This window comes from Sebastes umbrosus, chromosome 15 (assembly GCF_015220745.1).
Source record: "Sebastes umbrosus isolate fSebUmb1 chromosome 15, fSebUmb1.pri, whole genome shotgun sequence".
In the NCBI taxonomy this organism is placed as follows: domain Eukaryota; kingdom Metazoa; phylum Chordata; class Actinopteri; order Perciformes; family Sebastidae; genus Sebastes; species Sebastes umbrosus.
Genome location: NC_051283.1, coordinates 18,206,798 through 18,328,693, shown reverse-complemented (window position 1 = coordinate 18,328,693; position 121,896 = coordinate 18,206,798). Strand labels below are relative to the sequence as shown.

Below are 121,896 nucleotides of genomic sequence, written 5' to 3'. Positions count from 1 at the left end.
ACTTTGTGCAATAATCTGGCAAAACTGTAATCTGGCAAAACTGTCATCTCATCAATATACATATTGTATTTTTATATTTTATATTGTATTATCTTTTATATTTTTTATATTTATATTGCACAATCTCTTTTTATTGTATTATCTTTTCATTAGCACCTATGGAATAGTCACAATCTAATTTCGTTTTACTACACAATGACAATAAAGGCCTTGAATCTTGAGTCTTGACTCAATTTTCTGACTTTATATTCAGACACTTGAACGTCACGCAGACTCGTCAGGTCACGTGATAGCAGTACAGTGCGCAGCAGCTTCTGCGCAGACGCAGAACAACAACTGCTCTGATCAGCTGACTGTGAGTGTAGATGCTGTGTTGAAGCACCTTTGAGTCGAAAAGCTGTAATTATCTGCGCCATGCATGGGAAGCTGCGACTGTTTAACTGAATTACACCGTGTGGACCAAATACTGACGCCGTAAACACACCGGTAAGTACGGAAACACACCGATTATTGACGTCGTGACAGCTGAGAGACTGCGATGCAAAGCTCAGCAGCTAGCTAACACTGGATGTTTGTGTAACCACGTATGAACCAGGGTATGTTTTGATAATGAAATCAGTGCTTTTTAAGTGAGAATGAATAACAAATCAACAACAGCTCTTAGTCACATGTTGTGCATGGTGTTTAATTGAGAGGAGGATCAGTATTTAGCATGCACATCCTCTGTCTGCAGCACAGACACTGATCATATGACAGTCAATCAGCAGACATGGAGACCTGTGTGTCTCTACTGATGCAAGCAATCAACCAGTGTGTGTGTGTGTGCAGTTTCCATATCACAATCATAGGAGGAAGTTCATGAATCAGAAGCAAAATAGAAGTCAGAAAGAGGAACACAAGAGCTTTATAATATGACTCAGATTCATGTGTCTTGTATACAGTGGTGGAAAAGTACTCATGACCTTTACTTTAACAAAGGTAGTGATACTCAGTTACAAATAAAAGTCATGCATTACAGTAAACATGTAAACAAATACTCATTATGCAGAATTAGAGTATCATGTATATTATATTATTGGATTATTATTATTATTATTAGTGATGCAGTATTTTAATGTTGTAGCAGTTTGAGCATGACTACCTTATTTACAGTTGGGTAGTTTAATGTGTACCAAGGCATCATTTTAATATGTTGATGTGTTTTGCTTTAAAATCTCAACATCCAAAGTAACTACAAACAAATGTCAGATAAGTGTAATGGAGGATATGGTCAGGTTAGTTTATTTATATCGCACATTTCAGATGCAAAGACAATTCAAAGTGCTTTACCTAAGCATAAAGATACAAAATAAATATAACAAAAAATAAAACAATTCATAAAGAGAGAGAATATACAGTATATACACACATATACATACATGCATAAGCAAAAATAAACAGTAGAAATACAGTAGATTTTTAGGTGCAGAAATATAAGAATGTAACATTGGTGTAAAAATTACAATATTTTCATCACTAAGTATAAACACTTCAAAATGTTACTGAAGCACGCAGTTCTTGGGTGAACGTGGGCCTACATAGGACTATGACTGAAGATGTGGAGCCTACATGTGGCTTTAATTCAAGGGAGCTGCAGTTTATCTCCAAATGCAAAGTTCGGACCTTGTTAAAATTTTGTAGCCTCCAGAGTTCTCTTCCTTGTTTTTGCCGAGGAGCTATATCCGTATCCCATGATCCTTTTCAGTTGTCTAGGTAGTGTTTATGATAACATATAGGAGTGTGAAACGCCATACGTCATTTTATTGTTTCATTTTTCACACGTAATGTTATTATGGATATATTATTCTGTTGTGATATTGTAATATTTGTGTCCAGCAAAATCTAGCAAATTAAATGCCTTGACAGCAAAGTACTTCATGATATTGATTAAAAAAACCCTCAAAATCACGGATTTTAAACATTGAGCACGATGGCTCAATACACCCAGAGATGATCAATGAATATCTACCATGGTATGGTACGGTATATAAAGTATTTTAATCTGTATGGACAGCCACTTTCTAAAGTTCTGAAGCCAGCCTGCTACCTCAGCACACAACACTTTATATCTATTTATTTAACCTAGATGCAGTCCTGGTACCTGGTGCTCCTTTTTAATGTAGCTTCTATTGGCGTATTGTGTTGTTATTTGAATGTGTTTTAATGTGATCTGTCTGGGTGTGATATGTTGTTTTAAAGTACTCTTTTAATAGCAGTTTTTGCACATGTGAACCAAAGACAAATCTCTGCCTTTTGTAATAATTCGGATGGCTGATTTTTATTGTCTCACGGTATATATCATCATCACCTATTCTCTTTTTACTTTCCCTCCTTCTTTGAGGAGGTCAGCGTCAACGACAGAACAGCAGCCCTGGAACAACAGAGCTTTATTAATACTCTCTTACTTCACCCTCAGTGACTTCCTTTCATCAAAGGCCCGGTGGACGAACATCTTACCAGCAGCCATGACAGAATTCTGGTTGATCTCCGCTCCGGGGGAGAAGACGTGCCAGCAGACGTGGGACAAGCTGATGGTGGCCACCGCACATGCCAACAACCTCTCCGTTAACAACAAGTTCAATATCCCTGATCTCAAGGTCAAACACGGCAGTCATGTGTATTTCCCACCCACAACTAGTCTAGTGGTGTTTTTTTGTTAATACTTTTTTGTGTTTTGTCTCCCAACAGGTCGGAACACTAGATGTCTTAGTGGGTCTGTCAGATGAGCTGGCTAAACTGGACACGTTTGTGGAAACGTAAACTCAGTTTGTTGTCATCTATTGCTTCTCTTGTGTTTATTTGTGACCCCTTGTGTTTGTCTCTAACCCATCTCCTCACCTCACGTTGTGTTTCAGTGTGGTGAAGAAGGTCGCTCAGTATATGGCCGACGTCCTGGAGGACAGCCGAGACAAAGTCCAGGAGAACCTGCTCGCTAATGGAGGTAATCGCTGTTGACTGATTCATCTCACTGATGTCCAGACATAAGTTGAAGGAGGTGGTAGAAAGCAAAAGCTAGCGTGATGTCGTTTATTAGACTTCAGAGAAAGACACAATAGGTTACTGTGTGTTCACATATACAATTACACAAAACCTGTGGAAATGAAGGTGATTAATGCTGATGACTTTAATCTGTTTTTACTCTCTAGTTGACCTGGTCACATATATCACCAGATTCCAATGGGACATGGCGAAGTATCCAATCAAACAGTCGCTGAAAAACATCTCTGAGATCATCTCCAAGGTACAAATCTGCTCATTTATACAATATTTGATTATTATGCTAACTGTTGTGCATTTGTATATGCAGCTTTTATTTTATCACTATTATTTTTATTATTATTTGATCACTTTTACAAGAAAGAACAAACATAGCCGATTACACAAACAGCAACATAAACAATCACATGTTGACATGGTTTGATTTTGCCCACTCCTGTGATCCAATAGGGATTATTATGTATAGAGCTGCAACGATTAATCAATTAGCTGTCAACTATTAAATTAATCGGCAGCTATTTTGATTAATGTGAATTAATTTGATTAATTGACTATAGATTTATCGGTTTGAGTAATTATTTAAGAAAAAAAGTAAATTCTCTGATTTCAGCTTGTTAAATATGAATATTTTCTGGTTTCTTTCCTCCTCTATGACAGTAAACTGAATATCTTTGAGTTGTGGACAAAACAAGACATTTGTGGATCTGTCATCTTGGGCTTTGGGAAACACTGATTTTCTGACATTTTATAGACCAAATAACTAATCGATTAATCAGGAAAATAATCGCCAGATTAATCGACAATGAATATAATCGTTAGTTGCAGTCCTAGTTATGTATTATAGGTTTGGTGCAGGAAATGTTCCTCATTAATGTAACCCATAGTAATCATCATCAACTCCTTTTTATTTAGCAAGCGACTCAGATAGACAATGACCTGAAGGCCAGAGCATCAGCCTACAACAACCTGAAGGGAAACCTGCAAAACCTGGAGAGGAAGAATGCGTGAGTTATATAATGATGATAATATACTATATATTATCTATAATTTGATTACAGAAGCATGTCTAAACCCAAATCCTGTGGCACTTTTTTAGCTTGATCACACATGATTAGCTTGTATTTTATCTTGTGTAATAATGACCTTATAAAATTGTGTGGGTAAATTGTGTACAGTACTTCTGCACTACACATCATGTATTTTGGAGCATCTGCATCTGTATGTCTTTGTGAGAAAGATTGAAGTTGTCTTACAATCTGAACTGTATGTGTGGTTCTTTAGGGGGAGCTTGTTGACCAGGAGTTTGGCTGACATAGTGAAGAAAGAGGACTTTGTCTTGGACTCAGAGTACCTGATTACTATGCTGGTGGTTGTCCCAAAGTAAGTACACTTACATCAGTATATACAAGATGCGAAGAATGTCATTGTAGGATCCATGGTAGATATAATGGTGGTTCCCTTATGACCACAGCTGCATAAAACCAGTCTAGAAACATATTTTTATTTTACATTTTAAAGGTGTAATGTGAGTTACGTGGGGAAGTTGACACTCATTTAAGAAGACACCCGGTGAAAAGAATTTGAGTTCAGTCCCATGATGTGGTGTCCCAGAGGCTTCTTCATCCTCATAACTCAATAGATTTTAGCCATGGAAATGGTCAAATTAAATTGCATTATACTTCAAAATAAAATTAAATTCAGCTTCTTTTTTTTTTGTCTGAGAACATCAGTATTGGTATCACGCCTAAAATGTTTAGATGTAAAATACATTGCTGTTACCTTTCCCTTTCCACCCTCACAAGGACAAGCTATGTTGAATGGCAGAAGACGTATGAAACCCTGGCAGAAATGGTTGTGCCACGCTCCACAAAGTAAGCAGAACTAGATGATTCAGTTTTGACAAATGTATGAATGATGAACCACAGGAAGAAGACCGTTTAGCGAGGGGAAACGCCAAGCAGACAACGCGAGAGTGAATCTGTGGTTTGCTTTCACCCTCGTTTTGAATGTGTTGTTTACAACTCACAACCGACAAATCCTACTCTTTGTGCCTTTAATATGATTGCCAGTAGTTATTTTTAATGTATTGAAAGTAGTTTGTGTCCGTTTGAGTCACAATTATACAATATTATAATATTATTTTCTTAAAAAATGTCTCCGACCAGACAATTTGCTTTGCTTTCTCAGTCTGTCACCCAGTTGCTTCAGCAGGTTTCGTGCTCGACTCTGATTCGAATCGGAAACATTTCATGGTTGACCTGTGAAAAGCTACTGACTCATATTAAAATAGGAAACATTATGTGGTTGACCTGCAGAAAGCAATTGACCTTTTGCCAACGAGGCCAGATGATTTGAGGCGTTATGTTCGGGCTTTTGGACGGACACGGCTCAGTGTGGTGTGGTAACCTAGCAACCTGTATTTCCAGAACAGACGTGGAGCACGATCTGCCGATGGGAGCTGGAAGCAGGAAACATTTTATGTTAGAGCAGCTAAGGCAGGGCAAGTTTTCTTTAAAGCTGAAGTAGGCGAGAGTGAAACAGGAAACAGAATAGAGACGTGAAACAGGTAACCTGAAAAAAATCAGCTGCCTCTGTGTCCTCCGGTGCTCCTAACGGCATCTGCAAGATTTCACAGACCGGAGGAAAACAAGCAGTCAGAGTTGATCTGAGGTCTGCTGTCCATCTGCCGTCTATGAGAGCCGGCTGTCAATCACTCGCGAACTCCGACCAAACGGTCAAACCAAGCAGCGCTGATCAAATATGTAATTCTACTTACGTTGTCAGCCGCTGCATTCAAACCTGGGACATATCGAGTGCTTTGGTAATGCAGACTTGATGTTGGTTTGTGTTTATTGCAACAACCAAAGTGTTTGTGAGTGGGAAGCCAGTGAGGGAATCATATCCTTGTGACTGATACTAAGAAGAGGTAACTGGTGACACCATATGTATCAAATCAGTTCATTTTCAGTGGAATCTGCGCAAACAGCAGATTTGTTTGCTTGAGTTTATCTTTGCCAACCAGTTGCAAGCTGGGCTGTTGACCAATTCCCAACCATCTTGACAGTGTTGATGAAGGGAACAGAAGCAACTGGAGAGTCCAAACTGGAGTAAGCTATCACATTAGCTGTGTCTCATCCAGTTTGATATGCTCCTTCTCTACAGGAGCATAAATTGCTCCACAAAAGAGATGAGGCATTGTCTTTAGATAGACAAAGAGTGGTTTGTCCAAATATGTAAGCGTAAATTAATTATCTTATTGTCTGAGATAGATATAGATAGATATAAAATGCGATAGAAGTATTTTAAAATGGAAATCTTCAAGTACAAGTACCTCAAAATTGGATTTAAGTGCTGTACTTGAGTAAATGTACTTGCATATATTACAAGCTCAGCAACCAGAACCTCCAGGTCATTCAATATGTTGGCATCAAAGTACATTAAGGAAGTCACCTGGAAGGAAAATGTGGACACTAACCCATGCAGCATAACATAACCGTTAATGATATTTTAAATCAAAATGAACAGTGGGGCTGATATATAAAGTGTATAGACTTAAGGTAAAGCTGTGCTTCTTTTTGTCTCAAGGATGTCCTTTTGTGAAACTGCTGAAATGTGTCAAACATTTGTGTATCCAGCTCTCATGTTAACGTGTCATCTCCTCTCCTCCAGGCTGCTGTTTGAGGACAACGACAGCGGTCTGTTCAGCGTCACTCTCTTCAGGAAGGCTTTAGATGACTTCAAGCACAAGGCCAGGGAAAACAAGTAAACTCATTTCATTTCTCTTGAACTGTGTTTCAGTTTTAGCCAATTTTTTTTGCAGATTATGTTTCTCTTTTGTGTTTTGCATGAATGATTTTTTGGGGAAATCAACCACAGATAAATAGCAGTAATGATACCTCATTATTGAAGTAGGCTACCTATTCGTAAACGCAGGAACTGCCTTGTTATGCTCTAAAAAAAGATTCTATAATAATCACAATTTTGTCGGCACTCGACAATCTCTCCAATTAGCACCACTGAGAGATCTCAATGTGTGTGTTTATGTATCATGTGTCTGTTTGTATGCAGCCCATTTTCAGGAGTGCACTTGAGCCTGTGTGTGTGTGTGTGTGTGTTGGCTGACAGCTGATTGCCAGCTCTCTGCTGTGTGCCCTGACCTAGGTTTACTGTGCGTGATTTCCAGTACAATGAGGAGGAGCTGAAGGCAGACAAAGAGGAGATGACACGTTTATCCACTGACAAGAAGAAACAGTTTGTACGGCTGCTGTTTTCTGCACAAACAGTACTACTGACTATAAGTAGGGAAGGAAGAAGTTAATGGAGCTGTCTTAAATAATGACTGAAAGCCTGAAGCCAGTGATAACTTAACTTTAAGCGTCTTTGAGTCCTTGAAAAGCGCTATATAAGTTGAATTTATTATTATTATAACTTACTGTATGTAAATCTGTCATCATGCTTACTGGTAATTCAAAAGGAAAATGTAATTAAAAAAACATCCAAAATGGGAATGCTCCATTTCAGCCAGTCGACAGGTATTTTATCTTTATTAGAAAACATTAAAATACTGTTTCTGTCCACCCAGGGGCCTTTGGTACGATGGCTGAAAGTGAATTTCAGCGAAGCCTTCATCGCGTGGATTCACATAAAAGCCCTGCGTGTGTTTGTGGAGTCGGTATTGAGGTAAGCAAAGACCCAGCAGCTTCCATGAAACACCCTCAGTGAAGTTCATCAGTCTGCTACTCTTTCCATACGTTGGTAATCCATCCGCCCGTGAAAGATGGCCTGATGGCCTGATGGACTTGTTGTGTTTTGTAGATATGGGCTTCCAGTGAACTTCCAGGCCATGCTGCTCCAGCCCACCAAGAAGAACATGAAGAAGCTGAGAGAGGTGCTCTACGACCTATACAAACACCTGGACAGCAGTGCTGCCATCATTGATGTGAGTCTCTCCTTCGCACGCTTTTTGACAGGCAAAGTGGCAACAGGTGAAATTATTGGAGGAAGGCAGGTCCAGCTCTTTGACATTTATGATAACAGGGACCTTCGATAGACTTAGATCATCCTTTGTTCAGGGTGTTTGAGCTATTTACTTGGGGCAGCTGTGGCTCAGAGGTACAGCAGGTCGTCCACCAGTCGAAAGGTCTAGGGTTCGATCTCCGGCTCCTCCGGTCACATGTCGAAGTGTCCTTGAGCAAGACACTTAACCCCAAATTGCTCAAAAAGCGCTTTGAGTGGTCAGAAGACTAGAAAAGCACTATATAAATGCAACTCCATTTACGATTTACATCTGGTTGTCATTTCATGATGGAGGGACTAAATCAACCTTCATGTTTGTTGCCATTGACCTGTTAGACATACCTTTTCTCTCTTTCTTCAGAGGTCTTTTTATTGATTGTCAATAATGAATAAAACAGTAAACAAACACAGAAGATATATTATCAATTATGAATAAATAAAGTAAAAATTATGGACAATATTACAGAGAAAATATTTACAATACACCTTATTATGTCGAGAAATAAAGGAAATTTAAAATAAATAAATAGGATAGGAACGTAAAATAAAGTAAAAATAAATACAGATACAAAAAAATAAATTAATAAATAAAATAATAAAAAATAAAAAATACCTACTCAGAGATTACTGTTGTGGGTTTCTCAAAAAATGTCAAGAAGGGGTGCCACACTTTTTAAAATTGACTCTCTATTCCCCGGGTAATATAACAGATTTTCTCTAGATTCATACAGGACATAATGTCTCTAATCCAGTGTGAGTGAGAAGGAGGGGAACGTACCTTTTCTAAACTGGACTGGAACAATGAAAGAATATAGATTTTGATTGGTTTCCTCCACCAATGCAACGTTTTATCTCATGTTTCAGGCATGCAAAATGCTTTTTGTACCAGACATTACTGAACCTAGAGGGTTTCATCACCACTGTTCAACATGTTGAACAAATGGGGCCATCTTGTTGCCATGTAAATACATTGCTTCTGGTGCATTAGAAATCCTCCCTCCTGTTTGGTGTGACACATATTGCCTCAATTGCCATGAATGTTTAAGACGAACCACGTACAGTATTTAGTTGAAAAACAGAACAATTGTATCATTAAACTCCCGTGGGAACTTACTGTAACAAAAGAAAATGTATTGAAATATGGATGCAAACAAGAGTTATGGGTATGTGTAATTATTATTTTGTCTACCTGTTGTGCCTGCAGGCCGCTATGGACATCCCAGGACTGAACTTGAGCCAGCAGGAGTACTACCCCTATGTTTATTACAAGATCGACTGCAACCTGCTGGACTTCAAAGTCTAGACACATCGCCATCATCATCTCACTGTCTGTGCAGTAGTATCCTCATGTGACTCATGTTCACATCCCCAAGCTGTAATTTATTTGCACCCAGTTTTCATTCCTCTTTTCCTCTCTCATGCCCAAGATACATTCCTGGCTCCATACTGAATAAGTTGTTGAATATGGGCCGTTTTTTTTGTCGCTTCCTCTTTGTACTACTCTGTAAAAGTGAAAAGCTCCCCAGTTTACATTACATGCACCAACATGGTTGACATTCCCCATCAAAAGACATAAACAATGCTGTATTTTTGTTGCTGTTTTTTCCCCCCCTGTCCACCCTACTTTATAAAAAGCAACAAAAACTGTACACGTGTGGGGAGGGTGGGGAGAAAAATGTATGTATGTTAAATATAGTATTTATTTAAAGCCTCTAAAATCAGTGGAGATGTTTTTGTTTGTTCAGTTTTTTGAAAGTGATGTGTTTTTAGCTCCATGTAAGGAATGTCTGTTTACAAGTAGATGTTGACCATCGTCCCCCCCAATAAAGCTATATCTTGTGAAACACTGAGACGGATCATTTTACAGTATAAAGAAGCAATACGTTTGCTGATTGTATGCTCCTATGATTTCTGTATATTAAGCAGTTTGAGAAATATAATAATAGGTCTATGTGCAAATACTGTGTTGTCAGTATAACTGAAAGATTACACCACATATTTAAAATAAATGTGAAAAATAAATACTCTATGTGAAATATACTTGACTTTGGCTCACTGTCCTTTCAAACTGCAGAAGAAAGTTTATAAGCAATGCAAACTTGTTGGAACGGTTTACCAGAACAGATTCAGATATTTGCTCAAGATTTTACATTTTGAGTCGCGCTCAAACATTTGTTCTCTGTTGTTCTACAGATTTGATCCAAACACGTATAATATTTGGTGAAGATAATGTAAGAATGTGGGAATTGAATTACAAAGAAAGAAGTCATTAGTAAGGCTTTACAAGGGAGATCAATTTAATTTTCAAATTAAAGTTTCTAATAAAGCTCCCTTTATAAAGGAGTTATAAGTTGTAACTAATGGCTGTGTTAATGGTTAAGAAAATGTTTATGGATGGATCAAGTCATTAAGAAGAACAACTTTGGGACTGCCAAATCATGAAAAATCCCTTTGGCTGGTGTTCATCCTCTTCCAGGTTTGCTTTTTTTAAAATTTCAATTATTTATTTAATTAATAAGGAAGATTGCTCCACCTCTGGAGCATCTTTACCAAAAATCTATTTATTAACTTAATATTTACAACTGCATTGTAAAACCCCTTTATTACATGCTGAAACTCAAACTTTAAAAATCAGTATCTTCTTTTGAATCTCTTCGGAAAAACACTTTATTGTGATTTAATTTTCGCAGACAAACAAGTGTGTGTATACGTATGTGTATATATAAGTATATTAGGAGTTTATAAGTCTTTTCTAATTTTGTTCTCGTGGTTTGTCTTAAATTTTCACTGTTGACTTGTTTTTTAATTCTGATTATAAGTATTGACAAATACTGTGTCCAATATTAATAAACACTAAAATGATCTTATAGCTGCGTACAGCTGTAGGCTACATTATAACATATTTATTAAATATTTGTTCAGTTTATATATGCTAAATAAGTGGATTAAAAGTAAAGTGTTGGAGTGGTTTTGATTGGTAAGAGTGCATAATATTTGCACGATGATGATGATGATGCTGATGTTGATGTTGATATCCCTCTCAGCCAATCAGCGGTCAGAGTGGCTGCAGCTGGATGACGCAGCTGGATGACGCTGGTCAGCTGCTGTCTGTCTGTGGTTAGAGAGAGAGAGAGAGAGAGCAGCACCATCAACCAGCATCCTCCTCCAGCTCACGATGGAGCCTGAGCCAGTGATGGAGCTGCAGTAGAGATCCAGTAAGGGGAGAGGATGCTGCGGCTGTTGGGACACAAACCGAGCCGCCGTGTTTAGCCCGTGTCAGCTGCACCTGCCGTGGATGATTTTACCCCGATGGGTTGCGGAGGGAGTCGGGCGGACGCGATCATCGAGCCCAGGTACCATGAGAGCTGGACCAGAGAGACGGAATCGACGTGGCTCACCAACACGGACGTAGAAACCTCTCTACCAGTAGGAAACAGTAAGAGAGCCTCCATCCACCTCAGTGTTATTACATCTGTCTTTAACTGCAGCATCCCTCAATGCATGCATAGGCCACATTACAGATGATGAGGACATAATACTCTATTCACAGAATCACATGATCACCTGAAACTGATGTTGTCCACAGGTAAAGCTCTGGAGGCTAGTCTGAGTCTGAGGGAGAAGAGGATGGTGAACACAGGCACCCAGTGTGGGAAGCAGGCCCTCACATCCACTGGATCCAACAACCACCAGAGGAGACCCAGGCGCTCCTTGAGTGATGTAGGTGTCACTGGTAGCAGGTACTATAGCACGCCCCCCCATGCTAAATATGAACACCATGCAACAACCAGCTTCTGTCTTTGCACACATGTGGTGACGTTACAGGATGTGAGACCCAGCATACTGTACCTGTCCTCTGACATTAACTGCTCATATGCAGTGTTTTAAACCCCCTTTGACAGGTTGTTCTGCAGGAATCTGACTCCAGTGTTCAGTACTAAGTGCAATGAACATTTGTTTTATTTTATTATAAGCGCTGTCAATCGATTCAAAATATTTAATCACGATTAATCGAATGATTGTCCATAGTTCGCAAGTTAATCAGATATTTTTATCGGTTCAAAATGTACCTTAAAGGTCCCATATTATAAAAAAGTCAGATTTTCATGTCTTTTATATTATAAAGCAGGTTTAAGTGCTATATAAATACTGTTAAACTATCAAAACGCTCAATATACGGAGAAACACACACAGCCCGAATACAGATATTTTACGTTTGAAACAAGGCGTTACGATTTTTGTCCATTTGTGATGTCACAACTATACAATATTTAGACCATTACACGGTTTTAAACGTAAACATTCTAAATGTGTCCCAGTTTATTTCCTGTTGCAGTCTATGTGAATGACATCAGCTGACATGAAGTAAACATGGACCCAAACTGTTGCCTAGCAACGCAATTCCGTTGCAATTCCGTTGAAATGTACTAAAACGGAGCGTTTCAGACTGGAGGCTGAATACAGGTATATGCAGGCAGACAGTATGAAGAAAATAATGTGTTTTTTGAACATTACAGCATGTAAACATGTTCTTGTAGAAACACAAAATACAAGTATGAACCTGAAAATGAGCATGATATGTCCCCTTTAAAGGCAGATTTGTCAAATATTTAATACTCTTATCAACATGGGAGTGGGCAAATATGCTTGCTTTATGCAAATGTACATATATATTTATTATTGGAAATCAATTATCAACACAAAACAATGACAAATACTGTCCAGAAACCCTCACAGGGTATTGCATTTAGCATAAGAATTACTGTGCAAGTGCTGACTTGACGATATGGATTGCCCAAAACTGCATGTGATTATCATAAAGTGGGCATGTCTGTAAAGGGGAGACTCGTGGGCACCCAGAGAACCCATTTTTATTCACATTTCTTGAGGTCAGAGGTCAAGGGACCCCTTTGAAAATGGCCGTGCCAGTTTTTCCTTGCCAAAATTTAGCGTACTTTGGAGCGTTGTTTAACCTCCTTTGCAACAAGCTAGTATTACATGGTTGGTACCAATGTCGCCCAATACAACCTAAAAATTGCAAGTTGCGTTAATGCGTTAAAGAAATTAGTGGCGTTAAAACGAACCATCTGTTTGCCTAATGTTTTATTGTGAGAGCTAATGCACAAAGAAACTGTGTGTGCAGACGCTGTTACCTCCTTTAAATGCAAATGTATGGGCTTTAATACTGAATAGCAGATGGAAAGAGAAGACAAATGTAAACATACATTACAATACATACAATCTAAACTGTATGGGCACTTTTATACTGCATGTTTTAAATTCATTATTGAGGACTGAGTTGTTTTTTGTTCTGTACAAAACTCATTTAACATTTCAAAAAGATCTGAAAAATCAATTCCTCTGACCTAACAAATTACATTTACAGCCATACAGAAACAGACCACATTGTGTGTTTATTTATTTAACCTTCCACTTATGGGCAGTGACTCAGGTCTCAGCTGGCCATCGTGGCCCACTCGCTCTCTGTCCAGCGTGGTGACATTTAAATGACGTGACATTCAAAACTCTTACATCTTTTCACAGCAAACCACTCGTGACACCAAAAGGAGGGCATCAAAAGAAGCCAGCGCGTTGTCTAAGGATGGGCAGCCCGTCAATATCAACAATAGTGGAGACGCAGAGCCTGGGGACGTGTGTGATGAAAGATGAAGAAAAGCCTCTGTGAAGAGGAAGATGGACGGAGCTGTGAAAAACTCACCAGAAGATGGGATGCTGATTTACAGAAGCGTGTGAATGATGTTTGATAGTGACTTAGCGAGAACTCGGCTGTCGATCTCAGTGATTTACAACATAAGCACCTGCATAATGTCTCCATCCAAAGATCTGGGGATGCTGCATCTTTTGTCGTGCCATTGCAAATGCATGCGTGAAGCGAAGCAGAGAACGGATCACAAACTGTGTTCACCATGCTTTTCTCCCATGCTTATGGTGCTGGTCAGGGAATGAGTCACTGTGTTAAGACAATTTTTAAAGAAAACAAGAACAGACCGTCTCGTATGCACATGATAATCACAGTCTGCACATCCGATGTTTTCTGTGTGGGGCCTTCCTTAACAATTTGCTTCAGTTCTTTGTGCAAGTATATTCCTTTTTGTTGTGAATGAAAACCAATGATGATGCTGTTTAACCTCAGTATAGATGCTGTAAATGATTTTCATTTAAAAGACCCTGAAGTGCTGTTTAGAAACTGAGATTTGGAGGTTTTGACGCTTGAAGGCTGAAGACTGTCTTTTCCAGCCTTTGCAAGATAAAGAAACAAACACACCCGCATGTGCCTACAATTCATCTTGATCTGAACTGCTCCTATTTTCACTTTGAGAGCTTGTTTTCTTCAGTATTATGTGTTCTCTTACATCTTTTATATCATTTGATGATTATTATTTACCATTATTATGTATTGTGATGACGAGTCATTTGTGTGGCTGACACTGATCTGCATGTTTAAATCAATTTCAAGTTGATTCAGCATTGGTGGCAAAATGTCTCTGCCCAAACATTATCAAAAGCAAGCTGTCTGAGATAAAACGTTTTGCTTATTTGGTACACGTGAAAACAGAAAAACTGCACTAAGAAGTACTGTACATTCAGGAAGGCTCATCAGGAAAGTGAGAGTTGTGGCCAACAGATGGCGCTGTTGGCCAGTCTGACCCAACATGTTCTGCTTGTGATATTTTGTTAGACAGCAAGAGTTTTTGATGATTCACTGAGATGATAATGTTGACATGTGTACAGGCCAACTTTTGTGATGGAAAACAACATTTAAACACACATTTTTCTTCTTTGAATTAAAATTGTTGTCAGCTTCTTAAGTTGTGAATCTCAGAAAAAAAGTGAGATGTGTCATTTCTCGTTAGCTACAGGAAAAGACATCAATAGATCAATATCTTGATTCATGTTATTTTTCTATTTATTCATGGATGTGTCTTTACATAGCGTAATGATAATGAATAAGTTAAATACTTTTAGATATTTAGTTATTTCATTGTTCTTGACCTAGTCCATAATCACATGAGTCATTTTATTTGTTTGCTATCACTACTGGGCTTACTACAAAAACAATTTTTTGTATGAATAGCGTGAATATGATAATTATTTAATAGCAAGAAAACAAAAGCAGTTTGTATTCATTTATATATTGTAGGTTTGTCCAAAATCCCCAAATGACATATGTAGGCATATTAGATTGACAAATAGACCTTTATTTTTTTCCATTAAATAAATTACATCACCTCACATCACCGTAGTCTGAAAGCCCTGACTGATAATGATCATGAACATGATAATATAAATAGTTAAGTTCAATAAACTGGTATAAAAATCTATAATAATCAGATAATAATGTGAGCTACATCTCAGTCAGCAGGAGATGGAGCTCTGGTAAAGAAAATGTTTGTAGCTAGATGAGAAGTAAAGGAAGCTGTTCACTTGTGCTGTTATTCCGCTTTCCAGAGGAATAACCACAACTTGAGTAGGCCTAAATGTGTTTAGTGGTACAAAGTTTAGTTAAATAAGATATGATGAGACTTCATTGATCTGCAGGAGGAAAATCACAGCAGCACAAGAGATGAGTCAAGAGGTAAGAAAAATGTATTTATTGGAATTGAAGGAAATCAGAGAGATGGCATCAAAACACCTATACAATATAAACATTACAATACATTATACTATCCGAGGGAATTGTGTAAATATTTATGCAAAAAAACAAAACAAAAATATATATACAGATTTCAAGTAACTACAGCTGTCAATAGAAAGTAGTAGAGTAGACGTTTTAATTACTCAAGTAAAGTACCTCAAAGATTTTATGACAGGGTACAGAGCTGATTAAAAAAACAACAACAGATACCTCCATTATTATTTATTTTCCTAAATCAGTTTTACACTCCAGGAATATCAATAAAGCTGGTTTGACTTTTCATAAAACATGTTTTATTTATTGTGCTCTCAATCTAACTGGTGATGGTTTATTCATTTTAAGGATGGCCTTTATCTGTATTTGCCATTAAATTCCATGTATTCTGTTAATTTCCACATTTCAAACCATTAAAAATCACAATTATAATGCACCTTTTAAAGTGGCAGTAGGCAGTATATTTTTGGCATCATTGGGCAAAAATTCCATAATAAACTTTCAGCATATTGTAATTCAAGTGTTCTGAGAGATAACTAGACTTCTGCACCTCCTCACGGCTCTGTTTTCAGGCTTTAGAAAATCTTACCCGTGACGGGAGACTTTGACCAATCACAGGTCATTTCAGAGAGAGAGCGCATTCCTATTGGCTGTGCTCCGGTCATGTGACCAGAACTTGGTGTTCCTCCTTCCAGATTTCACAATGGCGGCGGAGTCACAAACTTTTTCATTTTACAGCTAAACCGTGCGCTACAAGATGATTCTGAAAACATTTGAGGCGAGAAATAAGCATTAACGTAACATAATATTGATTCATATTTGATCAGCGCGGCCTAGTTTGACCGTTTGATCGGAGTTCGCGAGTGATTGACAGTCGGCTCTCATAGGCGGCAGAGGGACAGCGGACCTCAGATCAGCTCTTACTGCTTGTTTTCCTCCGGTCTGTGAAATCTTGCAGATGCCGTTAGGAGCACCGGATGACACCGGAGGACACAGAGGCACATGAGTTTTGTCAGGTTAGGTAACCTGTTTCATGTACTACTGTCACGATATAGCGACCGTTTTATTTTTTATTTTTTTCCACAATATTTTTATTATGCTTTTAAACACAAACACCGACAAAACCAACAATAAATCAGCACACATTGGTCACAATAACTAAACACCAGATTTAGATCCCTAACACACAGTATACATAGCACCTAATATACTCAAAGAGATGATTGTACACAATCACATATGTATTTGAAAAATCAAAGCATCTATGTATGTATATGTATAGGGATAAGGAGGCGCTCAGTCCGTTACAATTTATCGCAGTCGACACTGATGCAACAAAACATTTTAAGAAAAATAAGAAAACAAAACAAAATAAATAAGTCAACAAATAAATATCTCACCCTACGACCCAAAAATGGCCCTTTGGCGAATTTCCAATATTGCAATCTATCAGACCCTTTAGTTCAAGTTTAGTTCAAGCGATCGTTTTATAAAAATAACTTTTTTTAATCATATTTACTCCAATCTCGCCTACTTCAGCTTTAACCTCAGGGACACTTCAAATATTTTTGTGTTTTTTTTTTAATATGTGTTTTGAACTACACCCCTGATGGCTGAAGCTCTGTGGAACTACAAAAAAATGACGATTTCCGGTTAGTTGATGGACAAGCCATGCGTAGGTAGCCGTCGGGCTTTAAGACCGCGCGGAACGCTCTGCTGCTGCTGCCAGCCTGCTGAGTCTCACACAGCGAGAGAACCGTTGGAGCTCCTCAACGGTCACACCGGAGAGATATCAACCGCTCACCGACAGCTCAACGTCTGACTCGGTGTTGCTCTACTGGCTCTGATATATTAACGTTTTTTGTCTTTTACGTGATGTGGTCACAATGAACTGAGGGATGGCAAAACGACCGGGGACTGACGACGACGGGATGTTGACTTCACCCACCGTTCTCCGGGATTTCTCAGCTGATTTGACCGTGAACATGGACTGTAGCAGCGGCAGCGACGGAACCGGAGCAGCCGCCGCGGAGGAGGTCTCTCTGGAGGACATCCTGAAGCTGTACAGCCAGCCCATCAACGAGGAGCAGGCGTGGGCCGTGTGCTACCAGTGTTGTCGGACTTTAGCGCAGAAGCACCGGAGGAAAAGAAGCTCCACCAAGTCTACTGCAGGTGGTGGTGGCGGTGGTGGTGGCGGTGCTTCAGCCGTCGACTACCCGAGGAAGGTGGAGGGACCTGGGGATGTGATGATCGGAAGAGACGGGACCGTGAAACTGCACTTTGAAGACACCACAGGTACAAAGATTTAACCCCCCTTTTACTCACATATGTGTGTGAGTAACTGCGCAGTTTAATCTGCTATCTCAACAGGCTTTTCCCTTCACATCATCACTCACAGGCCAAAAGACTGGAGCATCCCTACAAAGAGGCCATATTGTTGTGTGTCTGCTTCCAGCCATGTGGGTGAATCTGTTTACACAGACTCTCGATGCGGTTATTATTACAAAATACATCATCGCATAGCTGCAGGGGGATGGATCAAAAAAACTGCAAAATCAATTATTAACAAAACAGGGTTTGTTCTTTCAACATAATCTAATGTTTGCATTATAAACATGGCTCATGTTATTATTGCTTCATTCATTCAAAGGTGGGGTGTGTTGCTGTAAAGGAGGAGGGCTGGGCTCAGGGTTGTACATTATAAATGCTCCTGCAGTGGTCAGTTAGCTACAGTAAACAATGAACCATGTGATGGATTCAAATCTGCAGAGCACCTTGGGCCCAGGCCAAAGCAATATAGCCAGCATCATGGCTACAGTGAAACACTGGCAAAAATCCAGATGATTCATATATTGCTGCTAAAACAGCCCCGTTATTTGTGTTGTGACATTCATGATGATCAGAGCAGGTGCATGCACCTTTTTTAGGGAGAAAACACAATAGAGTTTGGTAAAAAATAGTAAGGTGGATGCTTGCATGCATATGGGCTGCAGAGATCCACTCTATTGTGGTCCACTCACCTGCTGTTTTGTTTTCCACCTTCACTATTTCAAGGAGAGGAAAACATGATGCACATTCTCAAATTTGTTTGTGGTGCTGGGAGTAGATACCCTCCAATATGTACTTTAAAAAAAAAAAAAAATGACTTGCTCCCTCACACACTTTTCTCTGCTTTATTAGTCAACGTTTCGGTCAACAAGGACCTTCATCAGGACATTAAAACCTTCACTATTTGCCTATAAAAATTAATCCTTTAATACACAAATGCCAGAATTTCATTCAGACCAGCTTTTTCGAAGGTCCCTGCTGTCTTTGTAATATGGTCAAGCATATATTTACACTTGGGGACGCAAAACTGAAAGCCCTACTTACCAATGGAAATAAAAATACAAACTGACCTGAAAACCTTTAATGAAAGGAGAAACACTGGCTGAAACTAAACCGAACCTGATCACTGATTTCTGATTGGGAACAGGCATATGTAAATTGATTGTAATGTATGATGTTGTATTATGTGATTTTTATGTATGATGTGGTATTATGTATTTTTTTCTTAAAAGCCTAACCAGGGACAACGTCTGCAAATTAGCTACAGCTAGAAGTCCTATATACATTGCATTGGTTGCACTTTAATTAAGTGTAACAATGCCTACATGTATTGTCCCCGTCAAATAAATAAATAAGTTAAAGGGACTTCCAGCAAGCCTTCTTCCACTACACTAGTTCACGTGCATAGAAAGATGCGTCTCTGCATTCCAATAATATGTGAGACATAACGTCGGCTGTGGGAGGAGGAGATGTGCCTGTCAACTCGGCGTAGCCTCAGGCACCAAGGTTATATCCTATCTCTCCTGGGAACTTATTAGGCCACCTTTCTTCTTATTTCCCCCCTCCCCTGTTTATACCCCCACACATACAATCTCTCTCTTGATCTAACCCCTCAGTCCAGCTCGCTCTCATCTCAGCACATTCAACCAACCAGTAATGTTTGCATGTCTGTGGAAATTACACGCTCAGTAAAAACAGATTGCTGCTGAGCGTCTTGACACTGCTAAAAATAGAATAAACGTGATGATTAGATGCACACAGACTTTAGAAGTCTGAGTGCAGATGGAGATTATTGGGAGAGTCCTTTGCTGCTAGTGGCGGAGGTATTTTGGGACAGCTCGGCCCAGTCCCGATTCTTATTAGGCCTGGTGATGAGAGACGTGAGACCTATTATTAAGCTTTCAGTAGCTCGCCGGCCAGTTTTCAGGAGAAAATCAACGCTTATGCAATCTACGTATGGCCTGTACATGAGTCAGTGGAATTATTTGGCCAGCACCCAGAACCACCAACACCGAGGCCTTCAAGTCACTCTTCCTATCTCGCTGCTTGTATCAAGATGTCGTCTCGAGCCGCACACTGCAGGAAGTGATCCATAGCAAACAGAATCAAACTAATAAGTAGCACACAGTCCAAGTCAAGTGTTTATTTTCGGTTCAATTGATCTGAAACATACGCTGCTCCTGCTGCGATCAGATCGATTCACACAGGGAAGAATATATTCACTCCCACTCCATGTTGCCTTTAGAAAGGCCCTGAATGAAGCCTGCATCAAGATGAGACACTTGTTTACCCCAAGCGTTTCAATGATTCATACGTACAGTGTATAGGCAAGTTTTTTGTGTTGTTGATTTGGTGCATGCAGTATTTTAACTGGAATGTTATTCATGCAGTTGATTTGGGTGATTGTGTCATTGAAGAGGTTTAAATAAAGGATTTTACATCTCTTCTGCATTTATTTATTAGATTAGATTAGAGAATTAAAACTTCAACGGGAGAGAAATCTTCCCATCTGTATCCCACTCTGTCAACCCCTTTTTTTTCAGCAGCACAGAGGTTGATATTTCTCTGAATAGGATAGTCTGGGTGACACTGCACACTGCTCCAAATATGCCCACGGTGACTTACTCGCTCTAGGAGAGACGAGGCCACCGGCCAAGCCATGTCTCCTTGGCTGGGACAAACAGAGGACCCAGTGTTTCTCAACCGAGCATTGGCGGATGACTGTTTATGTTTTTCCTCCCGTCTGTTAGCTTATAGTGACCTGCGCAGAACTGAGCTATACACTTTGAAAACAAGTGTTTGTCTCCTTAAGCAGCCACAGCGGTCAGAGTAGTCCTATTTAAATTTGAAATTACTCAATCCCTTTCCTCAATGTATGGGAATTTGAACTGAAATGGCTCTTCTATTAGCACTCAGAGAGATGACACATCTGGCCAAAGTGTCTCATTTATATGCAATGACCTAATTTTACAGCCTGGACTGGAGTCAAAGTCTGCAGATCTATCTCTCCTATTTGTTCTTTCAGCCCTGACGTTACTCTTACCGGCAGATATCCTGCGCAATCACTATTTGCTAGTGATTAGCTGTCAATTTAGTGTGGGAAAGAGACTTGCTCCGTGTACTTTTGAGCTCTTGATCATGTAGAGCTACAGGTATGTTGGCAAAGCCAGATAAGATTGTCAAAGCTTTCGTTTTATCTTTTGTCCAAGAAGGGAAAGAGAAATTTCAGGTTTTTCCCGTCCATTTAGGTTCCTGTGAGTTGTTGTATTGTTAAGAAAAGGCTATCAAGATGCGCAATTAAAGTTGAAGTTCTTTATTTTCACTTTCCATTGTGAGAGGGGTTTTCATGGAAATGAATAGAGGTCAATGTCTTTCTCCTGAGTATGAAGGAGCAGTCATATCACTATAACCAGCCCGCAGTGGCAGGTTTTGACACCTCAATTTGCCTCAGGCAGTGTGCAGTGACTGCAGAGAAAACATAATCATTTATTCACTCACTAGTTTTACAGTCAGCGCTGTCGAGCATGGAGCAATCATGCTTTTCAGCTCCCCGCCACATTAAGTCTGCTCTCCATTCTCCAGTTTAATATTTTATGTTCCGTAACACCGCGTGAGTCGTGTTGTTTTCTCGGTGTGTCCTGCATAGTTGTACAGAACTTGTACACAAAGAATTCAGAGGGGTGTGTTTGCACAGTTTAATAACCATCTACAGTGTTAATCCGTGTGAATAACTCTTAATGTCCTGTCATTACAGATAAATACCAACCGGCCACGACGTCATTAGAGGTGAGTTTCACGTCACAGTCTCCTTAGTCATGCCAAGTTCAGTTTTAGAAAAATAGTTTTCATTTTGGTGGTAGAGCCGTTTGCTATTAGTTATAGTCCAGCAGTTTTATTACCAATCGGCACAAACTATCTCACGATAGATAGATAGATAGATAAATAGATTAACTTGACTGTTAATTCACTTATGAGATTTCTTTTCACTCCACAGCTGTCATGTGTTATTTAGTCATGACAAAACAATTTCAGAAACTGTTTTCACAGTGTGCCAACCACTGAATCTACTTGTGAGCAATCGCACCACAAATAGGCTGGTGGTAACACTGCATTGCAATATTGTTGACTTTGGCCTTGAGAAAAACATTTCCTCCATATCGAGCCAATGCAAAAAGACATTTAAATGAATATTAACTGATTATCATTGCTGGTGAAAAGGTGGTATTTACTTGTGCGTAGGGTATTTTTTTCTTTAGGAACTGATAGAAATCGCCTTGTTGTGTCAGATGAGTTTTAGGGGCGTACGGAATATCGATATTATGTTTTAGGATACTGTATTGATCTCAAGAACACTGTATCAATTTTTAATCAAAGAGGACCTATCATGCTTATTTTCAGGTTCATACTTGTATTTTGGGTTTCAACTAGAACTTGTTGACATGCTTTAATGTTTCAAAAAAATGCTTTACTTTTCTCATATCAGCTGTGTAGCAGCACCTCCTTTCACCCTCTGTCTGAAATGCAGATCCCACTGTTCTGAATGCATACAAAAGTAAAAAAACTTTTTTATATTTTATACATATGGTGGTGTGTTCTTTATACAAAGACAGTTTTCCTAAAATTAGATTTAAAAAATACATTGAATTGTAACCCCTTCATCATGATACGTATCGTATCGCCAGATTCTTGCCAATACACAGTCCTAAACAGTTTAGTCACAATGAAGATATGGCACTGCCCAGCAGCAACTAGAGCTGCACGTTTAATCGAAATTTAATCGAAATCGCAATATGGCCTACTGCAATTTTCAAATAGCAGGAGGCGCAATATTTGTTAAAGGCGAAATGTGTGTCAAAATAATTTATAAATGAAATATTGTGCTGCAGAGATATCCTGGCCTAAACATCATATTCTACCGACTTAAGAAAACATCTTTATTTAATACAGATCCCCACAAAAACCACATCATATATTTCATATTTTAATGTTTTTCAATGAAAATGAGAATAATGTTGTAATAATTATCATTCCCTCTAATATCGCAAAACATATCGCAATTGCAATATCAATCAAAAATCAGCCCTAGCAGCAACACAAACATGAATTGTTACCTATCCAAATGTAACAACATGTAAGCATGACAATCTTTCAAGCGTTCGTTTCAGCGTTTGAGCCCTGACCTGTGATACACTAAACACGAGTGACTGAGTGGGAGTGAGCTCTCTGCAAAAATAGCACTCTCTACGTTGTTCTGTACTTATTATGTTTGATGCAGAAGAGCACTTAAAAGAGAGCACGACTGCTTCTCTTTTTGTTCATTAAATGCATTACTTTTTTATACTATTATACACACAAAACCACGTGAAGAGGACGTGTGTCCAGTATCTGTTTGGACAAGCAAGGTACACTTTATAATCCTGGGAGGAGAAGTCTCTCTCCAAGCTTCGTTATGTGTACATGGACTAATTGCACAGAGAGTCCTCTGTCAACTCCGAGCAGTCTGATCGGCCGTCATGTTTGCCTTGTAGTTCATGTGATCACAGGCATGCACAGTATGTGTGCGTTTTTGCATGGCTTAGTTGGAAATAGAATTCCTCTACCTCAGCTGACAGTCACTTCCCTCTCCTCTGCTTCATCTACTTGTCCTGTATTTTGCATGTTAATACTGGGTTGTTCCTTGCATCATTAGCTTTGCTTTCGCTATGTTACTACTAACAAACAGGGTGTGTTTGCCTGGTTGGTATGTTGGAAATGCATGACGTCTTTCACAATGTTATTTGTGCATCAGCAGGAAAATCCCACAGAATCGACCGAGTGGCTAAACCTCGAGGACACACCTTAATTTAAAAAAAAAAAAACAAGTTTGTTTGTTTTGTAGCCATGGATTGATAGCTTAATAAGCGCATATACTGTTACTGTATAATCACTTGTCACTTGTGTGACCTCTCTTTTAGAGTCGGTGACTTGTTTTTCCAAATCAGATTTTAGTCACACGCTAAAAATAACCAATAGCAATGTTGACCTGTCGGTCAGTCCACCGTTTTGTTTCAGACTGAAATTTCTCATCAACTACTGGATGGATTGCCATGACGTGTTGTAAAGACATGCATGTCCACTTTGATTAGGCCTGTTTGTAAAAACATTTCAACTGTCACCATCATTAACCAACATTTTAATTACGTTATTTATGACCAAACTAATGACACTCCCATCCGCTTCAGCTGAACTTTGTGTTCAGCGTTAATTACCAACCGCAACACCGCTGCTGGTATTGTTTTTAACTTGTGAGTCTGTGTATGCGTCATCATCGCAATTTGTGGTCCTGGAGACACCTACTGTAACGTACTACTACCACAGCCGCTGTTTTGAGTACTTTGCCCGGTGATTATATGTCTGCCTGTGTTTCAGTATGTGGACAGATTTTGTAACCGCGATAGCACAACCGTGCAAGATACAGTCACGAAACTTCACAGGTGTGTAGTTGAGATCAAAATGAAGGTCAAGTTCAAAGACGGGTCTGGTCCGAGCAAGGGCGTCAGAAGTAAGGTAGTAGGAACTGGGGAAGGGGCCATTGGCTCAAGGCCTATTGAAAGAGGCTAGGTCACGGTCAATTTTGGCGAGTGCAGATCAGATTTTACTGCGCATGTGTTGTACCCCAAAAATATGAAGCGTTGACGACGCGTGACACCTCCTCTATTCACCCTCCTTGCATAATTTGAACATATATGTGAGAAGGTGGATCCAGGAAGATGCCATGTCACTTATAGAGCCAGAGCAACACGACCTCCTCTCCTCTCCACGCCAAAGCCCAACTGCCTCACAACAGAGCCGATATAGCAGAGCTGTAGACTATAGTTTAATTTCCCTCTTTAGATTTGTGTTTTTTTTATGTGCTCAATGTAACTTAATGTTCTGAGAGAACTATGATTTCGCCCTGGTGCTTTTCTTAGACCTAATCATTTTGATTTAGTGAACACAGCAACTCACACAAACACAGTTTTTTAACCTGTTTGATTGATAATGTACAGCAACTTGGTCACATTTTGGCCACAGTCCCGCGTCCCTCATGTTTTGGCATTGCGTGTATGTGAGTGTGTGTTTGTTGTGTCTCAGTCCCTTGTGTAAGTGAGTCAGCCCACTAGCCAGTCGGTCAGTGCCACTCTCTCATACCCTGCTCTGCTCTGCTTCTCAGCACTTGAGTCTTTTGGAGCTAATCACTATCTTGTGTTGAGTTGACCCACTTTCCCTCACTTACACCGTAGAACCAGTGTTGGGATAATCATCAATAATGTCAAATAAAATGTCTTTTTGTTACTTGCGTTAAAATTGGTCATGAGTAAGTTCTTCTCTCGTGGTGCCCTGTTGTCATCGTCATGGCTACTAGTAGTAAATATTTCTTAAAGGAAATGAATTTGTTTGAGTCTTGCAGCTTCTGTTGTGTAGCCTTCAGGACAAGCTTAACCCAGTTTGTCTTCAGATGAAGATTAAGGTGAGATTAGTTGTAGTATCCTATTACAGGTCTGCTCGGGTCCCTGTAGGTCAATTTTGGGCCAAGACTATTAGTTTCATGCACAAGGTAAAGCCTTGGATTTTGAAATGGATCCTAGTAGTTTCAGTCTTCAGCAAAGGTAGTCGGCAAATGGCAGTTAATGCAAGTAGTCTGAAGGTTCATTTTCTCATTCTCCAAATAATATGGACCCATCATACCCCAAGTTTGAAGCGTTGTTCACTCACAGACCTGTTTTTTTTCTTGTGTCAAAGTTAAATTTCAGATTCAAATTGCATCATCATCCTCATTTATCCTCTTTCCAGATGCTTAACGGTTAGATTTATTTGACTGTTTGGCTTAGATTCAGCGGAGCAGTGCATATTTTTGCATGTAAACACAACAGTGTACAGCACTGGCTTCCACGCTGCTGCAGCTGGTTGAACAGGAGCTGCATGTGTGTCTCTCCCTTCCCCCGTATACCAGTCACTGCAGGCAATGAGCTCCGTCTCTACAAAGACTGGTTCTTACTCTTGTCTGCTCTGACGTGAGACTGCACATTTCTAGAAGGAGAGACGTAATTTTTTCATAATTTGTAATGATGTGTGTAGAGTTTTAGTGCAGGGTTTTTGGGTCAGTTGTCTGTGGCTTTTGAGTGCAGACACAGTCCCCTGCAGTGACTGGCACTCAGTTTGATCCCTGTATGCCTGACATTTACCAGTGACCTAATTGTTACATCCCGCTTTTATTCCAATCAATTAATTGATTTTTATTACATTAACAGCTTCACTTAAAAGCACCAATGCGGCTAATATTACATCCCCTAGGTCTACATTTCTGCCTATACAGGGATATTCACAGCAAGCACAAAGCCACAGGAATGCAATTTATTGAGTAGTGCGAGCTATTTGAGTCAGGGTATTCTATTTATATCCACCACAGGAGAAATCTATTTCTCATTTTCTTCTGGTCCAGTCAGACATTAGCGATGAATTGAATATCCTCTTCAGTCTGTCAGGTTTTCAAGGTTATCAGATCTTTTTGTCGCAAATATTTTCTAGTAGTTGCTTGTGAGTCCTGTGTGGTTTTTGGGAATAGGTTTTGTGTGAAGAGACAGTTTTTTCTCCTCTGTCACAGAAGCTGCCTATCAGATTTCTGTGGTATTTTAGAGCCACTGTGGGGATTCTGACAACATTTTAGGACAAAGTGTTCCCTTTGGCAGCTGATGAATAATAGCTGTAGTGAAATAAACTAGACTCTGTGGGTTTTCTGTTTTGGGAAGATGTTTTTGGCACATACAATAACATGCTTAGTTGTGTAAGAAAATATCGACACACAAGAGTATCGCGACTTTATCCCGATTTTTATGCGATACTGTATCGATTCTCCAAAACAATATAGATTTTTTTTATTAACTTCTTCAAATTCTGACGGTTCACCTACGGGCCCTACAACTATTCAATATTTCGGAGGTTGTAGCGGGCTCATTTTCAAAGCTAGAGTGAAGTTACTGACATCATGTGAAACTAGAAAAACCTAAGGAATCCATTGGTACCAACCATGTCATACTAGCTTGTCGAGAAGGAGGCTAAATAACAATCCAAAGTTATGCTAAAGTTTGGTGAGGAAAAACTGGCATGGTGATTTTTACAGAGGTCTGTTGACCTCTGACCTCAAGATATGTGAATGAAAATGGGTTCTCTGGGTACCCACGAGTCTCCCCTTTACAAACATGCCCAGTTTATGCTAATCTCAGGCAGTTTGGGGCAAAAACCATGTCCTTTTTTGCATGCAATATACATTTGTTGTTTTTGCCTATTCTAATATGGTGTGTTCTTTACAGTTTTCCTAAATTCAAATGAAAAAATTAGCAATATGTCGCCTTACTTACAGTATCGCAATATATCGCAATACATTGAATTGTTACCCCCGTATCATGATACGTATTGTATCATGATACGTATTGTATCACCAGATTCTTGCCAATACACAGCCCCGGTGATGCTAAGGCTATTAAACCTGACTTTTATTTGGAGAGGCTTTTTTTTTTTAAAAAGAATTTTGTCTATCTTACCATATCAGCTTTTATGCCACCCTGATAGCTTGAAGTGACACCTCATGTCAGTAATGTCTGTTTGATACAGAGGGACATTTCCTCAGCTCTCAGCAATTTCCAGCTGACTTCATATAAGAATGCAAGCTGGACAGTTTTGACCAGGGGATATGAAAGGGCAGCATCATGTTCTGTTCCACTATGAAAAGTGATGCCTCAGACCGGAGGAGGCCGAGCATCCGCTCCTGCAGTGGAAGACCTCTAGATTTAGCTCTGCTTATGTAACTGTCTGTGTTGTGATGGCTTTTCTCTACTATTGCAGCGAACGCTGAAGGCTGCTTAGCTGACTGTTTTGTGAACTCAGATGGTCACAGTGTTTCCTTGAGCTGTAACTGCAAAGGCAAGAATGTGTTTGTGTTACCTCCAACCCAAAGAATGATGTCAGTCCTGTTGCTCTGGTCTGCAAGAATACATACTTTTGCTTTCAAATGAATAGTGTTAGTACTTTTACACTTGTCATATATTTGGAAAGCAAGGCTAGAAAAGGGTTTTCATCAGTTTTTATGAAGCACATATTGTTTACAGTGACACTTAAGCACTCTTTCACTCTCAGACATGCCCCAGCTTTAAAGGGATAGTTTGGGTGTTTTGAAGTGGGGTTGTATGAGGTACTTATCCATAGTAGGTGTATTACTTACAGTAGATGACGGTTGGTGTGCCCCCAGCATGGAGAAGCACCAGCACCGGACCAAAGCAATGTACTGCTGTGAGCGGGGACGGCAGAAAACTGATATGAATCAACAATTCCTTAATGTAAAACTAGGAGTAGTTGTATCTTCCTGTATAAACTGATCTGTGTGCTAAAAATCTCAGCAGCCTGATTTTTCCTCTCTCCTGTGTTTGTCTTAAAGACCACCATTAACGTTCACACAAAAGGCTCATTCTTTGTCCATCTGCGTGTTGGTTGACTCACTGATGCTTTCCCCATCGTGGTTGTTCCTCTCGCACTGCTTATCGAGCAAGCTCATACAACCAAGGATATGTATATGCCTATTTTTCCAACCCAGTTGGTTTTTAGGATTATTTGCCCTTACTTTTTGCCCCATATGAATTAAACTGGCAGCTTATCGGAGCTTTACTTCATTTATTTAACCTTCATCTCACCGGGGGTAATCACAATAAGAATTAATCACTTTTCCAAGCAAGTTCTGGTTAAGAAAGCGAAACACACAGTAAATGCATGAGTTTTAGCCTCAGCAGAGACAGCATTTATACTCATGAGTGACCAAACATTCTTGCTTGCCTGTCTGAGTTGTTTGGCTAGAAAGCAGACCAAACAGATGTTTATGCAGTTAATTATGTGCCCCTCTTTCATTTTTTTTGGTCATCAAAAGGCCAGTGTTTCAGTCGGTCACAGTACTCGACCCAGTCAGGTGCTATACACGACCCAGTCGACCCAGTCGGGCGCTACGTTCGACCCAATGGGTTGCTATGCTAAGACACAGTTCCTCACAGTTGTTTTGGCATGTCACCGGAGAAAAACAAAATTTATGTTATTTAAAATGTGGTCATTGTGTGGGACATATGCTTGAATACAAAAAACACCATCTCCTGTCAGAATGCCTCGTTTAAGTGGTTAAGTGGAAAAACTGCTCTTCATTTTGTTGAGTGGGTATAAATAAGGTAATGTTTGGAGTAGAAAGATCCACCTCATGACGATTTTCTTTCCATATTCATTAGTTTATTTTTTTTTTTCCATCATCAGGTCTTACTTGCATATCATTTATTAGCTATTTTGCACTAGTTATGCTTGTCGGGAGCTAAGTCTAGCATTGAAGATTTGATATTAAATGCAGTGTTCCTTCAAGAGACAGAGGTTATTCATGAGTAAAAAATTCCCTTCCTATTCGTCATTGATTCTCAAGATGATGCCTCTGTCTGACACTGGTCTTCATGTGAGGAGGAGATTCTGTAGTATAAAACAACTCATTGTTGGAAACCATAAGCCTGAAGCACTTCTTGCCCCGGACAATGATGTCATGCAATAGTTTAGTATCACTATTTGTTTGTTAAGCGTGAGAAAAGTTGCTTTCGAGGGAGGATAGAGTATATCCTGAATGGATTTTTGAAGACTTTATGTATCACACACACACACACACACACACACACACACACACACACACACACACACAGGATACTATTTTTTTCTTTGACACCCAGATGACTCATCCCGCTACATTTCCTAAGAGCCATTTGAAAATGTATGCAACTTCCTGTGTTACCTGTGGTTGGCCAAGACCGCAGCGATGGGAACATATGACGATTTCATCCACCTTGGCAGGCTACCATCTATACCCTGGGTGGAGCCTGGTTTCAATTAGTGGTTTTGCTACCAAACATTTCTGCCCATGCCTGGAACCCAGCAGTGGATTTTCTGGCTGTCTTTCCCAACTGTTTATCAGCATTCTTGTTCCCCTCCTTCCTCCTCTGCTTTGGCTCCTTGCCCCATTCCTCTGAGTCACAAGTCTTCAGATGAGATTGTGAGGTGGATTTAGAAAACCTAGCTGTAATATTTCCTCTTTCCTGGGTGCTGGCTATCGATACTTAAGTTGCGTTTTCCCCATTCCATCTGACATAAACTCATAAGGAACTTGATGTCATTCTTCGATATGAAATCATTAAGCTGTTACAACACTACCTTGTTGGTGGAGTGACAGGGTTGAGTTATCCAGCATTGAATTTTCTGTTTTCTAGCCATTCATGTCTGGACTCACTGTTAAACTACAGGAAGTTAATTATTACAAGCCGTTTTGTGTTGGCAGGGAAATTGGATTTAACTGTTGGTTAAATCAACCCATGCCTTGCCAGTGTAGCAAATGTTCCTCAATTGGAAATCTAGTCTAATGCAACTGCTGTCCAGTGTAAATCTTTGGTGAATGAGACCCTTGTGCTGTCTGTCACTCCAGCGTTTCCTTGTATCTCCGCCCACTAGTGCATGTTGTCCTACAGATGGATTATAAGGTTACATAATGGGACACTAAGGAATAGGATATTTATTTTAGCCCCGGAACAGGATTATCTGCTGCACACAGAGATGGTTGATAAATGATAACAGTACAAGACCATGAAACCAATCTTTCTCCAGTAAAAGAATATTTTCATTTATAGAAAGACAATGAATATGGAGCTGAAAGTAAACTGACAGTTCAGGGAATTGGTCCATAAAGAAGAACCACAATAGCAGTTTCTAACGACACAAGTCGGGTATGGTAGAGCTGTGTTGTCTGTACATTAATGCAGAGAGACGACATATAATGACATTTTCTATGTAGTTTTTGGCAAACACCCAAGTGGTTGGCTACGGGTTGAGGAAGTTCCTGCTTCTCGGAAACATCTAAGGGTATTCCAAACGTGAGGGCGGCACTTTGATTCTACATGACATGTAGGTTATGCACTAATTGTTTCTGTTGCTGCAGTCATTGATCCCAAACATGCTCAGTCCACACCCTTCATTTCTGTGCGCTACAATCCCAGACAACATGTGCCGGAACAAGGTGCTGTTCTCTGGCACCTCACTCACAGCCAGCCATGCCCGACAACACCTACCGTACATCAACACTCTTATTTATTTGGACTCCTCCCTTTTTCAACAATGCTGCCCCATTCCTTTCTGGATAAGAACATACTGTGCAGTTATAACGCACGATTCACATTTTATCATCTCAACAGGGCAAATTCAAATTAGCCTTGAGGTGTTGCTTGTGCACATACTAACATGATTGCAGCCAGCAGATTCCATCCATATCCAAATCCTGTGATCCTGGTTAGGGTTAGGCGTTGACATCGAATGGTTAAGGTTAGGCGTTGACATCGAATGGTTATGGTTATGATAGGTCGTCGGGCAGCAAGTCTTTCGAGAGTTTTTGCACCTTTTTGCAATTTGCGGGTTACCTTCTAGACATGACCCAATTTCAGTGCGAGGGCTGAATGAAGATGACGTATCAGTTGTGGTGAAAGTCTTGAAAAGAGTTGAAGATTGAGTCCAATTTCAAGTAGTGAAAGAAGTTGAAGTGTCAGTCGAAGTTTAAGTGATAAAATCAACTCGAAGTGTCGGTTGAAGTGGAAATCCAGGAAGACATTTGCCAAAAATTAGTTCACGTGTAGAAACCAAAAGAAGATTTTTCATTACTTTTATTATTTCATTACCAATTAACTAATCATGTTTAGTCAACAAAGGCCCAGACGGCTGATACATGTATTAATTGACTACAGCTCTAGAATCCTTCTCAGTGAGCTACTGTCCTGTGTATAATATTTAGCTCCTCTTGCTTCCAAACACTTGTTGAACTGAGAGCAATGGTTTATTTAAGTTGTCAGGAGATTGCCCAGCAGAGCCAACTGGTCTTACTGCAGTGAATGAACAACTTTGTCCCAAACAACCAGTTTTAGACATTTTGGAACAAGCTGAATAAAACTGATAGGTCATACCATGCTTGTTAATGAAGGGAAGCAGTGATGAAATGAAATCCTCCCCAGACGAAGGTAATAATTACGCTATTGGGAGGAACACCGGCCTCGTTCCAAATTTGGTTTGATGACATGACCTGTCTGTCTTCTTGTCTGTTCAGGTGTGTTGAGTTTGCTGTAGATTTAAAGTTGTTTATCTCACGAGGATGCGCTGGTGTGCCATGAATTATAGAGCAGCCGGACGGAGCAACATAAAATTGAGCGTAATATAATAATTATACCAACAAACTTTGTATAGCAACTCACTCAACTCAACTTCATACAAGAATGCAGCACAAAGTGCTTTACAATAAAGGAAAATACACATAAAATCAACATAAAAATGGGTAGAAAACAGTGTAGTTTGTCAGCTGGAAAGAACATGATGTTGGCACACATAAGGGCACGTAAACAAATGTCAGTGGACAGGAAAAATGGAATTTTATTGCTCTTGCTAAATTAGAAATGTCACTTTGATTCTCTACTTAATTGTCTAGTTAAAGAACAGTTATGTATATACCTGAAAGTTCATGATATATTTATTCTTTTTGTCTTTCATAGCTTAGAAAGTAAAAGATCTGATACTGTGGACGGCAGTGGATGTCAATCTTAATTTAAACAAGACCCAATCCTGCACCGTTCTTTTTTCTGTAGGAACTCTGTTATTGGTCTGTAAAATTGATTTATTTTCCAGTACACAATAATAATCTACACTATCCCATTTGTCCATTGTCCCGCAGGTTATTGACTCGCTGGGTATCATGATCTACAAAGCTCTGGACTATGGCCTCAAGGAAAGCGAGGAGCGTGAACTCAGCCCGCCGCTGGAGCGCCTCATCGACATGATGACCAACACCGAAAAAACGGAGAGCGACCCCTGTCCTGACGAGGGCTACGAAGCCACAGAGGAGGAGGATGAGTGCGAGGAGGAAGAAGAAGAGGAGGAGGAAGAGGAGCCCGTCTCTGCCACCACCACCACCACCACCACCACCAGCGCAGTCAGCGCTGTTCGCAGCTATCGAGACATCATCACGGTAGGTTGTTTGAATCCTCCCGTAATAACTCTAATCATTTCTGCAACAATTCAATCAGTCATTGTTGAAGGATCAAGCTGATCCATGACGGATCAAAGTCATCACAGGCGTTTCAAATGTGCGGATTCTTCTTTCGCTTTGAATATTTCCTCTGTTAACGGAGCAGTGCATCCACACGTCATCATCACTCCAGCTCCAAACATATTCCCCTGATGGGGGCCGTCACGCTGTAAATTCCCCAAGTAGCTTCTAAATATGAGACTGGCAATTATAGCTGTGTAAACACGCTGGTATTTGGGGAATAGGCTTAGAAACTCTCCCAGCTTGTTCCTTCCATGTAATGAACCCGGTGGATAACACAATCAGTGCGTGTCTTGCCTCGCCTGGCTCCTAATTCCTCCAACAATCATTCTCTTGACTGCAATATGTTGGTATGACACGGCTGGAGTAGATTAATGCACATTCCTGACTGACCTGCTTCCTCTACTTGTACTCTGCTGTTTCGTCAGGCAGAGGTAGGTTGGGTCGATGAGGGTTCAGCGAGACGTGAAGCTGAAAAAAGATGACAGGACTTGCTTGTGAAGCATCCAAAGACAGGAGCAGTTAGACGTTGAATGGGTTTCCTCAATGCTTTAGTGAAATGGAGTGAACTGCTATCCTCTTACCAAAGCTGTCAATCTGGGATTAATTATTAAATGCTCAAATGATTTCTCACAAAAGAGCCTGTCAATTTTACCCCACATCTCCAAGCTATGACATTGGCGCACATACTGTTGCACCTAAAAATTGCGCAGTTAGATTTTTTGCAATAGATAATGTTTGCTTGATACAGATCATTGTTTTTAGCATAAACAGTGGAAACCACCAATGCAGCGGTATTTAAAGCATGGTCGTTAACTCTCCCATCGCTCAGGTGTCATTTTACCTGTGAATTTCCCTTCAATGGATGAGGAAGAAAACACTTTCTGCTGAGTCAGACATTCCTGTGGTTGGCCAAGCCCATCATGAGAATATGTCACTCGTCTGGTTTTTGCCTTTGTGTCGCTGGAGATAATTTGGCAGTTCATCCATTACTCTGGCAACGGCTTGTGTTATCTTTACGATCACTGTTAAATACCATAAGGGCCAGAGCTTTAAATAGTGCGTAGATGATGTTAATCAGGTAATGTCACTCGGACTGGACAATCAGGTTCATGTTGTTTCGTGTTTTTGGCCACGCTGGCAGCATGGCAATAGGCCTGCCAGACCACAACTTTGGTCCAGACCGAAATATCTCAAGAATTGTTGGATGGATTGACCTGAAATTTTGTACAGACAATTATGGTCCCGAGAGGGTAAAGCCTGCTGATGTTGGTGATCCTCTGATGTTTTCTCTAGCACCACCATGAGCCAGACATGTTTTGTTTTTTGGGATGGATTGGCATTACATTTTATATTGACATCCATATCCCCCCTCCAGATGAATTGTATTAACTTTCCATTTCCACTTTGCATCCAGCACCAACATCAGCCCAAAACTACTAACTAATAATGATTAATGATTTTTACATACATACATACATACATACATACATACATACATACATACATACATACATACATACATACATACATACATACATACATAAAATAAAAAATGGCGGAAGATAAGTCTAGACGCAAATTGGCGTGGCTTATATGGATAGATTCGTCTGGACCCATAAAATCCAGGGAAAAATCATCAGAGACTTACGGTTCAAAAGTTACAGGTTAAAGGTTCATTGTTATAGCGCCACCATCTGGCCACATCACACCACATTCAACACTGCACTCCGTTGGGTCCCAAGCAATACACCCGCCAAGTGTGAAGTAGCTCGAATGAGTGGTTCTCGAGATATGCGAAGGGCATATGGAAAGACAGACAGACATAGATTCCTTGCTTTATAGTTAGATAGCCACATATATATATATATATATACATACATATATATATATATATATATATACATACATATATATATATATATATATATATATATATATATATATATATATATATATATATATATATATATATATATATATATATATATATATATATATATATATATATGTATGTATATATATATATATATATATATATGTATGTATATATATATATATATATATATATGTATGTATATATATCACAAATTTCCCTCAAGGGGCTTCACGGTGGCTTTAAAGTACCACTATATAGCACTAATTTCTTCCCTACCGTTCTCTACAGATTTGTTCTTCCCACCTGCCCAGCCCATCAGCCGCCCCCAGCCACTACCAGGCTGTGTGTCGTGCTCTCTATGCCGAGACCAGGGAACTACACACCTTTCTGGAGAAGATCAAGAGTGCCAAGGAGGTAAGAAACTCTTGCACGTGACATCCGGGAGTTATTAATAAATCTGGTGAGGGTAAGTCACGGGCAAGCGGAAACACAAACGATGCCATCTGCTCAGCCTTTTTCTTTACAGTACCTGATAATACACTTGCATATGAAGTGAGTCACCTAAACCTATTTCAGAAACACTCACTTAACTTATATTGTCACTCGTCCAAAGTCGGAAAATGTTGTCCATGAGTCATACTCCAAACATTTGACTCATTTTCAAATGGCAAACATACCAAAATATGAAAGAAATGGAAAGTGAAAAGGAAAATTGTGCTTGGGAGAGCAAAACAGCTAAGACATGAGGAAAGTACCAAACTGTCTTGTCCCTGGGGTTTACCACTCTGCTGCTTTGGTATGTGGATTTACTGTGTAGAATTCAAATGGTTGAATTAGGATCTGTGAGGCCAAAAGGCTTTCTAACGCTGGGAAAAGAAAATACCAGAGTGGTGCCCAGAAACTGCACAATAACAACAAAACGGCCCACAAAGTGGTGATGGTCCAGAAGGATTGAGAATGTGTGGGTGTCCATGTATGACCTTCCTGTCAGACCAGCTGAGAACTCGTCATCGCTTACACTACTTGGCATGACATGGACGTCGTCTGGCATCCTGTTTCTCATTTATCTCTGATTTAATTATCACAACATTAAACACAGAGTATTGGTACTGGAGTAACTGTGTGTGATTAGTGAGGGATTCCCTATAGAGACAGCGAGTTTTAGACAATTAACCAACTGTTCATCAAGATGTGCTGGAATTCATTCTTTTGAATTCAAATCAGTAATTACAAAATGTCAGCATGAAAAAATACTATTAAAGGAATACATACACCATGGAAGATGCCATAAGCAGCTTGAGCAGAGCCAGATATTACAGACCAGGGTGTAGTCTAATTTCAGAAAAAGAATGTTATCATTTTAATGGCACATTCACACCAAGAGCGAAGCAAACTCTTCGCGCAGCGCGATTACATACAAAGTCACTGCAAAGAAGCAAATAGACACACATTTGCGGGAGTTGAAATATTTCAACTCGAGGCGAGAAATTCACGTGATGCTGTATCGTGAAATCAGCGTTGAGATTCTCCTCCTGTTGTCACTGACGTCCTGTCGTTGATTCAGAAATGGAGGGAAAAAATACTGTAGCTGTCTGTAGTCACCAGAGCTACGATAGTACATCATATGTACAGAGACCGGACAAAACTCTGTGTTTAAATGTATGTGTAGAAACCACAGACTGCCTATGGTATAAATAACAACATCGCTGCCGTATTTATGCCGAGATGACGTTATGTTGAGTGTTGATGGAGCAGCTACAATTTTAAAAGTTGTTTACTTGTGGACCGACCTGACAAAGCATGAATTCAGACTTTTTACAAATCGGCATTATTCTTGAGTTATTTTGGCATCCTTACGATCCGTTTATTGCAATTAAATCACAGCACAATTTGTTTATTTTGGGTTCATACCGCAGTAGCGACGTGTGACTTGCAAGATGCAGTCAGTGCAATGGCACTCTATGTGAATACAGCTCACCACCGGGTGATGTTATGAACCCAGACACTACGGCGTTTGGTTTGCAGACATATCTGGGACTTCCACAAGATGTTCAAAGCAGCAACAGTGGTTATTTCTTCCATGGTTGAGGCGAAAATTAGCTTTTTTCTCTTGGTGTGAATGCGACATAAGAAATGCACTGTTACACTTCCATAAAGTTGAATTGACAACCGTTATAAAGTTTTAGAAAAATGTAGTATTGAGGTGGAGGGGAAAAAAATTTGCCCTACCCCTCTCAAGCTTTCAAAATAGAATGAAATTCTTGTACACTTAATAGTACAACTTTGTGTTCCCTGATTTGAGTTGAGGTTTAAAAAAGATTTAGCCTCATGACTTATTCCATAGCCTGTCAAACAGCTTTTGCTGCACAGTATGTATGTACACACTCATGCAATATGTGCAAACAACCTTATGTAATAAATGGTTATAGAATCAAGTTTAACCTTATTACTGCTATTTAAGGAGCTTACAGGAGGGGCGACCACCCGGCTGTACAGGCTGCTTTGCACTCCCTGTAGCACTGAATGTCACTGGATAGTTGCTAATAGGTAACCATACAGTATCACACATGCTTACAAATTAGGAGGCTAGTCAATGAGTCCTTCTCTGACTGTTGTTGTTTTTCTCTCTTCTCAGTCACAGTCTATCAGCTTCTTTCTATTGGATTCCCTTTTCTGTACTTGCCGGTCTAGAAATAAACCGAAACCTTAATTTGTTGTGGAGGGTGTGTTCAGTGAGCGACAGGTTAAATGTTGTCACGGTTTAAAAGAAGGGAAAGGTCAGATCAACAGAACAAGATAAGGCTTAGGAAGAAGGAATGTGTTTGAACAGTAAATACAGGTGTGGTTGAATAGATGTGTCGATGATGAGAAGAAAAGCAGCTGCAGCTGTCAACAGAGGACGCTTAGGCTTTTCTTTCTTTGATCTGACAGTGATATCGTAGATCATGAATCTAACAACTTTTGACAAACGAAAACTTAATTTAGATTTTAATTTATTGTATAAAGTAGTATATTATATATAGTATATATTATAGTATACTATATATAGAGTATTTGACTGTCTATGATGGAGGAAAATTAAAAGCGTCCGTATTCTTTTGGTGGTGGAGCTACTAGAGCAGCACTAGGGTTGGGGGAAAAAATTGATACAGCACAGTATCGCGATATTTTGCGGGGCAATATTGTATCGATACACGGACGTCAGTTATCAATCTTTTATTATATAAACTATTAACTTCTTAAAAATCCGACTGGCCGTCGACGGGTCTGGCCACTATTCTGTTTTTCAGAGGTTGCAGGCTCAGTTACAGCTACAGTGAAGATACTTGTATCATTAATAGCAGCCATTAGTTGACTATTGGCTTCTTTATTTCCCCCTGGTACACTGTCAATATAGGATGAGATGGATATCGACATGCTCATGTGAAACATCATCCATCGATTAATTAACCAGACTGCTTTGACAATATGGGCAGTTTGCCAATGACCTCAACTTATTTTCAGCCAGCACTGTGAATGCAGCGGTACATCTTTTGAATATCATGACACTAGAAAACATTTTTAATTTCTTTCTCTATTTTTTATGTCTGTTTTTGCTTTCTTGGTTAGAACCTTCGGAAAATGGAAGGCAGGACTCGGGATGAACCTGTTAGAGACCTTGACGAGCTGCAAAATGCAGATTGGGTAAGAAAAATATTGTTTTTTCTACACCAAGCACCAATAGATTTAACTCTGTGACCATGTGTTGGTAAATACATCATTTATATACTGCAGCAATTAACATACCGCATCTTTTTTTTTTTTTTTGTCCTCACCAGGCACGGTTCTGGGTGCAGGTGATGCGAGATCTACGAGATGGTGTTAAACTGACGAAGGTTCAGGAGCGTCAGTACAACCCGTTACCCATCGAATACCAGCTCACACCGTACGAAATGCTGATGGACGATATCCGCTCCAAACGCTACAAGCTGCGAAAAGTCATGGTATGGGAAAAGTCAAGATGAGCATTTATTTCTATTTAGCCTTTTTCTTTTTGTTTGAAATAACTTGAGACTTACACAGTCACATATTCTTATGCACATTTTGAAGTAACGCATAAGAAATGCTGTATATGAATGGCAAAATTTGATTAAACTGTTTTTTGCTATTATCGAAAATGAGATAATGTGCTAAATGGATTATAAGAACACCTTTGTCGAATACGTTCTGACACAGCAAACATTTAACTCATATGACTGATTAGCTGTGATTAGCCCATAATGTGAGAATGCTTGTCTTCGTCTCCGGACAGCATGAAACATGACCAATACTGACTGATGTGAAAGAAAAAACTTTCCCAGTTGAAACAAATTCCTGAAGACCTCTCTCCATTTTTCTCTCGTAGATGGTTAGATGGTCTAGCTGACTTGTTTTGTTTCCGGTTGGAAACCTCTACTTCTTCTGCTCTGTTTACTGGCGGTTTACAGTCATGCGTAGCCTATAGGGCCAACTTCTGACCAAACTACAATGTAGCAGAGTTTAGTCACTCAAAACCAGTTGATGGAAACACGCCTAATTCGCATTTCTCTTTTGTGACATTTCAAAACTTCAAATTTGCTTGACGATTGAATAGAATCACGGCTAATGAGATTTTTTCAACGTTTTTTTTCCGTTCGTGTTAATAATACATTTCTTAATGTTCTCATGTGGCAGTGGTAATTTCTCTCTGCAGGTTTTGACAGCCTCTTCAGTGCAGGTATTAAAAGAAATCATGATCCTCATCAAATTTAACAATGTCATTTCAGCTGAATGGAGACATCCCACCGAGGTTAAAGAAGAGCGCCCATGAGATCATTCTTGATTTCATCAGGTCGCGACCACCTCTCAACCCTGTGAGTAGTACACAACATGGTGCCAGTAATCAGTCAGGAGATACGTTTCTCTGAAGTAACCTGACAGGTTTAGTTTATACGATATCCACTATGCATGTACACACGTAGGCAAAATTGTTGGTACCCTTCCGTTAAAGAAAGAAAAACCCACAATGGTCACTGAAATAACTTGAAACTGACAAAAGTAATAATAAATAAAAATTTACTGAAAATGAACTAATGAAAATCAGATATTGTTTTTGAATTGTGGTTCAACAGAATCATTTTAAAAAACAAACTAATGAAACTGGCCTAGACAAAAATGATGGTACCCTTAACTTAATATTTAGTTGTACAACCTTTCGAGGCAATCACTTCAATCGAGTGATTTCTGTAACTCTCAATGAGACTTCTGCACCTGTCGACAGGTATTTTGGCCCACTCCTCGTGAGCAAACTGCTCCAGCTGTCTCAGGTTTGAAGGGTGCCTTCTCCGAATGCATGTTTCAGCTCCTTCTACAGATGTTCAATAGGATTTAGATCAGGGCTCATAGAAGGCCACTTCAGAATAGTCCAATGTTTTGTTCTTAGCCATTCTTGGGTGTTTTTAGCTGTGTTTTGGGTCATTATCCTGTTTGAGGACCCATGACCTGCGACTGAGACCAAGCTTTCTGACACTGGGCAGCACATTTCGCTCCAGAATGCCTTGATAGTCTTAAGATTTCATTGCACCCTGCACATATTCAAGACACCCTGTGCCAAATGCAGCAAAGCAGCCCCATAACATAACCGAGCCTCCTCCATGTTTCACATTAGGTACAGTGTTCTTTTCTTTGTATGCTTCATTTTTGCGTCTGTGAACATAGAGCTGATGTGACTTGCCAAAAAGCTCCAGTTTTGTCTCATCTGTCCAAAGGACATTCTCCCAGAAGCTTTGTGGCTTGTCAATATGCATTTTGGAAAATTCCAGTCTCGCTTTTTTATGATTTGCGTCCTCCTCGGTTGTCTTCCATTAAGTCCACTTTGTATCAAACAGCAACGGATGGTGCAATCTGACACTGATGTACCTTGACCTTGGAGTTCACCTCTAATCTCTTTGAAAGTTGTTCTGGGCTCTTTGGTTACCATTCGTATTATCCGTCTCTTCAATTTGTCATCAATTTTCCTCTTGCGGCCACGTCCAGGGAGGTTGGCTACAGTCCCATGGACCTTAAACTTCTGAATAATATGTGCAGCTGTAGTCACAGGAACATCAGGCTGCTTGGAGATGGTCTTATAGCCTTTACCTTTAACATGAAGGTCTATAATTGTCCTTCTAATCTCCTGAGACAACTCTCTCCTTAGCTTTCTGTGGTCCATGTTCAGTGTGGTACACACCATGATGCCAAACAGCACAGTGACTACTTTTCACCCTTTAAATAGGCAGACTGACTGATTACAAGTTTGAAGACACCTGTGATGCTAATTACAGGACACACCTTAGTTTAATATGTCCCTATGGTCACATTATTTTACATCTTTTCTAGGGCTACCATCATTTTTGTCCAGGCCAGTTTCATTAGTTTGTTTTTCAAAATGATTCTGTTGAACCACAATTCAAAAGCAATGTCTGATTTTCATTAGTTCATTTTCAGTGAATTTTTATCTATTATTACTTTTGTCAGTTTCAAGTTATTTCAGTGACCATTGTGGGTTTTTCTTTCTGTAACGGAAGGGTACCAACAATTTTGTCCACGTCTGTATATCCAGCATTCAGTTTGACAACAGAGTGACTCACATGATAATTATCATCTATATTCAACCTGGTAATGGACACAATTTGTCAGTACATCAGTATTTAGTTGTCACACTGACATTCATAGTAAGTCACAAATGACATGACAATGAGTGTGAATGATGGGAAACATAATGTCACATGCACAGCCATCATTCCACAGTGTTAACAAAGTGATCAACTTTGACTAATAGAAGAGTGAGAGAAGTCCTGATGCAATTACAAGAAAACATGCACTCATTCGTCTTGTACTCACTTGGTGTGGTGCTTGTCGTGACAGGTCGCAGCCCGTAAACTGAAGCCCCACCCGCCACGTCCCCGGAGCCTCCACGAGCGACTGCTGGAGGGCATCAAATCTGAAAGGAAGCTCAGACCGGTCTCACCGGACATGATCCGCAGACACCGCCTAGGTATGCGCTAACAATCGCACACATTGACATATGTTTATATGCATACATTAAACAAAAAATGTATGTACTTGTGCAACATTCCTTTCAAGCTAAACCGTTCTGATTGTTTCTAATCGGTGAGAGTGTTGTTAACTTACCGCTTTACGAGCCTAACCCCTCCACTCAGCACAAAAAAACCATTAACCATGACTTAACCACATCCGTCATGATTACTCTAACAGCCCTCTTCCTACATTGATCTGCTCACTTCATCAGAAGTGTCGTAGTGTTTAAACAGGGATCACTTTGCCTGCAGCTGTGAGCTTTGAGTTGTTTGCTAGAGCTGCACTGCTGAAGTAACAGTTGTGGTTACTGACGAATGTGCTCTCGGACGGATAAGTTCTTTGGTTTCATACTTAAAAATAGGATTCCGGTATGTAATGTTGCTCTTTGTGGTTACTTTTATAAAAGCAGTGCATAACAGGTAGATTATCCTTTAGGTATGCAGACGTCTTAATGGGCCAATTGGGTATAATGTTTCAAACCATTTAAGGCTTTAATCAGATATAAACAGCAAATATGTTGTCAGTCTATACTGTACAGTGCGTACACAAGACGCCTTTTGTAAGGGGATTTAGGAGGGTAATATGGAGCAAGGGTTGCATAATGGTATAATGGTACATATGGGAGGCTACACAGGTTGTTCCTAAACACAATATGGTTCGATTTTCAGAAACTGTCTATTTTTGTTTTTTATAAACTTAGATGATTCGTTGACTTCACCATCCATTATAACTCTCATGGATTTCTTTTTCTCCTATTTGCTCCCATTTCCTTTTATTTCAAACATGTCAGTCATGCGACCTCTTAGCACGTCTTACAGCTTTGACTCATCAGGTAAAGTTTCACGTCATCTATTGTGCTCCTGTTGTTGCACCTTTGTGTTTTCATTCCAGGCTATTTTAGGGTTAGCTCCTGCTTCTCCCTGATTCAAACCCACACACACACACCCTCTTTCTTTGTTATTTTGTGGCTGTTGTGATACAGACACCTACTGAACCTGAGGAAAAGATGGGTCAACACACAGTGCAACTCAATGTCAGACTGTGTGAAATGGTCGCCTTGGTCTTTCGCTGGGGAGTTAGAGTAAAAACATACAGCTTCAGAGCAGGAATCCTTTATTTTTAGGCATGTAGTGATGAATTGGACGGCGTACCCTGGATATAGTAGTTGGTTAATCACAGGGGACCATCTGTGGTCTAGGTGATGAGGGATAACAATTGAGCCAGAGCCAGCAGGGTGAGATTACAGATCATCAGTCTGCCCTGCTCGTCACCCTAATCCGCTCTCACTGAGGAATTTGACAAATGACATAACACTGGTGTCAGCGGCCTACCTCAGATGAATAGTTGAATGGCAGATGAGCGTCTGAATGTAGCACTACAGTTTCGCAGGACGACCATAATTCAGATGGATGTATGAGAATAACCTTTTGCGCTGTGGCTGCACGCATTTTCTTTTTCTGCTTCCCTTGGCACATCCCCTTCACGTTCCTCTCCCTCTGTGCTTTCCAGCTATAAACAACGTGTTTGTGTGAGCGTACTGTAGTCCACACGTACACAACATCCCCTTAATTCACACCTGACAGATGCTTGTTGCTGTCAGGTCCTACCTGTGGTACTAGGAATGACAATATGAATGTGTGTGTGGTCCTATTAAAGGTTATATTCCCTTAATTCCTTTACAGGTGCAGGGAAAAGCTTCAGCACTCCTCAGGACTTGTTCCGCAGCTCAGGTAAAGATGCAATGCCTTATGGGTATGAAGCCAGCGTCAGTGGGTGTGATCTTTTGGCCTTTGTAACAAAATACATTGAAGCCTTTTCAGTGCAGTTTCCTTCATTTAGATGAAATGATTAAGGAGAAAATCTGTAATATAAGCATATGGTTGGGGCTAAGGCTGGGCGATAGGGGTTAAAATAATATCGCAATATTTTTAGGCTATATTGCGATATATCTCGATATTTTAATATTTTCTCTAAAATAACATAACTGCTGGATTTAACCCTTTGATGCATATGACCATACCAGCATGATCATTCTAGTAAACTAATCTGAACACCCTGAGGCGGTGTACTGTCATATTGAAGTCAGATTGCTCTTTGGAAATGTATTCTTATTAAGTTTGATTAATTATTCACACAATTGGAATTCATTTTTTCTCAAATAGCAGGCGGAATTATTATTATTATTTTTTTTAATCATCATTCATTTTATTTATTATTTAATATTATTATATTTATTAATTTTGTTTTATTCCTTTATTTATTATTGACAGGCTAACTTGTTGAATTTATGTGAAATTACCTATTACATTCACCAGAAATTCACCGGAAAAACGTAATATTTGTACTCAATGTTTGTGATATAGTCATACTACATCCCTCGTAGAACAAGTCGCAATACAATGAGTATATTCTATATTTCACCCACCTGTATTTGGGGCTTATATTGGTCACCATGTAGCCTGTGTCTACTGACTCTGTGGTATCATTTACTAACAATACAAAGTCACCTATTGTTTACAAAGGAGGCCCGATGGCCAGCTGTCAAGATAAGGAGATGATTCATGAGAATTTATGTTTCACTTGTAAATACAGCACTTCAATCGTATCTTTCACCCGCAGACTCTCCTGATGCACCCAGGAAACTGGCTGTCAGCACCCAGTCTCTGGGACCCAATCAAAGTGGAGCACAGCCCCTTAGCCAGAGGAAGAGGCTGCTCAGAGCGCCCACGCTGGCTGAGCTGGACAGCTCCGAATCCGATGTAAGATGTCTGACTGTTATGTCTGGTGATCACAACCCCCTTTAATCCAGTTCCAATTTAGCAGCTAGAAAAACTGTAGCATCTGTGTTTTCACAAGAAGATAGTCAAATTGGATTTTGTTTTGCCATGCAGTATGCAAAGTCATTCAAAGCTATCAGGATCACGTGACTAAAATGAGTGTAATCTTCTGGTTGACAGGAGGAGCCCACGCGGAGCAGCTCCAGTATGTCCACGTCTTTGATAGAGGACACGTCGCCCGAGCCCGTCACAGGGAAGAAGGGTAAGAGCTCACCCGGAACAGGCTGTTATACATTACGTTCTGCTTTTTGACTACTACAAACACATCTAAATTGTCTTCATAATGTCTTCACAAATGTTTTTTTTTGTCCCATGTGTCCAGCTCCTCCAAAGTTCCTGCCTATCTCTGCGACCCCGCAGCCAGACAAGCGTCAGTCTCCACAGAGGCGGCACTCCATCGAGAAGGAGGCCCCCACCAGTGGCTGCTCCTTTGCTGTTCCATCCAGACAGAGCTCCAAGTCTTTGGTATGTTAACTGTGGGAGCTATCTCTGTTTGATATCACAGCCTGGATGAATGAATGAATGAACAAAGCCTCTATGGTGGATCACTGAGCTTGCATTAGTGACAGTTTAACCACCTAATATAAGTGTATTTGCAAGTGATGCAGTAAGATCTAAGATAGCAAATTATATTCTTTTATTGGTAGAGCTAAGATTATTCTCCTTAAATGTCACTGCTATCAGCATCTCTTATCAGTCAAATGTAAATCAGTCTGCTCAGTAATAAAATATAAAAAGGAGAATATGCTAAAAGAGCAAAAAGTACAGACATTCATGTGAATTTCAGAGTTTGTTGAACAAATCAAACACATGGACATTACAATTTTGAATGAACTCTAAATCTAACAACAATTTTCTCCCCGTCCTGTGACTGGTCATTCGTTTGCCATGAGGTCACTAGTTCTCTGCGTAACTCTGCGCCGGTCGTGTGATTCTAGCGAGGTTGATGAATATAATTGAAACCACAGGACAAGCCGCTGTATGAAGGGGATTAAGTCTGAACTGGTTCGTTCTCACCAATTTGTAGTTTAATGGTAGACCTCTGGTTTCAACCAGCTTCAAATCAGAAGACGTAAAACTTAAAACCCCGGGGAGACGGCTCTCCTGATGATAGTTGTCACACCATTTTTATATTACTTTTTTTTTTACACTCATGTTAATGATTACATCCTGTCTTACCTCTTAAAGCAATTAAATAATTAAACTTCTTTGTGACAGATTGAGGTTATCAAAAGCCATACATCTACAGTTTTTTTTAGCCACCCTTTTCATTTTAAAATCAAAAAGTAATTTCCTTTATGTGAAGCCATGTTTATTTTCCTTTTTTGAAGCACATGCTTTGCCTTTCACATACTGTAGATACAAAGGAATTGAGTTTCTCTAGTAGATGTAATATAGTAAGATCTTTTTTTGCAGTTCCCCTCCCTTTCTGGAAATCATATTATATCTCATCAAAATGTTTACACTGGTTAGCTGTCTTATCCCAAAGACTTACTTGCAGTCATTTCCTATTTTTATATAATGCTGCAGCTGATGTCGGATCCCAGCGCCAAGGTAACCCGGTCAACCTTCTGTCTATCCATCACCACCAACCCATTTAAACATGTTGCTTCATAATATCATTTTTTTCTATACTGGAACTGTAGAAAAAAACTGAGAGTGGGACAAATTAGGGGAGAAACAGGGGAGAAGATTTTGGGGAAGACGAGCAGGGATGTGTAAGATGTACGTCTGTACCACAGGCTGTATATATATATAGATGGATGACGCATCTCCTCTTCCTCCCACTGTACAAAGTGAAGCCAAAATATCCCGGATATGGGAGCTGCCAACTTGAGATTTTGATATTGGTATCGAGGTCCCGCCCACACACCCGCCTGAGCCGATCACATCTTGTTAGCGTGAGCCCCCTAGCTGCTACGTTAGCACCACGGAATAAAAACATTATTTGAAGTGTACTTTGACTTTTTAGTTTGGCCCATGTCCCGTCCGCTAACATGGAGGGGATGGGATTTATGACCTATACTGCAGCCAGCCACCAGGGGGCGATTGAAATGTTTTGGCTTCACTTTTGAGAGCTGTCATGTCGTCCATCTTTATATACAGTCTATGGTCAGACGTAGACGTCGGCTGTGACCCTGCAATCATGAGATCTCGTTGAACTCTTCTCCTTTGGACAACGTTGCTGTCAGATGATTTTTCTGTCACGGGACTTGTTATGAAGTTCTGCCGTTTTAAATTCAATTTCATGCCACACGAGATGATGTATTAATGGTACGAGCTTGTGCAAGGAGAAAGTTTGTGAAATGATGTATGAGAACGTTTGGGGAAAGGTTGGCTGACGTAACTGGCATCATCTCAAAGTATCCTCCTAATAGATTCATCTTGCATTAAGTTTCTTTATTATGTGATTAGCTTGTTGGAATATGAGGCCCTGCTTCTGTTTGAACGTCCTGTTTTGTCTGTCAGGTGGAAGCTGCCAGTGGTGCTCAGGGCACGGTATGTTACTGCATATCATCAAAGGCACATAACTCTGTGTGGGGAAACCCATCCAGAATGCCATGTATTTCATTAGACTTGTTTTAGATGAATGGGACCTTGTGTCTTGACCATTTGTGTGAATGGGGCTGCATACTGAAAATAGCTCGGGGAAAGTTAAAAAGAAAATAGAGTTGAGAAATGATCAGTAAACATTTACAGCAAAGTCTAACATGTTCTAATCCAAGCCAACTGAAGGACAGTGAGAGTAAATGATTGAAGAAGTTCCCTGAGCAATTTTCACTTTGACTTTGGGTGCATTAAAGCTATTAAGTTGAGACAAAAGATAGATGAATATGCTCAAAATGTTAAATAGGCTCCCAGCTATGTCTCAAATCTTCTGGCGGTCCACAGCTTGCACCATGATGGGGGTCCACTTGCAAATTGGTTGTGTGGAAATAATGGTTATAAACAATGATAGTATAGTTATATCAAAATGAAAGAAAGAAATGTCACCATGTTGAGCTGGCTGACTTCTAAATTTAGAAGATTTATAATAATTCAATAAAGTAAATTGAAAGCCAAAAGCTGTGGACCACCAACATGACGGGAATGTTACATCACCAGCATGCTCTGTGTCTCCTGTTCATTGTCACACTGTCGTGTCAGTGGAAGCATCATTTGTGTTTCACAGAGAGCATACTGTAGAAGATCGGTGTGTTTTCACCTTCACCATCTCATCCCATGCTTGGTGTTTTGGTTAAGTGGTGTGCAATGGGTGTCAGCAGATACCATCACTTCTTGCTGTTGAGCTGTTTTCCTAATCTGCATATGTACGGGTAGTTTGCTGATGTGACGTGTGTGTTTTCCCTCCAGGAGGAGTTCTGCTACCCGGTGGAGTGTCTGGCTCTGACGGTGGAGGAGGTGATGCACATCAGACAAGTTCTGGTCAAGGCCGAGCTGGAGAAGTTTCAACAGTACAAAGAAATCTACACCGCACTCAAGAAAGGAAAGGTAGACGCCACATTTAGAGTCTTCGTCATCGGAGTGATAATTTTCCTCAGTCATTATTTAAATGCTACAGATTCTATGCATCTTCTTCACCTCATGTTTTACTCTCTAGGTTTGCTTTTCGTGTCGGACCAAGAGGTTCTCTCTCTTTACCTGGTCCTACACCTGCCAGTTCTGCAAAAGGTAAATTGAATCACTGTTACTAGAACTACTCAACTTAAAGGGGAACTCCACCAATTTTACTCATCAAAGTCTGTTTACACATGCTGCATATGTGAACAAAGTTGTAGGAAGCTTTTTGTGCCTCCAGAGGGAAATGTGTGAAATCTGATACGTTTCCTCAAGTGATGTCACTTGAGTCAGTGTTAGTTGGGTCTGAAGACTACAAGTTTGGAAATAAATAAAATCTGAGGGTGTGGAGTTAGAGAGAAGTGAGCGTACTGTAGCCCGCTCCACATCTCCTCTTGAGGCTAGTGACTCGAGGCTATGCTAGCTGATACCAGTGGCCAACTCCTTGGTCTGAAAAGTGAAGGCAATGCGGAAGTGCTTGAGACTTGAATTCTTTCTAACAGCCAGCAGGGGGCGACTCCTCTGGTTGCAAAAAGAAGTCTGATTGTATAGAAGTCCATTAGAAAATGACCTTACTTCTCACTTGATTTATTACCTCAGTAAACATTGTAAACATGAGTTTCAATCACTAGTTTCAAGTCTTCTTCAATACAGCATGATGTTTATTTAGTAAATGATGGTACCATTTAGAGTCAAATAGACCACAAAGCCGGGTGTGCTTTAGGGTGTGGCTACCTTGTGATTTACACATGAGGCGTTGTCTGGTCTGGGAGTTGTCCGTGTTTTCCTCTTACAACGTCACCCCTTTCACAGTGTGTTTTCAGGTCATGAAAGCTAATTATAGCCTTTTGGTCGCCTAAAAATGTTTCATTCAGCATTCGGTTGTACTTAGCTCCGCCCTATCGTGTCATTTCTGGTTGCAAATTGATGTCGACGCCTAAAATCCCAAACTGAAGGCTTCAAAATGAAGAAGAATATGTGGAATAAAAAAAAAAGACGATATCTCTGATTGTGTTACATCAATTTTGATCGTTTTGGATTTAAACTGCCCGTCATGAATCTGACAATGTTATAGAGTAAGGGTTAATTGATGGAGTGCTGATTTAAGTATTTAATGTGTTCATTAATGTTCAACCTAACGGCAAATTTTTTATCTTCTCCAGGCCTGTGTGTTCCCAGTGCTCTAAAAAGGTAGGCTGTCGATTTTATATTCAACACACCTTTGAACACTCACTTCAGAACGTGTTAACACTCTTGACACCTGTTGGCACCAACAGGTCCTCCATTAACTGCTTTTTTTTCTTTAACCTCAGATGCGGCTGCCATCTAAGCCCTATTCCACCTTGCCCATTTATTCTTTGGGCCCTAGTACAGTGGCTAAAGAAGAGGCAAGTGGAGCTGAGCCAGAGAAGCACCCGTTTGGGTCTGCACACAGCCGACACAGCCTACGCAAAAGTGTTTACAAGTACGTTACTGTAGAACTCCCATTTCTTTTTATATATTGAGGGAATATTTTGTCAGATTAGTTCATTATTTCTTTCCATCCTCAGGTTGTCTAAGCACAGCGGCAGCAGTAGCAGCAAAGACGGCCGCTCGCAGGATGAGTCAGAGCTGCCCAAGGAGCTAACCGAGGACTGGGTCACCATGGAGATCTGCATAGACTGCAAAAAGTTCATCACAGAGATCATATCATCCAGCAAGCGCAGCCTGTGCGTGGCCACCAAACGTGCCCGTCTCAATCGCAAAACCCAATCCTTCTACATGTCGTCGTCTAACTCGGTCAACTTCAGGCCCTCTGAGCGCTCCATCAAGGAGGTGTAGAACATTGGACTGTCCTGTGCACTTTTCTTCACGCCTCTCCCAGAGCTAAGTCGTTCAATGAAGAAAAAGAAAAAAATCCCCTCAATGAAGCCAGTCCTCCCCAAAGTTAGTAAAGGTTCTTACACCTTACCCCGTCTCAGGAAAAGATGGCACGCTATGGTTGATCATGACTGGTCAGGACTATACGCTAGCTGCCAGATAACAAAGGAGAGCCATGTTTCTATAAGTCAGTGATAATTCAGGACACGGAGGGTAAATTAAGTTGATGATGTCGCTATTGTGAACCAGGTAAGAGAATGTATATTTGACACAACAGCGGGATCAGATGATACAGAAAGCCAAAAGCCACAGTGATAATGTGTAAATAGTACAAAGGCCCGTCCCTAATCTGAGTAAGTTTTCCAGTTCCTGTTTACTTCTAGCACTCAGGATGAACAACAGATTGTCTTTTGACAGAAATGCACTGTAGATCCTGCTGTCGGGTCTGTTGGGGTAGACTTCTGCCACTCCCTTGCCCCCCCCCCCCCCCCCCCCCCTCCCCCCCTCTTATTCTTCCAGCAACAATTATGCCAAATGTTACATCATTCATCTTTTAGCCAGATTAAATACATATTTACTGTTCTCTCATGTTGTAGGGGGCGACACGTTAAAGGGTGAGAATAGTCAGATTATTTTTCTGGGTGGGTTTTTAGCTTTTAGTTTTAATGTCTGTGCCTGGTGCCAAAATGTAATTTCTTTCTTTGAATGCCTTTGTAGTCACGGACCTATTGTACATATGTGTTATAAACTCAACGGGGGGGACATTTTTAGGGTAATCCAAGATTCGGTTTCTTGCCCTTTTCCACGTTCAGAGCTGGGCAACAGAAGCACAGAAATGTAGGGTTATCAATGTGTACATGCTGTATATCTTAAATGTTCCAAATTTAATTTAATATAAAAACAAATAACAAAGTAGAAGTATGATTTTTACCATGTTTTAAGATTTCTGCCTCTGGAGTTTCTTTATTTGAAATTCTTCTCTGAAACCTTTATTATTATTAGTGTAATTATTTTTGTGTCAATGTAATATTAAGATTTTATTTCTATTGTATAGTTTATAAACTCCTCAGTGTTAAAATACTCCTCTAAATCGCAAATCGCACTTTTATTGGACCAATTTATTATTTATGTTTGGTTTTCGTCTTAATTAATAACAATAATAATAATTATAATGATAATTATTATTATTAAAATCTTTGTTTTGGGGGGTCCATAGTGCCATTTCCCAGAGTTCCTCATGAATGAAAATGTGTGTGAATGGCAGAAGGTTGTTTGTGAGAATGGAATAATGGCTAAAACAAAACAGAACACTCCATTTAATTGAATGTAGGCAAATGTATTACTGTCATTGAATATGCTTTATGAACATTTTATCCCTTTCAAAAGACTTTTACTCGCAGACACACACACACACACACGTATGTTCATATAGTGTGTTTTGTGACAGTTGTTACCAAATGAACCAGCCCGTTCAATAACGACGCCATGTTCCAGTGACACCGTACATCTGACCAGTTTAATTTTAGACCTCTGTAAGGATTGTATGCATGCTGTTCTGTGATCTGTTTGTTTGTATCAAAGAAATTATAATAAAACCATCATTATTCTTACTTTGACTCTGGTGTTCAATTTAGTTTCACAAATGTGCAGTGTTACTAATGTTAGACAGCAGAGGGCGATGGAGGTTCAATGAAAGGAAATCTGTGTTGCACTTCACATCACCCAGTGGTCTTGGGGACTTCAGGTGGTGGAAGGTGTGTATTGCAGGCATTTTTAAGTTACTGGTATTTTCCATTTTGTAGAATTAATACATCCGATTATGCTGATGGAGTGTCTTTGCACAGTGACCTACTGCAATACTTCTTTTAGAAATGGTGAAAGTGCATTAAATCCAAACATTTTACATGGGCTACATGGAGACCTTTTACTTGCAAGTATTACTACTGTAACTTTTTCTTCAATTCTTTTATGAGCTTTCTTGTTTTTTATACTTTCAAAAATAATTTGCAATGTTAATGCTCTCAGAATTAAGTGAATTATAAGAGTACTGGAAGTTTAAATGTATATTGTAGGCATTTTTTTTGCATTATTGCCTAAACAACATCAAACAAAACCTTTAACTTGCACCTAATTTTAAAATCAAAATCATATTGTATCTGAAGAAGGTGACGTGTTTGGTGGTTTTAGTAGGACTTGTGTGAAAGAAAAAGCATTTCTACTCCTCCTCTCTGGCTGTCTAGGTGTAAACCTTCTTAATCCCCATGTCCATCACATTAACACAGAGGAGTAAAGTTACACACTGAGAATAGGCCCTCTCACATGACACAGCAGGAAACCCCTCAATTAGTATTTAAAACTATTTGTTATGGTTTCTTTCAAACAAGAAAAATAAACTTGTTTGTATTTTTCTAGTTATTGAGACCTGAGTCTATAATCAAGAACAAACAGGTCTTAAAACATTTGTTTTGTGGGATGTTACTGATAGATTTCAGGTATTTTACATTTCTTCACTCTCAGGCTACACAGTAGTACAGATACTGTATAAAACCCAATGGATTACTCAGATTGTGAATGTAAATATGTCATAATGGCTTGTTAAAAACCCACATGGTGTTATGTAGGGTAAGGTTTATACTGGTGGACTCCTATATATGCATATAGTACTTCTAACAATTGCCTTATGTGTGTACTATGCACACACACAGAATGGGCTAGCAATGAAATGCAATCCCTATGATGGGATAGTAACAGACACTGAAAATAACCTGCCAGGCCACAGCCTCCCTGAAGGGTGACCCTCACACACTGGTTTCTATGGCAGGACAGCAAGCAAACACACAGTCAATAAACAGGCTGTATAGGCTGTGTATTTAGCAGCAGCTCAATAAAAAGTTTCACAGGGTGTTTTGTTCTGTCCTGAAACGCTGCTCTGGCTAACTGAGTCGAGCACATGACAGCCGACTCAGCTGATGGCGACTGATTCATAATGTTGATTTAAAACGGTTATGGTTTTAGGTTTGAGTTTAGATATTCTGCTGGGTGTCATGTATCATTCTGCATAGTTTGTGTGTCTTGGATTGAATCCACACACACACACACACACACACACACACACACACACACACACACACACACACACACACACACACACACACACACACACACACACACACACACACACACAGAGGGTTATTGTGAGGCAGTCAGAGTGGCCAGGCTAACAAGGAGCTGTTTAGCTCAATGACAGTCTGGGCTTGCTAATGTGGAGTGTGATGATATTCCCTTTTGGTCGCTGCTCCTGGGTAACTTTCAATGTTTCCCCACTAATGGGCAGGGATTAAAATGTAAGAGTGAAATCAGATCCCGCATCTCTTCCCCTAAGGTCAGACGCCTCACCGGAGAGCTGCATTCAAGTAGGCCATACCATGCAAACACTGAGCCTCTCATGGGAGGAGACTGGTAACTAGATATTTAGCCTACATGTGGAACTCCTCTTGACACTTTATGATGAGAATGTGGCCTGAAGGGTTAAGAAGTCAGTCATACTGTAACATAAAGCAATGCATGCCAGCTAAACTGTTACTACTTCCTTCATAATTCCTGTAATATTACACCAAAGTTAAATATAATTCAGCGTATTTGTTGCACATGGTACTTGATGATGTATGGAGAACAAATGTGTCACCTGATAGCCAGCGAACATGTTTCTGTGTACGTGTCAACAAAGCTCCCTTGAGTATGAAGGCAACATGACTCAGCCGGTCCGCAGACAGATTGGAGAAACCATTTAAAAATCTGCACCGAGTTCAACCAAAAGACATTCCAGTGAAACAATTACAACATTTGCACCGCCGTCCAAAACAGATTCTATTATTTCTTCTCGCGTGCAGAGAAATTCAAAGCAATAAATTAGAAATTGTCTTGGCAGTATATCTCCACATACATGTACATAAATAAACAGAGTTCCTTTATAAATCAAGTCACAAAATCAATATCCAAAATATAAGCATGTCGTATAGTAGGACACATTTTAAAGAAAGAAAGAAAGTAAATTGTGCAAACAGCAACACAGTTGATCAGTGACGCAATCTTAAATAGATTCACAACAGGAGATGCATGCCATAGATGATCCAATGGGGGTGATGATAGGGTTGCCATGGCAACTGTAACCAGGGGCAGGGGCTGGAGCACAACAGCGAATGTTTGCTCCGTATGGGTCAAGAAGGTTACAGCGCCAAGACTGAAGTAACAGTAGTGGCCTGTAGAGAGGCTCCACCACAGTCTCATTGTCTTACTTTCCTCCGATGCATTACAGCTTTTTTTTCTCTGATGAATAGAAAATTGATTTCAGATCAGTGGACACATATTTGTGAGAAACCACCAGCAGGTTGCATGTGTACATGAGCCGGTTGTACAGGCTGCAAACCCTGAAAGTCTCCCCCACACCATTTCTAGTCATAGTTGCCCTTAGCAGGTCACTGCATCCCTACCATGCAGTCGCCTCAAAGGCAGCATTGTCACACGTCCTCACATCAACATAGCTGCCTGTGAAGCCCTTTTTATTTATCCAGGAACTGTGCATGGCGAAATTAAAAGTAAACCACCACTGAAATACACAAACTGTTTACAGTGCCTCGATTAATCTAAAACATCTTTTTACTCTACTTCATATTACATAAACTACACATACGTTGCAAGTGAAAACATTCACGAGACAATACAGAACGTGTTTTTTTGGGGGGGTTGCAGGAACAATTCTCAAGAATGAAGCCAGCTAAACTGGAATAAAATTGGCCCAGATCATTCAGTTTAAGTAAAACTGTGCGTCTCATTGACATTTCAGCAAACGTGATGCTGTGCTTTGCAGGGGGAGCTTGTCCGTGTTCTGTCACAATTCATCAACTCATCAGCAAGTGCACTCTGATAGAAGCATGTGGGTCAAGGAGGAATGTGTTCTCTATAAAGTGCAAATTATATTAGCTGTCTGATCTGCTCTTTTCAGTTTTACACAGTTTTATAGCGTTAACAAAGCAGCCAGACGTGTAATTCCCTATGTATTTAATTGTTACAGGGAAGTGAACTGCAGCTGCCAGGCTGTGCATAAATGTCTGGGAAATTAAAGCATTAACACTTTTGGTTACCATCAAACGAGCGCAGCCATCTGCGGAAAGAGCTTTTTGGATTACGTATGTGTCTGAACAGCTGCTTCTTGTGTCAGTACGTCTCTCGCCTCTCGTCATCTCGTAGGTTCTCAGTTCAGTTTGACCCCAGGTGCCTCAGGAATGACACCTCTGCTCGTCAGCTGAGCTCCCCTTTGATCCAGACGTGCTGCTAAGTTGTGGCAGAGACTGAGCTGCGTGAAGGAATGCAGTCAGTTTGAAATGGTTTCCCATTTGTGTAGTTGGAGGCCAATAAATCATGGCAAAGGGGAGGTGAAGAACATGCATTCGCCCAAGTGGCTGGTTGGATGCTGGTGGGTCATGGTGGGTTGGGCCTGTTGGAGACGCAGACTAGCGGCAGGGAACCGTGGTCAAATAGCTTGTACGGCAAAGAACCTTTCGAGGTCCAAACGTCTGTCTTGGGGTCGTAACACTCAAAGCAGTCCGAGTCCTCGATGACATCATGGCCGTTGAGGATGCGTCCACCGGTGACATAGAGCTTGTTGTTGATCACTGTAGCGCTGTGATGCATCCGCCGCTCCTTTAGGTTCTCACACTTGACGAACTTGTTGGCTTTGGTGTCGTAGGCGATCATTCGCCTGGTGTATCCTGGAAATTAGAGGACACTTTGAAGAATAAGTCTGGTGATGTTTAACATTTCTCTTACAACAAATCCAATGAAAAGACCAAAAGCAACAATTGACAACAAGTGTTTTCTGTGTATCCAAAGCCTGATTTAGTTTATTCTTCTGTGACGTAGAGCTCCATTGTTGTCCGAAAACTATTAAAAACACATCACTGAGCCACACTGTTGCGCTGGGAGAAGAGCTCTTTCATTACAGTGGGCACTGTAGTTTATTTTGAGTCACTCCTGCATACAGTACACCGTCCTGCTGCTGGAAATACTTACTAGAGCACCAAATGTGTATTCATGTGCAGCTGAAAATAGTCCCAAACAAACGCACTGTTTACTTCCGTTTGAGTCATGTTTGGTAAAAACTACATGTGTTTTAGGAAGTTAGATGCTGTGCGGTCAAATACCCATACTACCATACTATTAATATGCCAGAAAAATATTTAGTTTGTCCCAATACATAGTATGTCAAATGCAGTATGCCAAAAATACCAACATCCGGTTGTATTTTGCAGTATGCACACCAGCATGCTTTTCTGGCTATTCTGACCCACAATCCTCTGCTCAGCTGATATATGAGCAAGAAGGTCAAAGTTCAAGGCACAATGTTATGACGAGGTAGTATGTCCCAATTGTATGCATACTGCATGCAACAACAGTACGTACTTTATGAGGGCAGCTGCGGTATGCACTAAAAGTAAAAAGAAAAAGTATGCGATTTGGAAACTTAGCCTTCAAAAAAATTAAACTATATATTTGTGACGTGTTTTTTATTTTAATCTTTTTTAAGATTTACATCTTCAGTTGGAAGCAATGGGCTTGGGGCTGGCAAAGTATCGAGAGACAACGCCTTTAAAAATCTATTAAAATTCACACCTACTGTATAATGTAAAACTTTGTAACAGCTGGGGCAACCATTCATTGAGCTCACCTCCTATGATGTAGATCTTGTCTTCAATGACGGCAGCAGGAGCACAAACGTTTTTCACCGTCCTTGTTTCTAGCCGGGACCACAAGTTGCGAGCGATGTGATACACCTGAAAAACAGACAGTCAACCTGTTTACTGCATCATCGACAACTGTAGTCTGCTGTCTGCTCGTGTGACATCCTAGTGTTTCTGATTCTGTTTCAGCTTCATGTCTGTATTTGAGAGGCAACAATGCAGGAATTGGACTTCAATGCTGCTAAAATGAGAAGTCTGACTCTACCTGAATCAGCCTGACTGGATTCTGCATGGCGTCCTCCCCTCCGAAAACATATATCCTCTGATCGCTGGCTGCAACAGCTGGATGCAGCACCGCTGTGGGCATTGGCGCCATGGGCTCCCATTGGTTAAACATGCTGTTATATCTCTCTACAGACTGAGAGATCTTCTTGTCAACCCCGATGCCTCCTAACACAAAAATAAAGTGCAGATAGGACACACTTTGGTGAGCATACCGTGGCTCCAGCATGGGCTCAGCAGTCCGCCACTGGTTGGTCTTCAGGGAGAGTGTGTAAACTGTGGCGCTGACTGAGCTGTCACCTGATGTCATGCAGAGGCTGAGCCCGCCAAGCACATAGAGGATGCTATGAATACACACATATGCAGCTTTGTAGAGGCGCAGAGGGAGCTTGGCCAACCACTGCCAACGATGAGTCCTCTCGTCATACAGAAGGGCTTCTCGTGAGGTTTGCTCATTGTTTTTGCGTCCTCCAACCACCACCAGTGTTTCTCTGCAGGTGTAACGTCGTGGTGTGGTCCAAAGCGGCTTGAGCTCTCGGCTACACTTGGTGCTGACTGTAAGCATGAGGCGGCGCACTGACTCGATTATCTCAGTACAGAGGGTGGAGGACTGCACCAGTGGGTCATTGGCAATGAACTGGAAGAGGTAAGTTGGATGGATGTAGCGAAGACGGACTTTCTTGAAGAGGTCATGGATTGCACCGCGTCGTGAGAATGGGTCGTGGTGGATCCATGCCAGGAGGGTCTCAAACACTTGTTCCTCCTCAGCACAAAGTCGGTCGTCCTCTAGGTAACACATGAGCTCTTGAAGAGACAACTCACAGAAGTCCTCTGTAGCAGCTACATCAGAGAAACACCTCACGGCCATCTCCTTCGCCCTCTCCCTCAAACTCTCACAGTGGAGGATCTCGGAGAGTCGTATCATGCTCAGACAGTTTTCTGGACTCAGCTGCTCCTGGAGGAACATGGAACAGGCCTCAAAGAGACCTCCGTAGTGAAGCATGGAGGCCGCCTGCATGAGCGGGAGCACAATCTCCATGGTGATGGTGACGCAGCCCGTGTAGACGTAGTCCACGATGCCACTGAGGACGTTTGAAGAGATCCCCTTCAGATTCACTCGGGCCTGACTGCTCTCCAGGAAGTTGCTGCAGAACATGGCGCGAAAGTACGGGCTGCTGGACACCAGGACGTTCCTGTGGCAGGGGATCTCCTGGTGCTCCGTGCAGAGCAGGACGTCGGTCAGGATGCGCTCCTGACGGAGGATGTTGAGCTGGGCTAGAAGGTGGGAGGGATGTTCTGAGTCTTTGAAAGAGAAAACTTCTCGTGGTTTTGAGGCCATTCTGTGGAGAGGGAAAAGAGAGAATACATGATCATTTCTATTGTCCTTTGGAAAGAGATGGTTGACAACAACATGGGTATAAACTGACATCACACAGTTCTAATAAACTATGATGAAAACCTGATATGTTCAGTTAGATCTACCTCCATTAAAGGAATAGTTTGACATTTTAGGAAATATGTTAATTCACATTCTCGCCAACAGTTAGAGGACAAAATCCATTCCACTCTGTATGTCAAATATGAGGCCTGAGCCAGGAGACAGTTAGCTTAGCATTAAGACTGGAAACAGGGGGAAACAGCTAAATCAACTTATTACACGGCTTTGTTGAATACTCGATTCAGATTGGTCAAGTACGGATATTCTACGGTCTGTTAACTCTTTATAACAGTCTGTTGCTATGGATGCAGTTCTGATGTCGGACTCTGGAGGACCGTTTTTGTGTCAAATAATTAATTTCTTAAGTAAGTAACCGTATAATAAGTGGGATGATGTACAATGAGCGGGTCATTATTATGAAATAAACCCCTTCAGGGTGATGAAAGACCCCGACGTGAACACCCTCCACTTCGCGTAGGGGTCTTGCATCATCCTTTCGGGGGTTTATTTCACAACAATGAACCGCTCGCTGTGTATTATCCCTTACATATGCACTTGTAAATCTCACTAATTAACACATTATATCTAATTTTGTTTTCTGTACAAAAAAAACAAAGAGTAAAACAAATTGTTGTGGTTTTACAGGAGGTTTTGTGCTGCATTCATCTTGACCTGGCAAAGTGACTTTCTGGAGTCTCACTGATTCCTCAAATTTCAAACTATTCCTTTAAGCTCCAAAAGTAGATAGTGACACGTCTACAAAAAGACTTGAATCTATACCAATAACCCACCAAATGACTAATCTACCAAAAATGCTACTTTGCTTGTGAAACTTGGGTGGCATAACTTGTCCTGGCAGTTTTTTTACTCCATCATAAATTTCCAAGGGAGAGAGCTGGTGTTTCATCCATACAGGTAAGGTTAGTTACTTTAAATAGCGTATTATGTATTATGCTTTCAAGGAATGTAAGGATAACAGTATAACCCTTTCATTTATCAGCCCGCACTCTCAAACTCGTAAAAACTCCTGCTGAGCAGCTGTCCTTTAATGTGATGATTACTGACTCACAGATTTCTATTTTTACCCCCTCTGAATTATCTTGATGCATCCATGTAGCATTAGGACACATCTCCCTTATCAAGCAGACCATCTGTGATTGTCTCTCCGCCCCCTGTTGAATTTCTCTCCCTAGACCTCTTTCTCCCTTGCTATCGCTGTTGCTATTTCCTATATGTTCCATATTCCTCCTCACTCATAGTCTCAGTCTGGTTGGAGGGTTTGTGGTGATCCTGTGGTTTAAAGAGCGGGAATTTCATTGGGCTATTAGCAACACTAAGTCTTCTAATCACCCCCAGCGACAGCTACTGATCTACTCCCACTTATGGGGCCCTGCCCGTCTGATTGGACCTCTCTGATCATTATTGTATATTAGGAAGTGACTGTGAATGACATTTCACAACTCATGGTCCTCATGATGGATTGCATCAGAAGTTAAAACTTGAGTCACACTTGTATAAATCATATTCAATCACTTGGGATACTTTCTAGTCAGTCATCAGTGATGTTTCTGACCATTCATCATTTATTTAAGTTATTGTAAATGTGGCACAGCTGGATTATATTAGCAGTTTCTGACTTCCTTAAACTCGAATAAGAGCATTCATGATCAAAATGAGTTAGAAGAGGACACAATTAAAGCAGATACTGAGGCTATTGCTGAACAAAAGCACTAGCGTTTAAATATTTATGTCAAACTGATGAGTTTGAGTGAAACGTGTGGCTGATCTACCCATTGCCAGTTCATCAGCAACATCTGTGACTGAGCGAATCCTTACCTCCTGCCCTCAGAAAATCAATAATATCCAAAATGTCTGGTCGGTCTGGTCAGGAAAAGTATCAGTTCCAGTGAAAAGAGGACCAAAACATTACCCAGAGAGAAAGTAGGGAAGTGTAGTCAGGGAGAGAAAAGCAGCATGACACAGAGAAACGACGAGGCTATCCAGTTAGGCGCTGTGGAGCTCGCCATGAGGCCACTGTGTACATTCCTGCAGCTAAGAATAGTATCCCGGGCCACCGTGACTCCAGCCAGGCCTCTCATGTGACACAGAGCTGTTTGGTACCCAGTTGCCGGCTTAACAGCTTCAAGGGTCCAGTGGAGAGAGTGTTTACAATAGCCAGGGGAGGGAGAATCATCACAGGGTCCTGACTCAGCCATCGAGCCCACCCAAGCCGGTGTTTAATCAAAGTGTCCCTGAGCTGCTAACCCTTGTCCATCTTCCTGTGCTGTTTAAGTCTTCCCCCTCCTCCTCCTCCTCCTCCTCCCTCATGTGTGTAACCCAGGATGGAGGTAAATATAGAGCAGCGCTGATGGGCCAGCTTGATCAGGAGAAACAGCTGTAAGAGCTGGACTCAGTTTGCATCAAGATGTGGTGCTGTTTCTGTGCATTGGTTCATGCACAACTGGAGATGACTACTGTTGCTACTACTACTACTCACCTACTGTATGTAAGGTGTCAGTTACCTTGAAGAAATGTATGTGTCGCGTTGCCAAATAGCATCCATGACACTCAATCCTGGATATAGTGGAGATATACGAACGTACTTGTCGTCTCAGTGGCATATTTGGCCAATTACATGTAGTTGCGATTGTCTATGAGGGCATTGTTTGATAATCCATGTGATATTCTTTTACTATATACTCCATTTAAAAAATATTACTCCATGTAAATGGAATAATACAGTGTTGAGAACTCTTTGGCTGACTACCCCTTTTACACCAATGACCTGGGTTGGACCACTGTTATCTGACCCTGGTTGAACCCTCCTTTTGTCAATTCAAACCAAGCCAGTCAGGACAATTCAGATATGAACTGGATCACAACCCGGGAGCAATGCATACCAGTTAGCTCAGGTAATAGAAATTGGCGGAGGGGTTTACACCTCTGGAGGATTACAGAGAGAGGAGATGATAGTGGCATCATCAATTTGTGCAAAAACATAAAATGTCACAGAATGATGCATGTTTTTGGGATACAGTGTAAATATAGTACACACAACATTTTTTTTAGCTTTATAAAATGTTTAACAATGTTGTATGTATGGAGCTTTAATGTATGCAAAAACATACAGACAACATACAGAATGTAAATCCATTTCTTTCAAGCTTCAAGTTTTTCTTCATTATAGAGCACCTACACCTTCATCTGTCTTGTTGCTTTCTATTGGAAACAGATTGAAATGCCTTGATATTATGGAGAGGTTTAACAGTGTTATGTTAACAAAGTTATGTTTTTTGATGCACTTATTTTTTTTGTCTATACTATACCTTTACCTCTAAACATTCTTCAAACTAAAGTCTGAGAAGGAAAACTGCTCCCAGCTCATATCCACATTGAAACCAGAAGCTCTGATGAGAGGTCACAAGAAGACATTGCTTCATTTTAAGGAGCCAAAGAGGCTTGGAAACAGTGATATGGAGGAACAAGCAATATACACTCATACCTTGCTGAAAGATACAAATTAATCTGGAGGGAATCTCTTGTAACATCATTTGAAGTCACTGATGGGCAAGATTAAAGGAGAAATGAAACCACTTCTCCTTTTATGTCATAACCTCATGTTTCTCCGAAGAGAGATATGGTTCTTAGACATTTAAGGCTCCGTTTCCTCACAGTTGATATCTCCAAGTTGTCATTTCTTTATCTCACACTGTGGGCTTATCGCCAGCCTCTTCTCTTACTTACACTCCTTGCAGCTCCTGAGGCAGTGAGATGAAATATTGTCATGTTTGCTCAGCGGCGTATGACAAGGAGCTGGAGTTACATGTGGACAGATTGAATGACAAAGCTGCAAGAAAGTGAGCTGTCAGCAAGTCGGACATCATGACATGCGAGCACACGCAGCTTTGGTGGACTTTGTCACACACTGAAATCCTACACTCTGTTACCAGTCAAGTGACAGCTTCATGCTCAGAGGTTACGTGTGTACTACAGACTCCTTCAGGAGCAAAGCTCAAAATCTGACAAAGACCAGTTTCTTAATAACTGCAGGTTGAGGTGCAAGATGAAGATTAGAGTTTTCCACTTTTGCCATCTTAATCCACTGATATTCCTGCTGCAGAAAATCTAGTCATGGCTTTGGGGATATTTATTTAAATCCACGGGACGGATCTCACTGAAAATGTCCAGAGGTTAATCTTCATCTTGTACTATTTTAATTTTTTTTTCGAAGCAATTTGAAAAGCCAAATAAAAAATACATTTCTATTTTAAATAAATGTCAACTGTCTATGTTTGCTTTTGATATCGTGTAACAATAATTACTCAAATTCTGCAAAAACATTTCTTTAAAAGTGCATTTTGATTTAGACCTATGGTTTTATTGCAAACATGAGGTTTTATATGTTACTGTAAGAATGTATGATAAATACTGTTCAGTTAAGAAAATGACCAGGCACCATTGTCATTATCTACTTAATGTTATTCTAAAGTAGGGATGCACCAATAACGATACTAATATCGATACCGACTCAAATAGTTGGGTCGGATAGCGGTGACAATGGGGCCGATCCATTAAATTCAATTCTATATTTATATACAGCTTACAGCTTATTAATTAAAAACTGGTGTCGGATCAGTACTCGGTATCGGCCGATATCCAAAGCCCAGGTATCGCTATTGGTATCGGGACTGAAAAAGTCGGATCGGTGCATCCCTGTTCTAAAGTGACAGACAACCCTGATATATCTTATTCCTCTGAGGCTATATAGACCTCCATTGTTGTCCTAAAACTATTAAAAACACATCAATGAGGCACACTGGGTGACATGAATGTGGGCATTGTAGTTTATTTTGAGTCGACCCCACATACACCGACCGTCCTCCTGCTGTAAATACTCACTCGAGTGCCAACTGTGTATTAATACCTAGCTGAAAATAGTCACTACACTATTTACTGCTGTTTGAGTAACGTTTGCTAAAAACTACAGTGACCCGCTGTTTGAGGAAGTTCCATAGGCTTATATAAATATTCATCATCTATTTTTAAAGGGACTGTTTGTGACTTCTTACACGTATAAATTAATCAGACTCAGACTCCAACACAAACTACACGGAAGCACCAAAATCACAAAGTTATATTTAGTGAAGCCCGTCTTGCAAAACAGTGTTTGCCGCGGTCGGAGGACGCGGGGGAGACCGTAGCTTTGGTCTCCAGGGCTGGAGTCTCTGCTCCTCTGCTCCTCTGCTCCTCTGCCTGCTTGCCTTCACTCAGCTCGCTCCACCTCACGTTTATGCGCGCTCACTACACACTGCAGAAGAGTTAGTAGCTCTGAGAATATCTAGTGAATGTACAGTGGACGTTTGTGCAGAAATAACTGCTGCAGCTCCTCCAGACCAGCAGAGGTTTCCCGTGTCTTGTGAAACTTTGTTAACAGCCATTTCTGATTCTTACAAACAGTCCCTTTAAAGATTTTCATCTTCAGGAATGAATGGTGCTGAGACTGAGATGGACCAACACATCAGAATCAGAATCAGAATCAGAATCGTGTTTATTGCCAGGTGTAAGAGGTATACACTAGGAATTTGCTTTGGTTTTGTTGGTGCAAATAAGCAGTATAATAACAAAGAATAGATAAAAACGTTAGAATAAAATAAGAATAAAAAAATTGAAATTCTACCAATATACAATATAAGCTATAAACAAAAATAAATTGTTTGTCTTTTCTTTCTTTTTGTTGACAATTAGAAAATAGAATAAGAACTATCCTTTAAAGGCGAGTTTTTAAGGTGAAAAATGATTTTACATGCCATTATAATGAGGATTGATAATCCCCATCACCTCTATAATAATGTGTCACCCTCTTCTCTCTCTCGAGCTCTCGAGCTCCATTCACATCATCCACCGTCACGCCTCGACAGGAAGTGACGAATGTAGCCACGAGCGTGACGAACGGCTTGTTCGAAAATACAACAAGGAAGTGACCGTTGAGTGAGCGTTTTATTGTAAAGGAGAATAATCACCGGGTAATAATCTGTCCTGGGGGGTCTCTCTTCTCTCGGTTGGTCGTTGGGTGTCGGGGGGGGTTAAAGCCACCGTGGATTCACCGGAGAGCCCGTTAAACACCGACTAGAGGGATTCTGCTGTTAGCCAGCTAGCAGCTAACTAGAGATGAACACGGACGTTGAATTCCACATCAGGCAGAACTACCCGTGGATCAAACTGCCAGCTAACGTCAAACAGGTACCGTGTCTTTACGTGTCCACCAGGTGAGAGGTGAGAGGTGAGAGGAGAGACACCTCTGTGCGGGTGAAGCTGTCAATGTCACCGCGGTGCTCTCTCTCTGTCATACAAGCAGCTGTCAGTGAGTCGCTGTAACCTCTGCAGGGGCTTCACCATTCAGCTGTAGAGACACAGCTGGCCATCTTTACATACAGCTACACTACTGGCATCACATGACACATGATGGGTTTGATAGGTGGTCACATGATGCCAGATGCAAATGTTGCATTTCCACCTGTGTGCTCAATGTGATATATATATATATATATATATATATATATATATAGACTGACTTGTTTTACTATTTATTGTCTGCATGAATCCCTCCTCCTCCTGCATGCATATACTTTGTGCCATTATGCCAACATGTCGTGGTGAAGTGGAGGAGGGTGTATGTACATATTGTACAGCAGCTTTCCTTGCTGTTTGAGCTGCATCCCATATTCTATAGACTTAAGAAAATTGTTTTCTACAGATCCCTGCAAAAACCACACCATAATCATTTTAATATGTTTTTGCAATGAAAATGAGAATAATGATCATCCCCTCTAATATCGCAAATCATATTGCAATCTCAGTCAAAATAATCACAATTTGATATTTTTTTCTAAATGGGGCAGCCCTACTTGCAAACAAACATATCACAGGTACACACCTTGAATCACAGTAACAGACTTAAGAAAGCATATTTGTTTTGTACAGATCCCTGCAAAAATCACACCATAATCATATTAATATGTTTTTCAATGAAAATGAGAATAATGATGTAATAATGATCATCCCATCTTATATCGCAAATCATATTGCAGTTGCAATCTCAGTCAAAATTATCACTAAATGGTGCAGCCCTACTTGCAAACAAACATATCACAGGTACACACCTGGAATCACAGTAATAGGATTCCCCTCTTGGTGCACTTATATGTGTCTGAACAGGTAATGCAGATTGAGTGATATCGACACTATCGTTGTAATCATTAATATGTCTCTAAATAGCTGTATAATGATAAACACTATATGTAGTTAATGGTCTTACTTCCCTTGTGGCCTTCTGGATCTTGTTCAGCACTTGATCAATACTCTTTTTTTTTTTTTTTTAACCTGGATTGGTCTGGATAAAATATACTGTAAGTGAACGCTGTGCATCCTCACCAAAGATGGATTACCAAGCAGAGAAAGTGGGCAACTACCCATAGGCCCCCATACCTTTAGGGGGCCTCAGACCTCAAGGCTTGTTGTGTGTCAACTGGTTTGTGTTAATATAATTGACAATTTTTAGGGATTTTAGGGAAGTTTTTCTCTCCTGATGCAGATTACAACATCTCAATTTAGGGTGTGTGCTTTCTCTTAAATGTAAAATCTGTATTCCTCTCACTGATGTGTGAAAAGATGGATTACCAAGTAAAGAAAGTGGGTACCTGCCCAGAGGCTCCATATCTCCAGGGGGGGCCCAGACCTTAAGGCCTATGGTGTGTCAACTACTTTGTGCTAATATAATTGAAAATTTTAGGGATTCACCATGTTTTTCTCCCCTGATGCAGATTGCGACATTTAAATTCAGGGTGTGTGCTTTCTCTTAAATTTAAAATCTGTATTCCTCTCACTGTGTGGATATAATAAGTTCCAGAGGCCAGAGATTGCTGTAGTCGGTGGCCCACTGTTACTGAATGAATGCACAGTTGCTGATATCAAAAACAGTGAATTTTATAATGACACTGAAAATGTCACTGTTAATTGGGGCCAGGAAATATTCCACCATGGGAAATTATGCACAGACAGTGGGAGGTAAGGTGTAGTGGCCATTTGTCGTAAAAATCAAAATCAAACTTAAATTAAAGGGCCACTGACGCGCCATGGGTATGTGAATTATGCAGGCAAAAGAGTCCATTGTCCCTGCAACATGTATGTGTTTTTGATTATTTATTTATCAAACAAAGCAAGCAAACAAAGCACAAAGAAAACATTGATGTCGCTGCCTCTCTTGTTCTGCTAAAAACCATAAGCTCACCCAGGTGAATGCTGGTCCTATACCTGCCTACGTACTTATATAACCACGGGTGCCAACAGTTTTATCCAATTTATAAACAAAAGAAAAATTCTAATTAGCCTTACGCAAAAAAAACTAAATGCACAAAACAAGAAAATAATTAAACTAAATAAAAAGAAAACAAAACATTTAGTCTAAGTAAAGTAAACATCTAAAATAATAATTCAAACAATACTTTGTTAATATTAGAAAAACAACAACTAAAAACAACAAATCGCTCCTACAGAATGTGTGGTTAAAAGCTCATTTTGCCCCCTAGCAGGTTAATCCAGCCATGATCCTCACCTGTGTGCTGTGTGTTTTTATTCTGCAGTGTTTGGGGAACTCTCAGCGTGAGTATGAGAAGCATGTGCTGCTGTACAGCATCCGCAACCAGCTGCGATTCCGCAATAACCTAGGTGAGTTATGTTTGTCCCTCACGCCTGTGCTAAACACACACACACCTTGTACTGACACAGCATGATTAGTCATTGTAAGAGTAAAAGACAAAGAGCAAATAATTACTATTGCATTAAATAGCTCAACAATAAGGCATGTGAGTTGAGTTTCCAGTTTATCAGGTACATTTAGCTTTTCATCTCTCTTTCTTTTCATCTTTTCATTCATAAATCCCTTATTTGACATTCACCACCTATGCTAGACTGGACAACAGGACCCTACCAAACTCGCTCTATAACTGTATAATGTTTCGAGTCCCGCAGATTTAATTTGAACTGGGAAAATATGCCTTTAGTTTTTGTAGACCAAACACATGTATGAATTATCTGCTCTCACTACGCCTGGACAATTCAAGACGATGATCTCAAACCACTTCACCTCAGTGTGCAATTGTTTTCATTGAGTATTGTCCTTTTTTGTTTCGCTTTATTTAATCTGTTGAACTCTGTTGAATCTGTTGAACTATTTCTTGTCATCATTGCAAATGAGGGCAACCTCAACTATTTTCGAGATTTAAATAAGTTTTGAATTGAATTGCATACAACAGCCCTGCAAAAAAATATCTTATTATTTAGACTGCATTAGCTTTAACTTGGTGTATATAAAAACAGTCAGCTTAGTGTAAATTGTAACTGCACCAGGCCCGGTCAGCTTGCAAATAGGGTTGCGCAATGAATCAAAATTTTATCGAAATCGCAATATGGTCTTCTGTAATATTTGTTAAAGGACCAGTGTGTAACATATGGTGGCATCTAGTGGTGAGGTTGCGGGTGGGTCATTTGGAGAATAGCAGATCCAGTGTGTAGAGTGTGTGTGCGTTTGTGGGAAGTGAGTGGTGAAACAAGAGAGAGAGAGAGAGCGGCGGCGGCGGCGAATGTGTGCGATGTGAGTGAAAAGGTGAGCTAGTGGAGCAGAAGACAGAGTTAGTTTAGCTTTGAGAACATCAAGTGAATGTTCAGTGGAATCCGCAGTTTGTGCAGAAATAAATGCTGCAGCTCCTCCAGACCAACAGAGGTTTCCTGTGTCTTGTTTCCTGGCGGCTGAGTGGAGTGACGGCGAGGGTTAACTACAGAGCGAGTAACGTTCTCTCAAGCAGGAAAATTGAACACAGTGGTTTGTCCGTTCTGGGCTACTGTTGAAACATGGCGGCCGGCTCTGTGAAGAGGAACCGCTCCGTATGTAGATATAAACGGCTCATTCTACAAAGCCATTATTTTTTTCAGGTGATTATACACTAAAGGAAACATACTTATTAATATTTCCATTTCTGCCAATAGATCCCCCTAATTGTTACACACTCGTACTTTAAATGTGAAATATGTGTCAAAATACCATTTTAAATTAAATACTGTCGTTCTGCAGCGATCTCCTGGCCTATACAATATATTCTATAGACTTAAGAAAGCATATTTGTTTTGTACAGATCCCTGCAAAAATCACACCATAATCATATTAATATGTTTTTTCAATGAAAATGACAATAATGATGTAAAAATGATCATCCCCTCTTATATCGCAAATCATATTGCAGTTGCAATCTCAGTCAAAATTATCACTAAATGGTGCAGCCCTACTTGCAAACAAACATATCACAGGTACACACCTGGAATCACAGTAATATGATTCCCCTCTTGGTGCACTTATATGTGTCTGAACGGGTAATGCAGACTGAGTGATATCGACACTATCGTTGTAATCATTAATATGTCTCTAAAGAGCTGTATAATGATAAACACTCTATATAGTTAATTGTCTTACTTCCCTTGTGACCTTCTGGAGCTTGTTCAGCACTTGATCAATACTCTTTTTTTCTTTTTTTTTAACCTGGATTGGTCTGGTTTAGATTTACTGGAAGTGAACACTCTGAACGCTCTGGTTGTGACCTGACTGCTGTGTGTGTTTTTATGAGCAGTGCGCCACGTGAGGAAGGATGAGCGCAAGTATTACGAGGAGCTCCTGAAGTACAGCCGGGAACACCTGATGCTGTACCCCTACCACCTGTCGGACATCATGGTCAAAGGGCTGCGAGTCACTCCGTTCTCATATTACATCGGAATCATGGAGGTAAGCCACTTCTGCTGCATTGCAGGAGAGAAAAGGGAAGATGGGTGTTTGATGTGGAAAAGGCTAAGCTTACACCTGAATGTCTATCTTTGTACACGCAGTATGTGAAAGCTCTGGCTGATTCAGTCCTCTAGCATCGCCTTTTCTTCTGAAACCCAAGACAATAACATGGTGATTTTGCATTTTCATCTGTGCTTTCACAACAATGAGCTGGGTAAGCTCAAAGGCGAAGAGCAGGAATTCTTATTGTGCAGCAGCAAAGATTGTCTAATTGGCTTGGAAACATCCAGTCTCTGTTAATTTAAAATGAACAATGTCTTAAATTTTGGCATCCCTGGAAACCACTGCGGAAATGGCAGTTTCAGACAAAACAGGGAATCCAAGAAGCTATTATAATAAGAAGGATCTGAGCTTTTTACAACCCCCTGCTGCCATGTGTAATGTGTTCTTTGTTACTTACCACGTTATGGTACACCTGAATAGAAAAAAGCTATCCTTTTGTGGAGTATGTATAGAGGAGAAACCTGTGTATGTCATTGGCTGGCTATGCAATACGTGTACTATTAGTTTCATACTAAGGTTTCGGACATACTTAAAATCTCACATACTGTTTTAGTGTACTAAATAGCATGTTAGTATGGAATTTCTGACGCAACCTTCGTCAATAAAATATTCTTCAGTTTTAGAGTTTGCATGTGGTGTAATGTATTTCCTATGATGATAGACTTGGCATAAGTCAGGCACTAGGTGTCAGTCAGTGTCTAGCGAAGCCTCATGAACCAGCTCATGGGGACATAGAGTAGGACTGATCCCAGGAAAAACACACCCAGCTAACATTTCGTCTGTTTGCTCTGCAGTCAGTTTGGGCTGTGTCTGCATGACGGCTCACTCTCATTGATAAAGCTCAGTGTGTTGTTTGAGGCGGGCACAGTCGGGCTCGCACTCACAGAGCACCGCTCTCTCTCTCTCTCTTTGAGACTTTGACCAGCCGGGTTCTCCTTGACTTCCAGCATTATCAATCAGATTACAAAGACTGAGCCCATGTGTTCACACGGCTGGGAGTGCCGCTTTTTTAAAAGTAATCCATATTACAGCAGGGCTCGGCAGTATGGGTTGCCAGGTTACCATTGGCAACCGATTCTTGGCCTTTGGTTGCCATCAGTGGCAACCACTTTTTAAACATGTAAAAAATAGAGACAGCATACAGCAAAACGTGCACCCTGGTGTGTGAGAGGAGATTCAGCTGTCTGAAACAGATTGGAGGTCATCTCTGAAAGTAGAGATGATGGACAAGCTGATATCAGTGTCACTTGAGGAACCCACAATCTGTAGGTCAGATCAATTTGCACTTGAAGCTGATTACAGATACAATATATGTATTGTGTAATTTTTTTGCATAATGCCCTCAAATGTATTTCCATAACTTTCCACGTGTAAACACAGAGAGGAGGTGTGCAGATGCCAACTGCCACATTTGATTGTTCCACATTCAGCATACTTCCCATTTCATCAGAACAGAAGTGACTAATATGTCCAGTGCTCTTATAAACATGAATAAAGACAAACCATTTAGTTTTCAGCTCATGCTTAAAAAAGGCTTTCCTATGCATGCTAAACTAAACTTGACTGAGCTTTAATTGTGGCCACTGAATTGCCGAAGGAAGGATGTGTCATATTCTGATAATCCGTCTTAAGCACTTAATGAAAATGCGTTGTAGAAATTAGCACGGCCGCCAAGATCTGCTAATCCTGTTATTAATCAGAGGCAGGGGGACATAGAAAGAGGAAGGGGAAAATGAGTTTAATTTGTCTTTTCTCCTTTCTCATTTTTTGCACCTCCAGGATATCATGAACAGTGAGAAGAGTTACGACTCCTTGCCCAACTTCACTGCTGCTGACTGTGAGTTTCCCACCTTCTGTCTCACACTGTTGAAATTACTTTACTGGTGTTCTGTGTACCTTACACTCCTGCTCTCTCTGTATCTCTGGTCTCTTCTTTTACATCTTTCCCAGTTCTTGTTTTTGAAGGGCTGTCAGCGTATGAGGTGGGAGAACAGTCACAGTGATAAGATGCTAAGTTTTCAAGAAGCTTAAGGATTTGAATGAGGGTCATGAGGGTATTAAAGGGGCACTTTAAACTGACAATCTTCAAAGGTTATCTGACATTGTGTTTAGTTATTCATAGTGCATATCAGTTCTTAAGCACCTATAATGAAACTAGAGCTGGAACAATTGATTATTCCATTAATTCAAGCTTCTCAGTTGTGAAAATTCAGTTTTTTATGTGTGTTTTGTATCATTATAAAGTGAAAATCTTTGAGTTTTGGACTGTTGGTCGGACAAAACAAACAATTTGAAGACGTCACGCTCAGCTTTAGGAAATGTGGTCTTCTGTTTTTGTAAAACTGTTTTTTCTAACACATAGCATATCTGTGTTTTTTAGGAAGTTGGGTATTTTTTTTATTTGTTGATAAGGACGAAGATTGGCAGCTGGATGTCAGCCTTTTGGCAAGAGTAGCATATGTCTGTTGCTCAGTTTTCTTGACAGATGCATCTGTTTTTCGTCCAAGTGTTTTCGATTTGCTTCTGTGTTGTGGAGGCATGAGTTTTCTTAGAAAGCCTACTACTACTTCTCTTGAATAACAAACAAATCCCACACTGGTTTTGATGGTTTATGAGAGAAATGGTTTTCAAACCCACAGACTAGCATTACTAATCAACCTAAAACATTTCAATGTATTTCCATAACCAAACCAGAACACTGGCCAAGTGTGTTCTGGATTGACCGATATAAATCCCATTTCATGGTGAATCGAAATCGCTTCTCAAAAAACAAAACAGGCCCTTTCCTATCACTGCATCACAGAAGAGCTGTGTTCCTCTGAAATTATTGCAAAATCAGATATAGATTGCGTCAAAGCTGAAAATCAAGTGTGCGGGCAGTTGTAGCATTATCTGACTTTCTGCTGTCAAGTGAAACGAGCTTTGGCGTTGGCCTGTGAGTGGCTGAGTCCTGGCTATACAGGACCTTCACGCTGTGGAGACAGAAGGCTGCCAGCAGGCCGTCGGGCCGTGCTTGCAGGGGCTTCTCTCCTCTAATCTCCCTGGAGGAGCTTTGGAAGTGTGTCATGCAGAAGTGGGTGGATGGAGAAGGCAGTGAGAGTGTGTGAGAGAGAGTTTTACGTGGGCGGATGTTTGTGTGTTGTGTCTCGGTGAAACAGCAGGATGCGCGTGTAGAATTCTGCTGCGTTGGGAGGCCGAAATGCGAGCATCCCTGACTGGTCCCTGTTTGCATTGGCAGCCGTCCCAGCACATTTTGCTCTGCCCCCTCCAGGCTGTGCATCATAGTCTAGAGGAGGGGACAAGGTGGGATTTAGGGCCAACATTTGCATACCTCTACCACTCTACAGGCTATAACACTTTTGCTTTTTGGGCCAGTATTTTCTCAGACACAGACTTTACTAGTCTTAATTTAATTACAGATAGAAATGCATGCACACGTTCACTCTTATCTTAAGAGATCCCTCCGTGTTTGTTGGTCGATGGATTAGTCGGGCTTTCATGTGTGTGGGTGGGTGTCGGGATTGTCTCAGAGAAGGTGTGTGGGTATTTGTGTGGACGTACTCCCTCAGCAGAGTTTGGATGAGTCACTGTTGCTACTCGTCAAGCTCCTTCTTTCTCCGGGGTAACTCCAATATGAAGTTTGAAATACCCAGAAAAAGTAATTCTCAAACTTCTTGCTTCTAGCTGTAATTTCTGTAAAGCCTCGGAGCCTGTAATTGAAAAATACCAGACACTTTTGCAGCTGCACTGCAGCCAGGTTTATTCGCCTTGGCGAATACAAGTTCATGGCCAGTTACTGAGGCATGATTGAGTTTTATTGACTTGCTCATTTTCTCATCATCCCACAGGTCTGCGGCTGCTTGGCATCGGGAGAAACCAGTACATTGACCTAATGAACCAGTGCAGGTCTTCCAAAGTAAGACATGTTTCTAATATAACCTTTTAATTGAGCTCTTATAGAAGAACACCTCATACATTAAGCTCATAGATTTGTGCATGTTAGCACATTTAGTGTAAAATGAGTATGGGAATACTGAATATTTAATCCAGCTGTATCTCCCCTGATTGGGTGGTCAACAACAAATGACATAGCAATTCTCAATATGCAGACACAGCCTCATAAATGTAAATATAATAGAATATGTAGCACACTCAAAATCACAATATTAGCACTTAATAGCCATGTTTATTTGATTTTAGTGACTCAATCTCATCTCACCTGCGTCCCCCTTTGTCTATTTTGTCAGAAATTCTTCCGCAGGAAATCAGCGCGGGACCTGCTACCGGCCAAACCAGTGGAGATCTCTGTGGAGCCGTGGTGGACGGCACAGACAGGCTACATCACCGAGGACGATATCAGGGTGAGATAATGGTTTTACTTCTTTTCTTTTCAATGTTTCAGTTGAATTGATAATAGACATGTGTTTAGATTAGGGCTGTCAATCGATTAAAATATTTAATCACAATTTATTGCATGATTTTTTCATAGTTAATCACATAGTTAAAGGGAGATTTGTCAAGTTTTCAATACTGATCTACAAAATAACTAAGAGAGTGATGTGTGTTGGTTTGATTTTTAACCTGAGCTGTCATTGAAATTCATACACGTTACCCACTAAGCTACAATCGTTCATCCCATGAGCCTCCTGCACTGTGGAGATCTCACCTGACTAAAAATAAATACCTGCCAAGTTCCCAACAGTTCCTCTCCTCTCCACAAGAAAAAAAAAAGAAACAGTGGAAAGCAGTCTAGGAATCCACACAGTTATTATATGCAAACGTATTCATCCTGCCAGAGACTGCACTACCACTGTAGTTCACTGGAGGGGATTTTTTGACAAACAAAGCCACATGTACAGGTGTGCTCTAATGTTGTGTGTTTGTTGTGTGTAATTACAGATCTGTTCTCCAGCAGAGAAGAAAGCCATTGATAAGATGATAGATTCTGGTCCTCAGCTGACTGGATCAACGGAGTACAATGTGGTCTTAAGTGAGTATCTGTCACATCTTATGTTCCCATTTAAAACAGCTGTATCTGCTTACATCAAAATCACAATCAAATTATAAATGACGTTTACACCTTGTTTTCTCATTATTCTAATAATAAAACTGTATGCCTATTTAGCAAGAACTGCCAAAATTCTAGTTTTGTAGGATTATGTGTTTTATAATTTTAATTTTAATGGCACAAAAACAACTTTTTTCACCCTCAGTCTGGTCAAAGAAAAGATGAATTCCTTCAAATTCAGTTGTAAGTTAAATCAAGGCCACAGTTAGTAGAAGGTGTTTTATTGGTGTGAATGCTGGAAGCATTTATTATTATTACGCCGTGTTTTTTGTCATTCATCTCCTTACACATTTTTTCAACTTAGAAACTTCTTTCAAACATCAAAACGTTCAACTCAATTATTGCTATTACTTTTAGCATTCATACCTTCATACTTATTATATTCCAAGTTTTCCAGAAAAAAAATCGGCATTGGACGAAATGTTCAGGATTGAAACATTCTCACACGTTTTCATGCATTTTGAACCCTTCTCTACTCATTCATACTTTCAGGTAGAAACTCCATTCAAACCTTAAAATTGGCCACATCTTTCCTACATTCTGGGTATTATTCAAGTTTTAAATCCCATTAAATTTTTCTTTTAGTATTCAACATTCTTTGAAGCTTAGTAAAAAATGACCTTCATAGATTTTTACGTTACTTGGAATCCCCACTGGAAGCGAGACACAAGCGGCGCATAAGCGTTCTGTCATCCTAATATTCTGTTCCCTTTTATATATGTAAATTGAGGTGGACTAAATATTTGAAACTTGTGACAGCTCAAGATTTTGCACGAAGCATTTCAGAGTGGATTGCTTTCCCCCCCCCAAATTTGATCTGGTTCATTTGCCTCCAAAGATTTGTTTTCTTTACAGCTTTCCAATTTTTTTTCAACGACATCTTGAGATTTAGTATTATTGTAAATATTTGCTGTTTGAACTGTATATTAGTGCAGATGGATCATTAAAAAGTTCAATAGCAGTTGGGGACAGAAAGAGATTTATTGGTTCAACTTGGTTTAAACTCTACCTGCTGGTACAGCATGAACTAACCTTGAAAACTTCATTGTTTCTCAGGAAAATAAAAGTAATGGTATTTTTATATAAAAGTCAAGAAAAAATGACATTTGCTGGATAAACGAGTTTGCATCTTTGAAATTGAGCTAGCAAGTGGCAAAGGTCTTTTACAGTGCGAACATAGCAGCTGATACTAATGTTGCAGTTTAAGGTTTCTCATCAGTGTGCTGGTGTGAATTTCAAAGATGAAGCACAGGGACTGAGGTTGTGTCCGTGCAGCTTAAATGTTAATTAGAGAAGAGTATGTACAGTCATGAACCTCGGCCACTGGAGTGCTGGTGACTGAGTGGGAACAAATACAATTAAATACAGGAGACACGGGGCAATCTGAATACAAGGAGCTGTTCAAATGAGATTTAATTGGCTGGAATTTTGTCCACCATTCTCATATGTGTAGAACAGAAAATTGTACATATGATCAATAACTAGATAGTTTTTATAGTAGGATTTATTTTTCTGAATGTGGTAACAACAATGTTAACGTACACTATGTCAATTATGCTAACAGACTATTATTGTGTGTTTGTCTTCTTACTCCAGGCTTGTACAACCGGGGCTTCATCTACTTGGATGTACCCATATCTGATGACAGCTGCATCTCAGGTACATTAATGTGTGTGTATGTGTATGTGTGTTTAAACACCCTGCCATCATTCTCCCCTGAATTATTACTTCGACTAAACACTGTATGTACCTAAATTACACCTGTGGGAACTTAAGCGAGCATTATGGGTAATGGACTGATCTGAAACGATGCCTAATAGCGTCATTACAGATACATCCAGTATTTACAAAGAACAAATTTAATTGCAAAATAAAACAATGTAAAAAAAACATTTGTGAAATTGTTCTTTCAGTGCCCCCGCTGGAAGGCTTTGTCATGAACCGCGTCCAGGGCGATTACTTCGAAACGCTTCTCTACAAAATCTTTGTGTCCATTGATGAGCAGACGAACGTGGCGGAGGTAGGCTTTAGAAATGTGCTTTATTGTTCTCGCCTGCTGTGCGCATTGAATGTAAAATGATTATGTGTGTGTATGTGTGTGTGTGTGTGTGTGTGTTTATCGATCAACTTTTCAACTGAGTCCTATTTTTTTTTCTCCCTCTCTCTCCTGATCCTTCCTTCCTCGGTGCCTCTCAGCTGGCGAATGTGTTGGAGATTGACTTGGACTTAGTGAAGGTGGGTATCCACTTGCTGCAGAATGTGAGCGTCGTATTGTAATGTATAGACTGAAGTACTGTTTTTCACAATTGGAAGGAAAAAAACTGTATATCTTGGGGATATGGCCCCGCTAAAACGGGGAGGCAATTTTCCTCCGGTTTGACTGTGGTTTTGAAGAGATTTTGAGACATGCTTTTTGCCTCTTTGTATGCTTGAAGGCACACAATGCAGCAGTACAAAGAAATAAAGTGAACAGCCTTTTTTTTGCTAATGGATGTTTTGGAGCCAAATATTGGGATTTAAGTTTGGCATCAAATCTGAGAGATTAAAAAACATTTCTCAGTTCCTTCTTCCTTTTGAATTTGCTTTCCAAAGGTGTGCTATTATTAGATTTGATGACTGGCAATTTTTTGTGTAAATATATATTATATAATTTTATCTCAGTAGAACATTGGCATTGCTATCTTTTTTTTGCTGCTGGAGACATTTCAAATGAAATGGTGTGCAAACCGAGGAGAGAAGCAGGGATATTATGTAGCCTAGCAAGTAGATATTTCTGCTCAATTTTGTCTGTTTCATTCTGGATACACACTCACACAGATATACACTTAAGAGATAGACTGTGACACACACACACACCCGTTGTTTCAGGTTAGATCCGTCATGCCCCATGAATCTACCAGAGGGCTGAGCAGCACCATTCCAGTTGAATTGGTGCTCGAGTTTGACCCAGTTTTCCCCAGTTTCCTATTCAGTTTCTATCAGACACCGAGCCAAACTCCCTCTCAGTGTTGTGACTTGCAGTGTGAAGAGCTGAACTCCCCTGTCCCTCGGTCTCATTTTATTCCTGCCGCTGAAAAGCAGCACTTACGAGAAGTGGCTGAAGGCAGCGATTCTCCAGGAGAAACCCTGCAACTTCAGAGATGATTGAGATGTCTGAGAGGCCTCCTTTGTGCCGAACTTCTCCCATCGTGACTTGAGTTTAACTTTCTCTTGTGTAATGACCTCACTGTGCTTCTTTTGATATGATAAGAGGATGACACAGAGTTGACCTCAGCTTGCACCTCAGGGGTGTTGAGGTGCAGAAAGCAATCAAGCCCACCGTACTTGACTGAGGTGGCCCGTTCAGTCTGAATAAAAGATTTAACAGCAAGGCAAATCTTAAATTAAGGAAATAATGAAAAAGCCAGCCAACTGTTTAGTGGAAAGTACAGAGTGTTACCTTTTTTCCTTTTTGAGTCACCAGACATTAAGTAATGACTTTTTATTGTAGATCCTGTTGGGTGTAGAGAGAACATCACCCAAAATCGTATTCAGGTAGTCTCTTTTAGACCCTCACAAGTCAACATTGATGTCAGTACAATAGGATACAGAAGCAATCATCTTATAACTAGCGAACCAAGTCCATCAAATTGGTTACATCTTTTGGGCTACACATGTTTTCATCCTTTACATTGTATATAGATAGTTCTGAAATCTGAAACACTAACGAACATTTTTAAATCCTGTGCATACCGGACTAAACATAGACAATGATGTAGTGTCCGTTATTTTCACTGCAGCTAGTAGGAGAAAAACAATCTGTGATAAAAACCGTCAACAGTAAGTGTAAGGTTTTTTCATCAACTCCTTTGAATATAAGAGCACCACTCACCATTTTGAGACGATGTTCAAGCAAGCAGCAATCAAACAGGAAGAAATCTGTTGTAAAAAAAAAAATGAGAGCTACCATTTTTTCCAGCCACAGTCTCAAGACATTTTACTGTGAGTAAGTGGTGAGATCCACTTTTTTGTCTGTCTTTTTCATTCCTCATTCTCATTGTGTGTCCCCTACTAAAGTAAAACTCGCCGACAGACTGAATATAAGAAGTGGACATAGTCACCATAATGTCACCCACTGGTTTGTGGAAGCCACAAGCTTTTTGTCCGTTGCCATCTTGTTGTTTTGCGACCAAAAGTGACACGAGAGGGTGGAGCTAAGTATCACCGAATGCTAAATAAGACATTTTTAGGCGACCAAAATGTTACAGTTAACTTTCAACACACTGTGAAAGGGTTAACGTTGTAACACGAAAAAACGAACAACTCCCAGACCGGACAACGCCGTGGTAGCGACCTGTCAATCACAAGGTAGCCACGCCCTAAAGCATACCCTGCTTTATGGTCTATTTGGCTCTAAATGGGACCATAATTGACTAAATGAACATCATGCTGTATTGAAGAAGACTAGAAACTAGCGATTGAGACCATAAACTCATGTTTACAATGTTTACTGAGGTAATAAATCAAGTGAGAAGTAGGGTCATTTTCTCATAGACTTCTATACAATCAGACTTCTTTTTGCAACCAGAGTCGCCGCCCCCTGCTGGCTATTAGAAAGTTTAAGGCACTTTTCGGCTTCACATTTTTTTGGACCCAGAGGTTGCTGCCTTAACTCACCTCGATAGGGGTGACAGGTCACAGCTTGATGATATGTGACAGTGAAAGAGTATCAGATTTGTGTGGATCAAACGTCTATTGACTGTGTTTTTACTATGTTTCATCAGAATGCAGTTTCCATGTACTGTCGTCTCGGCTTCGCTGTAAAGAAAGGTCAGGTGATCACCTCAGAACAGCTCCACCCCAGCTGGAAGAACGCCCCATCTGTCAACAGACTCAGGTATGTACAGGCAGCCAATATCAACCGTCCACCACTTCTTTAAAACTGATAGTGGTGCCACGTGTTGAACCACGCTCACCCATTAACTTTAGCATTATTTTACATTTTTAGAAGCAATTTGCCCCCCAAAATTTAAATGTAAACATTTTCCCGGTTATTTTTTTTTAAATGAATCAACCTTTTAGATACTGGCATGTTAGGATACTCAATCTCATGTGGGAAGAAAATTACAGTTGGGGTCTCCAGCATCCATTCATCCACCTATATACACCTAGTAAATCCTTTAAGCTCTCCATCAGGAAAAAATACATTTCTCTAAATGTTGAAATATTTTAATTAATTTTAATTTAATAACCCGCTACACACTACACTCAATGTGGTTCTTCTTTCCTCTGTTAGGAGCACCGTGGACCCTCAGAAGATGCTGCTGTCCTGGGAGCAGGGCAGTCCGGTCATGGAGGGAGGCTCCTCGGCCACCGACACCGACACTACCAGTCTGGAAGAAGGTCTGTGTGGCCAGACACACGCACACACCCACACACACACACACACAAACACACACACAAACGCTGCAGTGTATGCAAATGAATACACATCTTGATGTATGCACACAAGGCACTTTCTGAAAGTTACTTCAGAAGTGTTGAAGCAGCGGTGCTAATTAATCCCTAAGAAAGCTCAATCATGCTTCTGAAAGTAATTCTCACATTAATAGATGTTTGTCTAAAAAGGTTTCATTTGTGCTCTAATTTTAACTTTGTTATGCAGGTTAAGGCTGCGCTGTTGGGTTGCTCAGACTAACAAATTGGATATTGTCAACGTGTCTGTTCATCAACCACATTTACATGTTAATGATCAATTCAAATTTAAATTATTTGAGAAAGAACCCAAAGATGGTTTGGCTTGGCCCTCGTAAACACATTTCATTTTCATAAAATCACAAGCTCATATCCTCAAGTGATGAATGATACAGCTAAGCAGGTGTGCTATTGCATGCATTCATGGTCCTGCACACAGTTATTGCTCTTGTTATATGTTCTTTTTTTTGTCTCTGTAGCAGAAACAGGAAGCGTAAGCAGCCTGAGTATCCCAGTTGCACCAACAAAGAGGATTGCCTTCCTCTTTGACTCCACTCTCACAGCCTTCCTCATGATGGGCAACCTGTCTCCGGTGAGTGACTGGATGTTGACACGAGAAAACACACAGATTCTTGATGTTAAAAGGCTTAAGAGAGACATTTGACACGGACTGTACATCTTGATTCCTTTGTGTCTCTGTCCCTCTATCAGAACCTGAAGAGCCATGCAGTGACCATGTTTGAGGTGGGCAAGCTGTCTGATGAGACTCTGGACAGCTTCCTGGCTGAGTTAGAGAAGGTGAGACCTGCAATTGAAACAAAGCAAACAAAGACTTGCTAGTGTATCTAATAAAGCCTCCGTCATGAAACATCCGAGGTTACTAAATCAGTGTAGAAAATAAATTATAGCTTGATGCTCACAGGTTTACACAAACACTCTACTTGAATGTATTTCCTGGTTTCTCTGTGTCCAGGTGGAGAGCACAGCAGAGGGCGAGGCCCAGCGGTATTTTGACCACGCTCTGACCCTGAAAAACACCATCCTTTTCTTGCGCTACAACAAAGAACTCACTCAGGACCAGGGACCTGATATCCCAAATATAGGTAATTATACAGTTACACCATCTTTGTCACCCCCTTCATGGGTAATTACTAGGGCTGTCAAAGTCGATAACTAAATCGTTTTAACGCCACTCATTTCTTTAACGCATTAATGCAATCAATCTTTCGGAGGTTATAGCGGGCTCGGTTTTAAAGGTATAGTGATGATACTGGCATCATGTGAAACTAGAAATCTTATCATACTAGCTTGTCGCTCCAAACTTGTGCTAAATTTTGGCAAGGAAAAACTGGCATGGCCATTTTCAAAGGAGTCCCTTAACTTCTGACCTCAAGATATGTGAATGAAAATGAGTTCTATGGGTACCCACGAGACTCCCCAGACAGACATGCCCACTTTATGATGATCACATGCAGTTTGAGGCAAGTCATAGTCAAGTCAGCACACTGACACACTGACAGCTGTTGTTGCCTGTTGGGCTGCAGTTTGCCATGTTATGATTTGAGCATATTTTTTATGCTAAATGCAGTACCTGTGAGGGTTTCTGGACAATATTTGTCAGTGTTTAGTCTTGTTAATTGATTTCCAGTAATAATTATATACATACATTTGTATAAAGCAAGACTATTAGCCCACAAATCTCACTTTTAAGGTACATTTTGAACAGATATAAAATATGTGTGATTAATTTGCGATTAATCGCAATGAAATATTTTAATTGATTGACAGCCCTAGTAAATACATGTAAGATCCAGGCGTCATACACCTATACATGTGGCTAATAGGCAGTTTTGAGGCCAGATTGTTTTTTGTGTATTATTACGCAGCTTCAGTGCTCGTTTCTGTTTCAAGTTCTCACTGCCTTTGCCGCCTCAACAGCAAGTTAATGAAATAGAAACTCATATTTATGTCTGCTGTCTGCACACAGTTCCCTCTGTGCTTTGTAGTTAGTTTGTTGCCAACAGTTGACATCATCTGTGATACAAATGCAGCCAACATCTTGTAATGGTTGTTTCAAAATCACTTTCAAAGCTTCAAATATCAATCAGACAGAAATTTAAGGTGAGAGCTGGGATGTGCAGAATGAACACGGAGGAAGGAGTGTGTGTGTGTGTGTGTGTGTGTGTGTTAATGTGTGTATGATTCAAAGCACAAGTGGCTTATTAATTAGAGTGATAAACAGAAATGTATCTGTAAGTATTAGGGGACAAAAATTAATCGTGTAAAAATCCGATTTTGAGGGTTAACTGTTGCTAATTGTTAACAAATCAGCAGCTGTTTAACACTTTCTCCCAATTTTCATCTTGGCTCTTTATTATTGAAAAGATAGTCTGAGCTATCACTACCACAATTTGCGGCAAACAACTGTAAATGACTCCTATTCAACTACTAAAACTTGTTCTGTGGTCTTCAATAATAAATCAATAAGTAATGAAGCATTTAAAAGTTATTTTCATGTGAAAGTTCTAAATAAGACTGGAAAGTCTTTTTGGAAGCAACAAAGAGGAAGTGGATCTTCTGTTTGTGCTGCTTCTGGCAAACGTGTGTGTCACTCTCTCTCTCTCTCGGCTGTCTGCTTCGCCCATCACCTGCGTCTGAATAGTTTCTTTTGAATATGGTCATATATGCCTGTCAATCCAGATGAAGCTGTATTGTTCTACTGGTGTCTCGAGGGGGAGCAAGAAAGAGTGAGTCCTCCAACGACGACAAAGCAAATCTCTGAGTTTCCATGTAGCAACCGTCGTGCCACCAGATGCTGTTTGTTTGGTTTGGCAGCGTGCCTCACTTCTGATTGTCTTATCTCTCAGTCGTCCTCAGCTGCTGCTGCAGGCGTCTGCTGAGGAGCGAGTGCACTGAGAGCCCGCTGGCTGAAGCTAAACTAAGCCCACAATGGTACAAATTATTATAATAATACATTATTATTGCATTACAAAAATCAGCATCCAAACCTCCTTTAAACAATACAGTGTGCAGCAGCAGTCTCAGTGCGTACTGTGATTGACTTTTGTAAGGGTTTGTTCCACTCTATGCTGTGGAATAAATATAAACATCAAGGTCCATCAGGTCAGTTCTTTGCGTCTGCAAAACTCTAGTACTGATTTATCTCATTAATTATCAAACACCTCTTGCCTCTTAGATTTATATCTAGGAGGCAAGAGGTAATTATTAAATCCAAGAATGCCAAGTTGAGACTTGTGTCCTTTGAGAGGACGTTTTTTACAAGTTACCTTGGAGAGAACAGTCTTCTTAACACCACGGCTACAAAGAAAGAATCTCTACCGTGCTCTATGGATGAGATCCACTGCTTCAACCCAGTTACTGTTTGATGCATTCACACTTGGCAGATTAATTTCCAGGATCTTTATTTGCTCTCTTCCTATGCTTCTTTTCATTTAAAGGAGTAGTTGTCTCATGTCTGTCCGGTGTATATACATAACATCTCTTCCTAACTGAATGTGCAAACATCAGATTGTTTCAGTTTTTCCCAATGAAGATGTCCTAACCTGCTCTGTGTATCAGCGAAACGGGAAACAGCAAGCCTAAATGTTCTACTATTGCTGACTTCTATTCTTCTACTCTCCTTGCAGTTACTTCAGTCACTTCACAGAAGACACAAGAATGCAAACTACATGCATACACCTAATAACTCACTCTGAGTTCCCAGCCTCTTTTGTATAGAAGTTGTAACTGTCCCTGATTTTTTCCCCCAACTAGGTTTCCCCTTGGACATGTTGCGCTGTGAGAGCCTGCTGGGTCTGGACCAGGCCACCTGCAGCCGTGTCCTCAACAAGAACTACAAGCTGCTGGTCTCAATGGCGCCGCTCAGCAACGAGATCAGGCCCATCAGCAGCTGCACGCCTCAGGTATGACGCCTGGAGGGAGGGAGAGCAGAGGGGGTACTGTGCGTCACGCTGGGATGTTGGATCAAATGTTGACTGTCTGAGAGTTGTGTGTTTTTGTTTTAGTCGTCAGTTCATGCGTTTGTGCGTGTGTGTGTGTTTGCCCTCTTGCTGTGTGTACGCAAACTTGTGTCACTGTGTGTGTGTGTGTGTGTGTGTATGCTTTGTGGGCACTCAGCCTGCAGTTGCCCCCAACAACAAGGCTACACAAAGAGAGAGGGAGGAAGGAAGGGAGGCAAGGCTCATGAGTAATTCCTCTGCCTGGCCACACTCCAGCTTTCTAGCTGAGCTCAGAGAGACGGAAGGAAAGAAGTTAAACTCTTGTTGTGCCATTCACGCTGCTGTTTATTCTCACACTGCTGGGACTCAGTGAAGTGGAATTCACTGAGTTCTTTTCTTTGTTTTCCGCTCACATCTCTAATAGCAGCTTCAATTTCTGCTTCTCCGACAGAAGAACAACACAGGCGGTTATTCTCCTTTGTCTCCTTTTTTGTCCATTTGAAGTATGTGTTCATGTAAGACATGAAATGGAAAAACCATCTGAGGATGTGTACATGTGTATGCTTTAATTCTATTTCTGCACACTTACGTTATGTGTCCATGTTTGTTTTTCCCCTGCAGCACATTGGCCCGGCCATCCCCGAGGTGAGCTCCATCTGGTTCAAGCTATACCTGTATCATGTGACTGGCCAAGGCCCGCCGTCTCTGCTGCTCTCCAAAGGCTCCAGGCTCCGCAAACTGCCAGACATATTCCAGGTTAGCCCAAACTAATAATTAATCAGGCAGGTAGGTTAAATACGTGTAGGGACACAGTTGAGGAGGTAAATGTATGCTGATACAGATACTGTATACGCTAAAGATATCTCTTTGAAGTCAGATAAGAAAAGTCCCACAATGTGATAAGAAAAACTACTTTTTGAGCCCGATGAAATATTTGATTGGACACTTTTTCAATTCTACCCTTTTAAATTTTGACCTTGCCGTTTCAGTTGATTATCAGAGCACTAGAGGGGAAATTCAACACTGTTTCGTTCGTGCCCGTCAACCTTTCTTAACAAAGCATACCACACCGTGCATCTGCATTCTTCCCCTCCAAGGCTTCCCGATGGTCTTGGAATTTTTTAAGCTATCTTGGGAATGTGAGGCAGGGAGCGAAAGAGAAATTGATGAAGTAAATTCTCAGGGGAGGACAGGTAATATCATGCAAATGGGTCACTTTATTGGAACATACCATCTTGTATTTTTCTACTTGTTACTTGCCATCTTGTTCAATTTAACTATTTTTCTTCACAGTGAACTTAACTGTAGTATTTTTACTCCTTCACCACTTTAAGAGCTGGAAATAATGAACGAAACAGAAAAGATTAACACCTTAATTTCATGGAAAAGCTCTGAATCGGTTAGGGAAAACCATGCAAGTGTCACGACATGTAAAATCAGCTGCAGGGTGGGAGGTTTAATTATTTTAATCAGTTTATGTTTGGCAGAGTGGACGATTGACAAGTTCACATGTTGGTATGAACGGGGGAGTGATGATGTATTACACATGAAATGTAATTACCGTTGTAGAGGACAGACGTACTGAAACATTTCCCTCTACCTTGTGTCAAGAGTCTTTTTAAGTTTTATATTATATGAAAAGCATTCTTCTTCTTATTCATCACTACTCAGTATGGTGAGTGATGAGCTGCTGTACTCCCATGATGCCGGTCCGTCACATCACAGTCCAGTGATTAGCAGCTGTGGAAGAATCCTTTGCTTGACCTGCTTTTCTCCCTTCAGGTCTATGACAGGTTGTTGATCACCTCCTGGGGTCACGACCCCGGAGTCGTGCCAACATCCAACGTGCTGACCATGCTCAACGATGCCCTCACACACTCTGCTGTACTAATCCAGGTAAACACACACACACACATGAGCTCCAATTTTACAATGAGGTTGTTTCCGGATTTCTGTTTGGCTTAATTGCTTGAATTTGAACTTTTGAACATTGCATAATCGAATGTTATGTATGTACTTTCTGTGTGTTTTCAATAATAACATATTTGGTGCCACTGTGTGGATATATAAACTGTGCTGTATGTGTATGTGTGTGTGTGTGTCTGTAACCCTCAGGGTCACGGTATGCACGGCCATGGAGAAACCGTTCACATCCCGTTTCCCTTTGATGCAGAAGATCTGAAAGGAGGTGAGGTATTATTATATGTGGCTAAAGCTATAAAATCTCTTAGTAATTGACAGCCTATAAGTTATGCTAATATGAGAATAATTCACTCAATCAAATAGAACTGCAACTAATGATTATTTTCATTATCAAGAAATCTGCCGATTATTTTTCTAGATTAATCAATTAGTCGTTTGGTCTATATTTTCAGAAAATTGTGAAAAATGTCCGTCTCAGTTTCTCAAAGTTCAAGGTGATGTCTTTGAATGTCTTGTTTTGCCAGTCCAAAACCCAAAGATATTCAATTTAATATGATTTATAACAGAGAACAGCAGGAAATCTCCATATTGGAGAGGATGAAAACTGTATTTTCTGCCATTTTTGCATGAAAAATTACTTCATTGATTAATCGATTATAAAAGTAGTTGCCGATTATTTTTCTTTCAAAACCACAGAATGAAGAACAGTGTTCGCAATCTTAGAAAGGAACGGCAGACTTTTTCATTCACTTCCCATTCTCTATTCACATTCCTTGACTTCGGGGTCAGGGAGGTAAAAGCCACACATACAGCAGACAATAATAATTATACTATATATATTTGCCTATACATATATTATAGTTTTTGCACCCTCATCTTGGTATGAGGTACAGAGTCACCTTAAACTAGATTATTTTATAAGCATGGAAGACTCTTTAAACCCTGAATGCCACATGTCCTGTTACTGAACACTGCTAATTAATTTTGCTGTTATGTGAAACTTTTTATGCTGCTCTCTCTGCCCAGACTCTCTCGTAAAAGAGATTCTGAATCTCAATGGGAATATTTCTTGTAAAATGAAGGTTAAATAAATAAAATAAATGCACTCTATCAATATTATTGTGCTGTCACTGCCGTGTCGTGCGTAAATGATTAACATAACCTCAAGCTGTGCTCCTTTCTCTGGTGACTCAAATATTCATTTTTTGGCTTTTGAGGGTTTTAACTCGTCAAACATCATAAAAAGGATTTGGATCCTCTGAAATCCTTCTCTTCTGAATTTGTGTGTGAAGTTTAACACTAACACTCATCCCTCTAATACATTTGCTGTCACAACATGACACCCTCTGTCGAAACAGATTTGATATGAATGCCATGCTTCGCAGATATTGATAGAAATATCTATGGAGTTTAACTCGCGTTGTTTGTGTTGTCTCTCCGTCCTGTGCAGAGTTCTCCTACTCCAACATGTGTGTGCACAAGTCGCTGCAGACGCTGAAGGACAAAGTGGACCTGGAGCACCAGTGTGGCTACGTCACAATGCTCAACTCCAACAACAGGCACCGTCGCAGGCTCAGCGACAGCGCCGAGTGCAGAGGTAGGATGTGCACATGCAGATGTTTGCATGTGAGAGACAAGACATATAGTTGAATTAGTAACAACGTCGTTGCCTCTGATGGCCATTGGCACTGATGGTGCAAATTAGATAAAGATTGCTCACAGTCCAGTTTAATTATTCTGTTTGTCTGCATAATTGTGTCCCTTATTGTGATAGCCTTTGCTAATGGATGTGGATCGAACAGTATTAGCCTTTACCTTGAGATTTACTGATTGAATGTTGCTGACATACTAACATAGATACTCATGCAAAAGTTGTGCATTTAATGAAGCTTCCTAACTGAAAGGCATTCAAGCTGTGAAACAACCTTTCTGCGTGTTAATGCTGATGGAGATTTGTTGCTTTTCTTCAAGGGGACACCCATCTAGGTGGAGGCCTGGACACCAACGGCAGCACTGAGTCCTTTGAGCTTGTGACAGAAGAAAACAACGGGGAAGGCAAAGTAAAGACAGATAGTAGGTCTACATTTTTGGTAAATGCACAGAATACTTCACCCACAAAATGACCATTTGAATACTCACCGTGTGTTACCTTGAATTCTGGAAGAAAACTTATCTCGCATGTCTCCATGGTGAATGAAGAATCAAAAAACAGTGAAAGGTCTTGATGAATTGAAGTAAAACCTTACTATTTAAAACACTTCCACATAAACAGTCTCACAGTTGCGCAGGCGCGCTACCCGTCCGTGCGTGTCTGAAGTGTTTAAATGGTAAGGCTTTGGTGACGATGTATGTGTTTGGGAAGTAGTGAGCATATGGATTAATGAGATATGAATTATGCTGCACGAGTTGTATGAGAGTTTGTAAACGGATGTTTTGATATAGTTTTGCATTTGTTAAATCTTGGAACCCGTCAGCTAACGGTCTGAAGACGGATAAGCCTCTAGTGGGTAAGGGGCTATATTTCTGGGGTTCCGGTTTAGCCAGCGGATATCTGGGCCAAAACTTCCTTTCCTGTTCGCTGCTCATTGTTTACAATCCAAACTTAAGATGCGAGACACGTACGACCGGATTTCTTCACAAGCAGCCAGTTTACAAGCTCATTTTAAACCAATTAAAAGCTAAATCATCGTCAGAGGATATCCGGTGGGTTCCCAGATTGTATTTCGGCCGATGCGTTCCGCCTCTTTTGCTCTCCACACGGACTGTTTACCTGCATTCAACCAAAGCCTGCTCGAACGCGATTGGTTAATACTATTTGGACTACAAATAGACACCAAAACGCTTCGATACCAAAATCTTGTCCCGTTGCCTACAGATTCTTCACATGAATGCAGAATCTGTTTATAGAGATTAGCTGTTGTTAAATGCTGCCCCCATCTACTTCAGTTAATCAAGACTTTTTTGTATTCTTCGTTCACCATGGAGGCATGAAAGAAAGTTTTCTTCAAGAATTCAAGGTAACACAGGGTGAGTAATTGATATACAAATGGTCATTTTGTGGGTGAAGTATTCTTTTAATGTATATATTTATTTCTTTTTCTATTAGAATACATTCAAATTACATAATCAGATGTTTGAGAGTTGTCAGAGATGCTGAGGACCTGAATGGGAGACCAGCATGTCTGTCTTAATGGTATGTGTCTCATGTTGTAATGTATGTCATCACCATCCCTCCTCTCCCTTGCCGATCCCTTTCTTTCAGACTTTTCATCTGAAGATGAGTGGGTCCCTCTTGAACTGTGCTTCGGCATGCCCCTCTTCAGCTCCGAGCTAAATCGCAAAGTGTGTCGAAAAATCGCCACGCACAAACTGTGCTGCAGCGAAAGGTACAAAAAAACAAAAAAACACCCAGCATCCTCAGAGATTTCACTTTTGTTTAAAACATTGAGAAAAGTGTGAAGACGTGTGTTGTAGCGGTGCTAGACTTTAGCTTTGTTGTCGTTTCAGCCTTCAGGACCTTCTTCACTCGAGCCGAAAGCTGTCGCTGAAGGTGTTGAGCTTCGTTCAGTCATTCCAGGTAAAAACAGTCTGCTGCCTCTTCAGGTGGCCACTTGAGAATACTCGCAGAAAAAGAAAGAGAAGAAATAATGTCCAGTGAAAAAGTCATGAATTTAACTTTACAAATTGAGTTTGTTTTCGAATTAATCAAGTTTACAGACTGATAAATAATCTATAAATGTATCTAATAGAAACGTTGGTTTAATGTGGTTTAGAAGCAACAATATCCACGGTACTTTATGGTGAGAGAGAAGAGCAGGCTTTTTTAATAAACAAAAAAAACAAACAGAAATTTGTTATCTTAAGATAATGAGATATTTAACACCTTTCACATGAAAGAAAACAATATGATTAAATCTTTCATTTGGAATAATAAATAAGGGCAGCACTGAAGTGTATTTTTAATCATGAGATAATGAGATAATAAGTCACGATTTACTAGAACGGGCTTGAAACAATTACCAGCCATCATGACTGCTCATGGCATCTGTTTCATGACCTTTTGTTTTGATTCAGTATAATTATACATTATATACTATTCTTGCACCAATTAGTTCATCTTTATTTTGATACTGTACATTTGTCAAACCCATAAAGATATTTTATCACGAGATGACCCACAGCCAGTTGGAGAATAGACTTCTAATTGAAGGTAAATATAGCGAATAAAGAGTTTCATTTTATTTTATTGAGAGATGAAAAACAGATCATTAACATACCAAACATAGAGTGTATTGTACATGTAGATTCGAAAGGAGAAACAAAAGAAAGACATGGGAGAAAACAAACAAAACCAAAATAAAAAATGCAAGACAATTATCATAGTTGAAATTGAGTGCAGTAACTCGGGGTTATGTGAGAGTTGGGTTGAGATAGAAATTAGGTATTCTGTTGATTTGCAAATGATCCGGTTGTTGTTGTTTCAGTCTGCGAGGATGTGTGTAAGTGTGAGAAGAGAAAAACAAGACAATATGAAGCAGAAAGATAAATTTAATAGAAAAAAAACATTTTAATAGAAAGGGATAAGGGAATGGTGAATATGTGGTTTTAGTTTAAAATTTGAACATCCTGTCTCGTTTGTGTCACAGACCTACCTGATGTACCCTTTCTGCATATTTTATACACATAATTTAGCGTTTAGAGGAGATGGATGTTTTTATAAAGCAGCTTCAGAGGGTAACTCCGACAGGAACCATTCTCCTTAGCCTTTCCCCAACTTTGTTTTTGTCCCGGAGAAATGTCTCCTTGTCCCACATATCATGACATCCGCTCTACCTGGTGTTCTGATCTGTGACATTTGTCCCGTGTTGGCAGGACGGCGTCCAGCCCTCTGACCTGGACAGCGGCGTGTCGAACCCTCTCAGTCAGCCCCCGGCGGAGTCCGGCGTCCCCCTGCCCGCCCTCAACCTCCTCTTCAAGGACGGGCAGCTGAGGGAGTGGAGCGGGCGGGCCCCTCCTCCTCTGGACATCTCAGCTCTGCAGAAGGACCAACCCTCATAAGTCACCAGCCCACAAAACTTCCAGGAAAAACGTCATTTCATCGAAAAGGACCACCCTCTCACTGGGGAAATTGTTATCTGAAGTCCAACCCTGCATCCTGTCTATCAGTATCCTGTCATGGGAAGTTTAGCCCCGCCAGCACTTCATTCACCTACTGTATGAGGAATCATCGGTCTGACTAGTTCAAACCCCCCCTCGCTGTTCTCCCCTCTGTGATTCCTCATATTCGTAGCAAAGCAGTGTTATCTGTTGGAGTGGTGCTATTATCACAGTATATAACAGTGATGCAGGTCAACAGCATATAACCTGGAAGACCATTTAACTGGAAAACGCACGCTGTGCTCCCGCCCTACCCTTCAATCAATGGATGTGCTGTGAGAGCGGAGTGGTAAAGTGGTTAATATTGGTATAGATGTTCTAAAAATGACCCACAAAATAAACGGTGAAGTGTTGAACAGACATCTTCAGGAATCATTTGACAATATGCATATTCTAGGACCAAGTTTTTGGAGTCCAGATGCAGACCCCGCTGCCTCCCTGTGTTGTCTCACGTAAAGTGATCTGATGCATGATACTGTTGCACAACTCGTACCATAAAAAGAATACTTTCCTCTTTACTTGTAATCAATATTGGGGGCATTTTATTATTTGCACTGTGCAGGATTTCTCCAAACCTGTGGAAGAGATAATGTAATTTTTTTTTTTTTAGACGTTGGACCCCTTGTAGTGCGCACATGGTTTTAGAGCTCACGTTTACCACAAGAAAGTGTTTCCTCTTGGAAACTGACTGGGCATCAGAGAAACTGTTTTTTTTAGTTATTATTTGTTATCATTTCTCTGTACATGAGAACACCAAAGACCATTTTCTTTTCCTGTATAATTATTATTTTTTTTTATCTTCTGTTTTACTGTCTTTACGTTTATTTTGCTGCCTTATCACTGTCAGCCAATCAACAACTACCAGGTCTTTGATCAAATCTCTAGATTTGATTTGCTTATGTATATTTTTTTTTGCCTTTCTTTTTCATTTTACAAATGATTTATGCACATTTGAATGCGTGTCTATAACCAATAAAATCAACAACATTGGGCCACAACCTACCCACCGTTGCCCCTGTTAAAGAATTTGACCAGATTAACCAAGTGTATCTAATTGCACAGAACGGGAACAGTCAGGTCTGTGTGTTTGACCCAGGCCTGTACCCTGCCAGTATCTCTCCCTGGATCGACTCCAGTTTGTGTGCAGTGCAGTGCACTCTTGGCCAGCCCGCCACACTCTCCAAGGGATTCTGTTTACACCATGTTTTGAAAAATGGGGTTTGTAGTCTAGAGAGGAGAAGGCGACTTCGCTGTGAAGGCTGTCACAGACCCATGGGATGGAAATGCTAATGCTTTGCCCAGCGTTTCAGAGATGTGATGGCCCAAAAAAGTGTCTGAAGTCTGTCATGAATTTTCAGTGTAGCTCCAAGAATATAGAGTACTTTTTATTGCATTTAGAATGCTAACCTATTTTGTTGAGTATTTTTTTTTTTTTTTTTGAAGGAATCTGCCTCCTGCAGTTTTTGACCCACTTGTGGTTGTTGTTTCTAATAACGTGATGCTGAAATAGAAAAAAAAAGACTAACATGAGGTCCCGTTGAAGCATGATGACTGTGTAGAAACTGTTGTGTGTATGTTGTGTATGCGTGTGTATTGTACACCTCACTCTTGGTGTGTTTTCATACACGCCTACCTTTCACAATAAGAGCCCCACCCCCTCCAATCCTGCCTGTCTGTTATCTAGTTGCAGTGCTCGGTCACCCCATCCTCCCCCAGGTATACATCCACCAGTGTTTAAAACAATGCTAGTTTTATATGTCAGCTTATATTTTAGGAGATCTTTGTTGTAGCTTGTTTAATGGGACTGTGAATATCATTGACTGAGTTAATAATGATGCTCTTGTAATTAAATGGGTTAAAAAAAATAAGAAAGTGACATTCCTTCAAAATGCCCTTCCTCCATCCTTGCTCCATCTCCCCTCTGCTCCAGATACATGTTATTATTACAAATAAATATGTAAAAAGTATATGAAAATATAAATAAATATGTAATAAGAACAAACTCTTTTTTCCTCCCTGAAAATGCCTCTGTGTCCTTTTTTCCCTGATCTATACTTTGAGATTTTGTGTCCCTGATTTCAGCCGCTACTGCTCTGAATTGTTGTAGCCAATCACATAACATGATATAAAGCCGTGCTCGGTAGATGTTTTCCTAGCCAGGTGGAACAGATGGTGTGCAAGACGCAGCGGTCCGGATGCTCTGTCCATCTGCCTCAAGTACACACTTGTTCACCCATCCCTGTAGATTTAAATAAATAAACACTTAGCTGAAAAACAATGTCTGATACATGGATTGTGAAACCTTTTTTGAAAAGCTATGAAAACCCCACGTTTTTGGGAGGAAGATTAAGGTGTCAGCCTGTGCCCTCACCGGACAGGTGGAGCCCCACCTAATTGACTATGTCTCCCAGGCCTCCCTGCTCCAGTAATTTCCCAGCACCACAAATTACAGTGTGTCACCGGGGGGCACCAGGGGCGTAAACTGGGTCATGCCACCCGAGGATAAGACGCACCGAGAAGCGGTCAAATGAGCTGCATGTCACCACTCTAACAGTTCTTTTCTTTCCCAACACCCTCAGCCCTGCACTGACGCTCGGGAAAGGTGTAATACATCTGCTGAATTCATTCTGCACATTTGTTATTTTTGACTTCCATCATATGCAAACTGGGACTGCTACAACGCTCCAGGCTGAAATGGGAGGAAAACTGTGAATAGAAATAAACATTGCGCTGTACATGCATAGACTTGAGCCAAAGCTGATGAAAGGTCAGCGAAGGTGAAGGAGAATTTAATCTGGCCTTCTCTGAAATACGTTGCTTTATCATCATTTCAAGTGAAACTGGAAGTACAACAACTTAGATAATGTTCCTTTGAATTGGGCTGCATCATTATGACATCAGCTCATGATTCTACAGTTTATCCCTCTTGGTGTGGACTGCACATAGATGTCCACTGTCCAAGACAACTTAGTTTATCTGTATTGCCCAAAGGAGACAAAATGCAAGCAGCTCTGTGAGGCTGTACTTAGAGGAACAGTGCAGCTTTGAGCTGAATGCTAACATCAGTATGCTAACACGCTCACAATGACAATGCCAGCGTTGCCAGATGGGAAATGTTAAAATATCGTACCAGAGGCTTCAAATTTATTGTATTTTGAGGAAGATTATCATCATAGCCACGAGAATAAACTGGCGTAAATGTCTAGAATTTAATCCGCAATTTGCAAAAACTTGCAAAAACTCTTGTACGACTGGCTGCCTATCCTAAACCTAAACTATTCGAGGTAATGCCTAACCTTAACCATCTCACAGCGCAAAATCAACTAATTGTAAGCGTCACAAAATGAAATGGTCAAATTATCGTACATTAGGATACTTTTGGCATTATTGATCGTCGTACTGAGGGCAAAATTATCATACAAATACTATAATTATCGTACATCTGGCAACGCTGGACAAATCTAACATGCAGATGCTTAACAGCTACGTTTGCCATACATCCTCTTAGTTTAGCATGTTGGCATCCTAACATTTGACTATTAGCACTAATCACAAGGTATACAGTTGAGGGGAATGCAATTCATTATGCTGGCAGTCAGTCAACAAAAGTGCAAAAAAAAAATTTCAAGACAATCCATCCAATAGAAATGTCAATGTCAACCTCATGGTGGTGCAAGAGGAAAAGTTGGGGATCACCAAAGTCAGTCATACATCATCTGGGGATCATGAAGGCCTACACAATTTTGTGCCAACTCATAGATGAGACAAAGTAATTAGGATTCATCCTCTGGGGACCACGAATGCATGCAAAAAAAATCATAGCAATCTTTTAAATAGTTGTGGATCAACAGACAGACCGTGACACAATGCTGCACCGCTTGAGTGGCTAAAATCGTTAAACGTTGGTTCCGTCTTGACCTGGAAACCTGCGTGTAACCTGCAAGATATTTGATATTTTGAACCCTGTGACTCAGGTTGAATTACTAACCAGGGAAAACATTCAATCTGGATTAGCCAGAGTTGGAAATCACACAGCGTGATCCTGTGCAGTTCTAAGAAAGCTCAGTCTCTTAATTAACCTGATAGTCTTAAGGAGCGCTGCCCAAAGGCCTCCATGCTAATCTGCTGAGTCCACTGTGGCCAATGAGGCCATTCTGACTGTTTAAACTAAATGAATGGATCAGGAGAGATTGTTTTCTGTTGAGACACGTCCTCTATCGTATCTCTACTGTACTGGATGACTTTGCAGTCAGTTTGTAATCGGTCCCTCCAGTGGGTACTCAGCTCAGAGTTCGGATCAAACTCAGGTTCATCCTCTGTTAGCGTTCATGTCTCTGTCTGTCTCTCTTCTACACAGAGTTGAACATTTGTTTCTATTTACAGCCTGTCAAACATGCTCACACCCGTCAGCATCTCTCCCAGTCTCTCGCTCAAAGCCATAAGGACAGGTGTTTTCACACGGAGGCTGCTGCAGCGAGTGTCATTTTTGGGGCATTCTGAGCACATTCCCCTTGCCTGTGGGATACAGTAGTGAGAAAATAGCCCATAACTGAGAGCGAGTCTCGGCAGGCCACAAGCCACTACAAATGTAATGGAGACATTATGGTCCCACCAGGAGATGGAGGGGGGAGCAAATGACTGTGCAGCTTCAGTTCATTCAAGGACAGACAGGTGGTCAAAACAGTAAAATATTGCAGAAGTTGGACCCCCTCACAGTCCTCCTAACAGTCCTCCTCACTGTGTAGGGTTGCAATCCGTAATAGGGCCACATTCAGCGACTAAACCCAGGATGCAGTTTTGCCTACTCTGCATTTGTACAGTGAGTTTCTGATCACAGAGCGAGTTGCAAAAAATATAACCAAATAAAAACAACAAAATAAATAAATAAAAATACAGTAAAATGATAACATAGATAATTCAATAAATAAAACAAAAGATATCCGATAAAATAAAATGAACATTACCAAATAAAAAGGATGGACGAATAAAATATAATAATCGACAAAAAAAAAAAAATCAAAAAAAATACATAAATACAATTAAAAATACAAAAAAATAAATGAAGTAATGTAAAAATAACTCACTAAGAAAAAAAGAAATTAACTAAAAAAAATGAATAAAATTAAATAAAAAATAGATAACTTCCTAACTAACTAAATAATTAACCAACTAAATATATAAACAAAATACAACAAACAAAGATAACTAAAAATGCAATAAAATAGCTAACTAACTAAAAAGAAATAGAATAAGATAAATTAATAAAAACTATAATTTTATAAATATAATCAAATAAAAACAACAAAATAAATAAATAAATAAAAATACAGTAAAATGATAACATAGATAAATCAATAAATAAAACAAAAGATAACCAATAAAATAAAATGAACAATACCAAATAAAATGGATGGACGAATGAAATATAATAATCAACAACAACAAAAAATAATAAAAATGACACCATAAATAACTAAATAAATACAATAATATAGTATAAATGTAATCATTTATGAATATAATCCTATGCATTTACAGTCAAATAATCCTGTACACCTACAGCAAAAAATATACATTAGTAGAGCATTCACATTTTTATTTACCCCAGAAATCAAGTTTGTATTTCATTTAAATTAATACCAAATAGAAAAACTTTTATGCTCAAAGCTGTTCAGACAAAGAAAGGCAAAGAAGTGCAACTTTGTTTACATTTTATTTATTACATCTACCATACCTATTTTACAAGTGCAACTACCTCTGTTTACATTACATCTATTTTTCATATTTTATACTTCTAGTGTAACACTTCTGTTTATATTTATTTATTACATCTATTTTACCTGTTTTATTTGCTTTATAACTGTGTTATATGTTTTATCTGCCTCGTTTAGTCTTGTCAAGTATTTGTTTTAAAGCACTGACCAGAAGTGGCAAACTGTGAATCTCGTTGTATTTAATACGATGACAATAAAGCTTTCTATTCTATTCTATAACATTTACACAACAGTATGTAAGTCTTCTCTGAGAGATGAGGAGCGGATATTACAGTTTTTCTCAATTGTTTACACACAAATACTGGTACTTGACACACAATGACCACAACATGTAACTCATGCACCAACTCCCTGAACCAATTCTGCTAAACTACAAGCACAATTCCTGCTTTACACTCAAATTGCAGTTCTAAAACACACTTTTTTCAAAACACTACACACAATTCTCTGCATTTGGCACAATTTTCATGAAGAAAATCTCGTTTTCACAAGGAACACACTGTCATTCAAAATTCTAAAGTCAATTGCCCTACTATGCACACTGACTCATCACATGGGCAAACACCTGTCACACAGTGTTACAATTAGCAATCAGAGCTTTAGCATAGAAGGGAAAACATTGCTTGTGATGTGGATGAGGTGCTGTGGCCAGACTGAAACAGAAGAGAGGATGCAGCATAGTTTTTTTTACTGTAACTGTATACAGTAAATTCCTCTGTTGTTTTGTATGTAGGCCACTGTATGTGCAACTTTGTGTTGGTTGGGATGTACACTGTGTACATTGTTTTTGTGGGGAAAATAAAATATATTTGTTACCGTGTATTTGTGTGTTCTGAGTATAAAAACAATATTCTAAAATATTTTACAACACACTTATGTATGTACTGTCTGTAGTAACAAAAAAAGGCCTAAGTCATTATGATGAATGGAGAAGAAGTGTTTTCCATTCATCATAGTGTTTTACATTGAGCACATCAGTGTTCAACTGGTTCTTATAAATGTCTATTCATATGATGGTGTGTGTGTGTCATTTGAAAACAAAATACCATTTTGAGAAGAAATAACATTGTTTTGAATGTAAAGTTTCATTTTGCAGGAGAATTGAGGGGTTTTGCCCATTGTGTGTGTGTTTTTTGATTTGTGTGTAGAGTTCTGAGAGTATGAGGCACGCTTTCAGAAAATGTGTGTAAACAATCGAGAAAAACTGTAAAGGTGCGGTGAAGAGAATTACGCGCACTTCCGCTTTAAAAACGTCACTGTGTCGCTGGAGAGAGTCACTGTTGGTGATGCGGAGCTCCAGATCTGCCTTCACTTCACCGCCGGACGGACGGATCTCTCTCTAGTACCGCTGCTGCTGCTGCTGCTCGGTGCTGCTGCTCGGAGCAGCGCGCTGGGGACTAACGAGGATTTGAATTTGAACCGTTGTCATGACAGCCGGCAGACGGAACTTTACGCCTGGAGCCAGCAGGTGAGTCTACGAGGCTAACTACACCTAACGGAGCATTTGAAACCAGTTTGTCTCCCCCTCCCAACTCCACTTGTTGGAGTTGATGTGGCACTAAACAGGCAGTCACACCACGGAGACATACTGATGCGTAATTTGGATATAAAAGCCCTGTCCGTCGGCATGGCGACAGAAGTTTTGTGTCAGTTGGCGGTGATGTTTGTCGGCCGGTAGCAGCTCGTTGCATCAGATCACATTACACAGGAGCGGCATGGGGAACCAGATGGACAAGCTGTCTCATCTAAGTTACGCAGAAGTTCCCACGGTGGACCCGAACGGAGTGGACACGGAGGACTGTCCGCGCATCGGCGTCTCGTACATCTTCTCCAACGACGACGACGAGCTGGAGGACGTCTGCGCTGTCGACGGCTCCGATAGAGAGCCGAAGAACCAGGAAGAGAAGCAGTACGACCAGAGAGACGAGGTGGAGTGCTCCGTGTACTACAGAGACGAGTGCATCTACGAGAAGAGCGGCAAGTGCAACAACCTGGAGGTTTACTCTCCGGAGAATCTACTAAACAAGTGCAAAGCGGGTGATTTGGTGGAGTTTGTGGCTACAGGTCAGTTCCCACACTGGGCTGTGTACGTTGGAGACTTCCAGGTGGTGCATCTGCACAGAGCCGAGGTGAAAAACAGCTTTCTGACGGATGCAAGTCAAGGCAGGAGGTGTAGGATTGTGAACGAGTTGTACACATTCAAAGCTCTGGGTGCAGATATGGTTGTGCAGAATGCGATGGAGCAGGTGGGATTAAAGGATGGAGAGCTGAGCTGGAGGAACTCTGAGGGTTTTGCAGCCTGGTGCAGGTTTGGCAAGAGGGAGTTCAAGATGGGAGGGGAGATCCGGATAGGCAAACAGCCCTACAGGTTGAAAATATGCATGTCTGATAAACATTCGCACATGCTGGAGTTTCAGAGCTTGGAGGACATGATCATGGAGAAGAGGAGGAACGATCACCTGGGCAGGACAGCAGTGTTGCAGGAGCTGGCCACTCACTTCAGCAGCGTGGAGGAGATAAAGAGTGAGCCAGGAGCTGACTGATGATGGGATGCTCCTCAAAATAAACTGCTTTTGCAAAGTAGAGTAGCCTTTACCAAACATAAACTGTTACACCCCCTGCTTTAATCTATAGCAAGCCTTCACTCCTTCATTTTTTTATTATTATTAAAGGGACAGTTTGTAACTTTCAGAAATGCTTGTTAACAGCGACACCTGTGGCCGCTAAATCAACAGGAAGTCAGCGTCGGGCTAGCGCTTGTGCTCGCTCTACATAGACGTGAACGAGCATCCCTCAAAACAGTGAGGCGACACACGTCAGCTAAAAGCACAATATCGCTCTATATTTCACCAGCTTGGCAGTAATGTTAGCTGACCTGATCCTAGTGTTGGCTAGAGAAACGTTATTGTCTCCGACCGGGTGCCCGGTGTCTCCCTCCGGCACCAGGCTGGAGACGATAACGTTTCTCGCTGCGGAGCCCCGTCACTTCCCAAGACACGGAAAACCTCTGTTGGTCTGGAGGAGCTGCAGCATTTATTTCTATATTTATTCATATGTGAGCGCGCATATGTGAGCGCGCATATGCGAGCGCACATATGCAAGCGCGCATGGGATCCCGACCCGGTAGATTTATACGTGTAAGAAGTTACAAACAGTCCCTTTAAACTAGTGCAGTGCCCGTTGAAAACATGCCTGTTCAGAACAGGCTGAATGCTTGGCCTTGCTGCAGCTTTCTCGAGAACCGCTCACACAAACAACTTCACACTCAACACAGCACTTCTTGGGGCCTGAGCAATACAACTGCCGTGACCATAGTTGCATCACACACCCACAAGTTGCAGCTACTCGCTGTCTGAAACACTGGTGAAATACACTCACCACGGACAGACTTACCGCAGACTACCGTTAGGCAAGATAGGCAACTGCCGGGAACCCAACTAAAAGGGCCCCAAACAGCTATAGAGTTATTAGGATGTTTAGATATTATAAGTATTGAATTATGTTACAATTCTAACTCATTGTACTCCAAAATAACTTACAAAAAGCACTTTAACGATATGCAACTCAACAGTATACTACTTACTGTGTACTTCTACTTCAGAGAAACATTGTAAATTTACCTGACAGAGAAATGTTACTGGTTATGTTAAAATTAGGGCTGTCAAAGTTAACGCGTTAATATTGTTGCCTGTTGGGATTGAGTTCGCCATGTTATGATTTGATATGCTAAATGCAGTACCTGTGAGGGTTTCTGGACAATATTTGTCATTGTTTTGTGTTGGTAATTGATTTCCAGTAATAAATACATGCATACATTTGCATAAAACAAGCATATTTGCCCACTCCCATGTTGATAAGAGTATTAAATACTTGACAAATCTCCCTTTTAAGGTACATTTTGAACAGATAAAAAATGTGCACTTAATTTGCAATTAATCGTGATTAACTATGGGCAATCGTGATTAATCGTGATTAGATATTTTAATCGATTGACAGCCCTAGCTAAAATATAACAATTAACATATGATGCATTATTATTCATTAGAAGGCTACATCTAGGATCCAGCGGCAAACGTAAACTAAAATCAATAAAGCGCGGTCCGCCCGATGCGGACGACATGCTGGAATCAGTCTACAAAGCCCTGAAGCCCCACCCCTGCTGCACAAAGCGCTGGTCGCTTGTTTAATCAAAGTCTATTAATATTGAACATGTCCAAATTCAACAAAGCACTTCATGGGGTCCACAGCAATACACCCGCCAAGTGTGAAGTAGATCTGATGAGCGGTTCTCGAGATATGCGAAGGACACAGACAGACAGACAGACAGACAGACAGACAGACAGACAGACAGACATTCCTTACTTTATAGTTAGATTGGAGCACACATGCCATAATTTCTACTCGGACATTGTGATTTTAATTATGTTTTTTTCACATAAGTCTATAACGATGTTTAATGCCTTAAAGCCACAATCATCAACATCCTCAGATGCTTAATGGCCTTAGCAATTATGAATTCAATTATGTGGGAAAAATTGAATCGACCGAATTAGTTGATAGGCTTATTTGTAGCTCCGACAGCCCCTCCACACAGAATGTATAGTTTTATAAAAGCTTTACACATCAATACTGTCATGATTCTGTAAGTAGAGTGAATGTTTCTCTATTCATTGTGTGTCCTGTTACTTGATCCTTGTGTGGTTTAACTTCATCCTTCAGCTCACACACAGACAGAAAAGTATTCGAGCTGCTCGCTGAATACAAGAAGGATTCTTTCTGCCTTTTTAAGGGTAATTCTCACACCAGCACATGTTTGAGAAAATGTTGTGGAGCTGGTCTTGTGTTACACTGATCGAAGTATGTCTTAACTGTACCCAAAGTTGAAGTAAACCATGACCCCTTGTCTCTTTTTGAAATGAGTCTTCTGTCATGTTGTTTTTAATTACATGCACAAGAATGTTCGGTCAATTAATACTGAGTATCTGTGCTGTGTTTATCATGCTCGTTCTGTCATCTTCATGCGATCTCAGTGTTTCTTAGAAAGTAATGTAATTTGCTGAGTTTAAAAGGTTAATTGTTTGATCTGCTGCAGGAGACAAATTGTCAATACAGAAAATTAGATTTACATTTTTTTCCTCTATAGATTCTTTCTTTACGGAACATGTTTTTACACCTTTTACACAACTTTTACATCAGGAAAGTACCTATGTTAGATTTTATTAGACTATTACCAAAGAATCAAACCAGTTTCACCAGCTTAGTCTTTAGGTTCATAGGTTATAGCGAGCTATAGCGAGGAGTTTAATCCTGGTGTTTTGGTCCCACAGAGTTGTTTCACTTTTAATTGAGGCATCACCACTGTGACCTACTGTATGCTACAGTGCGAGTCTGTTTAAAACCAGACTACCACAGTGTATAACACCTGCTTCCTGCGCAATTCTGCAAAACATGACTGTTTTGATAATCGCTTATTGTTTTAGCCCATTTTCTAGCTATATTTTTGTAAAAAACATCCACGGCTTCCAGCTTCTTCCATGTGAGGATTTGCTTTTTTTTTGTCTGTTTCATATCATTGTTAAATTGGGTTTTGATGTTGGCCGGGCAAAACGAGGATTCTCGGATACTGTGATGGTCACTTTTTCATTATTTCATAACCTAAACCATTAATCAAAAATAATAATCGTCCCATTAATCAATAATGAAAATAATCCAGCCCTACCATCACTAATGTGTGGTGAAATATTGTGATTATTCCAGCTGCCAAGAGCTGAAAAACTGCTCTAAAGTCATAAATTGGGGCCTGAAGCAATATTCCTCCAGGGACCCAGAATTCCTAGTTGCAGCCCTGCCTACAGGATCCAGATATGGACAAAATGATATTCAATTGAAAGTGACTTTGTGAAGTAATAAAGCAAAAAAATAACCTGCTGAATTAACAGGAGTGTTTTTGGATGAAAAACATTTTACAGAATGACAGAACTGCTCTTCCGTGATCGTTTATATCAGAACTACAATGAATGTTTGCAGCATTTTTAGACCATCTGCCACCGTTCGTATCAAACTAAGCCAGACCATAATATCAATAAACTAAATTTGCTGTCGCATATAAATTCCACTGCATAGTTTTTGTAGGATTCCAGACAGTATTTTGTTTTCACTTCAGCCCTTTTGGGTTTTTTTTACAGCCTCAGTGTGATGAAACAACATTACATCAATGGACAGAGTGCTCATTGTGCCCTGATGATGGCAGTGATAAGCTTGTTCAGTTATCGTTTTAGATACCTATACTATCTGCAGTTTTCCACCAATAATTCTCTCGCATCAGAAACTGTTACAAGTTTTATGTTTTCTTTTTCTCATACTAATTTATTCTAATAGTTTATATTCCTTTTGAGAGCACTGAAATGTTACTCTCAAGGCTAACATTCATTTCAGAGCTTCTTATTTTAGCTGGAATGAAACACTTAAAAAAGAAATCATACAAATATTTCAAGCAATTTTTCAAATGATTACAGTTTTTAATGCAGAATGATTGTTGCACTAAATGTGTGTTCAATGTTGCAACCAAATGAGGAGGCTGTAAACCCATACTTGCCAATCTTGAGACCTCAAAAAAGGGAGGATTTCAAAACCAAAGCAGGGGGCCTGGGGATCCTCCCCCAGAAAAATGTGAGTTTCAAGAGACTTTGTTTCCTGAATTCTGGTGACTTTTAAAGAATGAAAATAACAAAATAACAAGTACACTGCAAATGCATTTTGGAAAGAAAACTGAATAATTCGCTCCTCTGGTGTGAATCTCTGGCATAAACTAATATTCATCAGTTTTTATTCATTTTTGCTCCTGCTTGAGTATTTCTTAATCTTAGTGTTCTCCACATCTCTCTCCATCTCTCACTCACTCAAGGTCCTTTCAGACACAACGCAACAACGGCACCACTGCGCTCTAAAACCTGTTATTTCCAATGGCTTGCGTCGCACCACGACGGCTTATCGCTGCATCGAGCAAAGCCCGACTTTGGGGCGCTACATGCTGGTGCGAGCGCAGCTTAAACTTGAACTCAAACTGCGATGTGTTGCGAGCATAAACTGCTCTCTTCCGCCGGGAAATGGCATTTGATGTAGCTCTATTGTCATCCGGGAGGAAACAGTAGGGATTATACACACTGTTCAGTTCCAGAAACAGGCTAAGATAACGAAAAGGAAAAAAAGTGTGAAAAATTGTCATTAATCGTGTGAATTTTGACCCCGGGAGGAAACCGGGAGAGGTCGATGAAAAACGTGAGTCTCCTGGGAAAATCGAGAGGGTTAGCAAGTATGTGAAAACCTACCGCTTAAAACCTATAGCTGTCTGACCAATAGTTTCAAATAAGTCAGACTATTTAACTTGAAATCATAGGACGGTCTGGCAAATCTATATTTCATAATGACCACAGCGAGCAATCAGACTTGAATGCTACAGTTTATATGGTACATACAGTATATGGCACGCTGTCTTGGCTGCTTTAGCCCCCACGTGCTGCAGTTGCTTTGATGTTCCTGGCAGCGCTGTAATCAAATTAGGACACAGTAAACTCTCCTTTGGGCCTTGTCAAGTTCAGCCGTTCCTAAGTCTATTGAGCAAAGAGTCATTTAACAAGACAGGAATGCAGATGTTACTGCTGTAGCTGCAAAGGGGTTTTCTCTTCTTGTGCGTAAAGACAGGAACATCCTGTACGTGAGGTGCAGTGCAGATAGTTGAGCTGTGCATTGTAGGATCTGGTTCTTGAGATGTTTGGCTTGTTTTGAACTTCATGACAGATGAACTTGAGCGTGGGGAGGCAAGGTTAGTGCCTGCTGTTTGTTTTTTAGTTTGTTGATACATCAGTGCAGTCTTGAGCAATCTTTTTGTTTGCAACATGTTTGCGAAATGAAGCGATGTCTACTTGTGACCCCACGTCACAGGTTCTCTCCTCAGTGTGAACATGAGCTGTTTTCTTTCTCAAAGTGTTTAACTGAAAGGCCTGAAGAGGGTAACTTATCCAGTATTTGACAAGAAAAATTAGCAAATATTTGAAAAAAAGCAAATAGAAATTAACATTTTTTTCCTCTACTTTCATATCACTGTTTAAAAAAATCTCCATCTTTGTCTAAAATGACATCCTAAAAACCTAATTGTCTTAAAACAAGTGAAAACAAATTTTCAGGTACGTGAGAGTTTCCTTCAGTTTCCAATAGAAGCAGAACAACAATCCTAGAAATGAGTGTCTTTGTCTTGAACAACAAAGACTATGGCTTGTTGCTGCACTAGAATACAGAAAAATGAAACTTGATTTCAGAAAATACTCTGAGTGTTTGCTGTTGCCGTGGATGGGTTTATATTGTAGTTAATGCAAAGCCCGCTGTGTCTCATACAGGCGCTATAGGGTGCCGGGAAAGTGCTGGGAATGAGAAATGGTTGCAATATTGTGTTATCACTTGTTTCCGCTGCCCTAAGTGGCCAAAATAATTATTATGTTATTTTAAGTTAAGGGACTAAAGTTATGTGCAAAAATCATTTGGAGATTAGAAGGAGATTTTTTAGTGATCTTGTGACCAATTTAGACCCCTTAGGGCAGGGGTCTGCAACATGTGGTCCCAGAGCCACATGTGGCTCTCTAGCTCCTCTCCAGTGGCTCCCTGTGGATTTTTAAAAATGGAAATGAATAACTCTTTTTTGTTTTACATTTTCATTTTATTTATCATTGTTGTAGGTCTATGGTACGACGGTCCGATGGAGTATTAGGGCCACATTGAGGAAAAAAAATAAATCTGAGATTTCAAGAATGAAGTCATAATATTACGAGAATAAAGTCGTAATATTATAAAGTAGTTATTTTACTTGTTATTTTCTTTTTTCTCATAAAGTTACTACTTTTTTTCCTATAATATATGACTTCATTCTGAAAATCTCAGATGTTTTTTCCCTCAATGTGGCCCTAATACTCCGTAGTACATTAGCACTTTGGCCCTCACTGCATTAGACTTATATACTATATACTTAGACTATGAACTGTGTTACCTTCATCACAATGCTCAAATGTTCTGCGGCTCCAGACAGATTGTTTTTTGTTTTTTTTTTGCCTAAAATGGCTCTTTTGATATTAAAGGTTTCTGACCCCCGCCTTAGGGGGTTGAGAACCACTACATTAATGAACTCTCAGCCCCGGCTCTTCAAGCAGGACTCTGAAGTCATCTGACCAGATGTTGATGTTGAGTGTGTGTTCATAGTTTGTTATGCTGTGTTTTTATTGACTTGGGACATAAGGGTGCTTTTTTTGCTCATAGAATGTGTGAGTGAGGTTAGACATTTCCTGTGTGATTTCCTGCCTCCTGCTGAATGCTTGAGTTGTCTGCTTGTATGGGGTGCACAGCCCCTAAACTAAGTGTATTTTATTTGTATACAGACCATCCTTCCTGTCGTATATTGGGAGGGTGCACTGTTCTCCCACAGCTCTTACAGTGAAGCAGCATTAACACTCTCCCAGGCCATTCCTCTTGATGGGATGTGAAAGCTTGGACATGGTAGAGGCAACCCAATTATAATCAACTGTCAGTGCTCACCTACAGGTACCGCAGGCTGCTGCTGCGACTGTGTTAGGTTTTGTTTCCATTGGATGCTGATGAACTGATGAGATTAGTTGCATTAGAAGAGGGCGAGAAATCAGAATCCATGTCCCACTGTGGCTGAAATAAAGACAATTTGCTGTACATGAGAGGTGGATGAGAAATGGAAAGTAGCATTTCAACGAGCTTTGTTTAAACTCACAGTCAGAAACAGTTTTCTTCCCATCTGTTTACTGCCTCCACACATCTACAGTATTGTATATGCAGATAAGTGGATGCACATTAACAGCCAAAAACCCTTAAACCTTAAAAACCTGTTGTCGAGGCTCATCTTGAGGGGGTCCATTTTTCATTCTCACCACATTGGTGATTTATCTTTGGGAAAAAAAGTTATTTTTTTTGCTATCCAAACATGAACAAAAGACTTGGCACACCATTAGAGACCAAAACATAACACTTAAGATGTTTTTTTTTTTACTCTTCACAAGAAGCTCCCAAAGGTTTTCAATACAAAAGCCTAGAGACTGCATAAATTGTCAGTTTTTGAGCAGGGTTTTCTATGTTGATTTAGTTAATGGGTGTTATGGTGATGGAGGCAATGGTGCTCCTTTTCCATCTGTAGGACAAAACCTTATACATGGCCTGACTTTATATATCAATGCCATTGTTTTCAGGCAAAATATCTTACTTAAAGGAGTAGTTAGACATTTTGGGAAACAGGCTTATTTGCAAATGGACAGCAGACATCAGATCAGCTCTTACTGCTTGTTTTTCTCCGGTCTGTGAAATCTTGCAGATGCCGTTAGGAGCACTGGAGGACACAGAGGAACATGATTTTTTTCAGATGTGTTGGAAAAATACAAACGTGCACATTCCTAAGGTCATGACAGGTGACACACATTGCTCTTAAGGCCAATTTCTTTTTAGGTGAGGGTCACCTAGTCAGGTTTGCCCACTTGCAAGTGTTTATTAAACCTTTAAAAGACTTTATCTTGATTTTCGAGTCCTTCTTTACAGAAATTGCCTCCACACAGATTACCTGTCTCATGCACTAATGTCATGATATAGCGACCGTTTTATAAAAATAACTTTTTAACCATATTTGCTCCAATCTCGCCTACTTCAGTTTTAACAAGATATAACGCGCTGATTAGTGAGATTCAAAGGTGCTGGTAAGTGGATCTTATTTGCTTTGGAAGGAGCCAGGCTAGCTGTTTACCCCTGTTTCCAGTATTTATGCTAAGCTAAGCTAAGCATGTCCTGACTCTAGCTTCATATTTACCGTATTGGTGGTATTGATCCTCTCATCTTACTCTTGGCAAGAAATTGAATAAGCGTATTTCTCAGAATGCTATTTAACTATTCTTCTGATGATCAAGACAAAATGTCAATAGTGCTGGAACATAATATATGTCTCTGCTGTTTTTTTTGTTACCATAAAATGAAATGAATGTAACAACCCTATAACTACATCCCAATAAATTTGATAATGCAGCTGTAAAAATAGAAAAGTCAGTAGAGAAGTGAGTGTTGAATCAGTGAAGCATCTAAAAAGAGATACATTCTTGCATAAATACAAGAACAGATACACAAACTTATACTTCTATAAAAAAGAAACAAAAGACCCAATTTGGGGCACGTCAAGGAGGCCCACCCGGGGTTTCTTTTTTGTGAATAAGGTCATTGAAAAGTTTAAGCTGCATGCACACACTCAAACACTTGTAAATGTTTTAAGATTCAAGTCCTGCTCCCTTTGTGGCATGACCTGTCTGGACAAACAGAGAGGATGTTGGGGAAAAAGTTCTGTGATTACACCTGTCCTGCTGTGAATGAGTAACAGCCACCCACAATAGCAACACAGCCTCTCTTTGTGTGTTAGAGTCGTGCCAGGAAAACTCCCCAATGCCCGAGGACAATTATTATACTGTGACGTCACACTTGTCCTGGTAGGTCGATGCAAAACACTTTGAAAGGAGGAATGACTAAAGTGTTTTATTTTCATTAGACAAAAAAAAAGCACTGAAATACAATGCAGCAAAACAAAAGGATGAATCACTGGCATGGTGAATAATGAGAAATTTACAAGGCGGTCATCCTGAGATGACATTTTAGAACAAGACTATGTGACATTTGCTGAAGAGCAGCCACTGTGGCTACAAGCAGCAATTACAGGACACATGTTAAAGCTGTGTAACAGTAGCACAAACAGAGAGGAGTTGTAAGAAGTCACAGCCCTGTCTCCTAAAAATGACCTTCACATACAACGAAACTGAATTAAGTTTTGAGGGAAACGTATTTTGTTGCAGATTACGTTTGTTTTTGACGTAACACAGATACATTTGTAATAATAGTTTGCGGAAGTCCACATATGGATGAGGTCGTGGTGGTTGGGTCCAACAAACATAGGCCTTTCACCCAGGAGACCGCTGTTTGTGTCCTGTGTGAAACTAAAAGTCAATGTTCACTTATTTTAACTTACATCTGTAGCTTAATAAAGGAACAAATGAAGTAATTTTAAGCCAAACCAAGATGTTTTTTTTACTAAACCTAAAAAAGTAGTTTTGTTGCGTTTTTGGTTTTGCTTTGTTTGAATTTACAACGTTAACCACATGTTTTAAAACTGCAACTGTAATTCTGGAGTATATAAATACGTTTCCCTTGAAGCCTAATTGAGAAAGCAGTTTAGTTGTATGGGAACGTAATATTGTAGTGGTCATACCAGACCAAGTAAGACCATAGTAGTTAAATCCCTGAGTATTTCATTACTTATGAATTCAACCTTTCATTGTAAGAAGAAGATTGTGTTAATTCTTGTTTCAAATGTTACATAGTCTTGCTTCAATATGATTCTATCAAAATATGAGAGAAAATTATAATTTTTCTTTAGGACTGTCCAAAAACACTTCCAATTCATTTATTTTTCCCCAGGCATTGTTGTTGAGCTATGGTGTCTTTAGTAGTGGGCAACCTCCGGGTCTGAAAAGTGAAGCCAATGCTGAAGTGCCTTAAACATTCTTTCTAACAGCCAGCAGGGGGCGACTCCTCTGGTTGCAAAAAGAAGTCTGATTGTATAGAAGTCTATGAGAAAATGAGCCTACTTCTCACTTGATTTATTACCTCAGTAAACATTGTAAACATGAATTAGTGGTAAAGAGTCAAACAGACCATAAAACAGAGGTATGCTTTAGGGCGGGGCTACCTTGTGATTGACAGGATGCTACCACGGTGTTGTCCGGTCTGGGAGTTGTCTGTGTTTTTGTCTTACAATGTTAACTCTTTCACAGTGTGTTTTCAGTTCATGAAAGTTAATTGTAACATTTTGATCACCTAAAATGTCTTATTCAGTGTTCGGTTGTACTTAGATCCACCCTCTTGTGTCACTTCTGTTTGCAAAAAACCAAGACGGCGACAGCCAAAAATGCTTGTGGCTTCAACACGGCAGTCCACAAAGCAATGTGTGATGTCACGGTGACTACGTCCACTTCTTATATACAGTCTGTGGTGTCTTTGTCCATCAACTTTCAGATTCATGAAAGTGCTTTTCACCACTGAGCTGGCTTTATAGCCTCTGATACATTCGCACACTTTTCTTGGATTCAATTTGTCTAAACTTTTCTGTTTCCCATCACTGGGACGGCTGCCAGAGTATTTTGCCCAAATTGTTGCCCGAAGCTGTGCTCTTTCATTTGCGGTCCACGGTTGAGTGGCACAGCTGAGTGGCTTGAGATGCCGAAGAGGCAGGTGGCTTCATTGTCTGCCCGGGCTTTGTTTGTCCCCGCTGTTGTCCTGGTCTTTCCCATGGCAGCACTCGCTGGCAGTGGATCTTTGAACTGATCATTTTGAGATGATAGGGCTCAGTGTTTACCAGGGGGCACCCAAGTCACATTGATTGAGTTGTTTTAAATGATCCCATGGCTTCCAGGTAATTTGCATCAGCTAAGTAAACACAGGCAATTCAAGTCTTGTTTATATAAAGCTTTTAGCAGACAGGTTTGTACGCCTCTGACTAACATGATCTGTAGCGTTGGAAGCATCAGTATGACAGCAGCTTCATTCAATCATGCTATGGAACACTTGAATAGAAAGTCACTTTGCAGCATGACGTGAAAGCAAGAGCAAATTTGCAACCGTAACCCAACAGTACAGGCTTTTCTGTTCAGGGTTGACGCACCATTAAGCTGCTAAATTGAAGGACACAAGAGCAGAGTGTGTGTGTCAAAGGACGCGGTAGCCCGACAATTTCTTCTTATCGTTCCCTTATCTGTTGACACAGCTGTACACGCAGGCAGAGATCGGCTTTGAAAGGGCAGAACGCCACAACAAATAAGTCTTTAGTGTGAATGAATCCCATTACTTTTTGTGTATTTTACGAGGACACCAGACTTTTCCCTTCATCTATTCAATTAGCAGCTCATATCTGAACATCTGGATGGTTACATCATTTAATTTGGCAATCATTTCCTATTTAAGGTTTAATGACTTTGCAGTTGTTTCAAGTTATCGAGTAGTCATGTCTTCAATTCACCTTGTTTCTAATTATCCTCGGCTCTAACTTGTCTCTTCAGTCCTGTCAAGCAACATGTGAAACTGTGCCAGACAAAGATTAGTGTGTAATTCCTCTACTAACGTGTAAGTATGAGCTCATCTAGTATAAGCTTGAAGTCTAAACTGAAACATTTACATGCTGCTGGTGCTGAATAACACTAAGACGAATCAATGCTCTGACTCATTAACTAATGTTTTGCATAAATCCCAGACTGTGTGAGGTGATGGTGCATTGAGCATGCTGTCTCTGTCCTGCTTACTCATACAAATCTCCGGGAGCTGAACAGAGTGGTCTTAACGTATTTATCTAAGTGTGAGTTATGTATAAATATTCAATATGTTAACGTGTCTGCCAGATCTTGGGGGCATATTACAGTTGAACATCCATTTACATCCACATTATGTGGCAGCCTCTTGATTGAATCCCTACTGGCCACAGTTGTTGCACAGTCTCAAATAATCAGCCTTTAATTAGAGTCTTTAGAGTAAAGTAGAGAAAAGTTTGCAAAAGAGGGTAAAGAGCAGGAAGGAGGTGCTCCAAAAATCAATTTGCATTCTGCCTCTCCTCCTCACGCAGCTTTCCCCTTAACAAACAAATTAACGGCAACTTTCATGAGGCTGGTTCGGTAATTACTTGTTCGTAGTGCGATGCTCTTGAAAGCACAGAAAATTGTGCTGCACCACATTGCCAATTTTCATATTAGTTATGAATGCATGTGAGACTTTTTAATGACTGTCATCTGCTCGCTCACAGTTATTTTCAAACAAAAGGTAATTTTCAGAGTTCACTTGAGTGGATCCCATCTTTCTAGTAACATCCGCTGGCTTTTGGCCATTTGAGAAAGTGATGATGGATATGTGTCTATACTGATTAAATTACTAATACAAGGCAAAGTGCACTCTCATAATAGCATAAAGGAGAAACTGTTCCTCTACAAATGTAGAGTGTTTTTCAAGGTTATTACCCAAATATTACCCTCCTCTTCAGACATTCTCTTTTATTGGATTGGAAGAGCACATGATGCAAATAGGCCATAATGGCGTATTCTCCTGAGCTGAAAGGGAGCATATTGGTCATATAATTTTGATGGCGGATGGAGTGTAGTAGACGGGTAGATTGTCGAGCGACAGCCCCTCTCTACCCACAGCTGAGGGCGTGCTCTAACTGGCTCATGCCATCTGTCTGGAGATCTGGGGACCAAGGTGTTGCTCCAAAATGCGTGTCGCTGTCATCGTCGATGTGCAATCAGAGCAGGACAGCGATCTCGAGTTGTTTTTCATTTCTCACTCCAGCAGTTGAGGTCAAGGTTCAGGGAGGCTGAGATGATCCAAGACCGAAGACTGATGGTGTGTATAGAAAGAGGAATCTTAGGCTTGATAGTCAGCTGGGACTTGGGGGGCCCCCGGTGACTTAATCAGCTTCAGGAGCTGGCAGTCTGCTCTCCCTCCACAGAGTTAAGGGCTTTACCTTACCTGTCTCTTCAGAGAGGCCATTTGCTCAGATAGAGTGTCAGTATGCTGAGCTTTCTCTGCTAATGATCCCACAGGCGGTCGATGCGCTGTCACTAACAGCTTTGCCAAAAGTGAGAATTGACTCCTCTGGTACGGTACGTCATTCCGCAGAGTGTTGAATGCAGGGAGGTCAGCCAGCGTGTTACTCCACATATCAGTATTCACGAAATTTTACCCTCTCCTGTTCAAACCCCTTGGCTCCGTCCTCATTGATTTGGTCACATCTGGGGAGCGCATTAGGCCAAATGAGCATCAAGGTACTAATTGCTGCTCATTTGCATAAATGTGTGGCGTCCAGATGCCAGGAGTGTGGCGAGTAGGGGTAACAGCTGGCTTGGTAACCTCTCCGGCATGTGTGAGTGAACTCTGACCTCCATTATGGCTCTAATTCTGTGTGTCTGTGTATGATATTTAATTTATGCTAAATCCCTTACTATAAAGCATTGTTTTTAGAATAACAAAGAATTAATGCAAAGTTAAATTACCATTCGACTGCGCCGTTTCCCTGAGCTCTAAGGAGCATTTTCAGCTCCTCGTTTTGGTTTTACGACCCTCAACTTACCCACACCTCTGTTTTAGTTCAATCTATTCCCTCTCAATGTGTTGTTTTCTGCAAAAAAACTCTAAAAACTCACTGTAAACATCCTGTCCTGCACCAAACAGCAGACAGACAAAGTTGGTGGCTATAGCTGGTGAAGAGTTTAGCAGTTAAAGTGCCAGTTATTTCCCTTGTGAGTAAGTAGAGACCAAACATGGAGCTAAAAGAGAGTGAAAGTTACGACTTACTCGCCAGGTGGCCACAAACATGGCTCCAAATGAACGCTAATGTTAGTCTGTGACTGCTGGATGTATAAATAGGCAAGCGTGTGCTAACAACTTCGCCATATCAACTCAAAAGATGATAATATATCAGCGTGGTGTTGACAGCTTGTTCCCACTGCTCCCAAGTAGCCAAAAAAACTGTTATTGCAGCTTTAAATTTCTTTCAAACATCAGTAGATGACATGAGAGAGGTGAACCTCATTATTTCCTACTCCAAACTGTGTTAAGAGAGGATAGAGGATAAACTGACAAAGGCACTGTTTCACATTCGTGCCTCTGGTGCTCACCATGCGGTCCGGCTACTGCACTGCAGTTGCTGCCAGTCAGGTGCAGAGCCCTTTTGAAATCCTAACCTTGAAACATAATACTCACCCAAGGCTGGTATGATGGAGAAAATGAGTTTAACCTAGAGAAAATATCAATATCTTTAAGTCACTGCTGAAACAACAATGCATTTGATGAAAGGAAAAGGTGCTGTATTAGCAGCAAGACCTGCTCCAGCGGTGAAGTTAAGATGAGGATTTTAAAATAAATGGTATATTGTGGTAACCCAGTAAATCAATTATAGTTGACTTTGATATTTACCAGAGGTGTGGTATAGGCTCCTACCCAGGTACGCTCGCTCTGTATTTGTATTCACAGTGTGTGTAAAGCCAAGAATAACGAGCTCACACTCATGAGGTGCATTTTCATCGCTCTCTGCCTGGAGGGTCAGCGGAGGAAATTCCAGTATGTCAAGAGGCTTGATTACGATAATAAAAGCGGCACAGAAAACAAAAGATCAAGTCAGCCGCGTGGGGAGCGTAAAGCTAGAGAGCCTTATTCTGATTAAGGGTGTTTTCGCAGCATGATATATCAGAAGGGAATGTTAATAACAGCTTGAGGAGTCACGCAGTGCCACGAAACTCAAAATGTGCTCCAATTACACTGCCAAGTGCTTATAGTTCATACGAGTTTACTTAGATGGTTACGTGCTCAACTGTGTGTGGCGCTGACTGTGCATTAATGTTGATATTAAACTGATATACTGAGGCTATTTTGCTGTAGAGGAGGGTAAAAGTTTAAACAGCTTTTCATATTCACTCTCCATCTCATGGAAACACATTAGCGGAGTCATATCTGCTTCATCAAAACACACAAGGGAGCCTGCAAGGTTGGATGCTCAGTCATCTACATTGTTTGGAAGCAAAAGGAAATGTCCTGTTATTGTTTGCTTTGTTGATATTGCCGGTTTTATTCCTGTAATTTGGTTTTTATCTCAGTTTTATGAGACACAGTTTGTTTTGATAACTGCTACCATATAAATAAACATCATTATTGTATTATTATTGTCCTCACACCGGCGTTTCTGCCACAAGTCATTCTTCACATCCAGTGCCTCTTATCGCAGGAAGCTGCATTCATTCACAGCACAGTGAAAGTACGGTGGAGCTCTCAGGCCCAGCAGGAGGCAGGTTATGAACCCTATTATTAGGGGAAAAATGTCACTGTGTGTACGTGCATTTGAGGGAAACTGCACAGAGGTGCATTCGCGGGGGTCGCACAGAATGACGCCATCAACTTACCTGTCTTTGCCTCCCTGAGGCTCGTACTCTATAGGATGCAATCTGAGAATGAGGCTTGCATCCTCTATACCCGCACCTCAGCCCATCAACCTCTCCCTTCAACAGCAGGCGTATGTGTCAACCAAGAGAAGGTCCTCGTGTTTGCCGAGGTCAAAGTCATCTGTCAAACCGGCGAGACGGCTGGCTGGCTCCGCCGAGGTAATTGGTAGCATTGCTGCCTTCTAGGAGAAGCTTGACAAAAATCTTGCCATGTGTCAGGGCAGTTGGTTCTGGCGAGAGCACCGGCTCTGATGGCTGGCTATAATGCTGAAAAGCAAACGCACACGCTGAACGCGACAGCACATGAAAGAAACACACAGCCGCTAGCAATCAAAGGCAGTTGAGACTTTTTTGCTCCAGATGACATAACCACTACGTACAAGAAGCTTTTTTTCTAGCACCGAAATGCCCGAGAAGGCAACAGTTGTGGTGTAAATTGTGGGTGTAATGAAGAGCATTTAAAGGAAGGCCAGACCTGGAGTTTCAACAATGGTTATGTATGACTGAAGAGGTGGTTTGAAATGTGACATATTTGTGTCTTAGAAATCTCCCCTGGAGATGTTTTAGCTGCAGGCCAGGGATGACTTAACTTAATTCTATGGTTGCCAGGATACAGACCTTCATAGTTTCAGTCAGGCTTTGTGAATAGACGGTGGGGCCAAGTAGTGAAAATCAGGGAGCTAGTTAACCATCTTCCTTCTAATTCTCCTGTTTTAACTCCGACAAGGAGGTTATGTTTCCTGTCCCCTTTTGTCGGTCTGTTTCCTTAGCATTGAGCAGAAAATACAAGTAAATAATGCACCGATTTTTTATAAAATGTGATGGAAAGTTAGGCTGTTGGCCGAGGTAAAATAGATTAGTATACAGTGCAGATGACGCCTCAATGTTACCTTTTTGCTCAAAATGTCTTGGTTTAATGGGGATTTGTGCCGATTTCACACATCAAAGTCCGTTTACAGGTCTTGGTTCTTCTGCATGTGTGAAAAGGTTGTATAAAACCTTCTGTGGCGGCAGAGGGAGCTGCATGAAATCTGATAAATTGTCATCGTTTGGGTGTGAAGACTACAAGTTAGAAAATAAAAAAGAAATGGAAATGTGAAGTGAGCTTAACAGATCTCTGCAGCCAGATCCTCATCTCTGTTTGAGGCTAGCAGCTCAAGCCGCTGCTAGCATAACATACCTGAATATCCAACCAAGCTGTCAACGGTTGAGATGCATTGTGGTTAATGTAAACATCAGGTTTTGATAAGGAAAAAAAATGCATTCGAAGAAAAGATGATGTCAATGTTCCAAATCGCATACTGTTTCTTCTTACCTTTTTTCTACATACTGCAGCTGCCTTTACAAAGTAGGCCTACGTAATGTTGAATACAGTATGCATACAGATGGGACATATTAATTCATCATAACATTTACCTTGAACTTTGACCCTCTTGCTCATATATCAGCTGCGCAGAGGATTGGGGGTCAGAATAGCCAAAAAAGCATGCTGGCTTGCATACTGCAAAATGCGACCGGATGTAGTAGGACATCCTGGTATTTTTTGGCATGCTGCATTTGACATACTATGTATTGGGACATACTAAATCTTTTTTATGGCATACTAAATAGCATATGGGTATTGGAACGCACAGCAAATCTCTGGTTTTGCTGCATTTTCGAAACTGTCCATCTTGAGTCTGACAATGTTACGGGAGTGTGATGTTAAGAGCTGTTGTTTAGAGAATTACCACCCGACTCTGTAGTTTCCCCTCAGCTGTACAGCGTGTTTTAGGGTCTTTCTGCTGATTCTTTTGGTTATATACAACCTACTTTACTGTTTGGTTCACTCTCACCGCCCTGATTAACCCTGTTTCTAGCCACAGGCAGCTATTTTTGAAAAGCTCTGATAAACCCACTGTACACTATCTGCAACACCAAAGACAAAGTTAGCAACTAGCTGGTGAACATTTTGCCCTTAAAAAACCCAGATATTTCCCTCAGGAGTTGGTGGAGACCAAATAAAATAGGTAGAAATAGGCACATTCTTGCTAACTTGATGATAATATGTCAGTGTTGTGTTTTAAACCTGCTCCGCTGTCCCTGAATGGTAAGAAAGAATATATACTGTATAATAATAGCAGTAGACCCCTCGGGCAATATTTACTCTAGGACAATACTCTAAGACATACGTGTGCAATAGTTTTGCCGACAACTGCTTGGAAAGATTGTTTACTGTAATAATAACCTAACTAACCTGTGTAGCTCACTTTTCCTGCTAGACCTCTGCTTAGTCCTAAACCTGTGTTTGCTCACATTCCCTCTTTAAAGTTCTGCTAAAAGGAATGCAAGTTGTCTTTATAAAGTGCTAAGACTTTCCCTAAATGGTACAAAACCTTGAAGTCATGACTCTATTGACTCTATGACCTCATCTTTCTGGGGTTTTGAGTGGCAGAATGAAATTAACATCTTGTTAATTTCCATCATCACATCTCTGCTGTCTCCCAGAATGAATGGATCATGTGCAGCCTGGCTTAAAGAATCAGTTACTGAGTCAGCTAAATCTGACACAAGATCACAATACCCAGGGCTGAAACGTTAAATTTGGTTGGCAATGGTATTTGAAACAAATTATGCATTTTGTTGTAAGCTTCATTTTTATACAGTTGGAGCATTTCCACACAATGTCAATGTGTCATCCGGTGATTATGGATACTCCTGCACTCTCCTCTCTGCAGGACTCTGCCAGCTTATTCCACTTTTCTCTGCTACTCATCGCTCTCCTCATTATATTTCTCTGCTGCGACTTTACTTGACATATATCAGTTGAAAAAGAACACAAAAGGGCAAACATCTCACAGACAGATATCAGATTGGTGTGTTCCCTGCAGAGACGTTCCTTAGCTCTGCTCTTGACAGATGAATAACAAGCTGAGAATCTTTTGACTTTGGTGCGATTGAAGGTCCGTCCCGGCTCTTTTTGATTTCGCTCAGCAGGCAGGTGCCGGACTGCACGGCCTCGGAGGCCCCGAGCAGCTGCATGCGGTGGCTCGGAAAGGTGCGACCTTCAGGCAAGTTCAGGCTTGTGGGATGTGGGCGCTCATAGGTGGCCTGCCTGGCTGGTCAACACTTCAATAGACACCTGCGGTTCTCTCTTGGTGCCATCTCATTCGCTCTTTTTTGGTTCAGTGGAGAGTGATTACAGGGGAGAGAGAGAGAGAGAACGGCATGGATGGGGAGATGGGGAAAAAGAGGAGTAGCAGAGATCAGAGACACAGGGGGATGTAGGGAGCAGCTAGAGAGATGGACAAAGTGATGCAAAGAAAGGTTAATCTAAAAACAGACAGGACAAACACAGTGGAGACATAATGCAAATAAAATAGGTCCTAAAATGGAACCTGGGGATACACTGCAAGTTATACAAGTAGCAGAAGACGATATAAATAATGAGTCATTACTGAAATTTATGTAGATAAGAAATAATGCGAAGAGCATCCCTGCCTGGAATTTGTCCATTTTGTTTGTTATAAAAAGATGTGAGAAGACTTCTTTTTCCAGGACCTGAGATAAAAAATATCTAAAACAGTTCTCGTAGTGAACTGTTTAGCTGTAAAATGAGAAAGTTTGCTCCGGCTGGTGGGCGGTGCTTGGTATTTCCTCAACAGATCTCAACATAGCTGCCAGTACACTACAAGATGTTTCTGAAAACATTTGAGGCGAGAAATAGGCATTACAGTAACAGAATATTGATTCATATATGATCAACGTTGCCTAGTTTGACCGTTTGATCGGAGTTTGCGATTGATTGACAGCTGCTCAGAGACGGCAGGCTTCAGCTTGGCTCTGATTGGTTGTTTTCCTCCGTTCTGTAAAATCTTGCAGATGCCATTAGGAGCACCGGAGGACACAGAGGCACATGATTTTTTTCAGATTACCTGTCTCATTCATTACTGTCAGGATATATACTGACCGTTTTATAAAAATAACTTTTTTTTATCGTATTTGCTCCAATTCTACGCACTGCTGCTTTAAGCAGAACTCTTGGTTGAATGCTTGAAGGAGGATGGGAACGAATTTATTTGAGCTGGTTAATAAAAGAGAAAGTAAAGATGTTTCTAAAAGGTGGGATGAGGAGGAAGGTTCGGGAGTCACAGTGCAGCACCTGGGAGACAGATCAACACCTTGCGTACATGTTGCCCAGTCATGGTGACCATGGGGACAGCTGCGTTTCAACACGGAGGAACTGGCTTTATTCTTTCAAGGCTGTTGTTTATTATGTTACCACTACATTGCTTACACAGTGGATGGAGTCGGGTGTGTGAGAGAGTGCATCCCTTTTGTTAGAAGAAGTTAAGCATTTCACAATGACTTACTGCCTGATTGTGCTGTCTCATTGTGAACATCGCATTTATTTTCGCCATCAGTTCCTCCTTTTTCTTTCACAAGTCAGCCTTGAAAGCTGGCTCGCTATTAACGTTAGCCTCCAGAGAATAGATGGGTACACTGATAATTACACAATAAACATCCCCTAGTTTATCACATTTTGTGTATGCATGCACCTGCCTTAACCTTTGCGTTCCTGAGCACCGTGCAGTTCAAGCCCATAGAGGAGGAAAGCATGCATGACGGCTTTGTGAGCTTTCTGACATGCTGAGATACTCTCCAGCGCAAACGTAATTATGGCCTGACAGCGGGCATGAGGCCCTCACAAAGGCCCGATAATCAGAAGCTGGTGATCGGAGCATGCAGCTCATGACCAGGAGAGGCAGTGACGCTGAAAAGTAATTAAAGGCGCCCGCAGAGTAGAGCCATGCAAACTGAACTCCCAGCTTGCTGCAACACCCCTTTCTCGACTTCTCGCTGTTCTATTATTCTCTCTCGCTCCTTTTCCCTTCTCATTCTTGTTTCATTTTCTCTCACATCCTGCTGCTGCTGCTGCTTCATTTTAGTCTGTTCCCTCCCTCCTAACCCTCGGCTATCCTGCCCTAAACTCCTGTCTTGCTTTTTTTTCCCCATCTGTCCATCATTCCTCCACCCTGTGAGTGTTTTTCTCCTCTCCATCCATCACCCAATGACTCATAAACGCAGCAGCTACCTGTTATGTGCAAAAGCAGTGAATAAATAGACCACGGGATGCCTCAACCCTTTGCCACACACAAACATGCTCGTTCAAAAACAGAGCGTTAAATCAAGTTTACCCGAAGCTTTATTTCACAGTGCACTTTTGTCAGTCATTATTGTAGTCATTATGCTACTTTTAAAGGCCATGTAGCTCAAATGCAAAGCCTATGTGTTGGTTCTTTGTGTCCTCATACATGTGCGTACCTGTATCTCTGCATGCATAATTTATTGCCTCATGTATATCCTCCCAGATCTCTCAGATGTGTGACCAATTTTCCTTCTAAAGCGAGCGGCGTCTATCTAATATTACTTGCCGTATGTGCTGCAGAGTGTGAGCTTATCTTCAGCTAAGCCTTTGTGCTATGCAAAGGAGTGAAAGATTACCCTTTTCACTGCTCCCCTGCTCATAACCCCCTGGCTCACCCGTGGGGAGCTCAGAGTAAATGGAGAGAAAGGAAGGAGGCCATTGTGCAACTATGTGGATTGGTGACTTAATCCCTTTTCATGTTTGACATAGTTCGGGCACTGTACACAGACTAGTGTCTATGCTTGTACTGTAACTAATGAAAGGATGTTTAAGAAGGTTTGCGATCACGATTTCCCCCCATTCAGAAACCAGCCAATGAGCGGGGACGTGACACGGTGATGAGCCAACAGAACGAGCATCAGGGGCGAATTAAATCTGAGTGTAGACAGCATGTCAGGGGAGCGAGCGTGTGTGTTTAATCCCTCCCCTGAGGATCAATGAAGTTCAGTTCAATTACAAGCAGCATGCTTGTCATATTGTCATAAGTACAAGCATGTGAAGCACACTTAGAGCGATGTGCTCAACGGTGGAAGGGGTATTCAGATTCTTTGCTTAAGTTAAAGTTGGAGTACTACAATTGAAAGATGAACATACTCTAGTTGAGCATTTGGCAACAAGATAGTAACCTTTGCTTGAGACCAATACAGTGAAATGGAGAGTGGATATTGACTTACTTTACCAGGTGGCCAGTCTGAACCTTACGTTCCCTATATCAACTTTATAATGTGATAACATATGTCAATGTTGTAGGCTTACTTTAGGTAGAAAAAGTTAAACTAGGCCTACTCACAGGGACGCTGTAAGTCAGTCAGAGTTGCTGGTGTTGAGAGAAAGTCTATATAATGACGTCATACTGAATGCTGTGCGACATTCATATTTTTTGCTTTATTTTGAAAGGCAAGGATGATTTATATTTCATAGTTATTAACAACATTTCACATAGTTTTTAAGAGTTTAGGTGCTGTGCAGCAGTTGGGGTATGGCGAGTGGGGGGGTTTAGGGCACTATTCCTACAGGGTTAGTAGGAACAATACAGTTATCAATACTGATTATATTCTTTAGAGGTATCAATAAGACATTTATGTAAGGGATAATGTACAGCGAGCCGGTCATTGTTGTGAAAGAAACCCCGATAGGGCGATGCCACATCCCGAGACGGAGCGGAGCGGTCTCTCATCACCCTGAAGGGGTTTCTTTCACAACAATGACCCGCTAGCTGTACATTATCCCGCTTATTACGCGGCTACTTACTTAAGAAATCAATAATTTGACACAAAAACTGTCCACCAGAGACCGACATAGCAACAGTCTGCTATAAAGAAATAACAGACCGTAGAAC

The 121,896-nt window shown here is 40.5% G+C and overlaps 6 protein-coding genes and 1 long non-coding RNA gene across 13 annotated transcripts in view; 5 read left to right on the top strand and 2 right to left on the bottom strand.

Moving 5' to 3' along the window:
• The first annotated feature begins 308 nt into the window (after window positions 1–308).
• Window positions 309–10,092, top strand: atp6v1c1b (ATPase H+ transporting V1 subunit C1b). Its single transcript, XM_037794232.1, has 13 exons — window positions 309–486; window positions 2,456–2,636; window positions 2,728–2,795; window positions 2,895–2,980; window positions 3,186–3,280; window positions 3,949–4,040; window positions 4,318–4,416; window positions 4,839–4,907; window positions 6,706–6,798; window positions 7,198–7,291; window positions 7,619–7,716; window positions 7,852–7,975; window positions 9,257–10,092. Exons 2-13 carry the CDS (start codon window positions 2,505–2,507, stop codon window positions 9,353–9,355), a joined length of 1,149 nt encoding a protein of 382 aa, XP_037650160.1. The 5' UTR covers window positions 309–486; window positions 2,456–2,504; the 3' UTR covers window positions 9,356–10,092.
• A 1,061-nt stretch (window positions 10,093–11,153) lies between these two features.
• si:ch211-215i13.3 (brain and acute leukemia cytoplasmic protein) lies at window positions 11,154–14,895 on the top strand. Of its 2 annotated transcripts, none has more exons than XM_037794233.1 (3): window positions 11,154–11,488; window positions 11,639–11,792; window positions 13,597–14,895. In XM_037794233.1, the coding sequence occupies exons 1-3, from the start codon at window positions 11,362–11,364 to the stop codon at window positions 13,736–13,738; spliced, it is 423 nt and encodes a 140-aa protein (XP_037650161.1). In that variant the 5' UTR covers window positions 11,154–11,361; the 3' UTR covers window positions 13,739–14,895. The 2 variants fall into 2 exon arrangements, with proteins under 2 accessions (XP_037650161.1, XP_037650162.1); XM_037794234.1 differs by having other exon boundaries at window positions 11,155–11,488; window positions 11,639–11,772.
• A 2,513-nt stretch (window positions 14,896–17,408) lies between these two features.
• Window positions 17,409–52,012, top strand: spire1a (spire-type actin nucleation factor 1a). 4 transcript variants are annotated; one of them, XM_037794895.1, is made up of 20 exons: window positions 17,409–17,998; window positions 21,786–21,817; window positions 32,817–33,110; window positions 35,359–35,484; window positions 38,680–38,754; window positions 38,889–39,053; window positions 39,855–39,941; window positions 41,974–42,103; window positions 42,938–42,979; window positions 43,830–43,877; window positions 44,767–44,906; window positions 45,105–45,186; window positions 45,307–45,449; window positions 46,515–46,538; window positions 47,454–47,483; window positions 48,339–48,476; window positions 48,586–48,656; window positions 49,706–49,733; window positions 49,856–50,007; window positions 50,093–52,012. In XM_037794895.1, the coding sequence occupies exons 1-20, from the start codon at window positions 17,602–17,604 to the stop codon at window positions 50,361–50,363; spliced, it is 2,475 nt and encodes an 824-aa protein (XP_037650823.1). In that variant the 5' UTR covers window positions 17,409–17,601; the 3' UTR covers window positions 50,364–52,012. The 4 variants fall into 4 exon arrangements, with proteins under 4 accessions (XP_037650823.1, XP_037650827.1, XP_037650824.1 ...); XM_037794899.1 differs by lacking the exon at window positions 42,938–42,979; XM_037794896.1 differs by lacking the exon at window positions 46,515–46,538.
• A 2,932-nt stretch (window positions 52,013–54,944) lies between these two features.
• On the bottom strand, window positions 54,945–61,112 carry klhl38a (kelch-like family member 38a). Its single transcript, XM_037794894.1, has 4 exons — window positions 60,696–61,112; window positions 57,405–58,761; window positions 57,127–57,232; window positions 54,945–56,170 (listed from the first exon to the last, which is right to left on the bottom strand). Exons 2-4 carry the CDS (start codon window positions 58,758–58,760, stop codon window positions 55,881–55,883), a joined length of 1,752 nt encoding a protein of 583 aa, XP_037650822.1. The 5' UTR covers window position 58,761; window positions 60,696–61,112; the 3' UTR covers window positions 54,945–55,880.
• Window positions 61,113–64,832: 3,720 nt separating this feature from the next.
• Window positions 64,833–93,334, top strand: fam91a1 (family with sequence similarity 91 member A1). 2 transcript variants are annotated; one of them, XM_037795409.1, is made up of 24 exons: window positions 64,833–65,099; window positions 67,499–67,583; window positions 69,536–69,687; window positions 71,530–71,587; window positions 73,599–73,666; window positions 73,998–74,111; window positions 74,650–74,740; window positions 76,415–76,477; window positions 76,732–76,838; window positions 77,015–77,053; window positions 79,582–79,694; window positions 80,094–80,200; window positions 80,755–80,864; window positions 80,984–81,070; window positions 81,246–81,375; window positions 84,047–84,195; window positions 84,853–84,987; window positions 86,014–86,127; window positions 86,347–86,419; window positions 87,605–87,751; window positions 88,126–88,227; window positions 89,417–89,540; window positions 89,662–89,731; window positions 91,027–93,334. In XM_037795409.1, exons 1-24 carry the CDS (start codon window positions 65,028–65,030, stop codon window positions 91,210–91,212), a joined length of 2,496 nt encoding a protein of 831 aa, XP_037651337.1. In that variant the 5' UTR covers window positions 64,833–65,027; the 3' UTR covers window positions 91,213–93,334. The 2 variants fall into 2 exon arrangements, with proteins under 2 accessions (XP_037651337.1, XP_037651336.1); XM_037795408.1 differs by having other exon boundaries at window positions 64,834–65,099; window positions 80,752–80,864.
• A 5,017-nt stretch (window positions 93,335–98,351) lies between these two features.
• On the top strand, window positions 98,352–99,861 carry lratd2a (LRAT domain containing 2a). Its single transcript, XM_037793743.1, has one exon. It carries the CDS (start codon window positions 98,801–98,803, stop codon window positions 99,626–99,628), a length of 828 nt encoding a protein of 275 aa, XP_037649671.1. The 5' UTR covers window positions 98,352–98,800; the 3' UTR covers window positions 99,629–99,861.
• A 17,906-nt stretch (window positions 99,862–117,767) lies between these two features.
• The window catches only part of LOC119503435, a 5,457-nt gene continuing 1,328 nt past the window's right edge, over window positions 117,768–121,896 (bottom strand). For both annotated transcript variants that reach the window (XR_005210314.1, XR_005210313.1), the window contains exon 2: window positions 117,768–118,424. This is a non-coding gene — a long non-coding RNA (uncharacterized LOC119503435). The remainder of the gene's footprint in view (window positions 118,425–121,896) is intronic.

Bases quoted from the DNA above. Each gene is read 5' to 3' on its own strand.
- klhl38a (XM_037794894.1), bottom strand. From the start codon at position 58,760: ATGGCCTCAAAACCACGAGAAGTTTTCTCTTTCAAAGACTCAGAACAT. The intron at 57,233-57,404 runs GTAGAGTCAGAC...TCTGTTTTTCAG, and splicing joins ATCCAGTCAGGCTGATTCAG to GTGTATCACATCGCTCGCAA. The intron at 56,171-57,126 runs GTGAGCTCAATG...TCTAATTTCCAG, and splicing joins CAAGATCTACATCATAGGAG to GATACACCAGGCGAATGATC.
- lratd2a (XM_037793743.1), top strand. From the start codon at position 98,801: ATGGGGAACCAGATGGACAAGCTGTCTCATCTAAGTTACGCAGAAGTT.
- fam91a1 (XM_037795408.1), top strand. From the start codon at position 65,028: ATGAACACGGACGTTGAATTCCACATCAGGCAGAACTACCCGTGGATC. The intron at 74,741-76,414 runs GTGAGTATCTGT...TTCTTACTCCAG, and splicing joins GGAGTACAATGTGGTCTTAA to GCTTGTACAACCGGGGCTTC. The intron at 81,376-84,046 runs GTAATTATACAG...TCCCCCAACTAG, and splicing joins ACCTGATATCCCAAATATAG to GTTTCCCCTTGGACATGTTG.
- si:ch211-215i13.3 (XM_037794233.1), top strand. From the start codon at position 11,362: ATGGGTTGCGGAGGGAGTCGGGCGGACGCGATCATCGAGCCCAGGTAC. The intron at 11,489-11,638 runs GTAAGAGAGCCT...TGTTGTCCACAG, and splicing joins CTCTCTACCAGTAGGAAACA to GTAAAGCTCTGGAGGCTAGT. The intron at 11,793-13,596 runs GTACTATAGCAC...ATCTTTTCACAG, and splicing joins GTAGGTGTCACTGGTAGCAG to CAAACCACTCGTGACACCAA.
- spire1a (XM_037794895.1), top strand. From the start codon at position 17,602: ATGGCAAAACGACCGGGGACTGACGACGACGGGATGTTGACTTCACCC. The intron at 45,450-46,514 runs GTATGTTAACTG...ATAATGCTGCAG, and splicing joins GACAGAGCTCCAAGTCTTTG to CTGATGTCGGATCCCAGCGC. The intron at 48,477-48,585 runs GTAGACGCCACA...TTTACTCTCTAG, and splicing joins CCGCACTCAAGAAAGGAAAG to GTTTGCTTTTCGTGTCGGAC.
- atp6v1c1b (XM_037794232.1), top strand. From the start codon at position 2,505: ATGACAGAATTCTGGTTGATCTCCGCTCCGGGGGAGAAGACGTGCCAG. The intron at 2,637-2,727 runs GTCAAACACGGC...GTCTCCCAACAG, and splicing joins TCAATATCCCTGATCTCAAG to GTCGGAACACTAGATGTCTT. The intron at 2,981-3,185 runs GTAATCGCTGTT...TTTACTCTCTAG, and splicing joins GAACCTGCTCGCTAATGGAG to TTGACCTGGTCACATATATC.